General features: G+C 45.4%; 7 protein-coding genes and 2 pseudogenes across 11 annotated transcripts; 4 read left to right on the forward strand and 5 right to left on the reverse strand.

The window, feature by feature from the left end:
• Positions 1-1,913: 1,913 nt before the first annotated feature.
• On the reverse strand, positions 1,914-48,683 carry PTPN11 (protein tyrosine phosphatase non-receptor type 11). 2 transcript variants are annotated; one of them, XM_036448778.2, is made up of 16 exons: positions 48,453-48,683; positions 33,520-33,642; positions 31,452-31,646; positions 28,760-28,952; positions 27,923-28,039; positions 27,217-27,330; positions 19,412-19,508; positions 18,321-18,400; positions 18,065-18,223; positions 13,385-13,516; positions 11,784-11,938; positions 10,817-10,884; positions 10,154-10,305; positions 7,772-7,884; positions 3,684-3,785; positions 1,914-2,728 (listed from the first exon to the last, which is right to left on the reverse strand). In XM_036448778.2, exons 1-15 carry the CDS (start codon positions 48,464-48,466, stop codon positions 3,716-3,718), a joined length of 1,782 nt encoding a protein of 593 aa, XP_036304671.1. In that variant the 5' UTR covers positions 48,467-48,683; the 3' UTR covers positions 1,914-2,728; positions 3,684-3,715. The 2 variants fall into 2 exon arrangements, with proteins under 2 accessions (XP_036304671.1, XP_036304670.1); XM_036448777.2 differs by having other exon boundaries at positions 11,784-11,950.
• Positions 16,105-17,626, forward strand: LOC118725432 (annotated as a pseudogene).
• Positions 48,684-55,487: 6,804 nt separating the features above from the next.
• LOC118725235 (60S ribosomal protein L6) lies at positions 55,488-59,548 on the forward strand. The gene is made up of 6 exons (XM_036448779.2): positions 55,488-55,772; positions 55,886-55,984; positions 56,769-56,912; positions 57,423-57,471; positions 58,499-58,683; positions 59,360-59,548. The coding sequence occupies exons 1-6, from the start codon at positions 55,488-55,490 to the stop codon at positions 59,510-59,512; spliced, it is 915 nt and encodes a 304-aa protein (XP_036304672.1). The 3' UTR covers positions 59,513-59,548.
• A 24,100-nt stretch (positions 59,549-83,648) lies between these two features.
• Positions 83,649-85,523, reverse strand: LOC118725330 (olfactory receptor 149). The gene has a single exon (XM_036449005.2). It carries the CDS (start codon positions 85,452-85,454, stop codon positions 84,519-84,521), a length of 936 nt encoding a protein of 311 aa, XP_036304898.2. The 5' UTR covers positions 85,455-85,523; the 3' UTR covers positions 83,649-84,518.
• Positions 85,524-89,350: 3,827 nt separating this feature from the next.
• On the reverse strand, positions 89,351-92,803 carry LOC118725329 (olfactory receptor 149). Its single transcript, XM_036449004.2, has one exon. The coding sequence runs from the start codon at positions 91,684-91,686 to the stop codon at positions 90,751-90,753; it is 936 nt and encodes a 311-aa protein (XP_036304897.1). The 5' UTR covers positions 91,687-92,803; the 3' UTR covers positions 89,351-90,750.
• A 2,870-nt stretch (positions 92,804-95,673) lies between these two features.
• LOC118725331 lies at positions 95,674-96,376 on the forward strand (annotated as a pseudogene).
• A 225-nt stretch (positions 96,377-96,601) lies between these two features.
• On the forward strand, positions 96,602-97,469 carry LOC123651039 (60 kDa heat shock protein, mitochondrial-like). Its single transcript, XM_045585421.1, has one exon. The coding sequence runs from the start codon at positions 96,875-96,877 to the stop codon at positions 97,289-97,291; it is 417 nt and encodes a 138-aa protein (XP_045441377.1). The 5' UTR covers positions 96,602-96,874; the 3' UTR covers positions 97,292-97,469.
• A 3,168-nt stretch (positions 97,470-100,637) lies between these two features.
• Positions 100,638-120,697, reverse strand: VWA5A (von Willebrand factor A domain containing 5A). 4 transcript variants are annotated; one of them, XM_045585424.1, is made up of 19 exons: positions 120,610-120,697; positions 119,059-119,100; positions 115,811-115,873; positions 115,490-115,692; positions 114,706-114,928; positions 114,420-114,592; positions 113,679-113,793; positions 112,180-112,349; positions 111,846-111,934; positions 111,267-111,411; positions 110,716-110,795; positions 110,306-110,420; positions 108,482-108,646; positions 107,974-108,074; positions 107,334-107,617; positions 104,593-104,727; positions 103,593-103,714; positions 101,603-101,729; positions 100,638-101,146 (listed from the first exon to the last, which is right to left on the reverse strand). In XM_045585424.1, exons 1-19 carry the CDS (start codon positions 120,680-120,682, stop codon positions 101,067-101,069), a joined length of 2,505 nt encoding a protein of 834 aa, XP_045441380.1. In that variant the 5' UTR covers positions 120,683-120,697; the 3' UTR covers positions 100,638-101,066. The 4 variants fall into 4 exon arrangements, with proteins under 4 accessions (XP_045441380.1, XP_045441379.1, XP_045441378.1 ...); XM_045585423.1 differs by having other exon boundaries at positions 107,277-107,617; XM_045585422.1 differs by having other exon boundaries at positions 107,274-107,617.
• An 8,043-nt stretch (positions 120,698-128,740) lies between these two features.
• Positions 128,741-132,623, reverse strand: TMEM225 (transmembrane protein 225). Its single transcript, XM_036449006.2, has 4 exons — positions 132,184-132,623; positions 130,934-131,080; positions 130,531-130,665; positions 128,741-129,253 (listed from the first exon to the last, which is right to left on the reverse strand). Exons 1-4 carry the CDS (start codon positions 132,356-132,358, stop codon positions 129,009-129,011), a joined length of 702 nt encoding a protein of 233 aa, XP_036304899.1. The 5' UTR covers positions 132,359-132,623; the 3' UTR covers positions 128,741-129,008.
• Between the last annotated feature and the right edge of the window lie 9,510 nt (positions 132,624-142,133).

Below are 142,133 nucleotides of genomic sequence, written 5' to 3' on the forward strand. Positions count from 1 at the left end.
GGAAACCGCCTAAGTGCCCATCAGCAGATGAGTGGATTAAAAACCTGTGGTACATCTACACGATGGAATATTACACTGCTATAAAATAGAAAGAAGTCTTACCATTTGCTACAGCATGGATGGACTTGAAAAGCATTATGGTTAAGCGAAATAAGCCAGCTGGAAAAAGATAAATATCACATGATCTCACTCATTTGTGGAATATAACGAACAACATAAACTGATGAACAAAAATAGATCCAGAGACACAGAAGCATTGAACAGTAGACAGTCCAACCTAAAAGAGAAAGCAGGGGAGGGTGTGTGTGTATGTGTGTGTGTGTGTGTGTGTGTGTGGTGGGTGTGTATGCATGCGTATAAGCATAATCAATGAACACATACAGTAGGGGGGTGAGGGCATATGCTGGGGAGTGGGAGCAGCCAGGGAGATGTCAATGGGGGGAAAAGGAGACATATGTAATACTTTGAACAATAAAGAATTTAAATTTTAAAAAAACATGACAGTCAAATAAAGAGCTTATTGGACAAAAAAAAGGCTAAAGGAGTACATTACCACCAACCCAGCATTATAGGAAATGCTAAAGGGACTGCTGTAATGAGAAGAAGAAACAGAGAGAGAAACCTAGATGTATAGAATTAAAATGGCAATAAACAGTGTCAAAACATTTCCACAAAATTGAGGCAAAAAAGGAGAACCATTCAATGTGACAATGTGTTTTAAAAAAAAAAAAGAACAGGATTCAGGGTCCTCGTTGCAAATGCTGGACTTGAATCTCTCTATAGGCTTGACAAGGAGACAGTAGTCATGTACATTCCTCAGAAGGTGATCACGTTCAGGCCACACTTGTGTTCCGAAGCAATTCTAGGTTTGATGGATCCGGGAAGGGGGTGACATGGGGGAACGCTACACATTTTGCCTGTGAAAATGGCAGCCATCACTTGGCCCAAATGACTACAACCAGGGTTCGGTCGAGTCCTTCCTCTCAGGAGCAAAAGCTAGGATGATTCCAGAAAGGAGACTGTGCCTAAATGGCAATGCTGCAGTAGCATTTTATTTCCTTCACAGAGTCAACCAGTGAGACTTTCATTGAGACACAGTCACCGAACAATGATTCAACACATGCGACAAAGAGGGATGTTTTTGAGAGAAGGCACTTCAGGTAGCACGTTAGCAAATCCTACTGCTGATTCAATCTGCCGCGCAGCCTCGTTACCACACTCCTGCTCCCAGCAGCCTTACTGCACGCATTCATGGAGACCAGACTGATACCAGTAGCAGGAAGAGAGCCCCCACTCACCTCCCTCTGCGGAGACCACGGTGATGCGGTGGTGCTTCCAAATGCTCTGCCCCCTGGACACATCCGTCCTTATAAGGCCGGAAGTGATGATTCAGAAAAGACGCTCAGGACTCGCAGAACCAGTGCAGAAAGCTTCTGGAAGGCTCTCTCTTTCTGTCTGAAGGCCCTCTCTTCCAACTTACACACGCCACTTCAGCTTCCCAAGGTCACTCACTAGCAGCTTCTACTTCTACTGACAATTGTTTCGTTCCTCGGTCCTGGTTCTGACAGTTACACTGGGGACCCCCAATCAAATGTACTTCCACTTCATGCCCTGGTGGAGTCCCCTCTTCCTGAATCCTGGGCCTGGGACTTGCTCTCATCAACAGAGGGCAGTAGAAGGTGCTGGACAGTTCTGCGGTTAAGTCGTAAGGAGGCCTGGCCACTACTGCCTTACGCTCTTGGGAGCTGCCGAGGCCACACGGAGACACGTAGAGAATGAGACCCAAGGACCGTTGTGTACAGAGAGGGGCCCCGCCACCCAGTGTCTCAGCCAACCTGCCGACCAGCAAGAGAGACATCAGCAAGCGACACCAGCAAGATGCTGAGCCCCATCAGACTGAAGAATAGTCAGGAACATTTTAAGCCACTATGTTTTGGGTGGTTTGTCGGCAACAATTAAAAACCAAAACACTGGTTATCCACAGATGCATCTTTTTCAAAATACAAGACAATATTCAAATGAAAAAAAAAAAATTAACAACAACAAAAATATATATGGCAAACATTTCCCCACCACAGTAGACTGAATGGTCGTTGGTTATCTGCTAAGAAAAAGCACACCTTAATCCTAAATTCCCAGGATTTCCCCCCGATTTTTTAATGGCAATACAAAGGAAGAGAGTCAAGTTCTGAAAGTCTGGGGCACTGGCCTAATTTTCATTTAGCCCCCCCAAAAAAGAGGCCATCAAAATAAATTACCTACTACTGAACAAATGATGATAAATAAAACTGTTCTCATTTCTACAGGATGTTGTCATTTAATTTTCCCCACTTTTTCCTCTAACAAGTGCCCCATCATCCCCCACAAAGAGGGGGGGAAATTAAATTTGTTAGGGTTATAAAAAGAAAGAAAAATGGCAATAACTAGGATTCAAAACACCACCATTGGCAAAGTACAGAGCACAATTTTACTGCTTCCTCAATTTAAAATAAAACTCTATAAAATATAACACTGTCTACACTGTAGAGATGATTGCTTATCTGAGGAAATGAGCCATTGGAAGTCAGGTGGTGTTCAGTTAGAATGGAGTGGTCTTTAAAAGGTTTCAGATTCTGCTCATCAAAAGGGAGTCGACCACAACGCAAGCCTTCGAGGTTCATGTTCCTTCTTCACATAAACTTTCTTGCACCTGTTCTTGATCTTTTCATGGAGAGGGTGAAGCCCACCTCTGAGAAGAAATAAATGAGAATTTTGAAGGAGCCAGCATTAAACCACTTAAAAGAAGATTTAAAGCTTTTAAATATACTGCTCATTGAAATGAGAATTTCAATGTGAAATACTAAAACTATGAGTTTCTAACTTATCATTTAAACATACAGCACACAGCTGAAACCGGTTTGGTTCAGTGGTTAACCAAGGTACATGTCCTTGACCAGAGCATCGGCCTGCGGACTGGAAGGTCCCGGGTTCGATTCCGGTCAAGGGCATGTACCTTGGGTGTGGGCACATCCCCAGGAGAGGGTGTGCAAGAGGCAGCTGATCAATGATTCTCTCTCATCGATGTTTCTAACTCTCCATCCCTCTCTCTTCCTCTCTGTGAAAAATCAATAAAATATATATTTTTAAAAACACCATACAGCACACATGGGTCACTGTCTGAAAAGGTGATTGATGGGGGAGATGGACAAGGGAACTGAAGGGACGTGCAGTGGAGCCAGGAGGCGGCCCTGGGTGTCACACAGCCAGTCAGAGGCCTCCTGGGATGAGACCTGAGACATCTTGACTCCACCCATCCCGTGCTGTGTCTCCACACTTCCTAGATCCTACAGATCATCTCTCTCACAGCTTGGACTAACCAATATCAACCACTGCCCCTCACCAATAGCAACCATTTGTCTACAATAAATGCTAACCTTGCCCTTCTCAGTATTAATTCTGCATTTGCTTTTAATGCTTAATGAACTCTAAAATAAATCCAGCTTGGGAAAAAGAAGTTCAGGGATGCCCAGCCGGGGTGGCTAAATGGTTGAACTAGAAGGTCACAGTTCCAATTCCTGGTCAAAGCACATGCCTGGGTTGCGGACTCAATCCCCCTCTCCCTTCCTCTCCCTTCCTCTCTGAAATTAAAAAAAAAAGGTCTAGAAAGGCAAAAATAATGAACCAACAGCACTGCCGTTTCATACCTATTTCTGTGCTGAAGTTTCGGCAGGTTTTCTCATCTGAAGCTCTTCTGCTGCTGCATCAGACCCACATTCTCATAAACTCTAGCATTATCTTCTCTCATCCTCAAAAGAAAAGAGATGTTAACAGAAATGCAGACCATGTGGCTTAGGCTTACATGACATTGGTAATGCACACAGTTTATTCTTTGGGGACTAGCTACAATGCAGATATAGTTCCTGCCCCTGGAACTGGCATTCTAGAACAGGATAAAAGACATAAACATACAGTAAAGCAACTGTGAAGTTAAAGCCTCTGCTCTCAGGGGCCTGGAGGAAAGTGAACTGTTTCCAGGTGGGCAGAGCAAGGGAGGCCTGTGTAATGAGGACTCTGAGTTAGACCTTGAAGGAGGGCAGGGCATGTACACATTGAAAGGAATGGTTCTCGCCCTAGCCAGTTTGGCTCAGGGGACAGAGCATTGGCCTGTGAACCAAAGGGTCCCGGGTTTGATTCCGGTCAAGGGCACATACCTCAGTTGCAGGCTCCTTCCCAGCCTGGGCCCTGGTCAGGGCTTGTGCAGGAGACAACCAATCGGTGTGTTTCTCTCACATCTATGTTTCTCTTTGTCTTTGCCTCTCTCTCTTCCACTCTCCCTAAAAATCAATGGAAAAATACCCTTGGGTGAGGATTATCAAATATATATATAAAAGGCTAATAAGGTAAGTGTCCGTCCGGGTAATGATGTCACATAGCAACACCCAGCTTCCTCTCCCTAGCAACTAGCCTCCTTGCATTTTCTTCAGCCCAGGAACACAACTTGTTTTATAGGCAGGTGGAAACATTTTATACTTTAACCAAATGTCTGTGAAGCATTTTCCATGCTTCATCTCATTTGATCCTCACAGAAGTCCTGGAGTAGGTAGGTAGGAGACTAGGTGAAATCCTATTTTCTTTTCATTAGCCAGAAAATGAAGATTTAGAAAGCTTAGAACTTGACTCGACTGAAAAGAAGTAAGAAATGGTGGGCCTTGAAAATGACTTCAGATTTTCTCACTGCGCAAAATATAGTCAAACACTGCTGCAGTTAAATATTTTACACTTTGTTCTCCCTGTGTGATCTACAATAATAATCTGCTTTGTGTTGATATTTACTGCTGTGTTGCTGATAATTACCTGAAAGAGAAGCTGGGGAGCTTCACTGGGATGGAAAAAGTTTAGCTACATCAGAAAGCAGGTCTAATTGAGCAAGTTTATTCTATATCTATAAAAGGCTAAGTTGACGTGCACATGCGCAATACATATAAAGCTCTCGCTGGCGCCAATCTCACACATGTGTTTTGATCTGTCATTGTCCATTGTGAAACTGACTGACACTTCTATTATAAGGAAAGGGTAATAGTGATATTAAAATATTTCTTCTAATTAATTTCCTTTCAATGTGCACAAATTCATGCAACCGAGCCACTAGTAAATAAATAAATGAAATGGAAGGAAGGGAGGAAGGGAGAAAGGGAAGAAGGGAAGAAGGGAGGAAGGGAGGAAGGGAGGAAGGGAGGGAGGGAGGGAGGGAGGGAGGGAGGAAGGAAGGAAGGAATCTGATTTCAACCAGAATGATCTGAATGAGCAAGAGTTCCAAGCTGGGAAAGTGTAAGAGCAGTCAGGCCATAATCTGGTTACAGAATCTGGTTGTAGAAAGGGGAACACTGAACGTGAAGCTCAGTGGGAGGTGAGAGGGTAGTTAGGGCCCTGCGACGAAGGCCAATGTATCAGAGCCCTGATTCTGTCTGCTGAGCAGGGAGGGGAGAGCAGAGCAGTCCCAGAGAGCAAGGAACCAAGCAACTATGGGTGCCAGCCAGGGGTGTGGAGACAAAACAAGGAGAGGATCGGGATGTCCTGGATGTGTGCGCAGAGAGCAGAGGAGAGAGAGAGAGAGAGAGAGAGAGAGAGAGAGAGAGAGAGAGAGAGAGAGAGAGAGAGAGAGAGAGAGAGAGAGAGAGAGAGAGAGAGAGAGAGAGAGAGAGGAAAGAGAGAGAGAGAGAGAGTCTGTTTATGTCGCAGCCAGGCACTGGTGACAAGGGAGTCGTTAGAGCTGATTCTGTTGGGCCAACATGAGGGAAAGCTCCCTGGCAAGGACTCAGTCCAGACCTGCTGGTTCCACTGCAAATCATTACAGATGGTGATTTAAAATGCCAACTTTCCCTGTCAGTCTGGAGGAAAGAAAAAAGCAGGTAGAGCGAAGAGGCAGCATGATGGTGAGCATATTTTTTTGCTGTGTAATTTCATTTCAACATTAAATAGAAAGCAAATATAAATAGCCTCTTCTATGCCATTTTAAATGTTTATAGAGAGATTAAAGTCAGCAGGGGTTTAAAAATCCACATCAGAAGTGTATAGAAATAAAACTCTTAAGTGGGAAAAAACAAATGTTATACCAGACAATGACTAGAATATATAGGAAATAATAACTTATACTGCCATTCACATAATCAATTTAACCTGTTTTCCTATCATGTTTTAATTTAAACAAGGAGTTGGCAAAGTTTTTCTATAAAGAACCAGGGTAAATAATGTACCGTTTCCCCGAAAATAAGACAGTGTCTTATATTAATTTTTTTCTCCCGAAGTTGCACTAGGTCTTATTTTCAAGGGATGTCTTATCTTTCCATGCGCTAGGTCTTATTTTCGGGGAAACAAGGTAGTCTCTGCAAGCCATAAACAATCTCTGTCATATATTATTCTTGGTGTATGTGCATGTGCAAGATAATAACCCTTTAAAATCCATTCGAGAACTGTACTCAAATAGGCCAGGATTTGGCCTGGGGGCTGTAGTGTGCTGACCCCTGGTTTAAACACTAAGCAGATTTCTGTTAACTATGGATTGTGTTGATACATTAGTAGTCAATTAACTTACTTTTACTTGGTAAACAGTCTTATACACCAAAGGGGGTGCTGTCTACCTCTGCAACAAATCCCACGCCATCAAAAGAAAAATGAGGTCCCTCCAGAAGATCCACAACTTGATATACTCACAACCCCATGTAATCCTGCGTGTGTGCGATCAGACTTCAGTTCAGGTCAATTCAAATTTAGGCAGCCACTGCTACACTCACAAATCGGTCAGCCAACAATTCAATGAAAGATGTGTGCTACAGCCGAGACCGGTTTGGCTCAATGGATAGAGCGTCGGCTTGGGGACTGAAGGGTCCCAGGTTCGATTCCGGTCAAGGGCATGTACCTTGGTTGCGGGCATATCCCCAGTAGGGGGTGTGCAAGAGGCAGCTGATCGATGACTCTCTCTCATCGATGTTTCTAACTCTCTATCTCTCTCCCTTCCTCTCTGTACAAAATCAATAAAATATATTAAAAAAAAAAAAAAAAAAAGAAAGATGTGTGCTACAAAGACTTGTAGGTGGTTGGTTGTTGTTTTTTTAGTTTTTAGGGTTGTTTTTTTTTTTTTTGCAGAACCTAGCCCCAAAGAGCCTCATCTAGCCCCTAAGCAACACCCACTCCTCCAGCGGCCCGGGGAGCCAGCCTCACCGTGTCCCAGTGACTTCCACAGGCAGCTCCCCCTGGAGAGTCAGCAACCCTTTCCACCTCGGGCTCCCAGGCCGTGTGCTCACTTAGGGTCCTCTCCTCTGAGGCAGTCTGTGGGGACCGGGCTTCCTATGGCCGGGTCCATTGATTTTAATGGACCTAGCCCGGAATGGCTAGCCACGGCTTAAGAGCCCGCCCAATCTAGTCCCAAAGGGCTGACACTGGTTCTGAAGACCCGAACCTGGCCCCTGAGACCCCAACCCACTCACAAATAGCCAAAAACAGTCCCAGAGGGCGGAGCCTCGCTCCAAAGAGCCTTCTCTAGCTTGAAAGGGATAGCCTAGCCCCGAATAGGCCAGCCAAAACTGAGAGGCAAATCTAGCCCCAAAGGGCTGAAGAGCCGAGACTAGCTCCTACAACCCAACCTACACCCCAAAACCAAAGCCAGTCCCCAAGGGCAGAACTGAGCCTCTAAGAGCCCAGCCCGGACCCAAGAGACCCAGTCAAGACTTATAGTTTTTTAAGCTTGTCCATAGAATTATTTCAGGTGAAAAGAGTTTCCCTCATTACTACTTACTCCGCACTGGCTGGTGTTGGAGTGCAAGGCGGGAGGGGGCTCTGGTCTCCACTTGTCTGGTCCGTGAGGGAATACTTAATATTTGTATACTCGTGACCTTTCCTCTTGCTTTTCTGAAAGGTGAAGATTGCATACATGAGGATGTGACTCTTTTAAGGGAATAAAAAAGGCATTTCAGAGAGAGAGAGAGAGAGAGAGAGAGAGAGAGAGAGAGAGAGAGAGAGAGAAACAGAGTGGAGGGAATCATGCCTGCTGTTTAAAAATTTAATACTGTAAATGGAAGTTAACAAAGAACTCTACTTCAAAATGGCAGAATGTGAGGAGAACCACCTATAAAAACTTAAGCCAGGCCAGTGTGGCTCAGTGATTGAGTGTCAACCTATGAACCAGGAGGTCATGGTTCAATTCCTGGTTGTAGGCTTGATCCCCAGTGTGGGGTGTGCAGGAGGCAACAGATCAATGATTCTCTCTCATCAGTGATGTTTCTTTTCTCTCTCTCTTCCTGTCCCTTCCTCTCTGAAATCAATAAAAATATATATTTTTTAAAAAGCTGGGTGGGAAAGTCCCTAAATTCTCCAAAATAGGATAAAAACCAAAGCCTCTTTTCCCAGCTTTTCCCACCAAGAGTACATTACGTGCTTTAACACATTTCTGAAGTTTCCACTTTGTACCCACAGTAAGGCACTTTCTCTGTGTTTACTGGGAATCCTTCACTTTGAGCCACTTTATGCTTTAACCCTTCCTGCCCAAATTAAGTATAACTGGGAGATAAAACATACAATAACCTATAGTAACAGTCTACATAGTTCATAGCACTTACAATAACACAGTCAGGCTGAAAGCACGGAAGTTCAGAACCAGTAGCTCGTTAATTATTTGACCCTAGGCTTCTAGACATACACTGTCTCTGAAGATGTTTTTCACAGTAAAACAATCTAGTGAGTCCTTTGGTGGGAACTGAGAACCGAGCAAACTAATTAGTTATCTCTGGCTGACCATTCTTTGTGCTGCTAGGCTAGAATTGTTCAGTAAGGTGGCAGGTCCCATTTTGAAAAGAGCTTAGTTCCTATTTTGAGCATAGCAACCGGGCTGGGGTTGGGGGAGGAGAGGGAGACAAGCACAGCTCCCCAAAAGAGCAGTCTCCTCATTTCCCTCGTCTCAGCTCATTCCTAATTAACTCAGCTTTGTGTCTGTTATGAATAGCTTCAAATGGAAAGGCTCCAATGCCACATTCTTCTTCATTATGCATGCTTATTAAAACTGAAATTTCACCGATTCCAACTCGACCAAATTGGTGGTTCAAACCACATTATGCTATCAGGGGTGAAGCATTCATTTAAGAGATGGAATCAGGATAAATATGGTCTGAATTACACTGGAACAGGCTGGAAACTTGGAGATTTTGAATTCTAAGCATGCCGTTGAGCTGGGGAAAGCCGTCCCCTTCCTATGTGGCACTTTCCCAAGCTGCCAGGCCAGGAGGGTAGCATGCGGCCCCTCCCCGAGTTCCTCCAGACTGACAAATCAGAGCCATGAAGTAGGGAATAGTTTTCGGAAAGGCCCTTCCTAGTTGGGGGAATCATTTACCATTCCCAAAAATAGTTAGTCTTCTACCCTGGCCGGTGTGGCTCAGTTGGTGGAGCATTGTCCCATGCACCAAAAGGTCACCGGTTCAATTCCTGGTCAGGGTACATGCCCATGTAGGGACTGTACATGAGGCAGCTGATAGATGTTTCTCTCCTCCCTAAAATCAATAAAAACTTAAAAAAAAAAAAAAAAAGTCTCCTGCCCTAACCAGTTTGGCTCAGTGGATAGAGCATTGGCCTGCGGACTGAAAGATCTCAGGTTCGATTCCAGTCACAGGTATGTACCTGGGTTTCGGGCACATCCCCAGTAGGAAGTGTATAGGAGGTAACTGAATGATGTTTCTCTCTCATCGATGTTTCTAACTCTCTATCCCTCTCCTTTCCTCTTCCTCTCTGTAAAAAATCAACAAAATATTTAAAAAAAAAATTAAAAAAAAATGTCTCCTACCAGAGCCTGTCTGATCAAAAGAAGATCATTTGCCCTAGCCAGTTTGGCTCAGTGGATAGAGCATCAGCCTGCAGACTGAAAAGTCCCAGGTTCAAGACCAGCAAGGGCACATGCCTGGGTTGCAGGCGCAATCCCCAGTAGGGAGTGTGCAGGAGGCAGTTGATCAATAATTCTCTCTCATCATTGATGTTTCTCTCTCTCTCTCCCTGTCTCTCCCTTTCTTTCTCTCTCTCTCTCCCCCCCCCTTCCTCTCTGAAATCAGTAAAAAATATATTTTTAAAAAAGGAGAGCATTTGCCAGCTGCCCAGAAAACTAAAGTCCGAATGCCAGCCCGTCCAGGCTCAGTACCTGTTCTTCTTCAATCCTGCGTTGTAGTGTTTCGATATAATGCTGGACGGCCATATAGATGAATCGGTACTGTGCTTCTGTCTGGACCATCCCTGACCTCTGGGATCGCACCATCTGAATTGTTTTGGGAACATCAATGTCACAGTCGACACCTACAAAGTAAACACCACGAAGCATCAGGAGAAAATGCAGAGCCAGAGTCAAGAGGTTAATGCACCACGTTCAGCGGGCTCAGACATGAAGCAAATTTAGTCTTTAACGTTCTGACCAAACACGTTCCAAGGGCTACAGCACTGGCCTCTGATCAATAGCAGTGACCCCCACACAATCGATTACATGATGTGTCTGAGGTAGAGTTCCCCCACTTTCCCACCCCACTCCGTCAGCAAAACATAAGTAGGAGCTGGAGAGAGACCACCACTGCATATTCAACAAAAGATCTCAGCAGTGGGATCCACAGATTCTAGGCTTCATTTTATGCCAAATGCTCAAACAGCATCCCTTCTGTTCTCTGGCAAATATATTGAAGGTTGGAGTTTTCAGCCCAGGTTTCTGTGAAAATTTTTAACATTCACATTTCCTCCCCCGGGCTATTTTCACTAGCACTTTCTGTCCATAAACTGAAAACAGGAACTGTGGCCTGGTGCCCTCCGGACAACCTACCTTTCTCTCTGATGATGTCAATAAGGATATCAATCACGATGAACGTCCCTGTCCGGCCGATTCCAGCACTGTGGGCAGAGGACAAGAAGCAATGAGAATGAAGTCATTCACGGAAGTCTTAATACTCAAAACCAAGCTATTAATATGAACAGAACCGATATCTGCTCTTGGGAGTATTTGCAAGATTGTCTATTTATATTGGGAAATATATTTGCTAAGAGCATGGGGCTTTGGAGTGAATCCAACCTGCACTCAGAGCCCGGCTTCTCCAGCTCAGTGTGCCTGGGGCAAAGTCTTTTAACGTCTCTGATCCTCAGTTTCCTCACCTGGGAAGTGGGGATAACAAACAGTACATACTTTATAGGGTTGTTGTGAGGATCAAATCTGTGTTGTGTATGAAAAACACTGGCCCCAGAGCTTTTAAAAAATTGAGTCAAGTTTCACGCACATCTACTTGCCCAACACAGGAGTGAGATTTAGGAAACCAAGCTTTCCCCAGAGTAACCGTGAGGCCCGAACTCAGGCACCAGCAGCCTGCAAACTCTGGGGCGAAGGCCACAGAACTGGCTTCCAGAAGCCTGGGTGAGCAGCAGTCCTAACCTTTTGAAGCAAACAAGTATATTGTTGGGGGGGAAATATATGTCATTTCTTGGTAGAATAGAATCACAATCAAAGAAATGAACCCTAAGTTATCCTATTAAAAAAACAAACATCAGCAGACTAGGGGCTCCTTGAGAATAAAGACTGTGTTCCCTACCTCAGTCCTACCACCCACCAGTACCCGGCAATCTTGTAGGATCTACAAAAAATATATTTTGGGGTCAAAGTGTCCCTTAATGCAGTTTATCTATGCCTCAAAAAGAGATTGAATTTTTCCCACGGTTAGACAGTTGGGGGTGGGCAGGTAAAAAAGCCCTGGGCATTAGGAGCTGGGACAGGCTGGGGACTGGGGGGGAGGGCTGGTCACCTGCAGTGCACCACCACGGGCCCCGCATCCATGATGCTCTCCTGCTTGTGGTGCACCTCCTCCAGGAAGTCCAGCACACCCCCAGGGTCACTGGGCACGCCGTGGTCAGGCCAGGTCCGAAAGTGGTATTGCCAGACCGTTCTCTCCGTATTCCCCTGGAGTAGAGCCAAGAAAAACCAGAAAAGAATTAAATAAATCAAGGGATTGCGGCACTGCCCGGTTTTGATCTCTCTCAGATCCCATGTGAGCCAGCTGCGCTGGTCAGCACGAAGCCCCTCCCACCCCATTTGAAGGCCCGCCTCAGTTTTCCAGATTGCTCCTCCTTTTGGATCGGGCTGAGCAATCCAGGGTCAACTCTTGGCCTCAGTCACAGAACCCAGATGTCTAGTGCGGCAATCTGTCCTTGAGGAAACGCCAACCTAAATCAACAGCAGCGGGCATCCTCTCTGATCAGCCTCGTCCACGCACAGCTCAACGCAGGAGGCCACTGAGATCGCGGGGCCCCGGGTCTCCTCCCTCAAGTCACTCGTTCCTCTTTGTCCTTTTGTACCCAACCCTTCTCTCCCCACCCCCTGCAGCCACATGTTTATTATAATAATATTTTAATTTCTTCTGTCAAGTACAGAATAGACAAGAAGTCAGGCTTTGCAATCAGATGGCTGGATTTAGGCCAAAATCCCAGCATGCACACTCACTGCAGCAAATGGCCATCTCTAAGCCTCCATTCCTCCCTTTGCAAATAGGAATAATAATCCCTCTCACCACACCACTGTGAGGATTAAGCAGGAGCAATGAAACACAGCCACTGCTCTGCAGATGGGAGGAGGCTCAGCATGTGGGCTCCTCTGAGGACAGTGATCACTAACAAAGGTCAACCATGGACCCAAGACTGCGAAACACCCAAAAGCATCACGTGCGGTCCCCCCGGGTGAAGTCACTGAGCAGCACTATTCATCCTTACAGCTTCTTCTGGATCTGCAGACAATCCAAGCTAAGTGACATTTTAAAAGGGGGTTTATAAACAAGGACAGAGTAACTAGACCAGTGTCCACGACCAGAATCTGAACCACAATTAGGGTCTTTTCTTGAATTATGTGCATTTAATTTGCAGACATCACGAAAAATACTTTTGGATGCTAATGGTTAGCAAAAAATCAAGGGGCGACACAGTTGCAGGAAGGACATTTGAGGAATGGGAGAGACCGGCTCCCTATTCATCCGTGCCCCTTCTCCTTGATAAAGGTCCCTCAGGTCCCTGCCTCCACCTTCGGGCCTCAGCTGCAGTGACACTACCGCAGGGAAGCCCTCCCTGTGTACTTCATCTCACTCTCTAGCATGCCATCCTGTGCCTTCGCAGTCGGCACCATCAGAAAGCTTTGTTGCTCATTTAAATTTTAAACTTCTGCCTCTAGGCTCTGGGGGAGCAAAGGCTGTGTCTTGTCTGCAATGTGCCAGCAGTGCCTCGAGAGTACCTGGCACACAGAAGGCATCCAATTAATGGCTGCTGAACCAGTAAGTGAATGAATGATTGTAACGGCATGACCCTGGGTTGCACACCATAAACGGTTCCCAAAGCCTCTAAAATACGACAATATACTTACTTGTCCAACCTTTGACAGTTTAAGTTCTCTTAACGTATAGTCATGAGCGGCACTTTCTTTGACGTTCCTAACACGCATGACCCCATATTCTTTCAGAGCAAACTCATCAGGCCAGTATTTGACACATTTACTCTGGAAGGGATCAGGAAAAAAAAAAAAAGACAGTTAATATCTGTGAACCAGCAGAAAGCAAATGTCTAAGTTTTGCTTAACGACCACTAATCTGGAGAATGGCCTTTCCATCCTGGAACTGACGGCTTTCCAAAGGACCGGAAAGAGTTCAAATTAGGAAGCAGGGGCTTGGAGAACCGGGGAGGAGGGGGAAGAAAAGGCTGTGTGTGCAGAATTGTCCCATCCAACACTCAGGTCAAAGGAGAGTCTATGCTTATTTAATTCTAAAGAATCAAAGATGTGCCCAGCTGGGGGTTGAATATCAACCTATGAACCAGGAGATCATGGTTCCATTCCCAGTCAGGTCATATGTCTGGGCTCAATCCCCAATGGGAGGCATGCAGGAGGCAGCCGATCAATGATTCTCTCGCTTCATTGATGTTTCTCTCTCTCTCCCTCTCCCTTCCTCTCTGAAACCAATAAAAAAATATATATTTTTAAAAAAAGAATCAAAGATGCAAAGAGAGGAAATGGCCAGGTTGAGGTGTTGTCTAGCAACCACTGAGATGTGGATTCTAGAGATCTGCCAGCCGCTCTACAGGGAAGGCAAGCAAGATCTCTGGAGGTGGATGGGCTGCCCAACAAGCCAGCCCGTCTGGTTCATTTCCACCCCGGTGTAGGAGTGCCCTGCGCCTTATCTAACCCAAGTGTGAATGCCGCCAGCACAGCAAGGCAGCCTTTGAACCAGCTGCTTTCTCTATATCCAGACCCATTTGCTCCCTACTGCACACGTCGCCTTCGCTTAACTGGGTGCCTGGGACCGCCAAGCGTGCAAGCTGCTGGCTTCGGGGCAGGCAGATGGGAAAATATAGCACCGAGAAAGCCATTCTTGCTGCCAAAGAGGAAGACACTCTGCTTCATGAGCCCATGAGCGATGAGTCTATATATATATGTGGTGACGTGCCCTGAGTAAAGAATGATGTTGTGTTTTGGGTTTTTTTCCTGGGCGGCGTCACCGATGCCACGTGACAGAGCAGCTGTAGACTAGCCTCCGCAGTCAATGGTCAATTAAAGAAAAGAAAAACAACGTAGGAGGAACATTCAACAGAATTTAATGGATGGTGCCACTTTTTTGCTTGGCACGGCTTGGGGTCATTGATTTATTATTGTTTTGAATTCGGCTTTCCCTCCAGTGTTTTATAGATCCAAATACCCTGTGACAGATTTAATACAATTTTCCCCAAATGAACACCTTTAACATTAATTGTACTCAAGGCTGTTACTGGCTAATCAATTTGAGAACTGTTGCCCTCAAGAGAACACAAAATTAAATGGTCACTCCAAAAGCATTTTGGCTGACTTTAAACAGCGGTGAAGTACTACAGCCCACTTCCCACTTTTCTAAACTCTGATGTAAACCTGACACAAACACTCTAAACTGCGAGGGCTAATACTTGAGTTTTTAAATTCAGGCCCCGGGATCTGAAGGAAGGGTGATGATGCTGAGAGAGCAGGGTGTCCAGAGGCCCGTGGAGAGAATAAAAGCTCTCCTGTCACCCTCTCCACCCACCAAGTGAAGGGGAAGAATGGGAAGGCAGGCGCAGGCTGGGAAGAGGAAGTGAGGAGGAGGCAGTATCGGGCCCAGTGTCTGTTGTAGGAGCCTCTGGGAGCTCATCTGAAAGAGACAGTACTGATCCCTCTGAAGGGACATGAGCATCCTGTCTTTACACCCCACGTCTCTGAGAAACAGGTGGTCTCCTGTAACTCCCATCGGGCAACACATAGGACAAGGGGTTCAACGGGGTTCAGCTTCCCCTTCCATACCGAGGGCAGGTGACCCTCACCTGAAGCGGAAACTATGAAGACACCTTAACTCATCCATTAATTCAAGAACAGCTAAGGTTACTGAGGAGACCTTTGTTTCACAGAGACCAGATCAGGCCTCAGAGGTCTTCAACCACTAGTCAACAATGAAAACCTTATCCCATCACACTGCCCTTCACAACGACAAGAAAATTACAGGAAGAGGGCTAAAATCCAAAATCGCCATTTGTCTTACATTTAACTTGCAGGTATGACTGCTACATTCCATGCAGCTGTTATAGAAACCAAATCAAGTATGTCTAAAAAAACACTTTGCCTAGAGCACAAACACAAACACAGAACTTTTCCAAAGCTATGTGGACAGACTGGCTTTGGATAACACACAGCTGTCCCTCAATGAGATCTGTCTGCTTCTCGGCAAGGGCGGAAGTTACAATTTCTAAACACCTGGAGTGTCGTGAAGATGTGGGGAGATGGCTACTAGGCATGCGTAGCTGGGGGGAGTGTGCACTGGGAAACCTCTCTGGAAGGTGGTTTGGCAGAACCTACGTAAGTTTCAACATGCACACCCTCTGACCTAGCAATCCCTGACATCTATCCTAGAGAAACATTGCCACATAGACACAGAAGCAAGAATGAGACTGTTCACTTCCCTACTTAGAAAATTGAATATTTACATGCCCAGCACACGATGATTAAATAAATTATGATAAATATATACCATGAAATATCATGTAATTACTATGAGACAGAAAGAACGTGTATTTAGTGGAGGAAATACCAAGATGCACAATAAAGTTACAGTATGAAAGCACTTTTTCATATAGTATTTTTCAGAAAATAGTACTATATACTTCTATAGGTACACGCACGTATGTAAAGGCATATATATGCAAATGTAGGTATATAATGCCGATAGCAATGCCTTTAATACATACATATATGTAAACGCCAAGAAGAGTGTAGAATAATACACATCACACAAGGTTTATGCTGGAGGAGGGGACTAAAGTGGATGGATGAGGGATGGTGATAAAGGCAACTTTATCAATAACTGTGCTTGAACATTTATTTGAATGTATTGTTCAGATAATTCAAATTACTTTCTAAATGTTTAAAAGTCATGAACAGCAAGTTTGCGTGACCAGGGAAATCACGGTTGGTTTACTAGTTCTCTAATCACCTGAAGGCACTAGGCAGCCCTCCTTACACTCCCTTTAGGACCACTGTCTCTGGATACGCTGGAGTGACGGATGGGTTTACCCTCCCACCTTAAATAACTGAAAAGCGCTTTTTCCCCCACCGGAGTTAGGCTCGGCCTGCAGGTCTGTGGCAAGCCGCGGCCGTGGGTCTCTCCTCTGCAGGACAGGGTTTGTGAAAGTTTTATCAAGAACAAGGCCTACTTCAAGCGATACCAAGTGAAATTCAGAAGACGGCGAGAGGGTGAAACTGATTACTATGCCCTGAAACACTTGGTAATCCAGGATAAAAATAAGTACAACACACCTAAATACAGGATGATAGTTCGTGTAACCAACAGAGATATCATCTGTCAGATCACTTACGCCTGTATAGAAGGAGATATGATAGTTTGTGCAGCTTATGCACATGAACTCCCAAAGTATGGTGTGAAGGTTGGACTGACAAATTATGCTGCAGCATATTGTACTGGCCTGCTACTGGCCCGCAGACTTCTCAGTAGGTTTGGCATGGACAAGATCTATGAAGGCCAGGTGGAGGTGATTGGAGATGAATACAACGTGGAAAGCATTGATGGTCGACCTGGTGCCTTCACCTGATATTTGGATGCAGGGCTTGCCAGAACTACTACTGGAAATAAAGTTTTTGGAGCCCTGAAGGGAGCTGTGTATGGAGGCCTATCTATTCCTCACAGTACCAAACGATTCCCTAGTTACGATTCAGAAAGCAAAAAATTCAATGCCAAAGTACATCGGAAGCACATCATGGATCAGAACGTTGCAGATTATATGCGTTATCTAATGGAAGAAGATGAAGATGCTTACAAGAAACAGTTCTCTCAATATATAAAGAACAACGTAACTCCAGACATCATGGAGTATAAGAAAGCTCATACTGCTATACGGGAGAATCCAGTCTATGAAAAGAAGCCTAAGAAAGAAGTTAAAAAGAGGTGGTACCGTCCCAAAATGTCTCTTGCCCAGAAGAAAGATCGGGTAGCTCAGAAGAAAGCAAGCTTCCTCAGAGCTCAGGAACGAGCTGCTGAGAGCTAATAACCAAATCACAATTTTCTATGATTTTTCAGAGACAAAAAACATATTAAGCAAAAACAAAAAACAAAAAAACTGAAAAGCCAGAAAAATGAAATAACGTGTAACAGGATTAGTAATAAGAACATTAAAAGTTATTATCAATGCATTCTATGTGTTCAAAGGTATAGGGGATGATGCACATTGAAAAACACAGAAGATGTTAAAAAGACTCTAATAAAACTTCTAGGGGTGAAACGGACAATCTCTGAATGAAAAATACACACCGAATAGTGCTAACACCACACGTGTGAATCCACAGCTCCAAGAAGCTCAATGAGCCCCAAGCAAAAGAACCTAAAGAACACTACACCAAGTACGTCATCATCAAATGTCCTCATCATCCTTTTTTCCCCCGAGGGTCAGTTAGCTTAACTTGTTTATTCAATTCTTAACATGGTCAACCTGAAGTGAGCAACCATTTTAAAATGTTTTATCAGAAAAGTATTTCATATACCTTTCCTCTCTCCACTTCTTTCGTAGTCATGACGATCACTCGGGAGTTCTCTTGAAACACCATGCGCCAAAAGTCATTCACCGTGTTCTGCAGACAGCCCTGTGTGGCGATGTAACTCTTTTTGGGCTTTGAGTTGTTGCACTTGGTTTCAAATTCAGGCTAGAAATGTAAGAAGAAAATCCGTCCAACATTTGAAAGTTGCTTTCAGGACAGAAGAAAGGATGTAAAATAAAAGACACTGTGAAGAGCTGTTTACCATGATAATGTTTGCATTGATGTAATCGGACACAGGTTCGTTGGGGTCACCGTCATTTAGAACAACCCTGGTATGATCAACTGGAAGAAAAAGACCACAGTCACAGAAGTGCTCAGACCTCTTTAGGACAAACCTGTTCAAATCTGTTCATCCTCAAAATAGTCCAAGCTGTGATAAACCCACATTAAAAAAATTAAATCCTGCCCTGGCTGGTTTGGCTCAGTGGATAGAGTGTTAGCCTGTGGACTGAAGAGTCCCGGGTTCGGTTCCAGTCAAGGGCACATGCCTGGTTGCAGGCTCATTCCCTAGTGGGGGCATGCAACAGGCAGCCGCTCAATGATTCTCATCATTGATGTTCCTCTCTCTCTCTCCCTCTCCCTTCCTCCCTGAAATCAATAAAAATATATTTTTTTAAATTAAATCCTAAATTAGCAATAGCAATAATCTGAGCACCACACTTTGCCTTTCTTTAAGAAGAACAAAGTCACAATGCCATTTTCCTGGTTTTGATAACGTCCTATGGACTTACAGGATTTATCACTGCAAGTGCCATTACTCGTCCAAGGCCTCCATCCTTCTGGGCCTCTTTTTCCCATGGTTCCCCAGGGCTCCATCTGGCAGCATCTGGGTGCTGATGGAGCTGCGCCTTCTGAGGCAGGTGTAGGTGTGCACCCAAATCTCCAGTCACACGAGCTAGTGGCATCGGAGGGGCAGAGCGAAGAGCCCTCGAAGGAGCTTATCTGTCCCCGGTGAAGGAGCAGAGCCTCAGAAAGGAGGTGTGGCTCCCAAGACCCAGGAGGCAGATACCACAGAGCAAGGACACAAGTCCAGGACCCCGGAGTGCTTCTGGCCTAACACTGGGAGATCATCGCTCTTAGGCAAACAGAATTCATCAACAGAAGAAAACAACCTCCTCAAAGCAATTTCGCTCAGTAATCAGCATGCAGGCTCTCTGTGAATGAGGCCAGCAGCCCCTGTCGCAGTGGGTTATTTTGGAAACGGCTCACAATTAAAAGAGGCGAAGGCCTTGGATCTGCCGCAAATCAAAATCTGCGAGAGTGACGGTGCCTGAGCAGAATACTGATACTTACAGGGCAGGATGTTTTTATATCTGTTTTTGTTCTTATTTTCTTGCCTCTGACCCTCTTTTCGGCTATAGAGAAGTTTGCACTCCTGTTGTTGTAGTGTCTAGAGAGAAGCAAAAGTAAATATTATTATGTATCAAAAGCTTAAAAAAAAAAAAAAAAAGTGGCATCATTTCTGCTTTAAGGAATTTATCTCAGGAAATGGTCAGTCCTGAGCAATAACTCTAAGAATGCTCATGTTAACATTGTACCAACCATGGCAAAAACACCAGAAACAACATAAATGGCCAATGGAAACAGCTGCCTAAATAACACTATTGTTCCTTCATACAAAATAATCTTCTGCAGCCATTTAAAAGATGTTCTTAGCCGAAACCGGTTTGGCTCAGTGGATAGAGCATCAGCCTGCGGACTGAAAGGTCCCAGGTTCGATTCCGGTCAGAGGCATGTACCTTGGTTATGGGCACATCCCATGTTTCTCTCTCATCGATGTTTCTAACTCTCTATCCCTCTCTCTTCCTCTCTGTGAAAAAATCAATAAAATATATTTTTTTAAAAAGATGTTCTTGGAGACTATTTCATGCCTTGGAGAAAGAATCAGAATAAATGTTAAGTGAAAAGAAGCTCCACCTTGCTAAGCAGTGTATGACGGAAGCCATGTGTTTCGCACTCACATGTAAGATATGGCAGAAGGCTTACATCAAACAGTAATGGGGTTCTGGGTCAGATTAGTGGGATTATGAAGGCCCTTTCTCCTACTCCTCCTTCTCCTTCTCTATTTTCTCACCTTTCTTTTCTTAAATTTTCTACAACGAATAAGTATTTATAAAAGAGAAGCCTTTTAAAATAGAGGGTAAAGTGACGAATATATGCTGACAGAAGATTAGACTTGGGTGGTGAGCACACAGCAGAACATACAGATGCCATGTTATAAAGTTGTAGGTCTGAAATTCATGTTAGTAGCCAGTGCTACCCCAATGAATTTAATTTTTTTTAAAGAATGAAAGCCAGTGGGTATTGGTGTACAGGATACAATAACAGAAGTGACTCATGTTTTCGAGGAGTTGATGGCCCATCTCTTTTTACCATTGTTTAATTGAAAGCAACCCTTACAGATGTCAGTTGTCAAATGTAAATACCAGAGAACAGAAGTGGTTTGGGGACTGGGCCACAGGCATGTGAGCTTTGTGAGCAAGGCTTTGAAGACCTCCTTTGTCAGAGCCACAGGCAGCCAGCCTGTGACATCCCCCGTGGCCTTCTGAGCCGGAGAGTGAAGACGAGAACTCGGGGTCCTGAGCCAGCGGTCAGGAAGGGCACCTGTGCAGGGGAGGGAGGGGGAGACTGCCATGGGAAAGCAAGGGACTAACACAGCCAGCCACAGTGGGACTGGGATGGCCCCATCTGAAGAGGGAATGAGCCCTAGCTGGTTTGGCTCAGTGGATAGAGTGTCGGTCTGAGGACTGAAGGGTGCTGGTTTCAATTCTGCTCAAGGGCACATGCCTAGGTTCAGGCCCAATCCCAGGTAGAGAGTGTGCAGGAAGCAGCCAATCAATGATTCTTTTTCATCACTGATGTTTCTATCTCTCTCCCTCTCACTTCCTCTCTGAAATCAATAAAAATATTTTTAAAAGAAGAAGAAGAGGGGATGTGGGGAAGTGGGAAGGAGGAGCAGCTGCAGGACAGAAAGGAGGGTGGATAAGCCAGGCTGAAGCATTTTCAAGGGGTAGGTTTCATTCTCAAAATGACAGAAAGTGCCTCTTTAGACGACCGTTAGTTTCAAACAAACCTCATTTGTAACAGAAAATCATGAAAGTGAAAGGGCAAATCAAGAACGTGAAAGGCAGACTAAAAAGAGGAAAAATATATGTAATTTATATATATTGTGTCTATACATACTTTATATATGTTATGTATATATAGTTTTATACATATTATAAATATATATATACTTTATATATACTAGCATAAATAAATGCCAAAATGATTACCTCTTAAAGATTTCTACAAAAGTGCCAGGACCGGTTTGGCTCAGTGGATAGAGCGTCAGCCTTGCGGACTGAAAGGTCCCGGGTTCGATTCTGGGCAAGGGCATGTACCTTGGTTGCGGGCACATCTCCAGTGGGGGGTGTGCAGGAGGCAGCTGATTGATGATTCTCTCTCATCGATGTTTCTGACTCTCTATCCCTCTCTCTTCCTCTCTGTGAAAAATCAATAAAATATATTAAAACAAAACAAAACAAAACAAAAGATTTCTACAAAAGTGCCAGAGTCAACATTTCATAACACAGCGGCCCTGTTATTTCCATCTCATTTGTCAGAATTTCACAGACAGGTATGAAAGTCAGGAGTTTAAATTGCTATTTAACTCCCACTTTCAAAATGCAATATTCAGCCATGACACAGGGCAAATAACAAAAGCGTTTAGCTAGCTGGAACCTGGGCAGAAGTAAAATACAATATGTGCAGAACTGTGACAACGAAAAGGCTATTCAAAAATGTTAAATGAGTGCAGATTAATTAAAGCCATCTGCCGTCTTCAAGCCAGCATTTCCTCTGAACAGTGAGCCGGTCTTACTAAGCAGTATTCGCTGTATTAGGAAGAAGGTTCAACCTTGATTTTTGAACATTAAGGTAAAGTTAAAAAAATCCAACTATGAACTGACTCAATCGCTTAAAAATCAACAAAGAGAAACATCTCCAACAAAAGCTAAAAGAATTTGACAGTAAAGCAAAGACTATTCTCTTAGGAAACAAACCACGTGACATGTCACTGGCGGAGGGCACGTGGCCAGAGCAATCTCTACAAAAGGTGTGTTTCATCCAGGCCCTCCCTGTTTAATCACCTTCCCTCTCTCCCTCAGCCCTCAAGGTCAAGTCCAAGCTTTTCAGAACTCATGAGGCCTTCTTTTCTAAGCCCCCGGAGGCCTGCCTCTAACCTGGGCTTTTACACTTCACCAAGTTACTAGGCCATCTGTATCTCAGTTTCCTCAAGTGTAAAGTGAGGATAATCCTAATTCCCTACCCTAGACAGCTGGTGTAAGAGTTACATAAGATTACTTTGTGAAGTACAAAATGAGCCTGGCATACAACGAAGCACATAAGCCTGGTCAGTGTGGCTCAGTGGTTGAGCATCAACCCATGAAGCAAGAAGTCAAGGTTCAATTCCCCGTCTGGGCACATGTCCGGGTTGCAGGCTCAATCTCCAGTAGGGGGGCATGCAGGAGGCAGCCAATGGGTGATGTTTCTATCTCTGTCTGAGGACCCAAAGGGTCCAGGATTTGATTCTAGTCGAGGGCACATACCTCAGTTGCAGGCTCCTCCCCAGCCCAGGGCCCTGGTCAGGGCTCATGCAGAAGGCTACCAATCGATGTGTTTCTCTCACATTCAATATCTCAGTCTTTCCCTCTCTCTTCCACTCTCTCTAAAAATCAATGGAGCCCTGGCCAGTTTGACTCTCATAGAGCATCAGCCTGCGGAATGAAGAGTCCTGGGTTCGATTCCAGTCAGGGGCACATGCCCGGGTTGCGAGCTTGATCCCCAGTGGTGGTGTGTGGAAGGCAGCCAGTCAATGATTCTTTCTCATCATTGATGTTTCGCTCTCTCTCTACCTCTCCCTTCCTCTCTGAGATCAATAAAAATACTTTTAAATAAAATAAATCAATGGGTGAGCACTGAAGAAGAAGAAGAAGAAGAAGAAGAAGAAGAAGAGGAGGAGGAAGAGGGAGGGCTGGAAGAGGCAGAAGAGGGTCAGCAAGCCCTGTCCCAGGGGGTTACATTCCTTTCCTGGTTTATCTTCCACAACCTGCTTCCCACCAGCAGCCCCTGGGGCACCAAAAGCTGAGAAGGACCCATCAAGCTAAATGTCACTGTGTCTCCATCAAAGATAAGGCTGGGATGGGAGCAAAAAAAGGCCTGTGGAAAACTGAGACACAAGCTCCAGACACCTTGTTTTCCCCAGCAATACAGCTCGGTTCGCACCAAAGATGAGCCCTCAAAAGGGCCCAAGGCTAGTACCAGTCACCTGATTGCATGAGTCAAAGCAGATCTGGAGAGAATGGATTGCATCAAAGTATTACACCTTAAAAGGCATCAAGAGAACGTCAAGACCCTAATCCGGTTGTACATGTGGGAGATCCCAGCAGCACGACTGCCTGTGGATGGGAAAAGTACTCACTGTGTAGAACCACCCCCTACCTTTAGGGCCAGTGAACAGCCCTGCTCCCCACATGTCAGTAGCGGCTCCCCCAGTCACTGCAATGACCAGAAAGAGACCCCTACAGTCCTGGCCGGTTTGGCTCAGTGGATAGAGCGATGGCCCGCAGAATGAAGGGGCCCAGGTTTGATTCATGTCAAGGGCACATGCCTTGGTTGCAAATTCAATCCTCAGCCCTGGTTGGGGCTTCTGTGGGAGGCAACTAGTCAATGTATTTCTCTCAGATCGATGTTATCTCTCTCTCTCTCTCTCTCTCTCTCTCTCTCTCTCTCTCTCTCTCTCCCTCCCTCCCTCCCTCCCTCCCTCCCTCCCCCCCCCCACCATCACCACCCTTCCACTCTCTCTAAAAGTCAATGGGAAATATCCTTGGATGAGGATTAACAAAAATAAAATAAAAATACGTAAGTAAAGAAGGAAAGCGGAAAGAAGAGATGGAGGGCACAGCACAAGCACACTCGATGAGGAAGACAGGACAATGGCAGGGCACAAAGTAGGAGGTCCTTTAAAGGCCAAGGAAGAAAGCGGAGATGTGAAAGCACCTTTGCTCTTAAATTCTCTGCAAAGAAGCCAAGGACAGCCAGCAAATAAAAACAACTCTAAAGAGAAAAACATGACCCTGGAGGGGCTGAGAGCAGAGAGAGAGAGCACAGGAAATACAGGCGTTTCTGTAGAATGAAGCTTTTGGAATAAGCCCTCTAACCACTGCATCATTCTCCCGCAGGAAGGCAGCAGCCCTCCTCTCAGCTAGGGGAGCTGGTCTAGATGGAAAATCCGGGCACAGCTCACGCCCGCCTCCTGGAGGCTGCGGCCTGGCTGGGACTGCTGTTTACTGGGGCACGGATTAGTCACAAGGGGAAGATTTTCCACTAGGAATCACCAGAAAGAATGATTATTCTAGACACAGCTTTGGAGTGCACGTAAAGTCTTGTTTCCATAAAACCTAACCATCTCGAAGGAGAAATTACAACTCCCCTGAGCAGGACGCGACCACTTTTAAAGATATCAAACTGGACTGTGGGCTCGGAGACAGGCGCGAGCTCCTCCTGGAGATGCACGGGCCGGCTGCGCTGCTGGTGGAATGAGGACATCGGTGTGGCTGTCAGTGAAATGACTGTAATGCCTGTGCAGACTGAAAACAGCTTCGGACCATGACAGAGGAGGCGGGCTTGCATAACCCAGAGAAGGCTGGGCTTTAAAGACAAATCAAATTGCTAACGAAACAAGCTTTAAAGTGGGGGGGAGAAGGGGGAGGAACTCCACTTAAAAAGTGTTGTGTGGAGTTTGTATGTGTGATGTGTGTTTATTGTGTTTGCATGTTATTTTTTTAGATTTTTTTTTTAAATATTTTTATTGATTTCAGAGAAAGAAACAAACATCAATAATGAGAGAGAATCATTGATCAGCTACCTCCTACATGCCCCATCCTGGGGACCGAGCCCACAACCAGGTATGTGCCCTGACCAGGACTTGAACCGTGACCTCTTGGTTCACAGGTTGATGCTCAACCACTGAGCCATATTGACTGTCCTAAATATGTTTTTATTGATTTGAGAGAGAGGGGGAGAAAGAGAGAAACATTAATGTAGAGAGGAACATCTATCAGCTGCCTCCCGCACACACGCACCCCAACCAGGGACCAAGCCCAAAACCCAGGTTTGTGTCCCAAACAGAAATTGAACTGGTAACCTTTCAGAGTATGGAGCAATGCTCAACCAACTAAGCACTCCAGCTGAGGCTAAACAAATCTATTTCATATACATTCAAAAATGTTTCATAATCAAGGGGGAGAAAAAGCACTTCCCAATTCAAACAAACTACGTCTGTGTGTGTAGCAAGAAAATGTAAATAATAGCCGATAGGTATTAATATTAAGGAATTACTATTAATAGTTTTGGATGTGATGATATTCTGGTTATAATTTTTTTTAATTAAAGTTAAAGATAAAATGATATCAGGGATTTGCAATAACCAGGGGTGTGGGAGTGAACGGTGTTATTAAAAAAGATTAGCAATTGCCCTGGCTGGTGTTGCTCAGTTGGGTAGACAGCCAAAGATTGCTGGCTCCATTCCCCATCAGCGCACACACTCAAACCCCGGTAGGGGGCGTGGAGGAGGCAGCCAATAGATGCTTGCTTCTCTCTCACATTCATGTTTCTCTCTCACATAGATGTTTCTCTCTTTCTCTCTCCCTCTCTCTCTCTCTCTCTGTCTCTTCTTCTTCTCTCTCTAAAAACCAATGTTTAAAAATCTTTAAGAAAAAAAAGATTGGCAATTGCTAATGCTAGGCGATTAGTATACTGCTGTTACACTATTCCTCTGCTTTTGTATATATTTGAAATTTACATAATAAAGGCTTTTGAAAAGTTGTTCATTCAAATTCTGATGTAAGGTTTCTAAAATTTTTGTAGTTATCCATCTTATTTCATGAGGCTTTAGAGACACTAAATGAAATGAAGTAAATGTAATTAGATGAATATTGAAATGCTGTCTTTTATTATGGAGGTTGGCAGGGCAGAATAATGAAAAAAGCGAGCTCGATATTCTACAATTCTGACTTATTAAGTTTATTATCACTTCTCAGTGACGCTTTTCATCACTGTCTTCCTCTCTCAGCTCCTTAAAGACAGCGGTCCTGACAATCTTGCCTGCCATGGTCTCCTCAGTGACTAAGCCAATGTCTGGTGGAAAAGAAGAGTCTTGAGTTCAAGTCTCTGTTCACAATGTTGAACAAGAACTTGAGTGTTTTATTCTGTACCCACCCTCCGGGCCTCCATTCCATCAATATCCGTGGGAAGACTATTTACTTAACCTCCCTGAGCCTCAGGCTCCTCGTCTGTAAAACAAAAATATCTCAACAAGTTGATCTTTATTTGGCCATTCATTCATCCATTCATTCATTCCACAAATATTTGTAAGGTCTAAAAGTCCTACAAAAGTATGGAACAATGGACTATATGGAATGTCTGCTGTGTGCCAGGCAGTGTAACACGCACTAAGGATAACTATGAAGGTGAATATGGCACAATCCTTGACTTTGAGGAAGTATTCTGTCAAGTGGATGAGGAGAGGTTGAGATGACAACGGGAACGGGTAAGTGACATAGCAGAGTACAACAGGAACACTGCGCAATCCCACTGGGGAACATTCTCCTTCCCGAGTTGGTTTAAGGAAAGAAATCAGCTCACTTCACTTCCTAGCCTTATAAATGTCACACCCAAATGAAAGCCAACATGAGGCATTTATTTCTCTTACTCGGTCACTGCACTGAGGCTACAGAATCTTTCTGAAGACCCCAGCCAATGCTGGAAACCTTCCAAAGGAGTCAGATCCCTTTGTTTGTCTGGATTTCTGCCAGCAAACCAAAGGAGCCAAATAGAGCTACTGGCCCGTCCATTTCATATTAACTGCCCCTCTCCAGAACACAATACCCTTCTGTTTCAAAGAAGCCCCCAGCAGCTCGATCCATGTCAACCAATGGCCGAACGAGGACATGGATTCATGTCTTTTAGATCCAACTGCAAACACAAGACCAACTTCTTGTCTACTAAAAATAGGACTCATTCACTCACGCTAAAAATCTATTTTCTTAATAACTTACCTCAAATTCTTCCCAGAAGCCTTGTTTGACTTTATCTGTGGTCTCTGCTAATTTGCTTAGTTCTCGAACCCGGCTCTCTATTTCAGCAGCATTGATACGAGTTGTGTTGAGGGGCTAATCAAATTCAGCCGTTGGTGTAAAATGAAGAAAGTATTACAGAAAAAAAGTGTTAATGCAAAAAGAAACAAAACATAACAGAGAGGTCTGTTTTGGTATTCATGAAGGCAAGGACAGGAAGTTCACAGGACATTGTAATTCTCAAGCATTTTCAAATACAGTTTCACTTTCTTTTCGGTTCTGTCAGGAAATAACTGTTTCCCTAATCTCCATACGCACTTTACTCTGCTGGTATAAATTCAATCTGCTTTGACCAAAATATTAGAGAGGTAAAATAATTTGCCATTACATGATAAGACTGAACTCTGAAATAGCAATAACTTCAAAATGACTATGCACCTAGAGTGAAAGGCCTTTTAGGGGTACATATGGAGATAGTCATGAAAGTGACGTATTTGGAATTTCTTCCCAAATCCCATGAGTGGAGTAAAAAATGAAGTGGGATTTGATGCGATGATCATAACCGCAGCTGGGTGATGGGCACATAGAGGTTCGGGATAACATTCTACTTCTGCATATTTGGAACATCCTACATTAGGACTTTTCAGCTCGGTAAGGAGATGGCACTTTATCTTTCTAACACGCTCACCTGCTTGAGTTGTAGAACTGTGCCCAGTGTTTCCACCATAGGATTCTTCTTATAATGCTCCACGAGATCGGTCAAAGAGTCAAACCGCTCTCCGCCACCAACATCATATTTTAGTTCCTTGCAACACACACACAAAAAATGATGTTTATTACCTCTACGTTAAATTACTGTTTTCCCAACTGAAGGCCAAAGAGGAACTCCCCACGACCCCCAGTAATGGAAAGATCAGACAACTGGGTAACAGCAAGGATAGGACGCAACAAGAAGGATGAAAATGGAATGACTGACCAAGAGTCTACTGCGAGGTGTGAGAAGCAATAAGTATCCAACATCAAGTAGGCCACAAGAAAGTTCCTCCTTCGTAAGTGAACTAAATAGTGGCTTTTTTATGTTTTCATTGATTTCAGAGAGAGAGGAAAAGAGAGATAGAAACATTAATGATGAGAGAGAATCATTGATCAGCTGCCCAGGGGACCAGTGCTCAACCACTGAGCCACACCGGCTGGGCTAACTAGTGTTAAAAGGTGAAAAACAGTATTCTTTACTCTCTACTTATACACTAGCCTGCTGAATAGAAAGTAAATAACTATTTCTCTCTGAAACACAACAAACTCCAAGGCTGGTGGAGACATGACTTAAATTGCCAGGGAGAGACTGGAAATAAATGATTTAGTAAAGTTTGAAATAAAAAAATTATAATTACTAAAAGTGTAGAAGCCCTTGATTAAATGAGCAAGAAAATTTGGCTTTGGGAGTAATGGTATCTGTTTTCTCCAAGTAGAACAATCACGGAAGAAGAGAGTTGGCAAACAGACCCAAGTTCAACTGAGGCTTTACCTGACAGCGGATCATGACGTGGGTCACTTTGGACTTGCCGTCATTGCTCTCCCCCTTGTCATCACCAGTTCGGACCGAGAGAACAAAATCTCCAGGGTGGCTCTGGCTCTCTCGTACCAGAAAGCTACCGTGTTTTCCTTTCTCAGTTAACAACTTCTCTGCTTCTTTCCCGGAGAGGTGTCCATGAAACCACCTAAATATTTTACAATTAAAACAAATTGAGTTCTGCCATGAAATCACAATACTCTTTCACAAAACTACCATATATAGTCAGCTCTCCTAAACACAATTTAAAAACAAACACATTTTTTCCAAGAGATGGAGCGATACTATGTTAAGACAGAATTTGCAACCCAACAGACAGGAAGAATGACAAAGCTGTCAAGAATGACCATTAGCCTGGCCAGCATGGCTCAGCGGTTGAGCATCCACCTATGAACCAGGAGGTAAAGGTTTGATTCCCAGTCAGGGCACATGCCTGGGTTGTGAGCTCCATCCCTGGTGGGAAGTGTGTGGGACGCAGCTAATCAATGGTTCTCTTTCATCATTCATGTTTCTCTTTTTTTCTCTCTCTCTTCCTCTCTCTCTCTTTCTCTCCTACCTCTCTGAAATCCATAAAAATATATTTTTTAAAAAAGGAATGACCACTAAACTTCTTCAATGAGCCCTCAGCCATTTGACGATAAATGTCCTCAACCTTTCCCTTCTCTTTTACATCTCCCACCTTGTAGAAATATATTTTGTCAGTTCTCCATTCCCAGCATTAAAAGGACCAACTAGTTAATCACAGCCTTATAGAGAAATTATAATAGAAAGTTATAGTAGAGACAGAGAATGATATGTTTGCCCACAGAAAAAGAATTGTATAAAAAATAACGAAAAATAAATTTTTAAATAAAAAATAAATGTTTGCCCTTGCTCTGGTATATGAACAGTATGCAAGAAAAATCTTCATTTTAAGTTAATTCAAGCATTTCAAAATTTTCCATATTTACAACCTATACTTGCACAGCCTCCTAGTTTGCTAGCAACATCTTTGGCTTGTATGCTGGGTTATCATTTCAAACTGTAATGCATATAAGACCTAAAGTGGTAAGGGATCTTGTTTAAAAATGTGAATTACCATTGCTACAACTGGAGATACCAGTGCACTGGTACCTGCCTTTGCAGCCAGCACACCAGAGTCCTGACAGGCCATTCGAGGACAGATGCTGAGCGTATAGAAAACCTGAACATGGTCATGTTTACAAGGTGGCTTTTCCCCTCAGGATCTTGGGAAGAAAAAAGTACTACTCTGGCAGATGATATACTTTGAGCTATTTTTTCATCCATACTCCACTGAACAGAGTAAAATTTAGAGGTATACTGCACAGGGTTGGCGGGCAGCCTTTTGCTGAAAGCTACAGTCACAGCTGGAGAAACAAATTCTCAGCACATAATAGCATTGACATGGAGGTACGGGTCGAAGATACAAAATACACAAACCTAATTAAGAGACCCTGAATTTGTACTGAGTCAGAAGAGAGGGGAATGTGGAAAACCAATAAAATCAATACAAATTAAGTCAAGCGCCAGTTTACATCAGCCTAGTTCCAACACAGCGATGAGGGGGAGGAAGGGGAAGAGCTCTGAAATAATACATTCCCGCTAAGCAAGGTCATTCTCACACATCTGTGGTGCAACAGGAAGGAACTGCTGAGAAATCGGACCCTCGGAGTTCTCAGCTTTCCCACTTCTGAGATTAAACTGACATCTGTTGGTGGCAATGCTGCATGACCGGTCAGCAGCTACTACCGAGAACTGCTATGACTTTGGTGTCACCATTATTGTTTGTTTTCCTCTCATAACTCTCAAAGATGATCAGTTCCATAATCTTAAAATTACTGCACGTACTAAGAATACACAGGAATAGCCCGAGCCCTTGGAATGAGTGTAAGTCACAGTGACTGAAGCTTTGGCAAGAAAAGGGTACTCCGAAAATAATGTGATCCTATTATTCTTTCTTTAATAAAATTAAAAGATTGCAGCTTGGGCTAAAAAAAGGCAAAGGGATTAATTAAGATGTACAAATTCACCCTAGCCAGTCTGGCTCAGTAAATAGAGCATCTGCCCACACAATGAAGGGTCTCAGGTTCGGTTCCAGTCAAGGGCACGTATCTTGGTTGCAGGCTTGATCCCCGGTCCTGATCAGGTGGCAGGGTGTGGGCGTGCAGGAGGCAACTAATCAATCTGTCTCTCTCACATCGATGTTTCCCTTCTCTCTGTCTCTCCCACTCCTTTCCATTTTCCCCCAAAAAAATCAATGGAAAAATCCTCAGGTAAGGATTAACAAACAAACAAACAAACAAACAAAAAGATATACAAATTGGCAGGTGCAAAACAGTCACAGGATGTCAAGTACGACTTAGGGAATATAGTCAATAATATTGTAATAATTATATATGGTGTCAGGTGGATGCAAGACTTAATAGGGGATCATTTCACAAGTTATGTGAATATCTAACCATGACACTGTAAACCTGGAACTAATATAATATTGAATGTCAACTGTTAATTGAAAACTTTTTTTGAAATTTTTAATATCAGATCGCAGCTTGAGAAATAGTTACAAGCCAAACTCCCATAATGTATTCGCATAACACCTCTGGTGCAGAGGAGACGCAGAGACTGCAGTTACTAAAATGTCACTGACCTTTCAGAGGTAGGATCTGCACAGTTCAGAGGATATTTGAGCTCAATAACATCACCATTCTTCTCTTTTAATTGCCCATGATGCTCCATGTAATACTGAACCAACTCAGCCAGAGTGGCGAACTTCTCCCCTCCGTACAGGTCATAGTAGTCACCAGTGTTCTGGATCTTGATGTGGGTGACAGCTCCATTTCTTCTAAAATAGTCCAGCAGAAAGCGGGGGAAAGAATAAAACACTGCACTAGTAACAACAGATCTCATATTCATCACTAGATTTCATCTAAACTTTAAAACAAACCCATGGGCCGAAGCCAGTTTGGCTCCGTGGTAGAGCGTTGGTCTGCGGACTGAAAGGTCCCAGGTTCGATTCCGGTCAAGGGCATGTACCTTGGTTGCCAGTACATACCCGGTAGGGGGTGTGCTAGAGGCAACTGGTCGATGTTTCTCTCTCATCGACGTTTCTAGCTCTCTATCTCTCTCCCTTCCTCTGTAAAAAATCAATAAAATATATTTTAAAACAAACCCATGGAACTATTCCCCATAAGCAATGCCATGACTGAAATAACTACACAGTCCATCACTTCAAAACAAAGGGCTCTGTTTATTGGTTTCTTCCCTTATACAACTCCTACTTTGAAAGTCTGACCTATCCAGTTGTATATTTTTTTTAATATATTTTATTGATTTTTTACAGAGAGGAAGAGAGAGGGATAGAGAGTTAGAAACATCGATGAGAGAGAATCATCCATCAGCTGCCTCTTGCACACCCCCTACTGGGGATGGGCCCACAACCAAGGTATGTGCCCTTGTCCAGAAATGAACCCAGGACCCTTCAGTTCACAGGCTGACGCTCTGTCCACTGAGCCAAACCGGTTTTGGCTCCAGTTGTATATTTTAAATGACTTTCTTTTCATCATTAATCGAGACACAGGATTAAAAGTTAAACAAATATACATATACTGTGCAACTCAGTAAATCCAATCCTAAATATCTTGCCCAAAAGAAATGAAACTGTATGGCTACCAAATGACTTATATAAGAATATTCGGCCGAAACCGGTTTGGCTGTGGATAGAGCGTCGGTCAGCAGATTGAAGGGTCCCAGGTTCGATTCACGTCAAGAGCATGTTCCTTGGTTGCGGGCACATCCCCAGTAGTGGGTGTGTAGGAGGCAGCTGACTGATGTTTCTCATTTATGTTTCTAACTCTCTATCCCTCTCTCTTCCTCTCTGTAAAAAATCAATAAAATATATATATATTTTTAAGTTGCAGAATAATACATGTTATAAAGCCATGGATGTGAATTCTGAACACACACACACACACACACACACACACAAACTTGACCTTGCTCACACACAGTACAAATGCAGTACAAGTATAAAAGCATGACCAGGAAGGATATATGCCAACCTCTCGATGGCGGTTTCCTCTGGGGAGAGAGGAAGGGAAATGGGACTGGGCAGGGGAATGCACAGGACCACAACTTCCTCAGTGATATTTTATTTCTTGAAAAAGACAAATGGCCCTGGCCAGTTTGACTCAACAGATAAACACTGGGCTGAGGACTGAACGATCCCAGGTTCTATTCTGGTCAAGGGCATGTACCTTGCAGGCACATTCCCAGTAGGGAGTGTACAGGAGGCAGCTGATCAATGTTTCTCTCTATCCCTCTCCCTTCCTCTCTGTAAAAAATCAATAAAAAATATATATATATTTAAAATGAAACTCTTTAGAGGTATTTTTCCCACCAAGAGATCAATGGAAGGAAAGGAAAAATGCAGGGATCCAGGTTCAGGATGGGTGGCTTCAAGGGTGGCTTAGGAACTGGCTATACTCTGCTCTAGCTCATCCTCGGTGGTCTCCGAGGATGCCCACCATCACCCACTTCCGCTGAATGCTCAAGCCCCTCACTCTCAGGAGGCAGAGCTTGAGTCAGGTCAGATCGGTGAGCCAGGCCTCACCAAGGGCAGCAGGCAGGCCTTCACACTCTACACAAGGGCAGCAAGTGTCCACCTGGGGTTTCAACATAAACCACTGTCGGGAGTCTCTCCTTTTCCTCCCACTTACCTAACGGAAAGTGTGAAGTCTCCTGGGTTACTTTTGCTGGGCCTTGCCAAAAAACTGCCATCAACTCCTCTTGTCAGCAGTAGGTTTTCGGCCTCCACGCCGGTGATATTCGGGTGAAACCATCTAGAGAGAGAAAGAGAGAGCAATGAACAACAGGATTCTGCCAGCGCTACCCTCCACACCATCACAGCTGAAGTGCCTATGAGTGGCTAATAAAAATACAAATCAAACCTTTCCTGCCCCTTCCCCTCTTCTCCTTGGTCACTGCCTCTCCTCGCTGTCCCCTTGGTAGGGCCTGGGATCCTGCTAGCTCATAGGTGGGGGAGGGGACCTGAGTACTTAAACCAGTCACTTGATAGGTCAAGCTCAAAGTGACAGTCCACCTGGTCAGGAGACTGAACACATGGAGTGGAACTGAACAAGTAAGTACTGAGTCACACCAGCCAGGGCCAACCATCCACGCAAGAATCATCAATGGACATTAACATAAACGGTGTACATGTCAGGAAAGACAGTTTACTGCAATGCCCACAAAATGCTTGCTAATTACATGTTAATTGACAAGAAAAATATACTAAAGAACTTCACAATAGAGAACCTGAAGATACTATCTTAATCAACTGATAAAAGTTAGCATGACCAGTTATGACATCCTGACAACACACACAGAGAAGAGCCGTGTCTTTTCTGTGATATTCCTGCTAAAAACATATTACCTAATCTAATTATGAGGACCATAGACAAACCCTAAGTGAGTGACAGTCCACTAACTGGCATGTACTCTTCAAAAATGTAAAAAATGCATCAAAGAACTATCCAGACTGCAGGCCAATAACAACACACAAGTAAGACACGGTTCTTCTGGACTGTATCATGAACACAGGGAAGGGAGATAAAGGAAAAGGAGTTTCATTGCTGTTTGTTTTATCTTTTGCTATAAAGGATATTACAGAAACAATTTGAAAGGGAGATAGGAATTTGATGATAGTACTGTTTAATGCAAATTTCCCTGATTTTGATGAGTGTGATTATGTGTGCAAGTGTCCTTGTTTTTAGGAAATACTCAGAAGAATTTTGGAGTAATAGGCATCAAGTTTGCAACTTACTCTCAAATAGTTCATATGGTATTTACTTCAAAAGGTTCCTCTTGCCCTAACCAGTTTGGCCCAGGGGATAGAGCGTCGGCCTGGGGACTCAAGGATCCCAGGTTCGATTCCGGTCAAGGGCATGTGCCTTGGTTGCAGGCACATTCCCATTAGGGAGTGTGCAGGAGGCAGCTGATCTCTTTCATCGATGTTTCTCACTCTCTATCCCTCTCCCTCCCTCTCTGTAAAAAAAAAAAAAAAAAAAAATCAATAAAATATATATTTTTTAAAAAGTTCCTCTCTAGTTTCCAGCAAGATTTCCGTCATTGGCTCCAAGAGGGACAAGATTTGTGGTAGGAAGAGTCATTTGTAAAGCTCAATTATCCTGGACCTTTCAGGCTAAATCAATGCTCCCAAGAACATAACTCAATATTAAAGGTAGAGTCCTGATACTGACAGTCAAGTGAACTTTTAAGAGACTGCTCCACAAATATCGGCCCAATCACAGTGTTTTTACAACAGAGGAGGAGACAGCGCAGGGTGAGCACCTGCCATAAGCCATACATTAAGGACATGGCGCGCCCTACAGCCACAGGGCAACGGCAGGTCTCCCAGACTCAGGTGCACATGTTGAGTGCTACCACTTACTAGCTCTGTGACCTCGGCAAGTTCTTTACCTCAGATTCCTCATCTGCAAAATGGAAATGATAGTTCTTGGTCCTTTTTTTAAAAAAAAAAAAAAATGCTTTTATTGATTTGAGAGAGGAAGGGAGAGCGAAAGAGAGTGAAATATCAATGTGAAAGAGAAATGTAGATCGGCTGCCTCCTCCACACCCTTTACCAGGGATCAAGCCTGCAACCCAGGCAGCATGTGCCTTGACTGGGAATCTGACCAGCAAACTTTTTGGTGCACAGAATGATGTGCAACCGACTGAACCACATGGGCCAGAGTGAAAGGAAAATAATCGTTATCTCCCGTCTATGGAAGGTGAAGTGCTGCTCTCTTCCAACAGCTTACTCCATTATTAGTCTTCACTGGATACTGCAGGCTCGGAGGTTGCTTCATGTTTAATCACTGGTCATCCAGCCTGGGCCACAAGATCTATCTGCTGAGCTGGTCCCTTACTGTCACCACTGTCATCTCTTCCTTCTTTTTCAAAACAGGTTCTGCCCTGACCCGGTGCTCAGTGGCTAGAGCATCAGCCTGTGGATGGAGGGGTCTCAGGTTTGACTCCTGGTCAAGGGCACATACCTCAGTTGCAGGTTCCCCAGTGGTCAGTGCACATGCGGAAGGCAACCAATCAATGTGCCTCACATCAATGTTTCTCTCTCTCCCCCACCTTCCTCCCTTCCACTCTCTAGAAATCAATGGGGAAAATATCCTCGGGTGAGGATTTAAAAAAAAAAGGTTTTGAAAGAATTTCTCATGTTTATCCTCTTCCTCACCACTGTGATGCCTCAAATGCAATACTTATGGCCTCCATCAAGATCTTTTTATTTAGTTATCCGTTTCATCTTTCCTTATCTCAGCCAGCTATTTCGGGATTCTCTAATTTTTCATAGAATCTGTGTCCTTTCAGATCTTGTGGAGAATAGGTTGTTAGGTTTTTATTATCCTATATAATAGAGGTAATATACAAATTAACCTTCACAAGATGGCTGCCTACGACCAGGCCGGCAGGGAGGTTAGTGAGGGATGACCAAATGATAGAACAGCAGGCTGCGTGGGGCAACCAGGCCGGGGAAGGCTGTGAGGGATGACCAGGTGAACAGAGGGGGGGCAGTTGGGGGCAACCAGGCCAGCAGGGGGGGGGGGGGGGGCAGTAAGAGGCGATTAGGCTAGTAGGTGAGGGGGTAGTTTGGGGCAACCAAGCAGGCAGGTTGAGTGATTAGGAGCCAGCGGTCCAGGATTGTGAGAGGGACATCAGACTGCCAGTTTAGGCCCAATCCTGATCGGGCCTAAATCAGCAGTTGGACATCGCCAAGGGGACCTGAATTGGAGAGGGTGCAGGTTGGGCTGAGGGGACACCCCCTCCTCCGTGCAAGAATTTCATGCACCAGGCCTCTAGTTACAAATAGCACAGCAGGCCCTACCAGGTTTGGTTCAGTGGATAGAGTCTCACCCTGCAGGGTCCCAGGTTTGATTCCAGTCAAGGGCATGTACCTTGGTTGCAAGCTCAAACCCCGACCTGGCCCTGGTTAGGATATGTGCTGGAGGCAACTAATCAATGTGTCTCTCCCTCTCCCTTCCACTTTCTCTAAAAAGCAATAGAAAAATATCCTCAGGTGAGGATTAACCAAATAACACAGCAGAACCCATCCTTTACAAGCATCAGTATACACTTTTATAAGTATATTTAAAAATTAGATTTTTAGAAATAAAAATTGCTTCGTCAAGCCTTTTTCTTTTTACTTTGACAAATTTGCCAAACTGCACACAAAAGGAGACATCAGTTTCAACTTCCACAAACTGACTATGAAAGTGCCTGTGTTCTCTCGCTTTTACCAATACCGCATACATTATCAAACGTTTTCATCTCTGTCCACTCTGCTTCACGGAAAACTGTGCCATTCTAGTTTGCATTTCTATGTGAGAATAAGCACTTTTTCATGTTTTCTGCCCACTTCACCCCTCCCCCTTTTTTCTGTGAGCTGCCAGTTCTCATTGCTCGTTTTCTATTGGATTTTTTTCTCTCACTGATTTAAAGGAGCGCTTCATATAACAGAAAATGATTCTTTATTACAAGCGTGGCAAACATCTGTCTTAGGGTTATCCCCCGTCACTATCTGTGGTATCTTTCTCCCCACAGAAATCTACCTGGCCATGATTACACTTGTCCGAGGTTTCTTTTACAGTTTCTGGGTTTCTGGCTACACTAAGAAAAAACTTAACTCGTAGCACTGCTGTGAGATGGAAATAAATTATACACGTAAAATGCTTGGCACAGAAGCAGCCAACTAGATTTCACCTTGGGAACTAGAAATGTCGTTTTCAGTCAGAAAAAAAAAATACAATTAAGTCACAGACGTTAGTGGGACCCACCAGGTCTGGCCCCTACTTGACTCTCTGGCTCTGGTGACCATCCTGTTTTCCTTAAATGTGCCACACGGAGCCCCTATACTTCCTTTTCTCCACATTCAGATTCCCGCCCCCTCCCACCTTCTCCACGGGCCACAAGCTCTCCCGCAGAGATACCACCACGGGTCCCGATCACACAGTTCTAGTTTCCAGGTCACAGGCTGGAGGGCAGCTCCTTTGGGCAGAGAAACTGTTTACATCTCACCCACGTGTGGCTGCTGGTAAGGATTCAACACTTTGTTCCTTAATCAATACCCGCGGCTGGAAGGGAAGGAGTGAGTGAGCCCCGTCCGGGCCTCTCCCACATCCACACAGTCCCCCTCTGACCGAGGTCCTGTCACAGGATGACTCCTGCACGGTCAGGAGGAGGCACAGGTGTCAGCACAGGTGTCTTCTCAATTAAAATACCAAAATTTGCTCAGCAGGCGTGGCTCAGTTTCCCGGTCAGGGCACTCACCCAGGTTTCCAGCTTGAACCCTAGTGGATCTTTTAGGAGTCAGCTAAAAGATATTAATGTTTCTCTCTCATTGATGTTTCTACCTCTCTCCCTCTCCCTTCCTCTCTCTAAAATAAATAAAAACTACTTCAAAAGAAAAGCCATTTTTTCTTTATATATATATATATAAATTGGGTGATTCTAAATGCATGGGGAAGCTTTGGGACAAGTTTTTGGCTTTTGCACAAATGCCTTAGGCATTCACTTTGGAAATTATTATTAAAATTACCATAGTTAGAGGGAGGGTATGTATGGGGGGGGAGGCAATGTTAAAATATGTACACAGATAATAATTTAATAAATAAAATAAAATAAAATTACGGTAGTTAGGCCCTAGCCAGTTTTGCTCAGTGGATAGAGCGTTGGCCTGTGGACTGAAGGGTCCCAGGTTCGAGTCTGGCCAAGAACATATGCCTGGGTTGTGGGCTTGATCCCCCCCCCCGAGGGGGCGTACAGAAGGCTGCCAATCAATTTTTTCTCATCATTGATGTTTCTATCTCTCTACGTCTCTCCATCTCTCTTCCTCTCTGAAATAGCAAAAAATAAAAATTTTTAGAAATAAAATTACTGTAGTTAGGCCCTGGCCAGGTAGCTGAGTTGGTCAGAGCATTGTTCTGTTATGCCAAGTTTACAGGTTGATCCCAGGACAGGAACAGAAGAATCAACCAATGAATGTATAAATAAGTGGAACAACAAATCAAAATATCTCTCTCTCTCTCTCTGTCTGTCTCTCTCTCTCTCTCTCTCTCTTCTTTCTCTCGAAAATCAATTAAATTCTTTTTAAATTACTGTGGTTAGGCTCTCAGCAGTTTGGCTCAGATGATAAAGCTTTGGCCTGTGGACTAAAGGGTCCCAGGATCGATTCCGACCAAGGGCATGTACCTGGATTGTAGGCTCAATCCCCCGCCCTGGGTATCTCTCTCTGTCTCTCCCCTTCCCTTCCACTCTCTCTAGAAATCAATGGGAAAATATCCTCAGATGAGGATTAAAAAAAATTACCGTAGTTGGTAGCATACACATAGGAGGAAATATGATCGTCAGCACCACCACTCAGGTAAGAATGAACTGAGTGCGAGAAACAATAACTGCTGAGGGTGAGACTTCCACCACACCCATCAGGCAGACTGGCAGCAGGAGATAAGGCAGGTGGTGGTCTCTTCACTCCTTGATTAAGTAAACTATATTATTTCTTTTACAGCTTATAATTTTACCTAACATGTTATTAGGAGTGAACAGGTGAGTGATGTCTACAGGGGAAACTTAGTAACCAGCACTTAGCACAAAGGATGGACATGGTAAAGGCTTAATAAACATTCGTTATCACCGTTGTTATCACTGTTATTTCTGTGGACGATATAGCAGGACAGGTTCTTCTCCTGCATCATTATGTCAGTTTCACAGAAGCCATTGTGACATAGGTACCACTTACAGTATGCTGCCTTTTCATAAACTTAACTTCCCAGCTTCAGGGGCTGTCCCTGCATTATTTCAAAGGGCACAGAATTATAAACTAAAATTTCTATTCTATAACCCATATACTTGAACTTTGATATATATTGTAAACTCTCCTTCCTTAGGTATTTTTTTCAAAAAGCATTTTTAATGATCAAAAACTCTTTCCCAATTATATGTTTAATACTTGTGTCCAATCACTGACAATTCTGTGATTCACAGTAGGCTTGTCACTTAATAAGGAGCTGTGAGAGTTCATTCAATCTCTGAGACTGAGGATAAAGAACAGTGGGATTAACAGAATTAATATTAGATTATAGGGCTGGCCTCAAGGATTACAATCACTTGTAATACTAGGTATTAAGGCCATACATATCTAAACCCAACCTCATCCCCCCACCCAGTGTGAATGCAAACAATAGAGCTTAGTCTACCAAAAAAAAGTTACATAAATGAACCTGTATTATCTGAAAGGAGAGGAAAAGGCAAATCAGGATGACTCCATTTGAGTTTATCAACAAGGTGATTGATACCGTGTGTCCAGACAGGATGAGGAGAAACATAAATTTCCAGTCCTCCCCGTGTACACAGTAGGCACTAGATGAGTAACTGCTGAATGAATTTATTTGTGGGGCGTGAAGAAAAACCAAGCAAGCTAAAACACTGAAAGGTGGGATGTGGAGAAAAGGCAGATAGAGAAGGGTTGGGAAATGCATCCTCCTCTCCCTGGGTCTTAACATCTATGAACCTGCCCGCCCCGGACAATTCCTTCTAACAGCCATCCTCTGAGCACTGTCTGTTATTAGTAAGGCTCTCCGGTCATAACATGGCCCAAGTGGGTAGCAGCTGGCTCATAGAAAGAGATAAAAACACACACCACCACCACCATTTGTGAAAAAGAGCCTCAAATCAATATCTAAAAGAGATGTCTAAAATGCAACAGACCTGTGCTGAGTGGGCTTGAAGAAACAAGAGATGAATTCCTGCCTGTGCAAATTTAAATTTAAAAAAAAAACAAAAAACTTTTCACTGGGAAATCACACCAGAAATCAAATGCTCTCATTAGCGAATGCAGATCCTGCAAAGGCTTAGCTCTCTGAGGCTGGGAACTTATTTACGTCAAGCATGTCTTTTAAGAAATGCTGATGAACCAAAAAGAAAATACAATGATGCTGAATATTTTATCTACGTACCCCTTCCCCCCAGTGATGTGGGGAAACAGTCAAGCAGGCCAGTAATTTCAGGAACTTATTCTCAAGGCTACTGGGCCTGGATGGGAGTTTAAACTAGAGATCCAAAGTCTAATTTCAGTTTCTTGTCTAAATATAAAATGATAGTGGGTGTATCTTTCTTACGCACAGCTTCGAAAAAAAATCATTATCTTTGTCCTTGGGGAGAAAGTTTAAAGTTCAGCACTTTCTGCAGATTATAAGAATTTTCCTCCTTTATGATTAAGATTTAATATTCTGTAGGAAAAGGATAAGCCATGAAGAAGGGGCAGTCCATAGGGACAAGCATTCAAAGGAACACAGGCTAGGGAAAAAAGTTAAGGCAGCTTTTCATGGGAGCGGACAGCTATGCCTTTAAGAATCATTACCTTCTCGTGGAGTTTCCCTGGGCAGCATCTCTGCCCTCCTGGCAAGGCAATGAAAGGACGCTGCCTCCAAAAGTCTTTCGGCGAATCGCTCCTACCCTACCTAGTTCAAGGTCCCTCTCTGGCTTGTCTGTGCTCCAAGTCCACTCCTTTCACATCAGCCAGAGGGGTATTTCTAATATACATACATATATATATATATATATATATATATATATATATATATATATATCTCCCCCACAGACAGGAAGAGAGGGGTAGAGAGTTAGAAACATCGATGAGAGAGAAACATCAATCAGCTGCCTCTTGCGCACATCCCCAGTACATGCCCTTGACCGGAATCGAACCTGGAACCTTTCAGTCCGCAGGCCGACGCTCTATTTACTGAGCCAAACCGGTTTCGGCCAGAGGGGTGTTTCTAAATAGATCAGTTCATGCTGCTTCCCTGATCATATCCTTCTAGGATTTTGCATTGCTCTTAAAAAAAAATAAAAAAAATAATTAAAAAAAGATGGTTTTTTATTGATTTCTAGAGAATGAGGGAGACGGGGAGAGAGAGAGAAACATCTTTGTGAGAGAGAATTATGGATCAAACGGGCAACCTTCCGGTGCATTGGACAACACTCAACCAACTGAGCCTCACTGGTCAGGGCTGCACTGCTCTTAAAATACAATCCCCACTCCTCTCTGAGGACCTTAAATGCCCTGTGTGCTCCAGCCCCCACCTCTGTCCCCAGTCTCATAGCTCCTGCACGTGCTCCCTCTGTTCTTCAAGCACCCCTCGAACTTCACACCTCAGCACTCTTGCACTTGCCTGTTCCCTAAGACCTGGAACACCCAACGCCTAGCACAGTGCTGGGCACTTAGTAATCCCACAATAAATAGTTCTTGAATGAATGCATCCATGTTTCATTAGAGTGGGTCGGTGGGACGATAAAAGACTTGAATCTAGCCCTAACCAGTTTAGCTCAATGGATAGTGTTGGCCTGCAGACTGAAAGGTCCCAGGTTCGATTCCAGTCAAGGGCATGTACCTTGGTTGCAGGCACATCCCCAGTGGGAGGTGTGCAGGAGGCAGCTGATAGATGTTTCTCTCTCTTAGATGTTTCTAGTTCTCTATCCCTCTCCCTTTCTCTCTATAAAAAATCAATAAAATACATTTTTTAAAAAGACTTGAATCTATAGTCCATTATCTTTCAAATAAATGTGTGTGCATATATGCATGTGTGTATAGACAGATATATACAATGTATATGTCTGTGTGTATCACATACAAGTATATGTGTATTCTAAACAGTATGTTCTATATTGACAAATTTCTATTTCAGTTTGATGCTGCCTTCATCAAACCCATTTGAGGTTGGCGTATGAAGTCTGTCTTGTCTCCCTCTCCATACTCAATGGTCTCTGCAAACATGAATTGTATCTTTCATATCCCATTGCTGCCAGGGCCCACAGTACATATGGGTTTGCTAAATGCACACAACCCTCCAAAACTCAGTAATGAACTGGGCTGCATTTTAGGATGTCTGAATCCATTCAGGAGTCTCAAGTCCTTGTTGCCACCCATAGCTATGACAGAACCTGCCAGATTTCCTTATTCACCTTGGTGTATTCCCTGTCATTCCTGGTCACCTTGTGAGTGAGCGGTGTCCACAAAGTCCTGTCTTCAGCAGCCCTACTCAGCTCCTATAGACTCATGCCTATGGCTTCTTTTCCAGAGTTAATCCATCTTAGATTTGGTCTTCCTCCTTGCCTGCAGTCTTCGGTTTTTCCCAGCATTACTGTCTTTTCCAAAGAACCCTGCTTCTCATTATGTGACCAGAGTAGGGCAGCTTCGGTTTTGTCATTTTTGCCTCCAGCAAGCTTTCAGGCTTAATTTTCTCTAGGACCCACTTGTTCCTCTCCCTGGCTGTCCTGAGTCCTTCGGGCTCTCCTTCAACACCAGCTTTCAAATGAATCAACTTCTTTCCTATCAGCCTTTCCTTTCCTTATGTGTCTTTCCTTTCCTTAAAAAGGTCAGCATTGAATGGCAAGGGCCCTCCGTGTTTCCGAAGGGGACAGGAATCAGCACAGTGTCCTCTATTGTCCCGCAGGGTAACAAACTCCCTACAGGAGTTGGCTCTGCTTTCCCAGGACCTTGTGGGACTCACTAACAGTCTCCACGTGGACCATGTGCAGGAAGGGTAAGTAATCTTTAGCAGCGGGCCCTGCACTTGAGCAGCTCTGGCCAAAAACCTGGGCTTACATCAGGACGTGACATTAATACAGACATCCAGTTTCAACTGGAAAGACACAGAACTGTTATTTTTTCAGCAAGGCACGTTTATTTACTCCCATGGGAGAGAAACAAACATGACCACCAGGGAGAGAGAGCCTGGGACAAAATGTACTTGACCTACAACAGATAAACCAAATGCCAAGTCTCAGTACGAGCTGCTTTCTGCTCCTCTCAGCTGAAGTCAGCAGACGTGAATTTTCAGAGGAACAAAAGCAAATGTAAAGGATGCTGAAGGAAGACGGAAAACGCAGCCAGTTTTGTCAGCTGAACAAGGCAGAGTAGGGCAGTCAGGCAATCTCAAAATCTGAATTCAGTACTACAATCGCTAAATTATTTTGGAAAATGTCATTTGCTTTCTCAGTGCCTTCCTTTCCATGCCTGTGATATTGAGAGTTATCAGCACACTGAATATTCTGACCTTTAATAATGAATGCTACACAAAATCTAAACCCTATACATGAATCAAAAATAATTATTTTAATAATTAAGCAAAACAAATTTCAGAATACTACCTGTCATTCAGGGGTCAGCTCATATGATCATCTCTTCAAAAAGACGTTTCCTAAACCCCTAATCAACATCGTCCCCATTTCTGGATTATTTTCTCCCCTCCCAGCAGTTATTACTACCTGAAATTATCTTATTTATTCATGTGTTTGTCTACTCTCTTTCTCAGCCACAGAAATAGCAATCTTTGCCCATCTTACTGCTTTATCCTGCCTGGTTGAATAACTACTTGTTGAATGAATTAATACTGATGTTAAAAATACTTTGAAAAAGAAGAATGAAGTTGGAAGACTAACACTATCTGATTTCAAGATTTGTAATAAAGCGACCATCAGGCCCAATGGGTGTGAGTGAATGGCTGAGCATCCACTTGTAAACCAGGAGGTCACAGTTCAATTCCAGGGTTGCAGACTCCATCCCCAGTGTGGGGCATGGAGGAGGGAGCCAATCTCTGATTCTCTTTCATCATTGATGGTTTTGTCTCTCTCTCTCCCTTCCTCTCTGAAATCAACAAAAATGTACAATAAATAAATAGACAATAATCAAGACCATGTGGTATTAGCATAAGGAAAGACAAACAGACCAATGTAACAGAATAGTCCAGAAATAGACCCACATATAAATGGACAACTGATTTTCAACAAAGGTGCAAGTTCAATAAAGACAGACAGTCTTTTCAACAAATAGTGCTGGAATAACTATCCATATGCCAAAAAGAGAACATGTATCCACACCTCATACCATATACAAAAATTAACCCAGCCAAAACTGGTTTGGCTCCGTAGATAGAGCGTCGGCCTGCGGACTGGGGGGTCCCGGGTTCGATTCTGGTCAAGGGCATGCACCTTGGTTGTGGGCATATCCCCAGTAGGGGGTGTGCAAGAGGCAGCTAATGGATGTTTCTCTCTCATCGATGTTTCTAGCTTGCTTTTTTTTTTTTTTTTTTTTTTTTTTTTTATGTTTCTAGCTTTCTATCCCTCTCTCTTCCTCTCTGTAAAAAACTCAATAAAAAAAAATTTTTTTTTTAAAGTAATCATACCGCCAAAACCGGTTTAGCTCAGTGGTAGAGCATCGGTCTGCGGACTGAAAGGTCCCGGGTTCGATTCCGGTCAAGGGCATGTACATTGGTTGCGGGCACATCCCCAGTGGGGGGTGTGCAGAGGCAGCTGGTCGATGCTTCTCTCTCATCGACGTTTCTTAGCTCTCTATCCCTCTCTCCTCCTCTCTGTAAAAAATCAATAAAATATATATATATAAATAAATAAATAAATAAAATAAAGTAATCATACCGCCGAAACCAGTTTGGCTCAGTGGATAGAGCGTTGGTCTGTGGACTGAAAGGTCCCAGGTTTAATTCCGGTCATGGGCATGTACATTGGTTGCGGGCACATCTCCAGTGGGGGGGTGTACCATAGGAGGCAGCTGGTCGATGTTTCTCTCTCATCGATGTTTCTAGCTCTCTATAACTCTCCCTTCCTCTCTGTAAAAACTCAATAAAATATTTTTTTAAGTGATCATACCAAGTGCTGATGAGTATGTGGAAGAACTGTAACTCCTGGTGGGGATGTAAATGGTATAACCATTTTGAAAGACAGTTAGGCACTTTCTGGAAAGGTTAAATATACACCTACTTATATGACCTAGCCAAACCCCTGATCGGTGTTTACCAGAGAGAAATGAAAGCATTTGTTCATATAAACTCTTGTACATGAACGATCAAAGCAGCTTTGTTTGTGATAGCCAAACTCAGGGAAATAACCCAAATGTCCATCAACAGGCGGATGCACAAACAATTGGTGGTACATCCATATAATACAATGGAACACTACTGCACAACAAGATTAAGTAATGAACTATTTGACACAAACTACAACACAGATAAATCTCAACCTAATTATGCCAAGCATAAAAAGCCAGATATAAAATTCTATTAATATTAATTTCTAGGAAATGCAAGCTAATGTATAGGGACACAAAGCAGAACCGTGGTCGTCTGATGAGGAAGAGATTATAAAGGACATGAGGAACCATCTCAAACAGCAGTGGATGTGTCCATTATCTTGGTTGTGGTGGTGGTTTCACAAGTATATGCATATGTCAAAACTTATCAAACTACATTTTATTGCATGTCACTTATAACTCGATAAAGCTGGTTAAAAATAATAAAACAGACCTACAATCTGAAAAATAATAATTCCCAATTATGTGTGTTGTTCCGAACCTGCCTTTTTAAGTGGCAGACATATATATAAATTGATTTCAGAGAGGAAAGGAGAGGGAGAGCGAGAGAAACATCAATGATGAGAGAGAAACATCAATGATGAGAGAGAAACATCAATGATGAGAAAGAATCACTGATCAGCAGCCTCTTGGTACCACTTACTGGAGATCGAATCTGCAATCTGGGCATGCACCATTGACCAGAATAGAACCTGGGACCCTTCAGTCCCCAGGCCAACGCTCTATCCACTGAGCAAAACCAGCTAGGGCGACACTTCTTTTTTATAATAGGAAGAGCTGGAAGAGAGGAGGAATTACTCCAAACTGTCATCTTTATCACTTGTTATACCCACACTTCCCAGCTTCTAGACTAACAAACTGGACAATGTAGGATCTATTACTACCCTCCCCTTCCCCACCCCCAGGCCCGTCTTTTGTCTCCTAAAGAAGCAGATCTTTACTTGTCTAGAAGAGCAGACACAAGGAACAAAAGGCTCAATGACTATTTGACAGATTAAAGAATAGACAACTGCTTTATTTAAAAGCTCCCTAAAGGATTACAGCATTTGAGGCTATACGCTGTTCTGTGGAAATGCAGTTATATACCACCCAGATCTGTAAGCACTTGCCAACATGCCTGTCCAAGTCACTTCCTAAGTTTTCATTCCAAATCCACCAGTAAATAAAGTGCAGGTGTATTTTGAGAAGACATTTCTAATATTTTTGAAAAGTCTCTCATTCAAATAACCCCAACAATGCTTGACACAGTTTTTCAAATGTCTATGACGTTGACCATACAGGGACAATTAAGATTAAACAATGAGTCTTATATGAGAAATGTATATAAAGAGGCAATACAAAATAGCAAGATCGCCATCTGAAAACAAGAGGTCACACACTACTGTTTTAACAACAAAATGAAGGCTTAACAATGATTAGCAGCATTATAAAATAGTAAGAGCAACGGTGATTAAACAGTGGGGATTCTGGCTCCACCACTGATAGGCTGTGACCTTAGGCAAGTTGCCTCACACCTGAAACTCAGTTTACTCATCTTTAGAAAGGGGATAATAGCTTGGCTGGCACAGCTCTGTGGTTGAGCTTTGACCGCTGAACCAGGAGGTCACAGGTTCGATTCCAGTCAGGGTACATGCCTGGGTTGCAGGCTCGAATCCCAGTAGGGTGTGTGCAGGAGGCGGCTGATCAATGATTCTCTCTCATCACTGATGTTTCTATCTTTCTCTCCCTCGCCACTGCTCTCTGAAATCAATAAAAATATATTTTTTTAAAAAGGGATAGGGGAGTAATAGGGTTCTAGTGAAGATTAGATGTGTCTGGCTTTACAGTAACAGCTTAACAAATGTTACCTATTAGTATCACCCTGAACTTTCAAAGGATCTCAGTAATTCACAAATCCTCCTTGTGACCCTTAAGGTTCAGAGCCTGTCATTTATTAGCCTCGGTTTCCACATCCGCAAACCGGCGGGTGATGAATGCCACCTGGCTTTTAAGGTTGTGGTGAAGGATTCAACAACTAGAGGTTACAGCTCCCTTCCCTCCCATCTCTCAGAAGCGAAGGTCGCTGAGAAAGGAAATACTTCTAATAGCTGCAGATACAGTCAGTTTTTCCATGTCTGGCACGGGAGGGGAGGGAGGGGTGATGCAAAGACGCCTCTCAAGGGGTCCGAGGTCCCGAGCGAAGCCCCCAAACGCGCGGGGGGGGGGGGGGGGCAGTGACCGCCAGCAGCTCCGCCGTCGGGGGCCGGGCCCCGCGCAGCGCCCGCCGCTCCCCTCTGGCTCCCGGAACCAGGAGCCTCCCGAGAGCGAGCGGGGTTATTTCGGAATCACCATGAGGCAATTCTCATGAGGCAATGGGTCAGGAATGCGGCGCCGGCCCGGGCCGCTGGCGTCCGCGGGTCCCCCGGCGGCTCTACCTGCCCCCGTCCAGACCGGCATCCCCAAGGCTGCGGGAGCCGGAACTCGGGGAGGCAGGAAATGAATGGGGACCGAGAGGTGGGGGCGCGGTGGGGCCGGACCCGGCCCGAGAGGGCGAGGAGGTTGGAAGAAAGCATCTTCCCCGGCCTTTCCCCCAACCCTCCCCGCCCCTGACCCCGGACAAGCGATCGAAACCCAACCGGGGCGCCCCCTCCCGGGAGGGGCTGACGACGGAACGCGGCGGGGGACGGGCCGAGGCCGCGCCGGGCCCGTGGGGCTCCTCACCTCCGCGATGTCATGTTCCTCCCGCCCTCCGGCTCCGCGACCGGCGCGCTCCTGGCTCAGGCGCCGCTGCGCCCGGTCACCATCGGGATGGCCCGAGGGAGGCCCGCTCGGGACCGGACGAGGGGAGGCAGAGCCGGCCGGCCGCACGCAGACCCCCCTCCAGGCCTGGGGATCCCGGAGACTGTCTGTGCAGCCGCCCCCCGGCCCGGCTTGCTCCGCCTCCTCCTCCGCCCTCCGCCGCGGGCGCCCCTCTGACGTCACCGCGCCGCGCCGCGCGCCGCCACTTCCTGCTTCCGGGCGCCCGGGACCCGCGGCCGTCCAGGCAGTGCGGCGGCTCCGGGGAGCCGCTCCTTTCAGTTCCCCAAGCACCCTCGTGTTTTCCTTTATTATTTTTTTCACTTTTTTATTATTATTAAGGTATTATATGTGTACATATCTTTCCATTGCTCCCCACTCCCATACATGCTCTCTCCTCCAGAGTTTTCCTCCATTGGTTTTGCTTATATGCATGCATACAAGTCCTTCGATTGATCTCTTACCTCCCTCACATCTCCCTATCCTCCCCGCTGTAATTTGACAGTCTGCTTGTTGCTTTACTGTCTCTGTATCTATCTTTTTGTTCATCCGTTTATAATGTTCTTTATTATCCATAAATGAGTGGGGTCATGTGGTTTTTCTCTTTTCATTGACTGGCTTATTTCACTCAGCATGATGTTCTCCAATTCCATCTCCTTTATTATTTTTTAAATGTATTTTTGTTTATTTCAGAGAGAGGAAGGGAGAGATAGAAACCCACAAGGAGAGAATCATCCATCGGATGCCTCCTACACGCCCCACACAGGGGATCAAGCCTGCAATCCGGGGCATGGGCCCTGATCCGGAGTCCAACCCGGCCTCCCGGTTCCTGGGTGACGCTCGCTGAGCCGGTCACTGGGCTCACACCTTTGGCTGCGGGGCTGTGCTGGGCGCACAGAGTGGGACGCGCTCCCGCGACCCGACCGCTTCCGGTCCCACCGCCCCCATTCCATCTCTGAGCCTTCTGCCAAGTCGAACATTCATTCATTGCATTCCCCCAGATCGCAGCTCCACTAAAGGAGCTGGGTAACCTTGGGGAAGCTGCTTAAGTGTCTAGGAGCCTCCGTTGTCTTCATGCCTTCACGTCTGTCAAATGAAGCTGGTGATTTGAATTTTCTTCATAGGATTAGGGTGAGGATTGCATATGTAACATGCTTCGAACTAGGCCTGGCCCATTTGGTAAGCGCTTTGTCCTTGTTCGATTTATCAAGATAATTAAACACCTGTTGAGTATTTCCTATCTGCCAGGCGCCCGTTTTAGACTAGGGGGATACAACAGTGAAGTGAAAAGGCAAAAATCCCTGAGTTCTCCTGGGAGGGGCTACAGTCACCAAGAAAAATACTCAAGATAATACTCTCAGCCTCCTTTCTGGCCTTTCCCTGAAAACAGCTTTCGAGTAAAGCTCAGGTGCAGAAACCATGAGAGGGAATAAGTCAGGGGACTAGCATTTCAAGCACAGGGGAGAGGCAAGTGCAGAGGCTCTCAGGCCCTGACGGCCTCTTGTATTTTAAGGACAACAAAGAAGTGTCTGGCTTGGGGGAGAAGGGTGGTGATGAAGAATGAGTAGTAGCAGCTGAGGTAAGAAAGATGGAGATGATAGAGGTCCTGTAGGCTATTATCAACAAGACAAGTAATAACAAGTGTTGGGGCCTTAATTAACTTGGCTCAGTGGATAGAATTCGGCCTGTGGAATCAAGGTCCTGAGTTCGATCACCTTCAGGTGCATACCCAGTGGGGGATGTGCGGGAGGTGGCAGATCGAAGTTCCTCTCTCATGGATGTTTCTATTGTAACTCTCTATCCCTCTCTGTAAAAAATCAATAAAACATATATATGTGTATATATATATTTTTTATTTTTTTTAAATAACAAGTGTTGGAGAGGTTGTGGAGAAAAGGTACGGTAATCCTCTTTCACAGCTGGTGGGAATATACACTGAGCCAAACCGGTTAGGGCAACAGCTGGTGGGAATATAAACTGATATAGCCTCTGTGGAAGAGAGTATGGAGTAGGGGTGTCGAACTCAATCAGAGAAGGGGCCAAAATCTAAAATCCAGCCTAAATCGCGGGCCGAATGGTTTACTGAACAGTCATAAACTGTCATTGTGATGGAAACGCAGCAGAGTGCAGTGATGACAGCGCGGTGCGGGCCACATTGCAAGGCCTGGCGGGACGGATTTGGCCCGCGGGCCTTGTGTTTGACACATGTGGTATGGAGGTTCCTCAAAAATGTTTAAATAGAGTTACCACATACCCCGGCAACAACCCCTCTTTCAGGTATCCACCCCCAAAATTTGAAAACATTTATTTGCGAGGATATCTGCACACCTATGTTCCTTGCAGCATTATTCACAGTGGCCAAGATGTGAAAACAACCCAAGTGTCCTTTACCAGAAGAATGGATAAAGAAGATGTGGTACAGCCCGAGCCAGTTTGGCTCAGTAGATCCGCCTTTGGACTGACAGGTCCCATGTTTGAATATGGCCAAGGGCACATGCCTGGGATGCAGGCTCGATCCCCAGCTGGGGGCAGGGGGGCCATGCAAGAGGCAGCTAATCAATGATTCTCATCATTAGTGTTTCTATTTCCCTCTCTCTTCTCTGAAATCAATTAAAAATATATCTTTTTTAAAAATATGTGGTACATATAAACAATGGAATACTACTCAGTCATAGGAAAAGATGAAATACTGCTACTTGCAACAACATAAATATCATGCTAAGCAAAATAAGTCAGACAGAAAAAAGTTAAGAACCATGTGATTTCACTCAAATGTGGGATATAAAACTCAGAGCAACAAACAAACAGAAACTTATAGACACAGATAACACTATGGCGGTGACCAGAGTGAGGGCAGTAACAAAGGATAAAGGGGGTCAAATATATAGTGACAGAAGGTGATTTGACTTTGGGTGGTGGGCACACACTATACAGATCATGTATCATAGAAATGGGCACTTCAAACCTATGTAATCTTATTAGCCAATGTCACCCCAAATAAATTTAGTTTTTAAAAATAAACAGTGAACTGGAGAGCCATTGAAAGATTTCAGCAGAAGAGGAATATAATCTCTATGTTTTTTAAGTATTACTCTTGGTATACTCTAAACTAGGGGTGTCGAACTCAATCAGAGAAGGGGCCAAAATCTAAAATCCAGCCTAAATCGCGGGCCGAATGGTTTACTGAACAGTCATAAACTGTCATTGTGATGGAAACGCAGTGGAGTGCAGTGATGACAGCGCTGTGCGGGCCACATTGCAAGGCCTGGCGGGACGGATTTGGCCCGCGGGCCTTGTGTTTGACACATGTGCTCTAAACAATCAGGTCAGGAGAGCAAGACCAGTAACAGAGAAACCAGTTCAGAATACTAGAATATTCCTGGCTGGAGAGAATGATGGTCAGACTAGAGGAAGAAGGTGGAGCTGTTACCTATGCCTATGATATATTAAAAGCCACAAAAGTAGTCAGTGAATTCAACCCACATTAGGTAGCTCCAAAATCCTTGCTTTTTTCCTCTCAGTGCTCCTCTTCTCACTCCTTTATAAAGAACTGGCACACTGTGCTTTATCGGCATTGATGAAAAAGTGAACTCCTTACAAAAATTGTCTTTCACCCTGGCCAGTGTGGTTGAGTTGGTTGGGCATCATCTTGGGCCCCCAAAGGTTGCCAGTTTGATTCCCAGTCAGGGCATATACCCAGGTTGCAGGCTCGATCCCCAGTAGGGGACATACAGCAGGCAACTGCTCTCACATCTATGTTTCTCTCTCTTCTTCTCCCTTTCTCTTACTCTAAGACAAACAAACAAAACAAGCAAAGAAATCTTTAGAAAAAGTGTCTTTGCCATGGCCGGGTAATTCAGTTGGCTAGAAGATTGTCCCATACACCAAGGTTGTGGTTTCGATCCCTGGTCAGAACACATACAAGAAGATGTGACCAATAAATACGTAAATCAATAGAACAATAAATCCATGTTTCTCCATTTCTTCTTTCCTCTCTCTCTCTCTCTCTCTCTCTCAAATCAAGTAGATACATTTTTAAAAGCTTGTCTTATATATGCAAATATAATCTAGGCTTAATAGGGGTTCAACAAGAAGTTGCCCATCTGTTCCCTTTTCACTCTCCCTAAATCCTGGCCACCTTGATGACTCAAAACATTCTAATTGATCTTAGGCCTGCAGGTTTGCCCTTTCCCATCCATTCTCCACATAATAACCAGAGTACTGTAATCTAAAACACAAATCGAGTCACTCCCTATCTTGAATGGATTGCTTTTAGGATGCAGTAAAGAAAAAAAAATTATCAACCATCTTGTCTGGTTCCTGCTCACTGCACCAGCCATGCCTCTTCCTACCACTCACCTCATTCTCTTTGACCCAGTCATGCTGAATAAGTCTCACTTCCCCTCCCAACTCTGGCCCTTTAAACAATCTGCTCCCACTCCTGAGAGATTTCATTCCTGACCCCTCCTTCCAGTTTATGCCTCAGCTCTCAGACTAGAAGTCAAGCCCCTGGGATAGGAAGCCCTTTTTGATTCTCTCAATCCAGGTTATATGGTCCTCAACACACCTTTCCTAGCTTAGAACCGAACACCCTCCAACACCAACTCTAAGAAATAGTATCATATGGGGGTTCAGTCATTGATCTCCAAACCTCAGCCTGGGAGCCCATAGGTAAGTCACTTGACTCTGTGTGTCAGTTTCCTTCTCTGTAAAATGGACTAATCAAAATACTACCTTCCCCATAGGTTAGGTTGCAAAGAATAAAAAAGTTAATGTTTATGAAGTACGGTAAGTTCTTACTTAATGTCCTAGGTAGGTTCTTGGAAACTGGGACTTTAAGTGAAATGACATAAAGCAAAACCAATCTAACCGTAAGCTAATTGATAGAAAAAAAGAGTTAAGTTCCTACAACACAACTGCCTACTAGTTTTCTGTCTTTCTGTGGCACTAAGAGACATGAGTCAATGTCAGTGTATATGTGACTTTGAATAAGTCATTTATTGTAATTGAGCTTTAGTTCTTTTATCTTCAATTCCTACCTCACAGGGATGTTTCATTAGGACTTAAAATGATTTAATGTCTGCTTTATAATTAATAAAGTACTGAACAAATTTAAGAGAATTTTATATGTGGCACAACCAGGTGCTTAATGTTTACTTTATAATTAACACGGTACATTGATTCTATTTTGCCCAATTTAATGAATGTAAAATTTTGCAATACCACAACATAACACAAGAGGGAGGCCTTTCCGTTTTATTTCAACAAGTAGGTCATTTAACAAATATCTTGGGGCTTTTACTTCGTGAAAGTCTCTGAGGGTGTTAGAATTTTTGAGGGATCAATAAAACAACTCTGCACTTCACTCATTCGTATGCATTTTCTGGAATAGCAGTTTCTCAGAGATGCTTTGCTCAGAATGTTAAAGCTGCTCACCTGCCTCTTGCATTTATTATTGTTCCAAGAGCCACTTTCATCTGCCAAATATGCATTTTTAGAAATTATTTATTATTTTTAACAGAGAGAGAGGATGGGTGGGGAGAGAGAGAGTGAGAGAGACTCCGATTTTTGTTGTTTCGCTTATTTATGCATCCATTGGTTGTCTCTATGTGTCCTGACCAGGGATGTAACGGCAGCATTGGTATATCAGGACAAGGTTCTAACCAACTGATCCACGGCCAAATTTATATTTATTCTTCCAAATCTTAAACAACAGCTACTGCAAAAACATTCCCAAATTTCCCAGAAGAAAGAACTTATATCCATTTTTTTGTTTTTCCATTGAATGTGTGTTCTTTGGAGCAGGAATATATTTTATTCATTTTAAATTCTAGCTTTCCTGAACCTCTGCCATTGCGCATAGTCTGATAAGGGGATATAGGCATAAAGCCAATTGTGGAGAAAATGTCCGCGGAAGGTTCCCAATTAGCCTTTCATAGAAAAGATTTCAATTTACTTGGGGATCACATTCTTCATCCATCTATTCCTTCTAATATTGATAATGCAGTGTTCTCTAATGTCCTCAGTAAGGATAATGTCAGTTCCCAGAAGCACTGTGAGAATTTTATTGCTCTGTAAAAAGAAACAGAGACAAAAGGTACTTCGCTTTCGCCTCTTAGGAAAAAAACAGCTCTCTAGTATGAAGCTTTCAAAAGAAGAAAAACTACATTTCCCATGATGCCTCGGATCCGGAAGGAAGTGATATTCGACCCCACCCGTGATGCTTATAGACCGGAAGCCAGGGCCTTAGTTCTCTTTCCCATCTTGCAAGGTAAGAATGGCGGCACTCCTCCGCAAGATTCGATTTCAGGACCCCAATCCTTCGCCATCCGAACCAGGAGGGTATCAAGTCGACACCTGCAAGGGTCAGACATGTCTGGGGCCAACTGAGACGCCTCCGAGGCGTTTCATTTGTCTCGCTTGGGCTTGCAGTGGGACTCGGAGAGGATGAGGTGGAACGCCGTAGAGGCTCCCGGTCTCCGGCTGCTCGCTACCCTCCCGGGCTGGGGGAATGGGGTCCTCCGGGGACCAGCGGCAGGCTAGTGGGCCCGCAGGGACCCGGGCGATGGGCGCGCGCTATGGAAGGAATCCAGGGCCCGGCTGCCAAAAGACGCCGCCGAGCTTGTCTCAGCCACGTTGAGATTTGGGGATGAGGCCCAGTGCCACTTTACCGTCTCTGCACGTTCGCGACCGGAAGTACCTTTTCTTTTTTTTTCCAACGTGGCCAAAGTTTGGGCCGATTCTGTAAGATGCCTTCAAATCTTGAAGTGTAAAGTAGTTTGGCAGAAAACCCAAATTAACCACGATGAGGTGGCTGCACATGTGTCGGGTTTGGAGATATGCATGTTATCGCTGTTTGGAGAGGGAGGGCTTGTCTGGGAACCCCCTTGTACAGTTAAGATATTGCCTTGTGGGATAATTGGTGAGGACCTTTAAAATATATATATTGCGTATTGGTAGATGGCGGGTGAAAAGAAAACCGAGAAGCCGGATACTAAAGAGAAAAAGCCTGATACTAAGGAGAAGAAGCCAGACACTAAGGAGAAGAAGCCAGACACTAAGGAGAAGAAACCTGAAGCCAAGAAGAAGGCTGATGCCGGCGGCAAGGTTAAGGCCCCTAAGAAGGGGAAGCCGCACTGCAGCCGAAACCCCGTCCTCGTCAGAGGGATCGGCAGATACTCCCGGTCGGCTATGTATTCTCGAAAGGCCATGTACAAGAGGAAGTATTCCGCCCCTAAATCCAGGGTAAGGAAGGGGGTGCGGGAAACCACTGGCCATTCATTGTATACAATACATTGTGTCTAAGCCTTAAATTTTCTGTTTGCCTCTGACGATTTGTTGCGTTTGTGCTCTAATAGATTGAAAAGAAAAAGAAGGAGAAAGTCCTTGCTACTGTCACAAAACCAGTTGGTGGCGACAAGAATGGTGGTACCCGAGTGGTTAAACTCCGAAAAATGGTAAGCTTTTAAGAGGACACTGTAAAGTTGTATGTTCCATTGAGGCTTGAAAACTTGTCTCCGTCTTTCTGTGTACTCAGGTTTTGGGATTTTATGTTTGCCAGAGAGACTTAATTATGGAGGAAGATGGGTTCTGGGTTTGCAATGTGGCTGTTTGATATTAAGTAGAATTACTTTTCTCTGCTTTTGTTTCTTAGCTTCTAATATAAAGGTTTGTGGTTTGTCATACGGGGTGTTTGTGAGAGTTAAATAATGGAGCCGAGGACACTTGCTGCCAAGATTATAGTTCATTGATCCACAAGAAAGTAGTGTTTCTTTTGTTTTTGTTTAATATAGTTTTATTGATTTCAGAGAGGAAGGGGAAGAGAGAGAAACATCAATGATGAGAATCATTGATTGGCTGCCTCTTGCATGTCGAACACGGGATTGAGCATGTGGGCAATGCATGGGGTCTTATTTTTATAATTGAACTGGCATTACTGGTCTGAACTGTCTAGTTTTGTACAGTTTGTTTTCCTTCATGGAAAAAAATGGGAAGAATCATGTTAATGGGACAGATAGAAACACATTTAATTTGGATGGAAAACAAACCGTGCCTCCTTTCTAACATATAACATTCTGGAGAAGTATAATCAGGGATCCGAGAAAAGCTTGAGAAACACTATTACACAGTGTATAATGAGTGATCTCTAAAGGGATGTAGTAGCAAAGGTTTCATTGACTGTCAGCTCTGCTTAAGCTGATTAGCTTATTTAAGTAATTTGGACCTCTGGGTTCTCTCCAGCCTAGATATTATCCTACTGAAGATGTGCCTCGAAAGCTGCTGAGCCATGGCAAGAAGCCCTTCAGCCAACATGTGAGGAGATTGCGGGCCAGCATCACTCCTGGGACCGTTCTGATCATCCTCACTGGGCGCCACAGAGGCAAGGTGAGCCCGAGGTGTTGGTCACAGTGTGTGCATTGTGGGTAGGACTCTTTAGCACCCAGTAACTAGCAGAAGATGGTTAGCCCAACATGTACAATAGTTGATTTTTGTATTTTTTATTTTATTGATTTTTAACAGAGAAAGGGAGAGAGATAGAAACGTCGATGAGAGAGAAACATCAACCAGCTGCCTCTTGCACCCCCCCCACCGGGGATGTGCCCGCAACCAAGGTACATGCCCTTGACTGGAATCGAACCCGGGACCTTTTAGTCCGCAGACCGAAGCTCTACCACTGAGCCAAACCGGCTTTGGCCCAACATGTACAATAGTTTATTACTACTTCCTGCTGTTGGTAATGTAACTTGTTATAGTTGAATCAGATACCCCTATACCCAAAATGTTTATGTATTTGGGTAGACATTTCCTTTACCAAATTTAGAAACCTGTGGTTTGGTTAATTCAGAACTCAGTTTCTAATGGCAGAAATGTCTACCGTTTCTGTTTAATTTACAGAGGGTGGTTTTCCTGAAGCAGCTGAGCAGTGGCTTGCTACTGGTGACTGGTAAGGAAGCCCTTGGGTTTTATATTCTCTGAAACATATTTTTATTATTATTATTATTATCATTATTGATTTCAGAGAGGAATGGAGAGAGAAACATCAATGATTAGAGTGAATCATTAATCGAATGCTTCCTGCATGCCCCCCTACTGGTATCAAGCTGCAACCCAGGCACATGCCCTGACAGGGAATCGAACCATGACCTCCTGGTTTATATAGGTCAATACTCAATCACTGAGCCACACCAACGGGGCTGAAACTTCTCTTTTCAAATGCTTGCAGTATACACTTTGCTTCCACCTTTGTGGAAGTTTTAATGCCATGAGATGCTGAGCCCCATTTCATTGCCTTATACACATGAGTTCTCAGGAAGCAGATAGTCAATGTTACATAACAACGTTATCAAGTAACTGTCACCTAAAATGCAGAATGGTTGGCTACCAGTCCCAAGGAATGCATCCTACCTACCCAAGATTCGAATAGATCTGCCATTTGGCAATAGAATGGAGTTTCTGAATGGGCAAGGGGAAAATGGAGGCTGCAGGGTTCAGGCTGAATCCGTAGGCCAAGGAGATGGTGGAGAGACCTTATTTAACCTTGGGGCACAGGTGTGGCCTTGCAGCAGTTGACAGTGCAGAGGTGCAGGCGAACATGTGGGGAGAGGGCTCAGTGCTGTCCTGCACCAAATACAGGGTGGACTCTGAATGTAGCCTGAGAGAGCCCAGCCATCCTCCACTTGTTTATCTTTAAGAATCAGGCCCTGCTGGTCAGGGGCATTGCTCTCTGTTTTGAATTTTAGTTTTGACCTTCTCAGTGTTGGCACTGGGCTCAACCTTGAGGGTCTTCACAAAGATCTGCTGCCTGGAAGAGAAAGTGAAAAAAGTATTGATGCTGGCAGCAGAAAGAGCTGGAATTTCTTCAGATCCAGAGAAAATTTAGAATTCAACTCCCCTGATTTCACCTAATTCGAAGTCAGCTCTTAGAGCTTTGCTTCCCTGTTCCCTCATCCTACTGATTTCTCCCCCCTTAGGACCTCTGGCCCTCAATCGAGTTCCTCTTCGTAGAACACACCAGAAATTTGTCATCGCCACCTCCACCAAAGTTGATATCAGTGGTGTGAAAATCCCCAAACATCTCACCGATGCTTACTTCAAGAAGAAGAAGCTGCGCAAGCCCAAACACCAGGAGGGTGAGATCTTCGACACAGAGAAGGAGGTGAGCTGCTGGTTCTGTCTCTGCCTCTCGTAGCCGTGCCTCCCCAGTTCAGGAGTGAAAATTCACAAAAGGAAGAAAAGTCAAGTTGTAATTAATGAGGACTAGCTGGGGAGTAATATTGTTCCAGATTCTGCAAAAAAAAAAACCAAAAAAACAAAACAAAAACCAGTTCTTAATAGCACAATGCACAATCCTGAAGTTTTGGCAGAACTCTTTTTAAAAAAATATATTTTATTGATATTTTACAGAGAGGAAGGGAGAGAGAGATAGAGAGCTAGAAACGTCAATGAGAGAGAAACATCGACCAGCTGCCTCTTGCACACCCCCTACCAGGGATGTGCCCGCAACCAAAGCACATGCCCTTGACCAGAATCGAACCTGGGACCTTTCAGTCCGCAGACCAATGCTCTATCCACTGAGCCAAACCGGTTTCGGCTTTGGCAGAACTCTTGAGTTACTGCTTCTGTTCTGTTGGGAATCCGTCCTAACGTGTCTTTGGTGTTGATTGCAGTGACAAAAGGATAAGAGCTGTTGTTTTTGTTATATTTCCCGCCCTCCAAGGAAAGCATTATCAAAATTGCTTTCTAAATATTCTTGGGATTTGAGTATTTGAAATGATTAATCCAAGAATTGGTACATAGGCCCAACTCTTACATGTTTTTCTCTTTCTTTCTAGAAATATGAAATTACAGAACAGCGCAAGGTTGACCAGAAAGCTGTGGACTCTCAAATTCTGCCAAAAATCAAAGCTGTCCCTCAGCTCCAGGGTTACCTCCGCTCTACGTTCGCTCTCACCAATGGGCTTTATCCTCACAAACTGGTGTTCTGAATTTCTCATAAGAACCTGATTAAATAACTGATACGTTTCCTGTGTCTTTTTTTTTTTTTTTAATTCTCGTATGCCTGGCTATGTGTTTAACTTAACCAAAGAGAATTGGAAGCACTTCCTTAGAATCTAGTTTCTCAGCTTTTTCAGCCAGCACCTACCAATATAAAATAGCATTTTTCCAATCACTAAGCAAGTTAGTGCTAAAATGTCATCCCATTCAATGATTTACCATTCATTTCTCCCCCATCTAATTCTCAGCCTCCTATAATCTAATGATAAAAGCATAAAATGCTAATTACACCAGAGGAAGCTGGGGCTGCGATTGACCCCAGTGCTGGGAGGGGGGGGGGCTTACTCTTATATGATTTTCATGCGTTGGGCCTCTAGTTAATTTATTAACACTGCAAATGAATACTATTTACCCTCTTTAAAACCAATTCTATATTGTATGACTATAGAAATACACATTTTGATAATTCCATAAAAAGTGTCTTTAGTGCTACATAGTATAATAGTCCCCCACTTATGCATGGGGGATGTGGTCCAAGACCTGGTGGATTCCTGAAACATGAATAGTGTTAAATCCTGTGTATACTGTTAATTTCTTACATAAACATACATGTGACAATGTGGTAAATGGGAGATATAAATTATGGGACTACACTAATATGCTGTAATAAAAAATTATGTGAATGTGGTCTTAAACTATATTCACCAGTTCTGAGATGAAGTAGACATTGTGATAAAGTATTAGGCTGTTGACTCAGGAGGATCATCCGCTTCAGTGACTTTGGATCACTAAGCCATGACACTACAGTCGGTCTTAGAGTAGCTACAGTAGCCAGCTAGTATATGTAGCATGGATACACTGGACAAAGGGCAACTCATCCTAAGAGGGACTGTTGAGCGATTTAACATGATTCAGGATGGTGTCCAACTTAAATTATTTTTGGATTTTAATGTTTTTGGACTGGTTCATTGCAGGTTAAAACCATGGAAAACAAAACCTTCGGTAAGGACTACTGTCTGGCACTGTTCTATGGGTATTTGGGTTTCCATTTGCAATTATAAACAATGTAAATGGCATTAAGTGTGCATATGGAGAGCCAAGCAGATAAATTATTATTTTTTAAATTTCTATTAAAATGCCAAGGCTCTACCAGTTTATACTCATGTGCAAAAATGCCTCTTGAATAACGGGTCATTAGATAGGTTTTTGGCAATAGAGAAGTAAAAAATGGCTCTGATGGGTTTTGGTTTTAAAGTTGACTTTATTATTTACATTTGGTGAAATTCTTGATTTTTAGTGTGCATCTTTGTGACATCTATAGTTTGTAAGCACCACTACCACTAAAGATCCTGCATGCTCTTTTTTAAATAAAAGTTTTCACCCACTCCTTAGATGCCATCAGCTGGTTTAGTTCAGGTTTGTTTCTTAAATTCCACATATAAGTGAAATCTTACAGTATGTGCATGCTCTTTTAAAGTCAGCTCTCACTATAAAAAGTCAGCCCTTACTAATCCCCCCTCCCACCCTCATGTATGGTAGAATTTCTGTTCCTATAGTTTTGCCTTCTCCAGAGCATCAGCATGCTAAATCAGCATAACATTTTTGAGATTTGTTCATGGTTCAGTAGGTCTTATTCCATTCCATTGTGCCAAAGTATTACTATTCTAAATTTCACCTATCGAAAGGCATTGGGTTTGTCCAAAACCGGTTTGGTTCAGTGGATAAGAGTGTCGGCCTGTGGATTAAAAGGTCCCAGGTTCTATTCCGGTCAAGGGCATGTACCTTGGTTGCGGGCACATCCCCAGTAGGGGATGTGCAAGAGGCAGTTGATCGATGATTCTCTCTTGTCGATGTTTCTAATTCTGTATCCCTCTTTCTTTCTCTCTGTAAAAATCAATAAAATATATTTAAGGAAGAGAAAGAAAGGCATTGGGTTTGTCTACAGTCATTAGAGATTATGAATAAGGCCACTAAACAAGTGCATATAGGTTTTTGTGTGGACATGTTCTCATTTCTCTTGAGTGATAATGACTATCACAACGCTGTACATTACTTCCCCATGTTTGTCTTTAATATTCTAACCAATAGGTATACAGTGATAGTCTCTGCTGTATTTTTAAAAACAAATCCTCACCTGAGGTTTTTTTTTTTAATTATTATTATTGATTTGAAAGGAAGAGAGAAACATCCATTGATTGTCTCCTATATATGCCCCCACTGGGGTTCAAACCCACAACCTAGATATGTGCCCTGACTGAAATCAAACCAGCTATATTTGGAATGACATTCAACGAACTGAACCTCACAGGCCTTAGGTAAATTTCTAAGAAGTTAAATGATGGGTCAGAAGGCATGGTCCTTCTATGACCTTTGCAAATGTGTAGCCAAAGTGATTTACCAAAAGGGCTCATTTGAAGTGCCACCAGAATAGATGCGTTTGTCCCTGGGTTCAGACACAAAGGAACTGAGACCCCAGCCTAGGCAGTCCAGGATTCGAACACCCTGTCCGTAGCATTTCATATAAATGCTTTCCTTTTCTTTACTAAATCCCCCCTCCCACCCTCATGTTTATATAGCTAACTCATACACATCACTTACCAGCATTCAATGTGACATCCTCCCTGAACCTTCCCACTTTTCAGACCAGGTCCCTGGACTTCTCATCCTCTTTGGAATCACTTGCTTCAGTGACTTCCTATCCTAAGCTTCCTGAAGCAGGGTAGCTAAGTGTCAGACCTAACACTTAGCTTGCACAAACTAGGCACAGTAAATGTCGAATGAATGAAAACAGTGTTTGCTTTTCCTCGGGCCCAAACTCGATGACCCTCTCTTTTGCCCACTCTTCTTTTGTGCGGCTTCTGACTCTTAATCTGCTTTGCAGCAGGAAAGTGGGGAAGTGTTTTCAAATTAGCCAATTCCCATCTGAAATCCTGGTGCACTAAGAAGGCCCTTTATGCTCACCAGGGGGCGCCAGAGAACAGGCGTCTTTCTGAGCTCCGTGGTGCTGATCTCAGAGAGAAAGGGAGAAGGAAAAGAGATCAGCTCCTCCTGCAGACCCAGCACTGGGGTCGAGCCCGAAACCTGGGTATGTGCCCAGACTGGGTATCACCCTGGGAGCCACGCCAGCGGAGGGAGAGCTGTTCAAACTGCTTTTCATCAATGTGGATGCTTGTCCCTTAGTTATGATAATTCAAAAGCTCTAAGGAAACATTCTCCCTCTTCATTTTCAATCTTACCTCAGATTTCTTTTCCCTGTTGCCTCAGAGACCTGCCCAAGAGCTGAAAGAATATTCCTTACAAACAAACAAAAAACGACCGACCGGATCGCTTGGAAAAAAGATTTTGAGTAGGGGTGTGTGTGTGTTTCCTTTTTATGACAGTGACTAGTGAGATGGAACTAATCCATCTCCCCCACAGATTCTGTTAGTGTGTGCCTATTTAGCAAAGGTGTGTGTGTGTGTGTGTGTGTGTTCCTTGTGTTTTGAAAGACCTTAAAAATTAACATGCCTGCTTTGTTTAAAGCCATTTCAAGCTCTATTAGGCTTATCAAGGACTACTTATCTATATACCACACTCCCATTTCTGAGCCCAGTAAAGATTACAGACTCGTTTCAGACAGGCAGCTGGTGCAGAAAAGCTAGCAGAAGGGAGAGAGAGAGATTGCAAAATCCCAGGGGGTCCGGCTGGGGTAGCGAGGAGATGGTCTGAATCAATAAGCTTGCTCTCGCCGGGACCGGTTTGGCTCAATGGATAGAGCGTTGGCTTGGGGACTGAAGGGTCCCGGGTTCGATTCCAGTCAAGGGCATGTACCTTGGTTGCGGGCATATCCTTGGTAGGGGGTGTGCAAGAGGCAACTGATCGATGACTCTCTCTCATCGATGTTTCTGGCTCTCTATCTTTCTCCCTTCCTCTCTGTACAAAATCAATAAAATACATTTAAAAAAAAAAAACAAACAAAAAAAAACAAGCTTGCTCTCTGTCGAGGAGGTGCCTCCCAGGGGAAACTGAGTTCCAATTCCTGAGAGCTTTCTCATGCTTCCTCTTTGCTACCAACTTAAGGTGGCTCAGCCAACACCTTCTCTTGCTCTTTTTCCCCCCGCCCACTTCTCAAATGGAAGCATGGAGAGAGCAATACCAAAGAAATCATGAACCTGCCGAAACCGGTTTGGCTCAGTGGTAGAGTGTCGGTCTGTGGACTGAAAGGTGCCAGGTTCGATTCCCGTCAGGGGCATGTACGTTGATTGTGGGCACATCCCCAGTAGGGGGTGTGCAAGAGGCAGCTCGTCGATGTTTCTCTCTCATCGACATTTCTAGCTCTCTCTCTCCCTTCCTCTCTGTACAAAATCAATAAAATAAAAAAAGAAATCATAAACCTTTCCTTTCTATGAATCTGCGAATGGATGTTTTCTGTGGGCACAGTGTGTGATTGTGTGATTGTGTGTGTGTGTGTGTGTGTGTGTCTTGACAAAATTTAGATTCTTTTCTTCCAGGCTCTCCCAGAATCCAGTTCTTTTGACCAGGGACTTTCTTTGTCCTGCTGATCTGGTCTAGAAATTCCTAGTAAATGGCCTTTTTTCCCAGAGGGGGTTCTATAAATATTAATTCATCAGCAGCCTCATCATGTTACAGCCATGTGGCCCTATGACTAATAACTGTTGCTAAAATATTAAATAACCACTCATTATGCAATCTAAAGACTTTGAGTCCTGGATATGTGCTATTTTCACTCATTGTGGTAAAAGACAATATAGTTCCTGGGCACCTTGACTCCTGATCTTGAAATCTAAACAAAAAAAATCACTTATGTTTCCACATCTAGAATTAATAATGTGGGCTCCTTTCATATGTAAGTCCAAAAATATCTCCGTTGGTCTTTTTCTATGCTTTGATAGGTCCATTAAAAAAAGAAAATTATACTATATATATATATATATATCATTTCTTCTTCTTTTACCTAATACAAAGCACTTTACCATCAGGAGAGGTTTCTTTATTTAAAGAATAGTTTGTTGATTTTTAGAGAGAGAACATTCATCAGCTGCCTCCTGCACAGAGCCCACAGCCTGGGCGCGGGCCTGACTTGGAATCAAACCAGCACCCTCCTGTGCACGGGATGATGGTCCACCTGAGCCTCACTGGCCAGGGCAGGAGCGGTCTTTGTGAAAGTCAATGTAATCCTCACTTTCTCACCTTCCTCTGCACTTTGGAGAAAGGTCTGTGGTAATTCGGTCCCCTGCCCGCGGGATAAAAGCAACCATCACAGTTTGCATCATGCCCTCCCTGAGCGAGGCGCGGACACCCCGGTCAGACCCTGCGGAGTTCTCAGGCCCATTTCGTTGCTACTCACACCTTCCTTCTGGCTCCTCCCTCTTCCAGGCAGCAACGAGGTGATGAGGATGCTGATCTCGCGGAGCCTGCTCCAGCAGTAGCCCAGACGTGCTCTGCCCCGATGTGGACTGTGCACTTGAATTAGGGTGGACTGGCCCGCTCTGAACGGTTCTGTTACAAATAAGTCATAATAAGGTCAAAGGACCGAGCCCTCCTAGGAGGACCTCCCTCAGTGTCGGCAGCAGGTACGGCGTCGTCGGAGGCCTGGAGGAGTGGCCTTGGTGGGGTGTCCTGAGGACACTGCTGTGTTTCCTGAAGCTCGAGGTGACTGATGATGGGTCAGCGACCATGGTGCTCTCTGCATCCACATCGTCTGGGTCTGCCTGCGTGTGCTGGTTCACCGGATCCTCCTCCCGGAAGCTGGGTGCTCCGTGCAGCGTATTTCTATTTATTAAGCAAAGGTGTGGGGAAGGGGAAGTGGAGGAAAGCGACCTGTCTTTTTCCGTCCCCTGCACCTCAGCTGGAGATGCAGGTTCCTGTGGGCACACTTCCTCCATAGCACACCTCTGAAGTAAATGGGCCTTCGGGGAACGTGGCCCTGACTATGACTTAAGGTGTCTGGACGTCTGGACCACCTGAATCAAGGCTGAGGTGACCTGGACCTTTGAAGATTTGCTTTCTTCTTAAGAAGCATCTAGGAATAGTGTTCAAAGTTTCTAGAACCCTTTCTAGGAAGTACTTGGGATATATTTTTTCTATCTACATTTTTTTTCGTTTTATGAAGCTATTACTCTTTTTAAAGGTCTTTGATTGATAAATAAAATTTATCCCTTTCTGTACCATCTCAAGCTCCACTGAAGTTGGTTTTTATTCTTTCTCTCAGCCTTTACAACTATTTTTTAAAAATGTATTAAACACAACTAGATTTTGGAATTAAAAAAAACAAAAACAAAAAATAACTCTAGACCTAATTGGTTTTTAAAAAAAAATAGTTCCCTGGACCTGGCCAGTGTGGCTCAGTTGGTTGGAGTGTCGTTTCATACACCAAAGGTTGCAGGTTCAACTCCCGGTCAGGACACATACCCATGTTGTAGGCTCGATCCCTGGTTAGAAGGCAATCAATCGATGTTTCACATTATTGTTTCTCTCTCTCTCCTTGAGTGAGAATTTTTAAGTTTCCTTAAATTACTTAGCTTTACTAACTAAGCATTGTTTATGATTTATGAAAGTAGATTTAAAGTAATATTCAAAGATGGAGACTTTACTGAGAACCTTGTTATAAATGTTGATTCTATTACTCTATCCCCTCATCTCTATAGAAAAAAGACCCAAAATATTTTGTTAATTACAAGTCAGGGTTTAGAGAGACCAAAATATACCTCTTTAGCTATGACAAATACATTCTGTTTTGATTGCATATTCTCTGTAAGGACCTGTGCTGGGCACTGCAGAGGGTATGGTGTGCTGCAAACTTTAAATTCAAAGGCCTCAGTTAGCAGCTGTAGTACCAGGTAATGGTAGGCCTACAGAGGAGTGTGAGCTGCAAAGTGATTACATAGGATGAGATACCTGGAGATGGTAGAAATCCGATGTAAGCTTTCATGAAAAGAGAACCAAGAAAGTTGGTTTCAGACCGGAAAGGAACAGGAAAAGGAAAGGATTTATGTAGGTGCTGTTGACAGTTATGCTTTGGAGTTGACAAAGGAAAGAAAGAAAATGCAAGTATTGTAGATTCTGCAGGGAGAGTCAGCCTGGAGCCCGTGCAAGCTTTCGGGTGCTGCTCGAAGTGGGGCGTCTGCTCCATTCTACGCCATGAAAGAACATTCCATCCGGGTCCATTCTTTCCTTTCCCACCCACAGCTTGTCACATGTCACCGGGCTTCCAGGTGGGCGGCTGCTGGCGGGCTGGGGCCCAGGGTGGTGTCCCCGGTGCGGGCTGGGCTGAAGGAGGCGGCGGGTCGGCGGGTCGGCGGGTCGGCGGCTGGTGGGCTGGGGCCCAGTGTGGTGTCCTGGGTCCTGGCTGGGCCCATGGAGGTGGCGGCGGTGCCCAGGGTGGTGTCCCGGGTCTGGGCTGGGTCGATGAAGGCAGCGGGTCGGCGGTTGGCGGTCTTGGGTCCAGGGTGGTGTCCCAGGTCGAAGCTGGGCCGATCAGGCAGCGGGTCGGCGCTGGTGGGCTGGGGCCCAGTGTGGTATCCCAGGTCCAGGGTGATGTCCTAGGGCTGGGCTGGGCAGATGGAGGCGGAGGTGCCCAGGGTGTTGTCCCAGGTCCCTGCTGGACCGATGGAGGCATTGGGTCGGCGGCTGGTAGGCTGGGACCCAGTGTGGTGTCCCGGGTCCGGGCTGGGCCCATGGAGGCAGCGGGGGGGCCCAGGGTGGTGTCCCGGGTCCGGGCTGGGTCGATGAAGGCGGTGGGTCGGCGGTTGGCGGTCTTGGGTCCAGGGTGGTGTCCCAGGTCGGGGCTGGGCCGATCAGGCGGCGGGTTGCGGCTGGCAGGCTGGGGCCCCGGGTAGTGTCCCAGGTCCTGGCTGTGTCCATGGAGGTGGCGGATCGGTGGCTGGCAGTCTTGGGTCCAGGGTGGTGTCCTAGGGCCGGGCCGGGCAGATGGAGGTGGAGGAGCCCAGGGTGGTGTCCCGGGTCCCTGCCTGACCGATGGAGGCATTGGGTTGGCGGCTGGTGGGCTGGGGTCCAGTGTGGTGTCCCGGGTTCGGCCTGGGCCCATGGAGGCGGCGGGGCCCAGGGTGGTGTCCCGGGTCCGGGCTGGGCCCATGGAGGCGGCAGGTCGGCGGTTGGCGGTCTTGGGTCCAGGGTGGTGTCCCAGGTCGAAGCTGGGCCGATCAGGCGGTGGGTCGGCGGCTGGAGGGCTGGGGCGCTGGGTAGTGTCCCAGGTCCGGGCTGGGCCCGTGGAGGCGGCGGGTCGGCGGCTGGCGTGCTGGGGCCCCGGGTGGTGTCCCCGGTCCCTGCTGGACCGATGGAGGCATTGGGTTGGCGGCTGGTGGGCTGGGGCCCAGTGTAGTGTTTGGGTCCGGGCTGGGCCCATGGAGGCGGCGGGTCAGCGGGTCGGCGGCTGGCAGGCTGGGGCCCAGGGTGGTGTCCCGGGTCCAGGCTGGGCCCATGGAGGTGGTGGGTCGGCGGCTGGTGGGCTGGGGTCCAGGGTGGTGTCCCGGGTCCGGGCTGGGCCCATGGAGGCAGCGGGGGGGCCCAGGGTGGTGTCCCGGGTCCGGGCTGGGTCGATGAAGGCGGCGGGTCTGCGGTTGGCGGTCTTGGATCCAGGGTGGTGTCCCAGGTCGGGGCTGAGCTGATCAGGCCGCGGGTTGGCGGCTGGCGTGCTGGGGCCCCGGGTGGTGTCCCCGGTCCCTGCTGGACCGATGGAGGCAATGGGTTGGCGGCTGGTGGGCTGGGGCCCAGTGTCGTATCCTGGGTCTGGGCTGGGCCCATGGAGGCGGCAGGTCGATGGCTGGTGGGCTGGGGCCCAGTGTGGTGTCCCGAGTCCGGGCTGGGCCCATGTAGGCGGCCGGTTGGCGGCTGGCGGTCTTGGGTCCAGGATGATGTCCTAAGGCCGAGCCAAGCAGATGGAGGCGGCGGGGCCCAGGGTGGTGTCCCGGGTCCGGGCTGGGTTGATGAAGGCGGCGGGTCGGCGGTTGGCATGCTGGGGCCCAGGGTGGTGTCCCGGGTCCCTGCTGGACCGATGGAGGCATTGGGTTGGCGGCTGGTGGGCTGGGGCCCAGTGTAGTGTTTGGGTCCGGGCTGGGCCCATGGAGGCGGCGGGTCAGCGGGTCGGCGGCTGGCAGGCTGGGGCCCAGGGTGGTGTCCCGGGTTCGGGCTGGGCCCATGGAGGTGGCGGGTCGGCGGCTGGTGGGCTAGGGTCCAGGTTGGTGTCCCGGGTCCGGGCTGGGCCCATGGAGGCGGCAGGGGGGCCCAGGGTGGTGTCCCGGGTCCGGGCTGGGTCGATGAAGGCGGCGGGTCTGCGGTTGGCGGTCTTGGATCCAGGGTGGTGTCCCAGGTCGGGGCTGAGCTGATCAGGCGGCGGGTTGGCGGCTGGCGGGCTGGGTCCCCGGGTAGTGTCCCGGGTCCTGGCTGTGTCCATGGAGGTGGCGGGTCGGCGGCTGGTGGGCTGGGGCCCAGTGTGGTGTCCTGACTCTGGGCTGGGCCCATGGAGGCGGCGGATCGGTGGCTGGCTGGCTGGGGCCCAGGGTGGTGTCCCGGGTCCCTGCTGGACTGATGGAGGCATTGGGTTGGTGGCTGGTGGGCTGGGGCCCAGTGTCGTATCCTGGGTCTGGGCTGGGCCCATGGAGGCGGCGGGTCGACGGCTGGTGGGCTGGGGCCCAGTGTGGTGTCCCAGGTCCGGGCTGGGCCCATGAAGGCAGCGGGTCGGCGCTGGCGGGCTGGGGCCCAGTGTGGTGTCCCGAGTCCAGGCTGGGCCCATGGAAGCAGCAGGTCGGCGGTTGGCGGTCTTGGGTCCAGGGTGGTGTCCTAGGGCCGGGCCGGGCAGATGGAGGCGGAGGTGCCCAGGATGGTGTCCCGGGTCCCTGCTGTACCAATGGAGGCATTGGGTTGGCGGCTGGTGGGCTGGGGTCCAGTGTGGTGTCCCATGTCCGGGCTGGGCCTATGGAGGCGGCGGGTCGGCGGCTGGCGGGCTGGGGCCCAGGGTGGTGTCCCGGGTCCAGGCTGGGCAGATGGAGGCGGAGGGGCCAGGGTGGTGTCCCCAGTCGGGCTGGGTCGATGAAGGCGGCGGGGCCCAGATTGGTGTCCCGGGTCTGGGCTGGGTCCATGGAGGCAGCGGGTCGGCAGCTGGCGGGCTGGGGCCTAGGGTGGTGTCCCGGGTTCGGGCTGGGCTGAAGGTGGAGGCAGCGGCCAGTGGCCCAGAGTGTCCCTTGACTAACATTCTCATCTATGTGAGTAGGCATTCATTGATGATAATGGTGAAAAGCGAAGCAATGGTTAAATCATCCTCTAACACAAAGTACCTAATAGATGAATTAAAAACAAAAAACACATTCTTTCTATTAATATGTGATGATTTATATCACAAAACAGATAGCAATGTTTGTGTTTGTTTTTCCATGCATGCAGAAAACTAAGTCAGTTCATGGATATTATAACTATAACAGCCAATTCAATAGTGAATTGGGAAGAAAGGATATTTTGTCCATTTTAATATATATTTTTTAAAACGCCCTTGATCAGGCCCCATCCGGTTTGGCTCAGTTGATAGAGCGTCAGCCTGAGGACTGAAGGGTCCTGGGTTTGATTCTGGTCAAGGGCATGTGCCTTGGTTGCAGGCCCATCCCCAGTGGGGGGCTTGCAGGAGGCAGCTGATGGATGACTCTCTCATTGATGTTTCTAACTATCTCTCTCCCTTCCTCTCTGTAAAAAGTCAATAATATATTTAAAAAACAAAACACTTATTTTATGTAGCTCAACCTTATAATAACCTCATAGAACAGGTGCATAGTTCACCGCCATTTGATAGGCAGTCGAGGAATAAGCTTATGTTCACGATGCGATTAAGCCACAGAGCTAGGATTGGATCCCGGCAGCCTGACCCAAACCCCGTGTTCCTCAGTGTCTTCTCTTGTGTAAACATCACAAATACAGACATCCCACGTGTACCCGCTATGTCTCTGCACACTTCACATGGAACCAGGAACCGAGGCTGATCGAGACTAGAATTGGGATGGACTGTTGGTTCTCTGAGCAAATAAGGATGCAGTGGCTCTCCTAGTAGAATAAGCATTGACAGCGTTCTCAGTCGGGCAGGGAAATGCTTGCTAATTTTCACCTACCTCTTCAATGCCTCCTCACATAAAGGTTGGAGGACGAAAAACAGGAACAATCCGGCCAGAAGAGCTTTTTATCTCTCACTTTTATAGCAATGCAGCCTTCCTCTTTGGGAAGATAGTTCATCGGAAAGTACATTGGCTGCGAGAGAAACATAATCATGTAAATATATAAATACTTTTTATTTTATTTTATTTTATTTTTTTAAAATGTATTTTATTGATATTTCACAGAGAGGAGGAAGGGAGAGAGATAGAGAGCTAGAAATGTCGATGAGAGAAAAACATCAACCAGCTGCCTCTTGCACACCCCCTACCGGGGATGTGCCCACAACCAATGTACATGCCCTTGATCGGAATCAAACCTGGGACCTTTCAGTCCGCAGTCCGCAGACCGACGCTCTACCACTGAGCCAAACCGGCTTCGGCAGTATATATATTTTAAATCAGAATCTCCAAGGTAGTGTAGTTGTTTCATTCATTTCCAGGGTCATTCATTGGTTTCTCCAAACAAAACCCACCTTTTTGGCCTTACCTGTGCCAATGCTTAATGACTTTAAGAACATACCAATAAATCAACTCTTTGTCTGTAATCTACCGGAACATGGTATCTATGTGATCAAATATAACTTTTTAAAGATAATGCCAATGTTAAGTGGTTTAACCGTTACTTAATGAGATATACAATATAACTGACTGCATTCTGCAGGCTATACTTTCCGTCCTGGGTGCTGTCACCATGAGACATCTCCCTCTATCGGTTATGAGCCCGTGGAAGACTTCCCCTCAACCCTCACTCCCAGAACCCAGGGCAGCGTGCACGTCTTGTACACTCACCTTGTCAGCTTCTTACATGTGAAGTGGACTCACCAGGGAGACACTAGGAGAGCAACATTTCAATAGAACAGAACGGAGGGGGCCTTACCGGAAGACGAGGTCTTTTTGTTCCTGGAAAATGTCTCTCGGAGAAGGTCTCGGTTGAACCTAGGGAAACACAGAACAACGGTCAGTGCATGGGTGGCTGCTCACCATGAGTTCCTCAGGGAGCTCTGCTTGCTGTGGACAAGGGGCCATGGTGTAGGGAGGGGGCTGGGTACCACGTACGGATGAGCCAATGCTGGGTGGTCGTACTGGGTGGGAAAGATGCCAAGGAAGAAGAGAAGTAAAGGTATGAGTTGAGAAATCCTTTTTATTAATGTGTTTTTTATTGATTTCAGAGAGAAAGGGAGAGGGAGAGGGAGAGATAGAAACATCAATGATGAGAGAGAATCATTGATTGGCTTCCCCCTGTTCGCCCCCCATTGGGGATGGAGCATGCAACCAGGGCATGTGCCCTGACCGGGAAGGGAGCCCTGACCTCCTGGTTCACAGATGGACGCTCAACCACAGAGCTACACCAGCTGGGCTGAAAAGTCTTGTGATAGGTATTTCCTTACACATGGGAAATGGAACGTGCGGCCGTTATTAAAAGTGCATCAAGTTAATGATGGAATTCCCACAGTACCTGACACACATTGGTCTGTAGGGTGGACCTGGACGGTTCGCCAGTAGAAGTGCCTCCGCACAGACTGGAGCTCCTCATCTGGATCTCTTACTGTAGGAAAACCCACCGGGAGAGATGGTGAGAAAGGCATTCACACCACACAGCGCTATGGACACCTTGCTGGTGAAAGGCCAGAGGAAAAGCACGAATCATTGTCAGTTCAATAGTTAGCACCCGTTGCTTAAGGGGTTCCCAGAAGTGCCATCTGAGTCAGCATTGGACTTGAAAAATATCATGGAGTTTTGTGTGCCATGTGAACACCTATCAGAGTGAGTGAGGGACAAACACTTTATTTAGATGAGACCATCGAGAAGGCAGTGGGGCATAATAACACAGACTCTGGGTACTGGTGTCTCAGGACCTGGATTCCAATCCCACACAGAAGCCATAAGAACCTGGGAACGTCATGATGGCTCATTGTCCTCCGTTTTCTTCACTGTCACGAGGCAAGGTTCCCCATTCCGAGATTTGTCAGCACTCAACTAGCAATGTCTCTGCTAAACACTCAGCACAGAGAGTGGCCATCAGGACCAGCTAGATACCACCCAGGCCCATGTGACAGAGCATCCGGGCCTCCAGTGTGACGTCACAATGCACCTGGGGCACAGCTGCTGCGGCTCAGACCAGACTGTCTCATCCTGAAGGCCAGAGGCACCCAGCGTTCCTCTCTGTCTTTGAGGACAAGATGGACTGAAAAATCCCACAACCCCCAATACAGTCAATTGTGAGAATTTCAAGTTGAGAAAAAATAAAGCAGACCCATTCATTCTCCCACACAGGCGAGTCTCAGACAATTCTTTCCCCCAGATATCTAAAGATTCCACTTCCAGCAGCCCCGGGGGCAAAGGACCCACCACTTCGTCTTCGTCTGATAACAGTAGTTTCACAAAGACGAATGACTTTTATTTTTTAAATCCTCACCTGAGGATATTTTTCCATTTTAGAGAGCATGTGTGAGAGAGGGAAAGACAGAGAAATATCCGTGTGAGAGAAACATATGAATTGTTTGCCTCCTGCAGGAGCCCTGACCAGGCCGGGGAGGAGCCTGCAACCGAAGTCCATGCATGCCCTTGACTGAAATTGAATCTGGGACCCCTTTGGTCCACAGGCTGAGACTCTATCCACTGAGCCAAACCGGCTAGCTCTCAGATAGACCAATAACTTTTAATCTTTTTATCTCAAAGAAAGGCCAGTTCTGTCTCTTCTGTTTCCTCTCAACCAAACCAATTTCCCAGGACTCCAGACCCTTCCCTGAGCATCTCAGCCTGTCAGTCTTCTGTGTAAGAGGGACCCCACTCTCTCCTGCGGTGCCCCAGCCACTTCCGTGGTGAACAGGCCCTTGTTGGGGGCTTGCTGTTTGCCAGGAGGGTTTTCAGGTTCAAGGATCCAATAGTGAACTGGACACTCTGTCCGACAGAGAACAGATTTGTGGGAATTGAGTACTTTTTTTTTTTTTTTTAAAGGAAGAGTGGACAGCATGATTTTATTGAAACGTTTTAGCACAACTAACGTTTTAGTTGGAGGAACTTAAAATCTTATATTCTAAACCAGTGGTTGGCAAACTTATTAGTCAATAGAGCCAAATATCAACAGTACGACGATGGAAATGTCTTTGGAGAGCCACTTTTTGTAAACTTAAACTTCTTCTAACACCACTTTCTTCAAAATAGACTCCCCCAGATCGTAGTATTTTGTGGGGGAGCCACTCTCAAGGGGCCAAAGAGCCGCATGTGGCTCTCGAGCCGCAGTTTGCCGACAACTGCTTTGTGGGGTTAACGAATTAAATGTGCAAAGTCAGAGGAGTTCCTTATTGTGAGACACATACACTTAGATCTCACAGCTTTAGAAGATTCAGCCCTAGCAGGTTTGGCTCAGTGGCTAGGGCGTGGGCCTGCGGACTGAAGGGTCCTGGGTTCTATTCGGGTCAAGGGCACATGCCCGGTTGCTGGCTCGATATCCCCAATATGGGGCGTGCCAGAGGCATCAATAAGATTCTCTCATTATTTATGCTTCTCTCTCAATAAAGTATATTTTGAAAAAAGGTCCAGACACTGGTCAACTTCAGGATTTAAAATTCCTGGGCCATTGTGCTTTTTATAATAACCATTTACCTGAAGCCAAGCCCACTTTTAATGAGTCAGGCAAAGGTGTCAGCAATGCTGTTGGTGAATGCCCCGCTTCAGCCCTAGCAGGTTTGGCTCAGTGGCTAGGGCGTGGGCCTGCGGACTGAAGGGTCCTGGGTTCTATTCGGGTCAAGGGCACATGCCCGGTTGCTGGCTCGATATCCCCAATATGGGGCGTGCCAGAGGCATCAATAAGATTCTCTCATTATTTATGCTTCTCTCTCAATAAAGTATATTTTGAAAAAAGGTCCAGACACTGGTCAACTTCAGGATTTAAAATTCCTGGGCCATTGTGCTTTTTATAATAACCATTTACCTGAAGCCAAGCCCACTTTTAATGAGTCAGGCAAAGGTGTCAGCAATGCTGTTGGTGAATGCCCCGCCGACACTCAGAGGTCACAAACAGGCACAGGGTGGTTCTCTGGTCATAATCAGGTCCTGACACGGTCACGGGCTGTGTGTGCATAGAAGCCGGACCCCAGCTTCCTAGAGGCGGCGGCTTATCTATGAAAAGTCTTGTATTCTCAGACCCGTGAATCAATATCACCACCTGGTGTTTCATCCGCCCAAATAGGAGTTTTTCTATAATGAGACAGGTCACCAGCCATAGAAAAAGCACTTCAAGGGTGAGAATGGAAACAGCCAGGCGTTATTTTAAGACATCTTTAAGGGAGACCCCTTTTTTCTTAAAGCTACAAATGTATATGAAACAGGAGGTAATTTTCTATTTACATAAAGTTTTATTTCTCTCACCTGTGGACACTTTTCTCTGTGCCTAACACTCTATCCTCTTGATTATTTGTCCCCATCATTTCATAAGCCTATTTCTCCACCTGCCATTGCCTGTTTAAAACACTGGCTATTGATGAAACCAGTTTGACTCAGTGGATAGAGCATCGTCCTGTGGACTGAAAGGTCGCAGGTTTGATTCCAGTCAAGGGCATGTACCTTGGTTGCGGGCACATCCCCAGCACGGGGTGTGCAAGAGGCAACTGGTTGATGATTCTCTCTCGTCAATGTTTCTAACTCTCTATCCCTCTCTCTTCCTCTCTGTAAAAAAAAATCAATAAAATATATTTTTAAATAAACCACACTGACTATTGGTTGGTAATTAAATAAAAACACTACCTTCTCACAATCGTTACCTCTGTGGAGGTGAATAAGTTGAACGATAAGATAAAGATATCTCTGTAACAGGAGCATGTCTGACAACATGGAAGGTAGAAAAGGAAATGCGTTCCATGTCACCACTGACACCTAGACACACGTTCTAACGACACGAATGGGAAACTGTCACAGCAATGGAAGCAGCAGGCCCCCATTATCCTGAAAACAATACACATTCCAGGATAAAAGAGAGAGAAGGAGGGCTAACCACAATGCCATTTCCTTTCCTGTGTGAAATGCTTACCAGCCTGCACATCTCTGCAGTTCTGGATCCACTTAGGGCTTCTGTAATTCATGATTTTAATACATTTTTGAAAAAGTAAAAACGTACATTTCATGTTTTCCCCATGAGCATTTTTCTAAGAGCTGAGGGTGCCGACAACCGCAGGGCACTAGATATTTACAACTCTCCAAGACAGCTGTCAAAGGAATGAACATGCCGAGAAGACGCGGAGAGAAGTGTCGCCTTGCCCATTAGAAGGGACAGCTAGCCCTGGGTCCCCACGGACATACCTTTGCAACACGAAATTAAGCTCCCCATCCCGAGGTCTGTCAGTACACGAACAACAATCTCTTCTGCTAAACACGTAGCACAGAGAGTGGCGGTCAGGACCGGGCGCCAGCTATATATCCCCCAGGCCCATTGTGACAGAGCACCCAGGCCTCCAGTGTGACGTCACAATGCACCCAGGCCCATTGTGACGTCACGACGCACCCATGGGCACAGCTGCTGCAGCTCAGAGCCAGAGTCTCACATCCTGAAGGCCAGAGGCACTCCGTCTTTGAGGACAAGATGGATTGAAAAATGACACAACCCCACAACCCCCCAATACAGTCAATTGTGAGAATTTCAAGTTGAGAAAAATAAAGCAGACCCATTCATTCTCCCACACAAGTGATTCTCAGGCAATTCTTTTTCTCCAGATATTCAAAGATACCACTTCCAGCAGCCACGGGCGCAAAGTCTGATAATAGTAGTTTCACAAAGACCAACGACTTTTCATCTTTTCATCTTAAAGAACGGCCAGCTCTGTCTCCTCTGTTTCCTGTAGTCCAAACTGATTTCCCGAGACTCCAGAGGCCTCCCCAACCATGTGCTTCCCATCCCAGCCTGTCTGTCCCTCTTATGTGTAAGGAGGACTCCAACTCTCTCCTGCGGCGGCCCCAACCACTTCCATGGTGAACAGGCCCTTGTGGAGGGCTTGCTATATGCCAGGTGGGTTTTCAGGTGCAAGAATAGCCCTAGCCGGTTTGGCTCAGTGGATAGAGTGTCAACCTGTGGACTGAAGGGTCCCAGGTTTGATTCTGACCAAGGACACATGCCTGAGTTGCAAGTTCGATCCCCAGTAGCTTGTGTGCAGGAGGCAGCTGATCCATGATTCTGTCTCATCATGGATGTTTCTATCTCTCTCCCTCTCCCTTCCTCTCTGAAATCAGTAAAGAAATATATATATATATATAGGTATTTTTGTCATATACATATATATATGTATAATTATATATATAATTATATATATTATATATATACATATTGTGTGTGTATATATACATATACATACACACACACACACACACACACACACACACACATATATATATATATATATATATATATATATATATATATATATATATTTTTTTTTTTTTTTTTATTTTTAAAGAATAATTGCAGGTGGGACATAATAAGCCCAATCATGTTTAATGGACTTTGAAAATTATTTAACCGGTGTGTTACTTGCAACATTTTTGGTGACCTTCAAGCTTGCACCTCATTGCAAAGGGCCCAGTAAGCCAGCCCTGGTCTATTGCTGACTCCCAGGGTCCTCTCTAGGACTCCATGGAATCCAAATGCTCTCCTCTTTCTCTACATTGGGAGTTCTGTTCTCCAACAGAAATCTGAAACCTAAATAGGTTTCTTCCTATTTTAATGTATTTATGTAGCAAACATTTGTTGGTGAGCCAGTGAGTCACTTAGCTAAGGGTTATAGAGAATGAAAAATGAATCAGGTGGAGGTATTTTTGTCATTAACGATGAAACACATATAATATTACCTGTCACAAGAAGATTATAGATAAAATATAAAGTGAGTTCAATGAGAGAGGCTAATTTGACTCGGGAATATCAAGGTGAGCTTGAAGGGGAAGATAACATAGGAAATGAGTTTAATTGACTGACAGAATTTGAAAATTTGGGAAGGAAGGTGGTATTAGAGGGAAAATTGAGGAGAGGTTATGGTATCGGAATAGCAAGAATCTAAGAAATAGCCAGAATCTAAGAAAAATGGCATCCATTTTTTAAAAAAATTAACCAAAGAACTTATATGTACCTAGGCCTTGCCCATGGACACTGGCAATAGGTTGGTGAAGGCTGGGGTGAGGCAGGACCTGGGTGGAGGGGGTCAACGGGGAAAAAGAAGGGGGACAACTGTGATCCTCTCAACAGTAAGGATAAAAATTTAGGCCCCGGTACTGAACCTCTGCAGGGCAAAGGGAGACAGGGTTAGTACTAGAACATATCTGCACACACAGCGCTGGGTCTCAGGGAATTTGCCTTCTGTGCGGTGGATCAGACAAATGCCAAAACAATTCTAGAACCTTATTCTAAAGCAGAAAAGAGCAATAGGACATTTAAGTTCTACATTAGACACCAATCCATTATTGTTTGTTGTTGTTGATCTTTTCTTTTTATTAACTATATGGAGGTTGACCTTGGTTAATGAGGTTATATAGATTTCAAGTGTACATTTCCATGATACATAATCATATATCGCATTGTGCGCCTACCCTTCAAAACCAGATTATCTCCCATTACCATATATTTGGCCCCCTTTATACTTGACTGGTACCTCGTACTCACTTTGACCTTGATTGTTTTATATTATTGTGTGTATGCTGTTTGGCCTCTCTCTGTCTCATTGCTTCATCGAATATAAAAATTTATTTTATACATTATTTAAGGTCTCATTCATCTCTATTTTTGAATAAAACCTGTGTGCAATTTTTAACTCAACATAAAAATTCTAAAACAAAATAAGAATTTATCTCTTTACTCTTATTTTGGTATCCTATCAGTGTGTTGTCAAAATGGTTGCTCTTCCATTGATTAGACGTGTGTGTGTGTGTGTGTGTGTGTGTGTGTGTGTGTGTGTTCTTTTGTGTGCATTTAAGGACTATTTCTTGCTGTCCCCCAAATAACAAAGAATGGACAAGTACTTCTAAATTTTGGATTTAAAAATTGGGTGTGTGTGACATGAGACAGAAATCTCCACAGAGTGCTGGAAAGAACCAGCAAGAATTGGATTCACGGAAGCCCTGAGAACTGTCCATCGTTGGTAAACTGAGCTTCCTGCATTTCCTCTCGAAATAGACTGAATCTCCAATTGCTTACCCTGCCCCTGCTGCTCAATCTGCCTGCCTTATTTTCATTCCGCTGGACAAAGCCAGCTCTGCGCACCGAAGAATGGGAGACAGATTCCACAGATGCTCCTCTGAGAACGAGAAGATCCCACACCCAGAAGATGGAGCCACTGAAGCCCTGACATTCACAACTCCGTGTTTCCACTGCAAGGAGTATTTCATTTCACCGTCACTGACAAGTGGGATTTTTATCACAAGAAAGCTAAGGTCATAGGATCTCTCTGCCGTGATTTAGGAAAAATAAAACTGATGTGAATGCAATTGTTCATAAGTGTGTGTGTGTGTGTGTGTGTGTGTGTGGGTGTGTGTGTGTGTTTGTACAGGAGGCTGAATGTCATCAGTATGTGTTGTTTTTTTCCCTTGGAATAATGATTGCGGAGAGAACCCCAAACCATAAGCACTTTAACAAGCCTCCTTGCACTTCCTAAGCCAATTCCCAGCCTTATTAATCCACTTTGCCCCATTACACAGCTCACAAGTGGCCACCGAGTGTTATGGGGCAACAGAAGCCAGAGTGATAACGAGCATGAGAAGCATCTCTTAGAAGTGAGTGCCTTTGAGATTAATTAACGAAAAAGTTTTCTTCTCAGTGATCTCCTTAGAGAAATCTTCTAGGTTGATGTAAGTGGTAAGAAAAGTTACGCAGCCCTGGTGGGTGTGACTCAGTGAGTTGAAGCATCATCCTATACACATGGTCAGGGCATATACCTGGGTTGTGGGTTTGATCCCCACTGAGGGTGGATGTGTCAGGCAACTAATCGATGTTTCTCTCTCACTCTCTCTCAAAACAATTTTTTAAAGTTATGTAAATTTGTTTCTTATCTGGAGCTTTCCAATGTCTACTTTGAGAAGCAAGGTGTTCATAGGAAAGCACATAGAAAGTGCATGCTGTCCTAACCGGTTTGGCTCACTGGATAGAGCATTAGCCTGAGGACTGAAAGGTCCCAGGTTTGATTCCAGTCAAGGGCATATACCTTGGTTGTGGACACATTCCCAGTAAGAGGTGTGCAGGAGGCAGCTGATCGATGTTTCTCTCTCATCAATGTTTCTAGCTCTCTATCCTTCCTCTCTGTAAAAAATCAATAAAATATATTTAAAAAAAAGTGCATGCTGTTACCAGTAGCACAGACCATGCATTGCATGTGAGAGGAGTCAGAGCAGACCTAGGCGTGGCAGTGTGTTAGCCAGCACACATAGAACAATCAAAACACTACTAACGGGTGTTTTAAACAACAGGCATTTATTTTCTCACAGTTCTGGAGGCTAGAAGGCTGAGATCAAGGTGCCAGAAAAATTGGTTTTCGCTAAAGGGACAAGGGAAGGAACTGTTTCAGCCTCTGGGCTTGTACTCGGCCACCTCTTGCTGCCTCCTCCTAAGGCTGTTCCCCTGCAGGCATATCTTTGGTATCACTTTGTGTGCCCAGATTCCCTCTGCTTAAGGACTCCGATCACATTGGATGAGGGCTCACCCTAAGAGCCTCTGGTAATTTAGTCATCTCCACAAGACCCAATTTCCAAACACAGTCACATTCTGAGGCCTAGGGGGTGAGGGCTACACATATACATTTTGAAGGTGCCGTTGGGCTGATAACAGAGAGGAAGACAATGGGAAAGATTTTAAAGGAAGGAAAATGGGTGCCACATTAACTGAATGAAAGACAAATGGAAAACCAAAAAGTCATCAGTAAAATGTTGGGTTGATCCAGTTCAACCATCAACATCCACTGCAAGGCCAAATCGCTTTGAAAAGAAGACACTGCTCTGTGTTTGGTGGGATCAGGAAGGTGTGGTGTATTATGAGCTTCTAAAACCAGGTGAAACCATTAATATTGATCGCTACCAACAACAAATAATCAATTTGAATCACACTTTGATTGTAAAATGGCCAGAATGGGCCAGAAGACATGGCAAAGTAATTTGCTTCCTGACGCACCATCACACACTTCAAAACCAGTTAAAGACACGTTAAAAGATCTTGCCTGGGAAGTATTTACCTGCCGTATTCACCAGACCTTGTCCCTTCAGATGACCACTTATTCCAATTGATGGCACACGCACTTTCTGAGCAGCACTTCAAAACATATATACGAAGAAGTGGAAAATTGGGTCTCTGAATGGTCTGCCTCAAAACAAGAAAAGTTCTATTGGGACGGTATCCACAAGTTACCTGAAAGATGGGGGAAATGTGTGGCTATTAATGGAAATTACTTTGAATAAAGCACTTTTGACGTTTCTCTTGAAATTATCCTGTTTTCTTTTATTACAAATCGGCATTTCTAACCGGTTAATGGCTACTCCGCTGCAGTGACCATAGGGGTGCATATAACTTTGGGAATAAATGTTCTCACATTTTTTAGATAGATACTCAGAAGAGGGGTTGCTGAGTCATCCTCTTAGCTTTGAATAATTGTTTTTCTTTTGTGGGGGAGAAGGCGAAGTCCATATTCTTGAGCAAAAAAATTGCAAACCAAGCAACTACAAGACATTCATTCTGACCAGTGTGTTCATCCATTTCAATTAATTTGATTTAGAACAAATGAGCAGTGTGCCAGGGAGAACCAGGAATAAACGGAGACGGCGAGCACTCCTTGGAAGACTTCCGTTCACGCTCCCTCAGTGCCGCGTGGGGAGCCTTTATCCCACCTATCCTTTCTGCGCCCAGCCTGCAGGCTTCCCCTGGAGATGGCCCACGCCATAGTCTCTCTCTCTGGGGCTGTAGGTGGGACAAAATGCAGAGGTGAAACTCAGAACAGGCATTGGTTGTGTAACAAATATAGGGAGGAGCAAACACACAGGGAACAGAGAATACAATGGGAGGTTGCAGAATGCGTTGGAGTGCACAGAGAAGCCTTTTTGAGAAAATTTAAAAATATATATTTTATTGCTTTTTTTTTTTTTTTTTTTTTTTTTTACAGAGAGGAAGAGAGAGGGACAGAGAGTTGGAAACATCAATGAGAGAGAATCACCCATCAGTTGCCTCTTGCACACCCCCTACTGGGGATGTGCCCGCAACCAAGGTACATGCCCTAGATTGGAACTGAACCTGGGACCTCTTAGTCTGCAGGCCTATCCACTGAGCCAAACCGGTTTCGGCCAGAGAAGCCTGTTAAGGAAACTAGACTGCACCCGGGGTCAGGTATCCTATGCAGATGCACTCTGAGACCATATTTGAATCCAGTGTCTCCAGTAATGCTGCCGCTCTAGCCCACTCCGCTCTGAACATACTCTGAATCTCGGCTTCAATATGTTTGTACTTCTCTGTCACCTCCCCTCTTCAGCCCCCAGGCTTGGGCCTTAAGCCCCCATCTATGTTCTGGGCCTGAGGATTAAACATGCTGCTAGATGATCGACTCATTGATTTCTCCCCCGTCCCAATGATTATGCCCATTGATTTCTCTCCCCCACCCCCTCAAAAAATATTTTTTAAAATTAAATATTGTCCCTTTATGTCCAGAACACAGAAAAGTTTCATTCCACCATTAGACCCCACTGGGACTTCCAAACCCAAGGTTACCTCTGTCATCCCGGGCCCCTTCATAGGCAAAAGGGAGCACAGACACTCCCTGAAGGCAGCAATGCTCCCCACATCGCTCAGAAACCCCGAAGCGAGCAGAGAAGTCAATTTGTTTAAGGAGACAGAGTCATTTTGTGCAAGGCGAATCTCCAATGAAGGGACAAACTGCCACACGGAAGGAAGAACTCTGAAAACAGGTCACATTAATTAAAAAAATATTTTTATTGATTTCAGAAAGGAAGGAAGAAGGAGAGAGAGATACAAACATCAATGCTGAGATGATTGGTTGCCTCTTATATGCCCCCCACTGGGGTCCAGCCCATAACCCCAGCCATGTGCCCTTGACCAGAATTGAAAACGGGACCCTTCACTCCACAGGCTGACACTCTGTCCACTGAGCCAAACTGGCTAGAGCCAGGTCAAATTAATTTTATTTATTTTTACAAGAATGTTCACTTACAGATGGCACATAGTTGAGATACCCACTCAAGGAATTATGTCTCCTCCCCACCACCCCAAAAAACAAAGTATTGAGAAGCATCTTGCTTCTCCCTATAAAACATTTCTCCCTGCAAAAGCCATTCTTCATGGGGTATGTGTGTGGGCGGAAAACAGAACAAACAAAAGCCTTCAACTCTCAAGGCCTCCACAGTCCCAGAAAAATATACTCCATATTTCCTGCCATAGTTCACATCTTTATCATGGGATGTCAGCTGCCTATTTGGACCATCTGAGCAGCTTCCACCAGGAAATTAAAGAATGAGAAGAGTTCTTTAAGTGGACTTAGGCTCCAGCGGGAATCCACCACATGTGAAATAATTGGAGATGCATTGTCACCTTCTTCTTCAAGTTCTCGTTTTCTGAGGAACAAGGAGAATCAGCGCTGAGAAGGCTTGGAGGCATGTAGGCCAGGTGGCAGGAAAGAGTCCGTCTCCCCTGCAGGAGCATGGCTGGCTCCCCACACTGGCTGGAGGCACAGACACAGCAGTACTGGTAGGCTTGGCAGGTTCCTGGGCTGCTCTCTGATTCTGAGAAGGACAGACAAACTGGTCTCCACCCCGTCCCTTCCTTTCCCATCATTCTCCTCTCGGTTTCCTTCCCTCTCCATTTCATTGTTAGAATAAGTTGCAATAGTGTATTCTACATACTTCAAGTATCCCAGGATTCTCAATGAATTCCAATAAAACACACACACACATACACACACACACACACACACAATAGCGCACTGCATTGAAAAAGCCCATTATTGTTCTTCTTAGTGTATATTAACCAAAAGAGAGAGAGAAGAAAGAGAGAGAGAGAGAGAGAGAGAGAGAGAGGAATGGGAAACAAGGTCACACCTTTTCTATGAAACATAATCCAAAGACATTTTGAACCCAGAAATGGCCCCCTGGTTGTATTGACAAATGCAAAGCCAAGCCCACATTTTCTAATGTGGCATCAGACCACGGTCACTGCTCCACAAATTTCCCCACCTGCCCTTCCCACATGCTCATTGACATGCTGACCTTCTACATGTAAATAAACTTGATACAGCCAGGGCCTGCTTCCAGGTCAAAACCCAACAGATAGAATTTCTAGGTGACAGCAGGTCACCGGTACGTTGGCTTCACTCAGAAGAAACCTGCCTTAGGTCCCTGCAGGAAGTCATTCTCTTTACACAACTCCACTTCTTTCAACAATATCCAGACCGATGAAATGAGGGTTTATTCAGTTCAGGCATTGGAGGAGACAATCAAGGCAGCCAACATAGAGTGTCAGGGTGAGGGGGACAAAGAAGAGGACAAAGGGGTGTAGGTGAATGAAGAAGATAAAAGAGAAGCAGAAGGAGAAGGTTACTCTGGCTACAGTGGCAGGCTCCTTTCTACCTCATCAGCAATATGAGTCTTTGAGAAACACAGGCCCCAGACTCAGAAAACCAGCCCTTAGGACTTCATTCTGCCATCACCCCTTACATATGCTTTGACAACCCACTTGAACTCTTTGAATCCTAGACCCCCACATTGGAAAATGGAGGCAATCATAATAGATGCATTTTCCCATTTAAAAAAATATTGGTGAGAAGCATATAAAAGCAGTTTATAGGTTACAAGGGCACTTCCATTGTTGGCTACTGTCCTTCCACTACAACTGCTCAGGGAGGAAGCCCAGTTGATGGAGGACTTTCTTCAGAGACGATTTTACCTCCTTGTTCCTGAGGCTGTAGATCAAAGGGTTCAGCATGGGGGTTACCAGGTTATTCAGGACCTGAACCATTGCATCCAGCCAGGGGCTTGGCGTGGGCCTTAAGTAGATGAGGACCACCGGCATGTAGAAGAGTAGGATGGCAGTGAGGTGGGCGCTGCAGGTGGAGAAGGCATGGCGTTGGCCCTCGGAGGAGCGGATGTGCAGGATGGAGTAGACGATGCGGCTGTAGGAGGTGAGGATGAGGAGGAAGCAGCTGAGGGGCATGAGGCCCACGCTGACGAAGCCCACCACCTCCAGGGCGGCGGTGTCCGCACAGGCCAGCTTCAGCATCACGGGGATGTCACAGAAGAAGTAGTCCACCTCGTTGGGGCCGCAGTAGGGTAACTGGAAGGTGAGCGTGGTTAGGAAGGTGGCCTGGATGCAGCCAAAAAAGGAGGTCCCCGAGGCCAGGAGGGCACACGCCCTGTGGCTCATGATGACCTGGTAGCGCAGAGGGTGGCAGATGGCCACGAAGCGGTCGTAGGCCATCACCGTGTACAGAAAGCACTCGGTGCAGCCCAGGAAGTGGTAAAAGAAGAGCTGGGACACGCAGCCTGCGTAGGAGATGGCCCGGCTGTGCCCTGAGAGGTAGAAGAGCATCTTGGGGGAGCTCACAGAAGGGAAAAAGATGTCACACACAGACAGCTCGCACAGGAAGAAATACATGGGGGTGTGCAGCCGAGCGGAGGAGGCGATGGCCAGCAGGATGAGCAGGTTTCCCACGAGAGTGAACACATAGAAGGTCAAGAACAGGACAAAGAGCACGGCCTCCAGGTCCTCTGTGTGCGGGATGCCCAGCAGGATGAACTCGGTCACCACGGAGGCATTCCTCATGGCCGGGCTCAGGCCAGGCCCAGGAACGGGACTCGAAACACCAAAGTCTGAACACCAATAGCAAATTATCTAGCTATTTGTTTGTGTTTTTAACAAGCAGAACCCAGCCCCCCTAGGAATGGCAATGTCTGTATAAAACTTGGAGTTGGTGAGAGATGCTTATGTTAGAGCCACAGTCTCTCCAACCCCTGGAAGGAATGTTTATGTGGAGGCAGGTGGTTGTCTGTGATGACAAGGCCAGGGATTTAAAGGTGTATTCAAAACATTGTCCCGTTATGTGGGAAACCGTTTTACAGTTCTTTAATTCATGGATTTACTCTCTTTAGGCGTATTTCTCACAATATTTTAAACAACAAAGTCACACGCTTTAATACCCTCTGGAAAATGTCAGGAAAAGAAATGGCATTAGAAATCAGAACACTTCATTTAAATCCTGGTTTTGTCACCTATTAGCTGTACTCCTTTAAATAATTCACACAACATCTTTACAGACATAGTTCCATTACCTAAGAAATAAAAATCATAATGATCATAAAACAACAAACATACCCTAGTACAATAGCAAAGTTTCTGAGATGTCTGTGAAAGTATTTGGCAAAGAAAAAAATGCAAATGAAAAAAGTTTGTTTCTCTTATGAATCTTAGAAGTTATTTCTTTACGTGCTTTTCTTTAATGCTGGTAGTGTATGATTATTTGCAAATAGATGCCTTATTAAACAACACTATTGAATAGACTTGGACTATATCGTTTCCAGATTATATCCTCCCAAAACTGGGAGTTGTAATATTTCCAAACGTATCAGGAGATGTTGCTCTGATTTTTGTGGTCCTTTTAACATTTTCTAAGAGCATTGGAGGCAAATTTGAATTGATACGTAAAAGAAATATAGGCAGCAAGGAAGGCACCAAATTCATGTTCCATAGGCAGCAGGTCAAAGAGCAGCTCTAATGAGGAAGGTTCAGCAAGTCAAGAGCAGGGCAGAGGGTCTAGCAGCACAGAGATCTCATCCTCTGATAACACATACCAATACCAATACCAATACCAATACCAATGCCAATACCAATACTATTACTAATGCTACATAGGTGCATGCATTAATATGTATGTCTTTCAATGACTGTTTGCTGTATACAAAGGACTAGGCTTAACACTTTAAAAAAGATGACACTTTAAAAATAATCCTGTAAGAAGAAACGATTAGTACTATTGCCATCTACCAATCAGGAAACAACATTTATAAAAAGGAAGCAAATTGCCTGCATTTACAAAGCAAGTCTGAGCCACAGCGAAGACAAATCTTTTTCATGCTATTGTCTATGCTTTTTTCTACCAGGAACACTGCCTTCTGTTTGCCTGTCTTTTTAAGGACAGCCTGTCTTATTGTTAGCCAAGGATACCCTTTTAGACGGGTTTGTATCATCATTTCATACTAAGATAGGAAAAGGATTCTCTTTCGTTTCTTCCCAGTCATTTCCATTCATGAACGTTAGAGCACGTCCAGTTAACATCTAATTTAGTTTTTAAAATCACACAATGAGCTTAGGTCTTACCTTTGACACTATACCTGCATATCAATCCCAACATGGGAACTTGGAAGTTAGAGAGACACATTCTCCGTCGGGATTCCAATCATAGCCTGTGGCAGGTGCCACGTAAACACATATCTAAATAGAATGGCCGCGCCAAAATGAGGAACTCACCTATTGCCCTAGAACTGAGCAAAAGCCAAGATGGCCGAGAGGAGCAGAGGCATTATTGAGGAGTGATGCTGCTGAGCATGACCTTCTTGCTACTAATTCTAGCCACACGTGAGCACTATCTCTGAACTGTGCAAATTTCTCTTCAACCTGGAGCATCTGTCCCAGGTCAGCAAAGGCTGTCAGAGGTCAGAGGTCTTTGGTCCTTGCCTGTAATCAGACATCATGATACTGGATGATTCTATAGGAAGGCCATTTTAGGGAAAAGAAGTCAGCAAGGAAGGATCCTGTGTGTGGAGCTGGAGCTCATAGTGATATAAGAGCAGCAGTGTGGGCACTCTCACAGTCTACCTCCGAGCACAGTCCAGTTTTCCAAAGTGCGGTTATGAGGCCTGACAGTTACTGCTTCTCGGCAGAGCAGAGTGCTCCGGCTAAAGGCGCCTCAGGTCTCCTACTTATAAAGAATCGAGTCTCCTAGGGTTTGCACCATCAAGATCTGCACATACTCTCCTTGGATTGCTTCATTGGAAGTTTTTTCAAACCCCCTTAAGCCTTACTTTCCACTCACCGATGGCTCTGAGGGAGCAATTAGTTTGTGAAACTAATTCATCATCTAGTTATAAGATAATAGTAATGAGATCATCGAAAAGGGTGCAATAAAGTGGGCTATATCTATATCTCTCCAAGATAGTTTGCATGGTTAAAGGTGCTCCAATGTTATTCTTACATCACCTGGAGTGCTTTTTTGTGTGTTTAGGAGGTGATCAGGCTTGCAGGCAGAAGTGGTTAGGGGCAATCAGGCAGGTGAGAGATTGGGAGCCAGCAGTCCTGGATTGTGAGAGGGATGTCTGACTGCCCGTTTAGGCCCAGTCCTGGCCAGTGGGATCAGGCCTAAACAGGCAGTTGGACATCCCTTGAGAGGGTCCCAGATTGGAGAGGGTGCAGGCTGGGCTGAGGGACACCCCTAACCCCTGCACAAATTTCTTGCACTGGGCCTCTAGCTTAAAAATAAATCGTGTATATGACCATAGTGATTACAATGATAATCATTAAAATCCCAATACTGTTATGAACACATTAAAAGCACTTTTTAATTTATTTTTATTGATTTTAGAGGAGAAGGGAAAAAAGAGATATAGAAACATAAATGTTGTGAGAGACTTATTGATTGACTGCCTCCTATGCACCTGCAATTGGAATTGAGCCCATAACCCAGGCATGTGCCCTTGTCCAGAATCAAACCTAGGAACCTTCAGTCCACAGGCTGACAATCTAAACACTGTGCAAAATTTGCCAGGGTTAGGCCAAATTAATTTTCTTTTTCTTTTTTAAATATATTTTTATTGATTTTGTACAGAGAGGAAGGGAGAGAGATAAAAAGTTAGAAACATCGATGAGAGAGAGTCATCGATCAGCTGCCTCTTGCACACACCCTACTGGGGATATGCCCGCAACCAAGGTACATGCCCTTGACCGGAATTGAACCCAGGACCCTTCAGTCCCCAAGCCAACGCTCTATCCATTGAGCCAAACCAGTCTCGGCTAATTTTATTTTTCTTACAAGAATTTTATTTTTTTCACAGATAACACATAGTTGAGATACCCATTCAAGGAATTATGTCTCATCCCCACCACCCCAAAAAACAAAAGATTGAGAAGCATCTTACCTCTCCCTATAAAACATTTCTCCCTGCAAAAGCCATTCTTCATGGGGTATGTGTGTGGGCGGAAAACAGAACAAACAAAAGCTTTCAACCCTCAAAACCCACACAGCCCCAGAAAAATATACTCCATATTTCCTGCTATAGTTCACATCTTTATCATGGGATGTCAGTTGCACATTTGTTTCTTTTCTCCAGCAGACTATGACTCACTCTGGTAGGATCACCTTTTCTTCATCTTTGCATTCCCCATCTATAGCCCAAAGTTATTCACCAAATGACATCTGTCTGAGTGAACATGAAAAGGAATTAGATTGCATCCTTTATTCTTTAAAAAAAATATTTTATTGACTTTTTACAGAGAGGAAGGGAGAGAAATAGAGAGTTAGAAACATCAATCAGCTGCCTTCCGCACACCCCCCACTGGGTATATGCCCGCAACCAAGGTACATGCTCTTGACCAGTACTGAACCCAGGACCCTTGAGTCCGCAGGCCGACACTCTATCCACTGAGCCAAACCGGTTAGGGCAGATTGCATTCTTTATTCTTAAAAACTGTTCTATTTGGATCAACTGAGCAGCTCCCACCAGGAAATTAAGGAATGGAAAGAGTTCTTCAAGCGGATTTAGGCTCCAGCGGGAATCCACCACATGTGAAATAATTGGAGATGCATTGTCACCTTCTTCTTCTTCAAGCTCTTGTTTCCTGAGGAACAAGGAGAATCAGCGCTGAGAAGGCTTGGAGGCATGTAGGCCAGGCGACAGGAAAGAGTCCGTCTCCCCTGCAGGAGCATGGCTGGCTCCCCACACTGGCTCGAGGCACAGACACAGCAATACCGGTAGGCCTGGCAGGTTCCTGGGCTGCTCTCTGATTCTGAGAAGGACAGACAAACTGGTCTCCACCCCGTCCCTTCCTTTCCCATCATTCTCCTCTTGGTTTTCTTCCCTCTCCACTTCACTGTTAGAATAAATTGCAATAGTGTATTCTACATGCCTCAGGTGTACTAGGATTCTCAATGAATTCCAGTCATAAAAACAACAGTGCACTGCATTGAAACAGCCCATTATTGTTCTTCTTAGTGTATTTCAGCCAAAAGAAAGAGAGAAAGAGAAAAAGAGAGAGAGAGACAGATATGAAGGAATGGGGAACAATGTCACGCCTTTTCAATGAAACTAACACCAAAGACACAGAATGGTCCCCTGGGTGTACTGAAAAACACAAAGTCAAATCCAGATTTTCTAATCTGGCATCAGACCACGGTCACTGCTCCACAAATTTCCCCACCTGCCCTTCTCACATGCTCATTGACATGCTGACCTTCTACATGTAAATAAACTTGATACAGCCAGGGCCTGCTTCCAGGTCAAAACCCAACAGATAGAATTTCTAGGTGACAGCAGGTCACTGGTACCTTGGCTTCACTCAGAAGAAACCTGCCTTAGGTCCCTGCAGGAAGTCATTCTCTTTACACAACTCCACTTCTTTCAACAATATCCAGACCGATGAAATGAGGGTTTATTCAGTTCAGGCATTGGAGGAGACAATCAAGGCAGCCAACATAGAGTGTCAGGGTGAGGGGGACAAAGAAGAGGACAAAGGGGTGTAGGTGAATGAAGAAGATAAAAGAGAAGCAGAAGGAGTAGGCTACTCTGCCTACTGTGGTAGGCTCCTTTCTACCTCATCAGCAATATGTTGCCCTCGAGAAAGCACAGCCCCAAGACTCAGAAAACCAGCCCTTAGGGCTTCATTCTGCCATCACTTCTTACATATGCTTCAAATTCTACCCACTTGAACTCTTTAAATCTTAGTCCCAACATTATAAAATGGAGGCAATCAGAATATCTGGACGCTCCCATTAAAAAGATATTATTGAGAAGCATATAAAAGCAGTTTATAGGTTGCAAGGGCACTTCCATTGTTGGCTACTGTCCTTCCACTACAACTGCTCAGGAAGGAAGCCCAGTTGATGGAGGACTTTCTTCAGAGACGATTTTACCTCCTTGTTCCTGAGGCTGTAGATCAAGGGGTTCAGCATGGGGGTGACCAGGTTATTCAGGACCTGAACTGTTGCATCCAGCCAGGGGTCTGACGTTGGCCGAAGGTAGATGAGGGCCACCGGCATGAAGGCAAGCAGGATGGCAGTGAGGTGGGCACTGCAGGTGGAGAAGGCACGCCGCTGGCCCTCAGCGGAGTGGATCTGCAGGATGGAGTAGACGATGCGGCTGTAGGAGGTGAGGATGAGGAGGAAGCAGCTGAGGGGCATGAGGCCCACGCTGACGAAGCCCACCACCTCCAGGGCGGCGGTGTCCGCACAGGCCAGCTTCAGCATCACGGGGATGTCACAGAAGAAGTAGTCCACCTCGTTGGGGCCGCAGTAGGGTAACTGGAAGGTGAGCGTGGTTAGGAAGGTGGCCTGGATGCAGCCAAAAAAGGAGGTCCCCGAGGCCAGGAGGGCACACGCCCTGTGGCTCATGATGACCTGGTAGCGCAGAGGGTGGCAGATGGCCACAAAGCGGTCGTAGGCCATCACCGTGTACAGGAAGCACTCGGTGCAGCCCAGGAAGTGGTAAAAGAAGAGCTGGGACACGCAGCCTGCGTAGGAGATGGCCCGGCTGTGCCCTGAGAGGTAGAAGAGCATCTTGGGGGAACTCACAGAAGGGAAAAAGATGTCACACACAGACAGCTCGCACAGGAAGAAATACATGGGGGTGTGCAGCCGAGCGGAGGAGGCGATGGCCAGCAGGATGAGCAGGTTTCCCACGAGAGTGAACACGTAGAAGGTCAAGAACAGGACAAAGAGCATGGCCTCCAGGTCCTCTGTGTGCGGGATGCCCAGCAGGATGAACTCGGTCACCACGGAGGCATTCCTCATGGCCGGGCTCAGGCCAGGCCCAGGAACGGGACTCGAAACACCAAAGTCTGAACACCAATAGCAAATTATCTAGCTGTTTGCTGACCAGTGCTTTGGCTGTGTTTTAACAAGCAGAACCCAGCCCCCTTAGGAATGGCAATGTCTGTATAAAACTTGGAGTTGGTGAGAGATGCTTATGTTAGAGCCACAGTCTCTCCAACCCCTGGAAGGAATGTTGATGTGGAGGCAGGTGGTTGTCTGTGATGACAATGCCAGGGATTTAAAGGTGTATTCAAAACATTGTCCTGTTATGTGGGAAACCGTTTTACAGTTCTTTAATTCATGGATTTATTCTCTTTAGGCATATTTCTAATCTGAACTCTCACAATATCTCTGAGCAACAAACTGGTACTCTTTCATACCTGCTGAAAAATATCAGGAAAAGAAATGGTATTAGAAATCAGAACACTTCATTTAAAACCTGATTTCACTGTACCGGTTTAAGTAATTTATACAACCATTTTTTGTTGTCATAGTAGCATTACTTAGGAAATAAAAATCATAGTGACCATAACTACAACATGAACAACAAAAATAACCTAGTACAATAGAAAAGTTTCTGAAATGACTGTGAAAGTATTTGGAAAAAAAAAAAATCCAAATGAAAAGACTTCCTATCTTTTATGTATCTTAAAAGTTATCCCTTTACATGTTTTCCTTTAATGCTGGTAGTGTATAATTACTTGCAAATAGATGCCTTATGAAACAACACTATTGAATAGACTTGGACTATATCGTTTCCAGATTATATCCTCCCAGAACTGGGAGGTATAATATTTCCAAACATATCAGGAGATGTTGCTCTGGTTTTTGTGGTCCTTTTAACATTTTCTAAGAGCGTTTGAGGCAAATTTGAAATGCTACGTAAAAGAAATAGAAGCAAGGAAGGAAGGAAGGCACCGAATTCATGTTCTTGTGATGAAGAAAGAAATACAGGACCCATAGGCATAAGGTCAAAAACAGCTCTAATGGGGAAGATTCAGCAAGTCAAGAGCTGGACATAGTGTCTGGCAGCACAGAGATATCCTTCTCTGATAACACATACTAATACTAATACTAATACTAATACTAATACTAATACTACCCTGTTTCCCCATCTTATATTAACTTTTGCTCCCAAAGATGCGCTAAGTCTTATTTTCAGGGGATGTCTTATTTTTCCACAAAGAATACGGTACACATTTATTATTAAATGAAAATAAAGGAAATTTATTACCTGTATACAGTACAGTAGTACGGTAGTTGTCAACACAAACCAGACAAACTGTGAATTCTACAGTATCAAGAATTTACTCATTTGTTCAATGACAATCATGTCATCATCTTCTGGAACATCATCATCACAATCCAATTCCTGAATTTCCTGGTGAATTTCTTGTGACTCCATTTCTTTCAGAATCAGTGGACCAAATCTCTCATGTTTAGCAATAGCACTGTTTTTAAATGACCACTTTTTGTCAAGGTAGCCTGCTTGCAGTGCATTTGCAATGCAACTATCAGTGATTTTCTCCCATGAATTCTTCACCCAAGTCACAAGTTTTTGCAGTTTAGGTTTCACAAAGTTTACGGTAAATTAATTTTCATTCTGAGACAGCGCATAGGAGGGGGCCTTATTTTTGGGGGATGCCTTATATTTCACTCAGAAGGAAATCTGTAAGTAGGTCTTATTTTCGGAGGATGTCTTATTTTTGGGGAAACACAGTAATACTAACACTAATGCTACATAGGGGCATACATTGACTATTTGCTGTGTACCTAGTACTGGGCTTAACACTTTAAAAAATATGACACTTTTTAAAACTCTGTAGGAGGTGACACTATACCTGAATATCAACCCCAATGTGAGGACATTGAAGTTACAGAGAGACATTCACCATGGCATTCCAATTATAACCTGTGGCAGGTGCAACATAAACATGTATCTAATAGAATGGCCACGCCAAAATGAGGAACTCACCTATTGCCCCAGAACTGAGCAAAAGCCAAGATGGCATCTGTCCCAGATCAGCAAAGGCTGTCAGAGGTCTTTGGTCCTTGCCTATGATAAGACTTCTTGATACTGGATGATTCTATAAGAAGGCCTTTTTAGGAAAAAGAAGTTGGCAGGATTAGGAAGGACTTTGTGTGTGGAGCTGGAGCTCACCTATATATATAAAAACCTAAGCAACTATTAGGACCAAACGATCGGAATGATTAGAATGACTGGCCCATCAGCTGTAGCTATGATGTGCACTGATCCAGACCTTACTGCTGGGGCCCTGACATCCCTAAATCTGTTTTATGCACACCCCAGACCCAGATAGGAGGGAGGAGGGAGCCCAATTACTCATGGAATCAGCTGTTGGTTAGCTTGCTGCTGGGGCCAACCTTCCTCCGTCTTTTCCCCCTGCCGGCCCCTCCCCATATGGACTCCAATTGCCAGCCAGGCCAAGGGACCCCACCTTACACAAATTATTGCACCGGGCCTCTAGTAGTCATATAAGAACAGCAGTGTGGACACTCTCACAGTCTACCTGAGAGCACAATTAAGTTTCCAAAGTGCGGTTATAAAGAGCTGGCAGTTACTGCTTCTTGGCAGAGCACAGAGTGCTCCAGCTAAAGGCGTGTCAGGTCTCCTACTTATAAAGAATCGAGTCTCATAGGGTTTGCACCGATCAAGACTTGCCTAGGCTCACTCTCCCTGGATTGCTTCCTTGTTTTTGTGTGTGTGTGTGTGTGTTTTTTCAAACCCCCTTAAGCCCTACTTTGGACCCACCGATGGCTCTGAGGGAGCAATTAGTTTGTGAAACTAATTCATCATCTAGTTATAAGATAATAGTAATGAGATCACCTCAAAGGGTGCCCTCAAGTGGGAAATATCTATATCTCTCCACAGTCAGCTAGCCTGAGGGACAAACCCACCCGTGGATAAGTCAGCAGCCATCAAGACTTACTAACAACAAGAGTACTCAAATAAGCCACACAAGGGACATTTCTGAAGCACCCAGTTCAGATAATAAAAAAGACTGTACCACTGAATTTCATAGAAAATCTACTACACAAGGCCATTCTACCTAGAACAGAAGACATAGAAGATCTATCTAATAAACAGAAACAAATACAGAGGGGCAGCTAAAATGGGGATATATTTAGAGAGCCCCAAATAAAGACTTTCCCAGATTAAAAAAAAAAAAAAAAAAAAAAAAAAGGCTAAAGGAGTTTATTACCACCAAACTAGCTCTGCAAGAAATGCTAAAATGACTGTTGTGAGAAGAATAGAGAGAAAGAGAGGAACACAGGTATAAAGAACAAAAATGACAATAAATGAGTAGCTGTCAGTAATAACCTTAAATGTATAAATGAATGAAATGCTCCAATCAAAATACACAGAGTAGCTGAATGGATAAGAAAATATTATATATATATATATATATATATATATATATATATATATATAGTCTACAAGAGACCCAACTCAGAACAAAAGATACATAGGATGAAAAGGAAGGGATTGAAAAGAAATTTCCATGCAAAAGGAAACCAAAAGACAGCAGAGATAGTTATATATATATATATATATATATATATATATACACACACACACACACACACACACACACACACATATATATATATATATATATATATATATATATATGATAAAATAGGCTTCAAAACAAAAGCCATAAAAGATACAAAGGCCACTACATTATACCAAAGGGTATGATCCAACAAGAGAATATAACCCTGCTAAACATATATGCACCCAATATAGGAGCACATAAATATATAATATATCTCTTGGAGAACTTTGAGAGATCAACAGCAAGATAGTCACAGTAGGGGATGTGAACACTCCACTGACATCACTGTATATAGATTTTCCAGATAAAAAATGAATAAGGAGCCCTCACTCGCCGCTGACGGCCCACCTTGCCGCCTGCATGGCCTGCCGCTGCCCTGCAGAAAATGCTTCGATTACACACAGTTCTTCGCCACATGGAGGCCCGTGTCCAGGGCACTGGCTCCTCACCTCACTCGGGCTTATGCCAAAGATGTAAAATTTCGTGCAGAGGCTCGAGCCTTAATGCTGCAAGGTGTAGACCTTTTAGCCAACGCCTTTTAGCTGTCGCCGTTACTATGGGGCCAAAGGGAAGAACAGTGATTATTGAACAGAGCTGGGGAAGTCCCAAAGTAACAAAAGATGGTGTGACCATGGCAAAATCCATTGACTTAAAAGATGAATATAAAAACATTGGCACCAGACTTGTTCAAGATGTTGCCAATAATACAAACGAAGAGGCTGGGGATGGCACCACTGCTACTGTGCTGGCACGCTCCATCGCCAAGGAAGGCTTTGAGAAGATCAGTAAAGGTGCTAACCCGGTGGAAATCAGGAGAGGTGTGAGTTAGCAGTTGATGCTGTAATTTCTGAACTTAAGAAGCAGTCTAAACCTGTGACAACTCCTGGAGAAATAGCTCAGGTTGCTACAATTTCTTCAAATGGAGACCAAGAAATTGGCAACATAATTTCTGATGCAATGAAAAAGGTTGGAAGGAAAGGAGTCATCACTGTAAACTTTACAGTGTAAAGGATGGAAAAACACTGAATGATGAATTAGAAATTATTGAAGGCATGAAGTTTGATCGAGGTTATATTTCTCCATACTTTTTTAAAAAATATATATTTTATTGATTTTTTACAGAGAGGAAGAGAGAGGGATAGAGAGTTAGAAACATCGATGAGAGAGAATCATCGATCAGTTGCCTCTTGCACACCCCCTACTGGGGATGTGCCCGCGACCAAGGTACATGCCCTTTACCGGAATCGAACCCAGGACCCTTGAGTCCGCAGGCTGACGCTCTATCCACTGAGCCAAACCGGTTTCGGCTCCATATTTTATTAATACAGCAAAAGGTCAGAAATGTGAATTCCAAGATGCATATGTTCTCTTGAGTGAAAAGAAAATTTCTAGTGTTCAGTCCATCGTACCTGCTCTTGAAATTGCCAATGCTCACCGCAAGCCACTGATCATAATTGCTGAAGATGTTGATGAAGAAGCTCTCAGTACACTTGTTTTGAATAGGCTAAAAGTTGGTCTTCAGGTTGTAGCAGTCAAAGCTCCAGGTTTTGGGTAAAACCAGCTTAAAGAAGAACCAGCTTAAAGACATGGCTATTGCTACTGGTGGTGCCGTGTTTGGAGAAGAAGGATTGACTCTCAACCTAGAAGACGTTCAGCCTCATGACCTAGGAAAAGTTGGAGAGGTCATTGTGACCAAAGATGATGCCATGCTCTTGAAAGGAAAAGGTGACAAGGCTCAGATTGAAAAACGTATTCAAGAAATCATCGAGCAGTTAGATAGCACAACTAGTGAATATGAAAAGGAAAAACTGAATGAACGCCTGGCCAAACTCTCAGATGGGGTAGCTGTGTTGAAGGTTGGTGGGACAAGTGATGTTGAAGTGAATGAGAAGAAAGACAGAGTCACAGATGCCCTCAATGCCACCCGCACTGCTGTGGAGGAAGGCATTGTCCTGGGAGGGGGCTGTGCCCTGCTTCGGTGCATCCAGCCTCGGACTCAATAACTCCAACTAATGAAGATAAAAAAATTGGAATAGAAATTATTAAGAAAGCACTAAAAATTCCTGCAATGACCATTGCTAAAAATGCAGGTGTTGAGGGATCACTGATAGTTGAGAAAATTTTGCAAAGTTCCTCAGAACTTGGTTATGATGCCATGCTTGGAGAATTTGTGAATATGGTGGAAAAAGGAATCATTGATCCAACTAAGGTTGTAAGAACTGCTTTACTGGATGCTGCTGGCGTGGCCTCTCTGTTAACAACAGCAGAAGTTGTGGTCACAGAAATTCCCAAAGAGGAGAAGGACCCTGGGATGGGTGGGATGGGTGGAATGGGAGGAGGGATGGGAGGCATGTTCTAGCCCTGGAATAGTGCTTTACCGTCTTACTGAGAACTGAGAGGAATCTCAGGGCATCTCCTCATTTATAACTTCAGATAAGTCAGTTGAAGGAAATGACTGAAGAAAAGGCTGGCTGATGTTCAAGAAAATCACTAACCATCAGTTACTGGTTTCAATTGACAACACACAATGGTTTACTGCTGTCATTGTCCATGCCTACAGATAATTTATCTTGTATTTTTGAATAAAAATACATTTGTACATTCCTGATAAGTGCAAGAGCCATGTACCAATGTACTGCTTTCAACGTAAATCACTGAGGCATGTTTACTACTATTCTGTTACAATCAGGATTTTAGTGCTTGCCATCACCCAATGAGAAGTGAAGAAGCAGCCTTTCTGTGGAGAGTAAGAATAATTGTGTACAAAGTAGGGAAATATCCAATTATGTGACTTTTGTGTAATAAAAATTTGTTTAAAGTTAAAAAAAAAAAATGAATAAGGAAACAGCGACCTCAAATGAGAAACCAGATCAGACAGAGTTAATCAACATTTACAGAACATTTCACCCCAAAGACTGCAGAATATACAGTTTTCTCAAGTGCACATGGGACATTCTTGAGGATAGACCACATGATAGGGCACAAAGTAAGTTTCTACAAATTAAAGAAGATTGAAACAATACCAAGTATCTTCTCAGATCACCATGGCATGAAACTAGAAATACTACAATAAAAACAAAATATTCTGATACACTGAAGCGAAATAGTATGTTATTTATTAATCAATGAGATCAAGGAAAAAAAAGTGAAAACTTCCTGGAAACAACTGAAAATGAACACACAACTCAAACTCTGTGGGACACAGTGAAAGCAGTCCTGAGAGGGAAGTCCATAGCATTACAGGCCTACCTCTAGAAACAAAAACAATCACTAATATACTATCTAACCCTACAACTAAAAGAATTAGAACAAGAACAACAAGAAAATACAAGAATAAGTAGAAGGAAGTAAATAACAAAGATGAGAACGGAAATAAATGATATGGAATATAAAAGAACAATACACAAGATAAATTAAACCAAGAGCTGGTCTTTTAAAGATAAATAAGAGTGATGAACCACTAGCCAGACTCATCAAGAAACGAAGAGGACCTAAATTAATAAAATCAGAAACAAATGAGATGAAGTAACAACAGAAATACAAAGAATTATAAGAAAATGCTATGAACAGCTATGTACCAACAAACTGAACAACCTGCACAATATGGACAAATTCATAGAAACATCCTATATTCCAAAACTCAATAAGAATCAAAAAACCTGAATAGACCAATAAAAACTAATGAATTTGAACCAGTAATAATAATAAAAATTTATAATAAAAATTTATAATAAAAATATAATAATAATAAGCAAAAATCCTGGACCTTATGGCTCCACAGGGGAGTTTTAGCAAACATTCAAAGAAGAACTAACACCAACCAAAATGTCCATAGTACACAAAGCAATCTATAGATTCAATGCAGTCCATATTAAAATACCAATGGCATATTTCACAGAACTAAAACGTACTCCAAAAATTTCAACAGGAAGGAAGATGCCCAAGCTCTTTTTATGTGTCCAGCATTAGCCTAAAAAATCAAATCAAATCATCCAAATTGTAAGGGGTACAGTAAAACCCTCAAGACTCCACAAAAGACCTAGTAGACTTGTGAATTTGGCAAAGTAACAGGATACAAAAATAACATCTAGAAATTGATAGCATTTATATACACTAATAATGAATTCTAAGAAAGATAAACTAAAAAAAAAAAAAAATCCCATTTACCATAGCAACAACAACAAAATAATACCTAGGAATAAACTTAACCAAGGAGATAAAAGACCTGTCCTTAGAAAACTATAGGATATTGGAACAATAAATGGAAGATACAAACAAATGGAAAGACATACTCTGTTCATGGGTTGGGAAAATAAACATGATTAAAATATCCAAAAGTACCCAACACAATCTACAGATTCAATGCAATCCCTATTAAAATACCGATGGCATATTTTACAGATCTAGAACGAATACTCCAAAAAATAGATATAGAACCAAAGAAGAGCCCAAGTAGTTTCAGCCATCATGAAAAAGAAGAACAAAGTTGGAGGGATCATAATATCAGATATCAAACTATACTATCAAGTCATTATAATCAAAACAGCCAGGTACTGGCACAAGAACAGGCATATAGACCAATGGAACAGAACACGGAGTGCCACGCCCTGAAGGTGGGCTTCCATAAACATGTCTGTTGATTACGAAGACTGACACTTGTTTCGATTGGAGACATGTACAGGTTGGTAGGTATTTTTTGTTTTGTTTTGTTTTTTAATATATTTTATTGATTTTGTACAGAGAGGAAGGGAGAGAGATAGAAAGTTAGAAACATCGATGAGAGGGAGTCATCGATCAGCTGCCTCTTGCACACCCCCCACTGGGGATGTGCCCGCAACCAAGGTACATGCCCTTGACCGGAATCGAACCCGGGACCTTTCAGTCCCCAAGCTGACGCTCTATCCATTGAGCCAAACCGGTTTCGGCCAGGTTGGTAGGTTTCAAAGCATGAGAACTCGAATGGAAAAATGAGAGGACTCTGCATTATAAAGAAGACAGATCAAGATTACAATTTTTTTGTTCGTGTTGTGTTTTGCTTTAGAAATCCCCAAATCCCAGCCTGGAAGCTGAAGGGTGAGCAAAGGGGAGGTAAACAATAAACGTAATGAATACACGCTCTGAATAATAAATGCCGAGGGCCATCTTTTGTGTGCAGAGGGTAGTTCTGCACATTTCATGGCCCTTAGGAAACTCTCTTTTGTCATGACATCAATACGGTAGACTTGGATACCAGCCTGCCTCATGCAAAGGCGAACTTCAACTTGAATGGGCAACAATTAAATATAAGTTGGGAGGGAAAACAAGGGATGAGAAAGCCCACGCAGATTCAACAAATAAATCTATACAGTATCAGATACAACAAGGTGTCATTTTAATATTGATACAGCAGTATGTTAGGGAACAACACATCCAATAGGGTCCCTTCCACTAGGATAGCGCTTGGGACTGAAAGGTCCCTGACATCAACCTGGCAACCATTAGCCTGGAGTCCACACCACTTCTTCCTCCTGTTGTTGCTCTGAACAGCCAGGGAGGGACTTGACTGCCTCTGATCTCCTTCCAGAAAAAGAGCAGGTGTGGGACCATGATGCCTGGCTGAGGGCACATGCTGGGGAAAGGATGTCATATCCAGAGGGAACCTGGAACATGGAGGGGAGGTGGGGCGGGAACGTATCACAGGAAACCGACAGGAGAGGTATACAAGACAGATCGCGTTTGGGAAGGCAGAGGGGACAGGAGGGTCCAGGAGCAGGAAGAATGTGCTTCTGGTCGGGATCCTCAGGGGGCGAAGACGGCAGGATCCACCGATGACTTCAGAAAGTCCACGGCAGCTTTCACCAGCCCATCCCTGGCGGAGCCTGTGAGGAGAAAACCAAAGTGAGGGCCGAGGGACAGCAGTGACAGGAAATGCCTTTCTCCCAGTCTCCCCTGAACCTCCCAGATCCTCTCCTCCGAGTCCTGCTTGTATCTGTATTTAAACACCCCTGACTTTTGGTCACATGGCCTAGATCCCCTTTCCTTTCCTCTGGCTCCAGAGGTATTCAGCAGCAGGAGATACTAAACACTCAAACAAGAAAAAACTCATGCTCAGCACGGTATGGACAATAGCGAGAAGAATAAATGCCACTGGATGCCCCTTTTCCTCGTTACACACCCCCCCCTCCCCCCCCCTCCCCCACTTTAAGACTGTGCTCTCCTCCTGCCCCAGGAAGAATCAGCTGGGAGACCCGCCAAGGTCTGGGGGCTCAGTGTCTGGGAAGATGCGGAGCCTCCTAAGAGGGGAAGGAGATGAGGTCCTGGGATTGTGCTCCTACCTGCGTGGCTGTGAATCCAGGCCACAGCTTTCCTTTCCAGAAGTTCCCACTCGCCTTTCTTGTCCTTATGCTTGTCATGCAGCCAGGTCACCGCCAGGACAGTGGCCCAGCCTGAGGAATCCGCGCTCTACAACAGACGGAGAAGTCCCTGAAGCCTGCACTCCCTCCTCCGCTACCTCCTTTAGGGCTTCTAATGCCAGGCCCTAAACCTCAGGGCAACAATCCAGTGAGTCTTTTAAAAAATATATATATTTTATTGATTTTTTTACAGAGAGGAAGGGAGAGGCATAGAGAGCTAGAAACATCGATGAGAGAGAAACATCGACCAGCTGCCTCCTGCACACCCCCTACTGGGGATGTGCCCGCAACCAAGATACATGCCCTTGACCGGAATCAAACCCGGGACCTTTCAGTCTGCAGGCCGACGCTCTACCCACCCAGTGGTTGGCAAACTGTGGCTCGCGAGCCACATGCGGGTCTTTGGCCCCTTGAGTTTTTAGCAAAGGCCAGCTTAAGAGTAGCCTAATTAAGTTAATAACAATGTGCCTACCTGTATAGTTTAAGTTTAAAAAATGTAGCTCTCAAAAGAAATTTCAATCGTTGTACTGTTGCTATTTGGCTCTGTTGACTAATGTGTTTGCCGACCACTGCACTGAGCCAAATGGGTTAGGGCTCCAGTGAGTCTTAAGGTAGAAATGTCTTAAATTTTAAATCCAGTGTAACCACCGGGACATGACTTGAAACTCCTAAGACACCCCCACCAAGGATCAGCCAGCTGTGATAAAACAGCAACAACAACACACACACACACACACACACACACACACACACACACACACACACACACACACACACAGTGGCTTTCTGTATTTCCTTAAGCATCTTCACGTGTGTGTTTTTAGTTGAGCCCCCACCAAAACAAGAACACATGGGGAATGACCAATTGCCACACATTTTTAAGAGAGAAAACAGATTCATATAAAAGTGAAAATGATTTGCCCACAGTGAGTCTTCTAGAAGCACGTGATGGAGCTGGGACTGGAGACCGAACGTTCTGGGTCAAGGTCATCGTACTCATCTAGCTCAACAGAAAGCCATCCATAGACCAGAAAAAAAACGTGAGCTTTCCCCCGCGGCTCCCAGTGCCAGTTTTTAGAGACAACAGATTAAAATACATTCTTTTATCTCATGAGCGTTACCATTTGGAAACAGCTACCCTGTCCTCTGAGTAGTCTTGTTTCAGATATCTGAGGTTTACTGAATCACCTTCCAGATTTTGTAAATTCAAAACGACACTGCCTTTCAGGCTTTTGGCATTTGTCTCATATCTCACCATATCTCGGTTCGCAAGCCACCTTGAAATTCCAGAACAGAATGTGTCCTCATCAGCAGACTTGAACGCATTTGCAATAATTACATCACCCCTGTGTATGCTTCACATCCCTAACTTAGATCTTGCTCATTTCTGGACAACTTCCTCATTAGGAAGAGAAGCAATAAAGTGGATTGGAAAAAACAGTCCTTGAATTGAACCCCACTCTGCCACTAACTAGTTAGGTAAACTTAGACACATTATTATACTTCCCTGGGTTTCAGCTTCTTCATCTATAAACAACAACATAAATAGGACTTACCTTTTTTTCACTGTTGTGAGGAAAAAGTAAGATCATGAAAGTGAAGTGTTTAGCGCAGTTACTGCTCAGTGATCAGCTGTTACCATCACTGAGCTGGGTGGCAGGGAATCAGCCAAAGGAAAAGAGAATGTTCCCTTTGTCATCAATCAACTCCTACTAGCTGGACCAGGAGTTCCTTGTTCCTTCTGTTCTAACCTATCCAGGAAGAACCTTCAACCTCTATTTATTAGAGATTTATTTAGTGTCTGCCCTCCTATACTCTGCTTCCTCGGGCGAGTCATGATTCACCCAATTCTCTTTACTGATCCCAACTTCTCAAAAACAGACAGATTCCTTTTTTCTTCCCCGAGTCTCACCTTGACAGGGAGTGCAGCCTGTATATCTCCCAAGCTCATACCAAGGGCCGTGGCCAGGCCTTCATTCAGATCCCAGGAACCATCTGCCTTCTGGAGGGAAATCAGCTGTACGAGAGGATCATCTTCAAAGATTTTGGAGGAGAGAAAAAAAAAGAAAGAAGATGAGAAATTAGGAAGTGTAATTTGGCCCCTTGGCATACGTCAGGGAGGGAGGTCTGAATCCAGAGAAAGGCTATAGCAAGAGTACAGATCCTGCCAAAATCGGTTTGGCTCAGTGGATAGAGCGTTGGCCTGCGGACTGAAAGGTCCCAGGTTCGATTCTGGTCAAGGGCATGTACCTTGGTTGCACGCATATCCCCAATAGGGGGTGTGCAAGAGGCAGCTGATTGATGTTTCTCTCTCCTTGGTGTTTCTAACTCTCTATCCCTCTCCCTTTCTCTCTGTAAAAAAAAAAAAAATCAATAAAAATATATTAAAAAACAAACAAACAAACAAACAAAAAACGAACAGGAAGAGACTGGACAGAAGTTGCCTTTAAGTCTATTTTAGGTAACATGGATTTTGACTACCCAGCTGTATGGGACACAAAGCAATGAGATGGCTAAGGAACAGCTTTGTAGTGTCAGGAAGTGATCAGACAGCATTAAAAAAGGTCGGTCTTCAACCCCAACCTCTAAGAGAATGATTGATGCAGCTGGGCCCAAACAGGCTGGCAGGTGGGTTCTGCAAGAGGAGGACCCGATTGGTAGGCAAGGTATATGAGCTGAGACGGCAAAGGGGCTTGTCCCGAACTCCACGGGGGCAGGCTTCCGTGTCCTGTGTTGTAGACTATGGAAGCGGGGCTGGCCCTGACCAGGAAACTGGGAAATTTTACCCTCTACCCCCGATGCTTTTCCAGCCCATCACCTTCTAGGTAGAGAAAGCCACAAGACAGCGGGACACTGAAGTTGAGGTCTTTGGTTCCCATAGATTAGAAAAAGAGAACTGAGGGTCATCTCACCTGTATGGTTAGTTTCCAAGTCGGTCACGTCGGTGGAAGAATATGCCATTGACACGCCCCTGTCAACATCAATTTGCTCCCCTAAAACCTGGACTTTCATTGATCCACCACTTCGGCGTTTGGCTAGTTTTAGTCCTATATGTGTGACAGACAAGCCATGGTGAGAAAATATCCCTGGAAAGATGCTCATCTGGAAATTAATACAGGCTCTTATTAATTGTGGACCTATGGGGGTCATAACTGTTCTTCTGCTATGACATACTCCGGTATGAGTTGGGCAGAGATGCCAGAGGATGGTAGGAGAATAGGGCTTTCTATGAGCTGAAAAACAAAAATATAGACATTGACACTGAGGCACCCTATGCTCTCTGCTGTAGGCAAAGGGCCCTGATAATTTCGAGATGTATGCTCCTATTCGGGCCAGCCTCAGTCATCGTCTTCATTGTGCCTTTTCTTCTTCTCCCAGGAGCCCAAATCCTGCACCCTCCGACCCTTCCAACGGTGTCCTCCTGATGCATGACAATGATCTTTCCTGCATCCTTGGTTTCATTATCGGAGGCTTCCTTCCACTACTCATCTTAACTTAAAACTAAATTTTTCCTTCTAGAAATCCTTTCTCCCTTTATCCTTCTCAAATGGTGGTTGCCCCAGATACCAGAGCCCAAGCGTCCAGGTTAGAGAGGTGAGGTAGGTGGGGTGGGCAACCTCTTCAGTCCCAACGGCCACATCCATATCATGACTCTTCACCTTCACCTGGATTACCTTCCTCATACTAGTAGCCTCACTGCTGTCAACCACCAACTTCTTTGTCACTTTTCTACATTCACTGAAGTATCTGAAAACTAGACAGAAGGCTTTCACTTCCTTGCAAAGCCTGCAATCCTCTGTAGAGTTTAAGCACCCATGTATTGTACATAACCTATCCAACATCCTATTTCAAAGCTTCTTGTCTTCCTTCAATCAAATGGCTTCAACCTCCACTCTACTCCGGCCACTCCTTCCCAAGACAAGATATCTGGTTATCAAGCAGAATTGTTCTACCTGTAAAAAACTAGTTGAAAAATAAATATATTTAAAAAAAAACACACAAAGATGGCAATATAAATAAATCCAGTATACTTGCCTCCTCCCAAAACCACATCAAAATTACAACTAAACTACAGAATAACCATCATTCAGAACTGCCTGAAATCAAGCTCAATGGAAGTCCTATAACAATGGAATTAAAGAAGTAGCCACATCAAGACTGGTAGGAGGTATTGGTGCCACACCCATGTAGGGGCAGATAATAACTAGGGGGATATCTCAGCTACAGAGGTACCCTGAAGAGCTAGGGGTCCCAGCCCCACACCAAGTCTCCAGCTCAGGGTTCCAGTGCTGAAAAGAAAAGTCCCCATAACTTCTGGTTACAAAAAACAGTGAGGGATGAGGCTGAGGGAGACAGAGGCTGCAGGAGTCCCAAGCAGTTCCTCCTAAAGAGTCCACATATGGATGAACTTAGACTGACTCCTCAGAGCTCCAGCATGGGGACGGCAACTTGAAAGGCACCTGAGGCATATAGGGAGGAACGGAATGGTCTGGCATCATAGCATGAGCTGGATGGGCAGCTTTCTTCCAGACAGAAGTACTGGTAGAGGCCATTGTTCCTTTGTTGAACCCTCCCCCAAAGGACCATCAGGTGGCCACCATATCTGAGTCTCCATCAACCTGGATTAACATTGTTAGCCCCACCCTGGTGGAGCCCTGTCCACACTGGCTGTTTCTAGTGGCACTATCATCAGAATGGCCTATCTTGGCTCATGCTTCATATTTTCCTAAAATATCTCAAATAAGCAGCATCTGGCCTAGTGCCTGTTGCTAAGTGACCCTGGGCCTGGCACTAGCCACAGCCAGCCTTGGTTTGTAGCTTGGCTTCTCCTAGGCACCTCCAAGCTCAACACAAGTAGCAGCCATCTGCAGATCATTTTGTTGCTCATGCTGGGTGGTCCTGGGGCAGAACAAAGGTAGTAGCTGACCTTGGCCTGAATCTCCCAGGAGTCTCCAGAGCCAGTGCACCCAGTGGACAGCTTCAGACCATGTCAAAGCATCACCACTCCACTACCTCCACAAGCAACATACGCATGGGGTAGACTCAGCAGGTACCAGAGCCCTGCTGAAGCAAATCCTGTGGGGTGGGACGCCACATAGCTTATCCTCCATGGTGATCTCAGTCAATCCTTGCAGCTGATCAGCCCCTCAATATTCCTTGACAAAAAGCTCTACTTCTCCCTGAGCATTTCACTCTCCAGCTTTGGCTCATGTCTGAGACAGCTCAGCTATCAGCACCCATTTCCTAACACTACCAGGTTGTTTGCCAGCCATTTGTGTAATCATTAACCAGGATCGATAGGATACATCAGCTTCAGGTTTAGGCAGTGTAACTATTCAATGTGTATATGCACTTTCAGCTTCATTTCCCTCATCCCCCGCCCCCCCCCCCCACCCTTGGAGTACTTTACATTTTCTTGCTAATGGTGTAATTTCTAGTTTTCTAGGACAGAAAAGTTTTACAGCAGTCAGAGATCCTAGATGCGGAGATGACAAGGGGTGGTGGGAGGGGAAGGACTTTTCATAAACATTTGCTTTAAATGATATATACAGGGCCCCTTGTTTTACGTGAGTTTGATTACAATAAAACCTACCACCTTTAAGTCTGCTCAGTGGGTTTGGAAGAGAAGCACCGAACCTCCGAACAGAATTACCAGGCATCGGAGGAGCAGGTGCACTACACATCATCAATCTAGGAGAACCAAATGCCGCACATTGAGCAAATAGCATTGGACTTGGAACGTCACTGCGAGTCAGGGGTCCCTGGACCGGCTTGTTGAGGTCCTTGTTGATGGCGATGAAAGCCGTGTGGGAGCTTATGACGCCACACTCCAGGCTTATCTTCAAGACGTCTTTCTTATCATTTGCTGGAGTCTCATGGAAGCCCACGTCCTTGGTCTGGATGAAGGACTTGGCAGCAAGGCGATGAATGGTGAGGCTAACCGAAAAAAAAAAAAGGAAAAAAAAAGAAAAAAAAATGAATTCCTGTGACTCGGGGAGAAGCACCCCGTGCCGCTACGCAGAGAAGCTAGGGATGGCGCAGGGGGGAACATAAAGATGGGGGTGAGATGAATTCTGAGTGGCTGGAAAAGGAAATTTGATTTTAGGGAAATCACTTGAGCCCAAAATGAAGGGCAGGAAACTCACCCCCAAGGATGGCAGAGACAAGAAGAAAGGGAAGTGGAGGGAGGGAAGGGAAGGAGAGGAATGAAAGAAGAGGAGAGGGGAGGAGTGGGGAGGAAAAGGAGAGAGAAAAGGAAGGAATTAGGAAAGAAAAAAAAATGGAAATCTTACTTGGCATCCGACTTGGGCTGTAGAGAAAACGCCACCGGGTTCTCAAACTGCTTGCCCTGGAGGGTGTACTTGAGGCAAACTTTTCCTGTTGCCTCTGCTGGCTAAAACGTAGAGAAGAGTAGACACGAGGGAAGTGAGAGATCACCCAGGGAGAGATGTCAGAGTTGGGGCAGCTCTCCAATCCCACCCATTTCAAGTTACTGGCTAGTTCAGAAAACCATAGACTTTGACATGATGGCGAGGTCTGGAGAAGAGCTCGGGGCAGCACCGATAGTGGCTAGAGCAGTGGTCAGCAAACTGCGGCTCGCGAGCCACATGCAGCTCTTTGGCCCCCGGAGGGCGGCTCTTCCACAAAATACCACGTACCCTCATTACGTTAATAACAACGTACCTACCTATCTAGTTTACGTTTAAAAAAAAAAATGTGGCTCTCCAAAAGAAATTTCAATCGTTGGCTCTGTTGACTAATGAGTTTGCCCAGGAGGAACAAGCAAGAATGGAATCTCACCGGCATGGTCCCAGTCAACTGGGCATAGACGATTAGCCTTTGGCCCTGGAAGATGACAGTTGGCTCTGGGGAAAGCAATTTAGCAGACAGACCGGCAGGCAAATCCCAGCTCAGAGAAATATCCTCTACCACAGGCTGCAGAGAGCGCTTCAGGGCCCTGAGAGCCTGGCGGAGGGAAGAGAACAATATAAATACATAAATGAACCACAAATACATAAAGGCGGCCATACCGCCTACTACCTCAGTGCTCATTGTGCCCACGAGCTATGCAGCCCAACGCATGGTAGACCTTCTCCCTAGTACTCTACTAGCGGGTGGGTGTTCTTACTTTTGCTTTACACAAGAGGAGGCTAAGGCAGAGAAATGTAATAAATGTGAATAAAGTAATAGAAAAGTACGCATTCGACAAGAAATGGCAGCAACTGGGAAAGAGGAACTGCCCGAAACAAATCAGTTTCACTAAAAGAGATGTTGCTGAAAATGGTTTGGCTCAGTGGTAGAGCGTCGGTCTACGGAATGAAAGGTCCCAGGTTTGATTCCGGTCAAGGGCATGTACATTAGTTGTGGGCACATCCCCAGTGGGGGTGTGCAAGAGGCAGCTGGTTGATGTTTCTCTCTCATCGATGTCTCTAGCTCTCTCTCTCTCTCTCCTCCTCTCTGTAAAAAATCAATAAAATATATTTAAAGAGAGAGAGAGAGAGAGAGAGAGAGAGAGAGAGAGAGAGAGAGAGAGAGAGAGAGAGAGGTTGACAGGAAGCCAGAAAGGCTGGTCAACCACCTTCATTGCTCTAACCACTCACCCTTTAGCTGAGACATTGTTAGCTGAAGCAGCCTCCACCTTGTTTGTCCCGTGTAAGTTTCTGTTATTTCCTGCCTAAGTGCTACATGTAAATTTCTGTGTATCTTGCCTAAGATGTTTTCCCCAAAGCCTCAAAAAAGGGGATGGCAGGGCCAGAGCAGAAGTAGTTCTCCCACTAGAGTTGGACTACCGCCTGGCCTCCCATATCGCCAAATTGAATTTCTTCAAGTCTTCTTTTCATTTGTGTGCGGCCCTTCTCCAGAACCTGAACCCTGAATTGGAGCCCTTTCCACGTGGGACATGAAAGATTCCTCCAAGGAACGCAGCACTATAACCAGAGGTGGGTGCCTTCCCTGTGCTTACTCGTCAAATGGAGCAGCAGTTTACAGACATATTCCAGGCTGTCCTTGTTTTTGTATATTTTTTTGTTTTGTTTGTGTTTTGTTGTTGTTAATCCTCACCTGAGGATATTTTTTCCATCCATCTTCAGAGAGAGGGAAAGACAGAGAGAAACATGGATGTAAGAGAAACACATCGATGGGTTGCCTCCTGCATGCGTCCTGACCAGGGCCCGGGCTGGGGAGGAGCCTGCAACCAAGGTACATGCCCTTGACCTTGGTTGGAATGGAACCCAGGACTCTTTGGTCCACAGGCCGGTGCTCTATCCACTGAGCCAAACCGGCTAGGGCCATCCTTCTTGTGTTCTTTGTGTCATTTGCACACACCTGGAATGCCAAGCTCAACAGGCAAAATTCTTAAGTTTCTGTTTCTTGTTTGAAACACAAAGCCCTGACCTCTTCCAGCATCTTGTTGCTGGGACTAGATGCCATTTCTCCAGAAACTACAGTGGGCCCCGTTCACATAAAGACAAAAGTAGTCCCATGGAGTCTGTAGCCCAAAGCCTTGGGAATAATATAAAGAAGTGAATCCTAGAGGCAATAGGTTGCCTCTGCTCTTGCAGCAGGGTGCCTCCGGCCCCCCCACTCCCTCTAGATCACCCCCCTGGACACAGGCCTGCCCCTTACCTTCGACTGCATCCTCTCGTTGCCTGTGATAAATTCTGCCGCACCCCCCGATGCCCGGGCAATGCCCTTTATGAGGCTGGTGGAGGCCCCTTCTCCAATACCAAATGAGAAACACCTGCGGTTGTGAAACAGCCTGAAGTTAGAGACGGGGACTAACGGGGGACATGATAAAATCATGATAAAAAAACAAAACAAAACCCACACACATAAAAATACATGAAGAGATCGTGCACTAGTTAGTAAACTTCCAAATATCAACATAGGTTTTATAAAGAAATCATAATTGATAATTAGAAAGTAGAGAATACCAATGGAAAATGACGTACCCAAATTTAGGATTCAGTTACAGATATGTTTATAATTTTAGCTCTAAATACACACATCAGCCAGCAATGACATGGTCTGTATACCTGTGCCTCTGCCCATTTCTTTTCACTTCTCCAACGACACTGAATGTGTCGTTCACTTCTCCATCTGTGAACACAAAAAGCTGAACACAGAAGACATTGGTCAAGTCTCTATGAAGTTCACTTTTTTTTTTTAAGTTCACTTCTAAAAATACCGCAATTCGCCCTTGAAAAACTCGACTACTTCATGCCAGAGACACCGATGCCTCTTCAGACCTGTGTGAGAATCCCTAGTGGGCCACTGTCACTTGTTTTCACATGGTCTGACCCGAACCCTGGGCATTTGCATCACCCTGCCAGTTTCACCTCAAGCTTTTGTGTCATTCTGCAAGACAGCTTCCGCCTCCAAAGCTCAGAGCATGGAGCTAAGGAAGAGGAATTCTATGGAATGTCTCTTGTCTTTTCCCCTTTTCCACAGGAAAGACAGCTCTTTGTTGTCTTTGAAATGCACACCATATTGCGACAACCCTACAATGAAACTCAGGGCTGTTCATTCTGGAACCCAAGTTTCGTTCTCTCTACCCCCTTCCTGGGAGCTCTGTTCCAATTCTTACCTGGAGAGGGTGGCCTGGGATGGGAGCTTTACTGTAAATGGCCTTGAGTGGTGCCAAGATTTCTGTGCCCCCGAGGTTGGCGTCCATGCTCTTAACTCTCTTCAGCGCCTCCTCCATGGTCTCCTGAGTGTACTTCACGCTCTCCCTGAGAAAAGCAAACACCCTCAGGGACACAGCTAGCTGACAGTGCCCAGTATCGCATCCCCGCAGTGAGATTCGCCCCATTGTATACAACCCAATGCCAAAGTCAATGCTACCATAACCCCTTTAACAATATCGTCCTTTCTTTCTTTCTTTTTAAAAAAAATATATTTTATTGATTTTTTACAGAGAGGAAGAGAGAGGGATAGAGAGTTAGAAACATCAATGAGAGAGAATCATCGACCAGCTGCCTCTTGCACATCCCCTTCTGGGGATGTGCCTGCAACCAAGGTACATGCCCTTGACTGGAATTGAACCTGGGACCTTTCAGTCCACAGGCCAACACTCTATCCACTGAGCCAAACTGGTTTCGGCTATAGTCCTTTCTATAGAGGATCTTTTTTTTTCGGACTCTCTGTAGCCTTTCTAGAAACTTACGGAAAGAAGGCCTCAAAGGTAGATCCAAATCCATAGATGTTGAAATAACAGCCCATAGGCAAACTCTTCAGCAGCCAAATCAGTGTTTCCTGAAGGGAGAGTATGAGGAATGAGTGAGAGAGGATCCTTGAAGACACACAGACCCTCCCAATCGAACTCCTGAGGGCGTGGGCCTTCACCAGGAGCATGCCTCCAAGTCTTATAGTCCTTGGAGTGGTCATGTGAGCTGAAGTGCAGCTGGACACAGGGATCCACATGACCCAGATGCACTCTAACTTAACCCCAGAGACTCATCCTTAGTTGAGCACGTGACCAGAACAAGAACTAGTCTTACCTTGGCCGCCCCGATGCGCAGCCGAGACGGATCCTGATGATTCATGGGACAATGCATACTTCCCGAGCGGTCCATGAGGAAGACAAATTCTCCACATGCAGTTGGTGACTGGGCCTCTGGGATGTTTGGGTAGAAACTCACCATCGTGGATGGATCTCCCATCAAAGAATCTACTCAGAAAGAAATAAGGACACTCTGAGATGAAAAGGAACTAAAACACACACAACACATACTCGTCGTGGGAATACTTCATGGGCACACAAGGGGGAGCTCGCCCAAAAGGAAGGACAAAACCAGGCCACGAATGTAAGAAGACAGGGCCAAGGGCTTCATGGAACAGGAGCTGGGGCAAACCTAGCTGAGGCTGGAACCCCCTCTACGAGGTTTAGCGTGGACAGTCTGCCCTGTGGGGGTTAGGGGGTGGTGGGGTGGCGGAATGGTTAAACAAGTGAAGGCAAATTAAGGCGTTCCAATTTGTGAGTTGGAATGTGAAGTTATTGTGGCCAAATGTCAACTGTGAGATAAGAAAATGGCCTACTGAAGATCAACTATAGCCACTTATCTTTAAAGCAGTGGCAGTTATGGAAGTAAGAGCCTAACCCAAGACATTGTGTTTTGACTATGATTGTCCCCAAGGCAGTGGTCGGCAAACTCATGAGTCAACAGAGCCAAATATCAACGGTGCAACGACTGAAATTTCTTTAAAGAGCTACATTTTAAAAACTTAAACTTCTTCTAACGGCACTTTTTCCGTAGGTAAGATTCCTAAAATTGGACACATTCACTAAAATGAACACTTCTTTTGGCACATAGCGCCAAATCTCTCCTCCAAAGTTCGATACCAAATTATTGTTGCTTACAGCCATCTGCAAGGGTGCCATGGTCAGCTCGCTTTTTAAAGCAGGAGGTGTTCCCAGATTTGGAAATCTCTGATCATTTGAAAAGTGAAAAAGTCACATCATTTACTTTTATTTTACTTTTATTTACACTTGTAGAGGCTGATCTGTATAACTTACTTTTCTTTTACTTAATCCTTGTTGGAAGCCTTTTCCCCATATTATTTCAATGTGTCAACATAAATGATTCTATATAGTAGCTGCATAATAACTCATCAAGTAATCCCAGCATAGTGAATTTAGCTACTGTGAGACATTTTGATTATTTACTAATCTTTGATATTAAACTGGCCATTTCAATGTATATTTTTACTTACATTTACATTTATTTCCTTAGGCAATATTGTCCTTGGTCTGATTCTCTACTAATCCACCTAAATGTACATATAGGGCATGGTCACATGATATTCATTGACCTGAACCATTTTTGCATGCCATAGTGTAAACTCCCGTTTTTGTTTTGTTTTGTTTTACCCATTACGAAATAGAATAGAAAAGAAAAGAAAAAAGTGAGGGGAATTTGAGGGTAATTCAACGGCCTTAGAAGAAAAAAGTGAGGGGAATTTGAGGGTAATTCAACGGCCAAAGGGAGAAGGCACGTACCGGCCTTGGCTGCGGGTTCCCCCATCTCCACAGCCACGCTGGGGGTGTGCACCTCACTGTAGTAAACCAGCAGCTCCACATCTCGATCAAACTTGTGTCCATCAGCCAAGGAGATCTGAGTTGGGAGCAAGCCAAGAAGCCCCGTCAGACCCTCCTGCCGCTGCCCGGGGCTGAGGTCAGAGCCGAGGTCTCCCGGCTCCTTCCATGGGTAAGCAGAGCCAGGAGCAAGGGCGAGAACAGGTGGGAGGCTCCGGAGATGGAATAAGGATCAAGAAGGGGCCCAGCCCTAGCCAGTTTGGCTCAGTGGATAGAGCACTGGCCTGTGGACCGAAGGGTCCTGGGTTCAATTCCGGTCAGGGCACAAGCCTGGGTTGTGAACTCGATCCCCAGGAGGGGGCATGCAGGAGGCAGCCGGTGAATAATTCTCTCTTATCATCGATGTTTCTCTCTCTCTCTCCCCCTCACCTTTCCTCTCTGAAATCAATTAAAATATATATATACATATACATATATATATACATATATATATATATATATATATATATATGTGTGTGTGTGTGTGTGTGTGTGTGTGTGTGTGTGTGTGTATGTATATATATATATATATATATAGCTGGGACCCAGTGTGATTCCCCGGGGCTAACAGGGGAAAGTTAGCAATATTTAGGAGATGGAGCGAGGAGGAAGATCAGGACCCAAACAGAGGGGTGCTGGCCACCACAGTGCCCCCTCACTAATTACCTGAGCAGACGTCTTGTCGTCAAGGTACTGGATGGGACCCACGGGGCAGTTGCATTGGACGCTCTTGATGCCATGCTGTGAGCTGACGGTGGCAGCCAGGCTGAGCGTGTAGGGCACGTCCTTCGCGGGGATGGGAGGAGTTTTTACGTGAAGGCCGCCGCCCACACCTTCTCCTGTGGAAAGTTACTTTAGCGGTGTGTCCCCTCCCCACAATGGTTAGCACCCCGACAACCTTGAGGAAGGTCCCCCCCCCCCCTGCTGGTATTTGAAGAAAGAGCCTACTCACCGGAGAGCTTGTACCGAGGGTTCAGGATAGCGGGGAGCACGTAGCGCAGGGCCCCGTCGGCCTCCAGAGGCAGCTCCTGCACGTACTTCAGGGTGAGTGCTGCCTTCGCCCCGGGGGCCAGGTTCCCCACATTGCAAGAGAAGGTGTCGCCAACCTCGTCGTCCTCCTCCAACAAGAAGGCTTGGTGGCCCTGGCTGATGGCATCCTCATAATTGGTGCGGGCCTAAGGGGACAAGGAAGGACAGGTGACATGACATGAAGGGTGACACGTTCGGGGGGGGGGAGAGGGGAGACAAGTGGGGTGAGCCTGTGACCGGTCTTGCCAAGTTCACAGCCAAACTCGAAGTGCCTCCGAGGGGTGTCTCCCTCCAATGGTTTTAGCAAAGTTATCGGCTAGAGGGGAGTAGAGGACAAAGCATTCGACATCAACATTTCGTGGAAGTTGCATTTGAAGGAGACCCTAAAGTACGCATAACTGGTTTGGCTCAGTGGATAGAGTGTTGGCCTGCAGACTGGAAGGTCCCAGGTTCGACTCCGGTTAAGGGCATGTGCCTTGGCTGCGGGCACATCCCCAGGGGGAGGTGTGCAAGGGGCAGCTGATCAATGTTTCTCTCTCATGGATGTTTCTAACTCTCTATCCTCTCTGTAAAAAAAATCAATAAATTATATGTATTATTGATTTTTTAAGTGTATATATATATATATATATATATTTTTTTTTTTTTTTAAAGAGTATGCATTATGGGCATAAGAAGGGAGGAAGTAACGTATTCATCCCTAGTACCTCCGACTTCTCCTTCAATTCTGCCACGATTTTCTTCCCATCCACCAGGGCCTCGAAGCTGTGGACAGCCGAGTCTTCGTCCATGGGGAAAACAAAGAAGACCTCCAACGGGACTGCCTGCTCATTCTCATAGTTCAGGGTAGCGGACACACCGGCCACAAAGTCACGAATGGACAAGGTCACCGAAATGCTCTTCAGGGGCACTAGAGAGAGGCCAGAGGTCAAGAGGTCACCAAGGTTCACAGAATGCCTCCCGCCGCCCGGGCATCGTGCAAGGTGCCATGGGCACAATGGCAAGCCAGAGGCACCAGGCAGGCTTACCTGGCTCCTTCTGGCGGGTTAGCAGGCCACAGGGAGGGGACACCATGGTGACACACAGGGGTACTGCGGAAAAGACACGTCATGAATGGAGCGCCATGTTGGGGTTCACCTACCTAAACACCAACACCACCGATGGGCTTCTCTCTGGCACCAACCTCTACTCAGAGGGTTCGTGATGGACCCAGGAAGGAGGAAAAGGCGGAACAGCAGGGGCTAAAGGTGTCAACAGAAAGGCTCCTTCTACAAAAGGCCAGATCCAGATGTAAAGCTGAACAGGAAACCTCGCCTAAGACCGGTTCCAACACCAGGCCCACTTTTTTTTTCTTCCAGAAGTGTATTTATGATACCCCGTTTTAGGTATAGTCAGTGAATGGAATGAAGGTCTCGGAACCTCAGCATTTCTAACATGAAAATCGTATGTATATTAAGGTGACCAGACATCCCGTTTTTGGCGGGACAGTCCCGATTTTTAACAATTTGTCTCGGGTCCCGCGGCATTTTTAAAAAAAAGTCCAAAAGATTTAAAAGATTCTTTCCAAAAATTGGGACTTTTTAAAAACGCCTCGGGATGCGGGACAAATTGTTAAAAATCGGGACTGTCCCGCCAAAAGCGGGACGTCTGGTCACCTTAATATATACACAGATGAATGAAGATAGATGCAGTCCCTAGAATGGGGCCTGGCCCATGGGAGGCATTGAATCAATGAAGACAGACATGCATGTTGTTCTTGTCCCTGGTGTTAAGTAGACCATGGCTGTTGCCTTTGTAGGCGTGGCCGTTACACAGGCGTGAGCAGAGCAAGGACGATGGGCCAGGTGCAGAAGGTCACCAGGCAGAAGGCCCCAGTCCTAGCAATGGACAAGTGTAGGGTGGGACCTCGTCCCCGCGATGACCTTTAATCCCCTTGCATATCCTGGTCATTCGGGTTTAGACCCCCTGACCTTTCCTCCCTGGAGATAATATCTAGGCTTCGGTTGTACTTCATTCAGCTCCAGGCCCAGAAAAGCAGCAAGACCCGACAAGCAGCACCGTGGCTGACCTCAGCACCATGGCTGCCCTCAGGGCCAGCTGCATTGAATACTAACCTCCCTGCCCTGACACTGACCGATCCATCAGTGGAGACCACAACCCTGAAAGGACACACCTGGAAAGCTGCTGCATCTTCTATTGAGATCTGCCCCTGGAACCACCCCTAAAATCTCCACCTTTAAACCCTTAGGATGGAGGACCCAGCAGGCTGCGCCTTTCCCTTCCAATTCCACTTCCATTCCCATCCCTCCAGATGCATCACCGTGACCTTCCTCCCTTCAAAGCTCCAAGGGCCTTTCCTTTGCCTCCATCCCTTGTTTCCTAAGGCTGTGTCTCCTAGGCCAGTGGTCAGCGAACTCATTAGTCCACAGAGCCACATATCAACAGGACGATTGGAATTTCTTTGGAGAGCCACATTTTTAAACTTCAACTTCTTCTAACTCTGCTTCTTTAAAAGAGACTCGCCCAGGCCATGGTATTTTTGTGGAAGAGCCATACTCAAGGGGCCAAAGAGCCGCATGTGGCTCAAGAGCCGCAGTTTACTGACCATGGTCCTAGGCATTAGGGCTTTCGTAAATAAATGTTACCCTACAGTTTGAGTCTCGGCCCTTCGCAAAAGAAGTTGCCTGATCCAAAACGGCCTTCTGCAACTTAGATCATGAATCTTGTGGCTATTCTTTTGGGGTTCGTTATTAAAACCAGTTTGTTCTCTCTGGCCAAGCTGTTAATTTATCATAAATTCAACATGCCCTTCATTTTAAGTCAAAACATGTCTCACAAATTTCATTATAATCTCAGACAACCATTTCATGTGATATGCCAAAAAATATTATGTCCATGGATTATAATTTATGTCACACTTTTTTTTTTATTTTTATTAAAAGTGTGTTTTTATTGATTTCAGAGAAGCAGGGAGAGGGAGAGAGAAACAGCAATGATGAGAGAGGATCATGGATCGGCTGCCTCCTGCACGCCCCCTACTGGGGATGGAGCCTGCAACCCAGGTATGTGCCCTGACTGGGAATTGAACTGGTGACCTCTTAGCTCCTGGGTTGATGCTCAATCACTGAGCCACACCTGGCCGGGTGGGGCTGTTTTAAAATCCAGAGAATCAACAGGCACGTCTGCTTCTAGTCATTGACCTCAGACTCACTGTGAGCTGCTCCCCAGCCATTCTGAACGGAGTTACCTGTGAGCTCACCTCCCCCTGCTCAGTCGGAGGGTGGTGACCTGAGCTGCAATCTCCGGGACCCGGTAGGGGATTTTTACAGAAAACGAACAGTGAGCTAACACGTCATTGCCTGGTCCACAGAGAATGCTGAAGAGAAATGAAACTGCTGTGTGTATTCCCAGCAGGGGCGGAGGAGTCACTGGGAATCTGGAACCTCTTCCCGGAGCCTGCAGGCCGGGGCGGGCTCTTGAGAAAGTTCATTTTCCTTCCCGGAACCACACCCCATTCCTCAAAGATCCCAAAGCTTTTGGCAGGTCTATTTTAGGCCTGTCTGTGCTCATCACAATCACCATTCAAGCACCACACCTGGCCCTAGCCAGTTTGGCTCTGTGGATAGAGCGTCAGCCTGCAGACTAAAGTGTCCGCCTTCGGTCAAGGCCACAGGCCTGGGTTGCAGGCCCGATCCCCAGTAGCGGGCGTGCAGGAGGCAGCGGATCAATGATTCTCCCCCATCATTGATGTTCCTTATCTCTCTCTCTCCCTCTCCCTTCCTCTCTGAAATCAATAAAAATATATTTAAAAAAACACACACAAACAGATTGAAACAAACACCACACCTTACTCCAAGCCAGGGCAATGGCCATGTTGCTCACCCACCTGATTGCAATGGTTTCTGATACACCATGCCCTCCCCCCCATACCTACAAATCAGCGCCAACAAGGCAGGCTTTTGGGTTTGTGTCTGTTTTTCATTTTGAGGGGCTGGGTAAACACAGATGGTGGCCAAAAGGCTCACACTGGCTGAACCGCAGGTGTGGGGGGAGGGACGCAGGCTCAGAAAAGGATTTCCAAGCACACATCTGATGGGAGAGAGAAACATCAATGCTGAGAATCAATCTCTGTACCACATGCTGGCGCTGGGCTAGGAGAGAGTTTCTAGTAATGCCAGCAGGGACCTTAACGCCCGAGGGGGACCAGGATACGGGGGTCCAGCAGCTGAAGAAATTTTGGAGGGAGACCCAATCTGTAAGGGTGGGTGGTACTCACCGAGTGCGGCGTTCCGTTGAAGAGACAGGAGCTGAGTGTCTCCTGCAAAGACACAGGCTGGTCTGGGCACTGGAACAAATCCCTCCCAGGGGAAGTTCCTTCCCCCACACCCTCTCCCCCACCTCTTCCAGGACAGCCCAGGCTGAGTCAGAATTCCCCCCCCTCCCCTCTGCCTCCCGCCCCAGGGCACTTTCAGAAGTAAGTGCACTCAGCAACCCGGAGGCAGCCAGGCTGCCAGCAGCAGCTGATGGGGTTCAAAGTTGAATGGGAGGCTGGGAGAACGGAGGGAGGGAGGGAGGGATAGGCGTGTCCGTGAGTCAGGTGCGGGGAATCCAGGCGTTGCCCTGGGCGAGGAGGGGGGGTGCTAGTGGCACAAGGGCCACCAAAGGGCCAGTGGAGAACCCTGGGTGGGCCTCCCCCAGGCCATGGGGTGCAGAGGGAGGTGTGGCCCTGGCCACTTTGGCTTAAGTCCAGTGGTCGGCAAACTCATGAGCCCACAGAGCCAGATATGAACAGCACAACGGTTGACATTTCTTTGGAGAGCCACATTTTTTAAATGCAAACTTCTCCTAAAGCCACTTCTTCAACATAGACTCTCCCAGGCCGTTCGTGGCGTTTTGTGGAAGAGCCACATTCAAAGGGCCCAAGAGCTGCAGTGGCTCGCGAGCCGAGGTTTGCCGACCACTGGCTTAGGGGATAGAGCATCAGCCTGCGGACTGAAGGGTGCCGGGTAGGCGCCAGGGGGTGGCAGGCTCCATCCCCAGGAGGGGGCGTGCAGCAAGCAGCCGATCATTGATTCTCAGCATGGATGTTTCTCTTTCTCTTTCCTTTTCCCTTCCTCTCTCAAATCAATAAAAATATTTTTTTTTTTAAAGAAAAAGAAACGGGAGTGATTTAAACTTCAAATTTTCCATCCCAGAGTTTCGGAGTCCAGAAAGTAACAGAAGGCACGTGAGCTGGAGCCTTGAACTTCTATTTAGAAGGGTTTAGGGGCTGCAGTATGATTTGGATGGGGGGCAGGGAGGTTTTGAAGCTCCATTTCCACAGCATAAATTTACAAAACAGAGAGGAAATAGGAATTATCCATACGAAGGGGAGGGTGAGCGGGAGAGGGAGGTAAAGTAAAAGAGAAAGTAGGAACAGGGGGGTCTCGAGATTATCAGAAGACAATTCCCACTTGCAGCCCCACAAGATTCCCCCTGATCTGCCACCTGCTGCACCTGCACTCCCTTTCTCCCCTAATTCACTCCTCCTCCCCCCCCAACCCACCCCAGTACTAACCCCTGCACCCCGCGGGCTTGCAGCTCAGGCAGACCCGAGCAGAGCTGCACGGGGGAGAGGCAGGGAGCGGGCACGGGGCTCAGCCCGGGTTAGCGGGAACTGTAGCGGGCCACCTACCTGGTGGGCACCGGGAACCTCTGCGTCACCCTGAGAGAGAGAAACAGTCGCAATCAAAAGTTCCCGGAAGACCCGCCCATGCCTAGGGACCAGCGACAAAGTGATGGCTCTGAAAGTAAGGGATCGAGGGGAAATTCCTACACACAGTCTGACCTTTGCTGGTCTCTGGCTCCAAAGGAATGTGTGCTCTTGTTCCTTTGCCTGATTCTCTAGGACAAGGGACCATCAGGGGCCAGGCGAAGAGGAGGGCTGTTATTTGTTCCCCCTCCAATAACTGTATGAGCTTGACATTGATTTGTCTCTAATCTGAATCATTGTCCCAAGATAGTATTCTCCCTAGGGCGTGGTGCTGTGTGTGTGTGTGTGTGTGTGTGTGTGTTGGGGGAAGTGGGAGGAACGATGGCAATGCAGATAGGAATCATGGGTTTTTCATCAGGAGCTTAAACCTAGTTTATTTTTTGTGGGGTTGTTTTTTTGAGGTGTGTGTGGGGGGAGGTGGCAGTAACAATGTGAGCAACCTGCTTTGCTCATCCTCTCACTTCCTGCCGTTTCCTCTCCATCAGCATGGAGTTCCACTGAATTTTTCTCTCCTGTTTGTTGCCTCTCCTGTGGTGTGTCCATGCGATTCACTGAAGATTTCCTATTGTTCTTATCATACCTACTTATGTGTATTATTTTATTGATTTTTTACAGAGAGGAAGGGAGAGGGATAGAGAGTTAGAAGCATCGATGAGAGAGAGACATCAACCAGCTGCCTCCTGCACACCCCCTACTAGGGATGTGCCCGCAATCAAGGTACATGCCCCTGACCAGAATCGAACAGGGGATCCTTGAGTCCGCAGGCCGACGCTCTATCCACTGAGCCAAACCAGTTTCGGCTCTTATATGTATTCTTAAGACCTATAAACCTTTTAAGTAAATAAGTGCCCCCATGTATAACATGTTTTGATTCATACATATGTGCATAGAAATATTGAGAGCTGTGTATACTCAGAGGCCTTGTGATTGCTGCTCACTATAGATATTGTAAGACAGATTTCAAAAGGAGCGAATGTTGGAAATGTACACAAGCCTTATGAGCATTTTTTTTTTAATTTTTAATTTTTTTTTTTAGCTGACCTACTGGCAATAGCAATTACGACAGAACGGGCACTATTTTCAGATGATCACGGGTGACTTGCAAATGTTATGTTTGGGCAGATCACATGAAAACTGAGCCCAACTGAAAACTTACCACAGATGGATGGATAATAGATAAGATGGGGCCTTAACTGGTTTGGCTCAGTGGGTAGAACCTCGGCCTGCGGACTGAAAGGTCCAGGCTCGATTCCTTCAGTCAAGGGCATGTACCTTGGTTGCGGGCACATCCCCAGTCGGGGTGTGCAGGAGGCAGCTGATCGATGTTTCTCTCTCATCGATGTTTCTGACTCTCTATTCCTCTCCCTTCCTCTCTGTAAAAAATCAATAAAATATATATATGTTTAAAAATGGGCTGGAAAAAAATCTAGTACTGAGTACTATTAGAAACCAGAGCCAGATAGTTCACATGGTCAGACAAATGGCTTTTCTCTCAGACTGGAATGATGGCTGTCCTCACCGAGGAAAGCGTGAAGACAGGGGACATATACAATGGAGTCATGTAACCCAGCGGCTAAAATGATTAATGTTATGAAGATTGAGGCAGAAGGAAAGACTCCATTCTATATATTATAATTATATATATAATTTCAGAGAGGAAGGGAGAGGGAGAGAGCGAGAAAAATATCGATGATGAGAAAGAATCATAGATTGGCTGCCTCCTTCAAGCCCCACATTGGGGATGGGGCCTGCAACCCGGGTAAGTGCCCTGACTGAGAATCGAACCATGACCTCCTGGTTCACAGCTCCATGGTCAACTGGCCTGGAAATTGAAAACAAAACAAAATAAAACAAAACACACAATTTAAAAAAAACTTTCCAGTCCTGCATCAATGCCTGGATAGACAGCCCTCTGCAGGATTCACCTGTCCTGGCCACCTGTTACCTCCCATCCATTAAGCAAACTACCAGATGGAGCAGAACTCCTGGAGCCACCTTCCTGGTGGTGGCTGTCACCTGATGATACTGCCTGTCATCGTCTGCCTGACGACTGTCCTGCACCAATCTTAGGGCTAAGAATGCAGAACTGCTTACTCAAAAGGAACTCTGCTCTCTGTGCTATGAGACAGGGGTGGGCCTGCAGCAGGTCTGACTCAGACTGGCCTGTGGTATGCGGGTCCGTGACTTCCCTGTAGGAAAGATTTCACAACGTGAGGTTGAGAGCATGTTTATGAAAGCTGAGGAAAAGTGAAACAAAGAAAGAAAATGGGGTAAAAGAAACAACAGGGAGAGCCTAGGCCATGCTCTGCTTTGGCTCCTAGAAACATTCTAGGGAAGAAGTGAACTTGGTTGGGGCTGCTGTTAGCTCCCTGGGGAGTGAGCTGAGGATTAGGAGGGGAGGGGGCTGTTGAGCCCTGGTCCAGATGCCACTGCCCACTGCTCCCCTGGTTGTGGGCGACCCGCGGATGACGACCACCAGTCAGCCAAATTGGAATTTAGGAAGCCTTTTTTACGAACTCGAGTCCCGGCTCACGTCTCAACTGACACAGCAGCAAGCAACGAGAGTCCCGACCCACTCTAAGCATGCTGCTTTTATCCCCGTCTTAGGGATGCCTGGCAGATTATGTTAATCAGCTTAACAATAACCCACAACCTTCGGACCAATTTGCCTGGCAGATTATGATTGGCTAAAGTTTTAACAAAGAAAGGTCGGCTATAAGTTATAGAAAAATTCCACTAGTACAGTAACACTTAAAGTTTATACAACACCTGGGGTGGGGGTTTATTTTCAGCTTAAGCGGTCTCTGTTTGACCTGGTTTGGTCTGTTAGTTCTGCCTTTCGGCTCCTGGAAACAGGGCGTGCCTGCCTGGGGGATGAGCCTTGCAACAGAACTATTTTATGGCCAACAGTTATGCTTAGCTAAAGCGCATCATGCTACATTCTTTGTTGTGGGTCTGGTTGCTCGTTTCTTCCCTGGCCTGGAGCCCTGCCTCGACTGGGTCTCGCCGGCCACAACACCCTGGCTGCCAGTCTCGTGGGGAGCTTAGAATTTAGGAAGAAATAAAAAAGTTCATGCCCAGCCAAAACCGGTTTGGCTCAGTGGATAGAGTGTCGGCCTGCGGACTGAAGGGTCCCACGTTCCATTCCGGTCAAGGGCATGTACCTTGGTTGTGGGCACATCCCCAGTGTGGGGTGTGCAAGAGGCAGCTGATCGATGATGATTCTCTCTCATCGATGTTTCTAACTCTCTATCCCTCTCTCTTCTTCTCTGTAAAAAAAAAAAAAAAAAAAAAAATCAATAAAATATATTTTTTTAAAAGTTCATGCCCAGAAAGGGGCCTGGCCTTGCTCTAGAGTGAGCCCACATCCAGTCATCGTTCTGAGAGCTTTTTATCCTTTCTTCCCCCCCCCCCCCCCATTCTTCCCTCCCTCCCCCCTCCCCCTGCAGGCAAGAATCTTAGTGAAGGGTTTCAGTAGAATATCCATCAGCTTTCCAGGTGCATTCAAAATACGCTGATGCACCAAAATGAGTGTATTGGGGAGTTTGGGATTACTCTTTGGTCTGTTTTACATTTTTCTTAGGTCTATCTGGCCTTGGTTAGGGAAGATGAGGAGTTTATAACAGTGGCTCGGTACCCGAACTTGATTGACACCACATTCGATGCTTCCCACTGCATGATCCCATTGAAACCAGGCCTAGTTTACAGATAAGTCGACAGAAATAGTCACTGGATTAGCAAGCAAGAGTTAAAACTAAATCTGCCTGGCGCAGCAATCCTGTTTTTCTTCATCGGAATCCCCCCAGGGTAGTTCTCCTAACTGAAATGGTCTGAGCCTACACAGATAGACGTCTTTGTAAACAATTGGGCTGCTCCAGAGTTGGGCGCCACCCAGTGGCCACGCACTTTTTCTTCAACAACATCCGCATCAATACAAATGGACTTGAGGTGGAGGGAGGGAGGGAGGGAAGGAGGGAGAGAGGGAGAGAGAGGGAGAGAGGGAGAGAGGGAGAGAGGGGGAGAGAGAGAGAGAGAATGCTGGCTTTCCTTCACAAACAGAATATCTGTGGAGACTTCAGACTGTAAGACAATAATAACCAAGTAAATCAATGACACTGATATATTGGGATGATGCTATTCTGGTTCTAATTATCACCAGCACTAAGATACTTAATCTAAACCCAGAACTTTAGTGGTGTTAATTTTTTTTAGAATAAAATTTAAATTAAAAAAAATTCAGACAACCCCCCCCCCCAAAAAAAAAGTTTCAGAATTGAAATATTTTATTGTATTAGGATACAACATTTCCCAGTTGTTTGCAAAGATGAAATATCCCATATGACATAACGTCACTCACTAAAAGCTATGATCAAGCTCTGACCGCTTTGGACTGCGGACTGAAAGGTCCCAGGTTCCATTCCAGTCAAGGGCGTGTACCTTGGTTGCAAGTACATCTCCATTGGGGGAAGTGCAGGAGCCAGCTGATGGATGTTTCTAGCTATCTATCTCCCTTCCTTTTTGTAAAAAAAAAAAAAAAAAAAAAAAAAAAAAAAAAAAAAAAAGCAATAAAATATATATTTTTAAAAAGCTACAATGGACATAATACAACATAGTTGCTAACTCTAAACAATATGTTTTATTTTTCTAATTTATTTATTTCAGAGAAACAGGGAGAAGTAGAGAATGATAGAAACATCCATGATGAGAGAGAATTCCTCCCCCCCCACCCCCCCGCCCCCCAAAGAATTACCGAGTATGCAAGGCATTTAACCCAGAGTTTTTAACAGATGCCAAGCGGTATTAAGGTAGATACTTCACATGACAGTTTTACATTAGTTTAGGCTTCTCAGCAATAGGCCTTTTTGTCTCTTTCTCCTTGCTCCTGACAATGAGGCCTTTACCCTATCTTTTGGAGAACCGCCCATCTCTGTCCCACTGTATACCCTGTACCTTCATCACAGTGGTTGCTATGTGACTCAGCCAAACACACCAGATATGCATCTGGAGCGGAGGTAGCAGGAGGGAAGGCAGCTGAGGCTGAGTCACCGGGAGGCAGTGTCCAGGGGCTGCTCCCTAATCCTAACTACTGAGCCACCCATCCCCCAATCCACCCTAGTGCCCATCCCTGCATAGGCCCAGTTCCCATCAATCTACAACCACATAACTCACCATAGTTCACATGGAGGATGCGAATGCTGCAAAGGCGGTTTTTGCTCACGTGTTCGATGTCTGCTTCAGTTCACAATGTCATCTTGAGTTCTTTTCGTCCTGACAAGAAGAAACATTTGAAGAGGAGACTCAGTCCAAAGCATTTTACTTTTTTTTTTTTTTTTTAAATTCTCTAATAATCAGAATTGCCAGGCCATGCATGCATTTTTGCCAGGACCTGCCCCTCCCTCCAACCCCCCCAATTAGAAAAGGGTCCGAGGTGTAATCTTACCATATTCCCGTGGCAGGAAAATGGAGAAAACGGAGACTAGGAAGTCTGCAGCTCGCTGTCTTAAAGTGTTAACTAAAAGGTTTAGAGCGTGACTCCTTTTTTTCTTAATGTGGGCAAAATTAATATAAAAGCCCATCTCCTTCTCCGTGGAAAAATGGGTGGACATTTTCAAAACCGGTATTATCGTATCTTCCTTCAAAGCCAGCAGCAAGGTATTTTCAAGGTAATTTATTCTCACAATTTGGATACCCATATGATTCAAAATGACCAGGGACATGCAAATTAGATGAAGAGAGACATATAGGAAACCCTAAAGATTCAGTGTCACTCTGTTCATCTAGTGTAGCCATAGACAGCAGGGAAAGCCATACTAAAATTTTGACAATATGCCCTGACCGGTGTGGCTCAGTGGATAGAGCGTTGGCCTGTGGACTGAGGGGTCCCAGGTTCAATTCCGGTCAAGGGCATGTACCTTGGTTGTGGGCACATCCCCAGCGGGGGCCGTGCAGGAGGCAGCTGATCGATGTTTCTCTCATCCATGTTTTTGGCTCGCTCTCCCTCTCCCTTCCTTTCTGTGAAATGTCAATAAAATACATTAAAAAAAATTTTTTTTTGACAATATGATTGAAATGTGTGCAGCGACCATCTGAAGTGGTCAGGTGCCCCACGAATAGCCCTTACGATGATTAGATGTACATAGAAGAAAGGGGCCTTCCAGGGGGAAACATGTGTGAAGAAGACTCATGATACGAAGATGGTATTTGCTCACGTGTTTGATGTCTGCTTCGGACACAGAGGCGCTGTTTTCCAAGCCAAATCACAGTGTCATTTGGTACACACATGGCTGCCCACTGGCTGTTGATTTACATACTTGATGGCATGGTGATAGAGTATTTGAAGTCCTTAATAAAATATGCCAAGTCATTCACAGTGTCGGGCAAAAGCATAAATCAATGTGGAAGAGCAAGGCCATTCTAGGCAGCCTCCTGCCTAATGATGACACATCACGGTCGGAGGCCGTGCTGAGCTGTACCCAGCACTCAGGGCACAGCCCCGGATGACTGATGTTCTTTCTCTCCTGTTCACAGATGCTGGGGGGAGTCTGCAGGAATTGTTTGCCATTACAAGTCCGCATCAACCCATCAGCCATGGCTCTAACTTACCCAAGCCCTAGCTGCTTTGGCTTAGTAGATAGAGCATCCGCCCACAGACTGAAGGGTCCCAGGTTCGGTTCCCGGCCAAGGGCACATGCCTGGGTTGCAGGCTGGATCCCCAGTAGGAGGCAGCTGATCAATAATTCTGTCTCATTATTGCATCATTGATGTTTCTATCTCTCTCTCCCTTTCTCTCTGAAGTTATATATATAATCTTTAAAAAAATAAAATAAATAAAATAAATAAAGTTACTCAAGACTTGTTGACAAGCAGGACTTAAACCTGAGCCCAGGAGGACATTCTTCATGTCCACTATAGCTTTAAAAAAAATTAAAAAAAATTTTCTTCTAGCTGAAACCGGTTTGGCTCAGTAAATGGAGCATTGGTTTGCAGACTGAAGGATCCCAGGTTTGATTCAAGTCAAGGGCATGTACCTTGGTTGCGGTCGATGTTTCTCTCACATCAATGTTTCTAGCTCTCTATCCCTTTCTCTTCCTCTCTGTAAAAATCAATAAAATATATTTTATTTTTAAAATTAAAAAAAATATATTTTATTGATTTTTTACAGAGAGAAAGGGAGAGAGATAGAGAGCCAGAAACATCGATGAGAGAGAATCATCGACCAGCTGCCTCCTGCACACCGCCCACGGGGGATGTGCCCGCAACCAATGTACATGCCCTTGACTGAAATCGAACCCGGGACCTTTCAGTCCGCAGACTGATGCTCTACCACTGAGCCAAACCGGTTTCAGCAATAAAATATATTTAAAAAAATTTTTTTTCCTTCTAACTTTCCATTCTTTCATGTATCTCAAATGTTCCTTACAGGATGCAGTTTGTTATTTTGTAAGCTCTTTGAGAAGGTTCTATTAGCAAATGTTATTTCACATCCTTGGTAATGGCATAGCATACAATTCTTGATTGACAGTCATTTTCTCACATTCTGCACTTTATATAGATCTACCTATCTATCTATAGATCTATATAAAGTGTGTCCATGTTAGGGACCAGTAAACTGTTAGGATACTTTTTTTAAAATTAAGGATGACTTACTAATCGCAATTTTCATACGTCATATAGATTTTGAAGCTATTTTACTAGGCTCACATAGATTTAGCATTTTAATATTTTCCTGTTAAATGGGCCCTATCATCTTTATAAAATGACTTTTGTATCTCCTAATTCCTACTGTTAACATTCACTTAACCTAAATTAACATAGACATACCAGAATTTTTGTGGGCCTTGTTTCTCAGTATTTTTGTGACATACATTTTCCACTCCTTTTGTTTTTCTTTAAAAAACTATTGGATCTGCTGGGGTGACATTAGTTAATACAATTATGTAGACTTATCATGGGGAACAATTCATACATTTTATAAGTGTCTAATCACGGTGCTGTACACATGAAACTAACATAAAATAATATTTACTGAATGCCAACTGTAATTGGAAAAAAAATAAAGCTCATAGGGCAAATTGGTAAAATTTCATAAAGTTGGACGATGTGTGCACAGGTTGTTATATTATTTTGTATTCTTTGTGAATGTTTGAAACATTTCACAAAATAAACAAAACCCAGAGGGTGTTATAGACATTACTCTAAATCCTTGTGATGTACACGATGAACAATACAGCAAATATTCATTCTGCAATATTTATTACCTTCTAACAAATGCTATTCAATGGTGACTTCCAATAGAAAAAAACTAGTTCAGTAGGTAAAGGATTTTTTTTTTAAAGCCATAGTCTGGGTTTTCTGACCGATTTCCAACCAGGTCATGGTCATTTTACAGACAACATGGTTGAACATCCACCCGGAAATGTGCACACGAGACTGTTTTCCTTAAGACGAGCACAGGTGAGTGATGGATGATCCACTCATAGAGCCCAGGTCACCCGGCGTTTTTGGATTTGGGTGGGTTTTGGGATATCACTATTCCTGGATTCCTGAGAGCGGACACGGACAATGCTAGGTGGAGGCGGGGGGGTCTCTGGTAAGGAAATAACTTGGATAGAACTCCCAGACTGCATTCTGAAATCACTCCCTTGGCTGGCGGTTTCGGTTTCGGAGGGGAGACTGCTGTCTGTGGCGCGGCGCTGGTACTCCAGGAGAGAGAAGAATCCTGTGGGAGAGAGGAGCCAGGGGAGGGCGACAGAGGAACGGATGTCTCATGAGATATTTCCCTCTGTGTCGGCAGAGAGACTCAGAGAGATGCCGACCCAAAGCCCAGGGATGCTCTTTTGAACCGCCCCTCGCCCCAAGACATTTGGAGGGGGGAGGTCGGATGCTTCGGTGGGACAGACTAAAACTGGGGGCGGAAGAGTTTCAGTCCTTCTCTACCGACACACAACGGAGGGCTCTTTTTGAAAAGGGACATGGCGTCTGAGCGAGGGATTTCTAAACGAAATGTTAAAACTCTTTCAGAGCCATTCGTCGGTACGGCTCAGTGGATAGAGGTAGGCCTGCAGACCGAAGGGTCCCAGGTACCTTTCCGGTCAAGGGCATGTAGCCTGGTTGCAAGCTCCTGCCCAGCCTGGGCCCTGGTCAGTGGCTGGGCAGGAGGCAACCAGTCGATGTGTTTCTCTCACATCGATGCCTCTCTCTGTCTTTCCCTCTCTCTCCCACTTTCCCTAAAAAATAAAATTAAAAAAAATAAAAAAAATAAAAACTAAATCAACGGAAAAATATTCTCGGTTGAGGATGAACAAAAAAAAACAAAAAGAAAACCACTTTTAGCTGAAACCGGTTTAGGTAGAGCCTCGGCCTGCAGACTGAAAGGTCCCAGGTTCGATTCCGGTCAAGGGCATGTACCTTGGTTGCGGGCACATTTCCAGTAGGGGGAGTGCAAGAGGCAGCTGATCAATGATTCTCTCTCATTGATGTTTCTAGCTCTCTATCCCTCTCTCTTCCTCTCTGTAAAAAAAAAATCAATAAAATATATTAAAAAGAAAGAAAGAAAAAAAGAAAGAAAGAAAACCACTTTTAGAAAGAAGGGTGTCCAATGTTGGAGGCTGAACATTTAGTATTAGAGATTGCTTTTGTCTGATCTAAAACTGCCTTGGGGTGACACTGTCCCGCCCCCCCGCCCCAACACCTACATGAACGTTCCATGCTATGCATGCTCTTTAGTCTACCCTGAGATGGGGAGGGTGTGAAAGACGGTAGCAAAGGTGGAGATAAGGAGCTGCCCTCTTAGGCCGGCACGTTGGCTGCGTCACCCGCTCCTGCTCTCCAGCTCTGTCTCTAGAGGAATTGTCGTCAGAGCGTGAGGCCACTTGGATGTTAGCCCCTTACAATGCAAGGATCGGGACTTTTTCCTCATTCCCTTTTCCCATCCTTTCACTCTATCCGGGAGAGGTTGGTTCTTGTTGACTCATCAAAGGCCCTCAAAACACTCACCGGAGGCAAAATGGAAGAAAATACTTATGTAGGCCGTGGAAATGTTCCAGGTTAAATGGTAGTTCAAGTAGTACACGGATTTGCCTTGCCTGAGCCTTATGTGATACAGGATGAGGGCAGAGATCAGAAGGATCCCTATTGGCCAAACAAAAGGAGGGGGAAGACCCTTGTGAGGACCCGTGATGCTTCTACTCATCTTAACTCCCCCACAGGCCTAATTTCGAAGCCTCCACCCTTGTCTAGAGGCACCTCATCCAAGAACCTATCCCATGTCCATGGATGGTTCCATTCAGGAGCTGCATTATTGGAGCCAAAAATCTGGGAAGGCCATAAGAGTCGGAAACTACGGGTGGGGCTCCGAGTCCACCTCCTCGCCCGTGTGAGGGGAGCCAGGGAGTTTTACCTGTGAAGCAAGTGAGGAAGGCAGCCGTGAAGATGACGCACGCCGTCTGAGGGAACATGTAGGTGTATTCCATTCCCAGGTAGCAGTTGTAGAAGTAGGACAAGCTGAGGACCACAAGCAGCAGGATTCTGACCACTTCCATGTCACCTGTTGGAAAGCAGGCGCTATCTTGAGAGAGAGACAGATGTTTCTTCTGGGCTCATTCCCCACCTAGGGCCTCACTTCCCTAAGTCAAAAAAGGAAATGGGACTGAAGCCGGTTTGGCTCAGTGGTAGAGCGTCGGTCTGCAGACTGAAAGGTCCCAGGTTCGATTCCGGTCAAGGGCATGTACATTGGTTGCGGGCACATCCCTGGTAGGGGGTGTGCAAGAGGCAGCTGGTCGATGTTTCTCTCTCATCGACGTTTCTAGCTCTCTCTCTCCCTCCCTTTCTCTCTGTAAAAAAAAAATAAATAAAAATATATTAAAAAAAAAAGGAAATGGGGGAGGGGATTTGATAATGTAATCCAGACAGAAGCAGTGTGTGTGTGTGTGTGTGTGTGTGTGTGTGTGTGTGATGAAGAAGCAGGAAACCATGAGCCGAATGGGAGGGAGAACCCAAAGAAACCGTTTCTATTTTGGTATCTCTGTAAGCTCCTTTCCTCCTCCTTCCCTTTCTCAGAACTCGTTTCTTAGGAAACGCTCGAATTTCTCCTGTTCGCCTCTGCTGTCAGTCTAACCAACTTCCCTTGTTGCCCGTTGCCTTTCTTTTATACCCTTCTGTTCTTGCTGTGCTGGGTCACCCTGCTGCTACTGCCAAAACTTCTCAACTGTCCAGCCAGGAAATCTGTGAATGTTCAATACGTCTCCAAAACATCAGAAATGGCAAGATTTTTGGACTCTGCCGTGGCTGCATTGATTATGAAAGGGGGCTCACTGCAGCCCGAGGAAATGGCACCAACAAATAACGAGTAAGCTGGTATGGTAAATGGAAGTCAAGGAAAGGTGAACCTTCCCTCTCCACCCCTCTTCCAAGGGCGGTGGTTGGCAAACTCATTAGTCAACAGAGCCCAATACCAATAGTACAATGATTGGAATTTCTTCGGAGAGCCCACATTTTTAAACTTCAACTTCTTCTAACGCTACTTCTTCAACATAGACTCGCCCAGGCTGTGGTATTTTGTGGAAGAGCCACACTCAAGGGGGGCCCAAGAGCCACGTGTGGCTCGAGAGCCTCAGTTTGCCAACCACGGGCCTAGGGCATCGTTCTTACCTTTTGGCCAAATAGTACTATATTTCCATGGGCTGTGGATTTTTACGTTTTTTCCGGTTTCAATATTTAGTCTAACCCAGTCATCGACCAATATTCCTAATGCCAAGAAGACTAAGGAGCAAGAAGAGATGAACAAGTTGATCGCCTGGAGGTTTCTAGATGTTAGGTGCATCATGGCAAGCAAAGAGTTCAAGCGGAGACCACCACCTGAATCTCACATGCCTCTCTTCGGATTTGATTAGTCATCGGAAGAAGGGAAAAATCTAGACGTTTAGTGATCCCTGAAGGCATTGGCTGGGGCGGAAGCTGAGATAGCCTATGGGACCACTCCTATATTGGGGCCAGACTGCTGTCAGGGATGCTAACTGTCATGGAATCATCTGTTGGTTTGACCCTAGACCCTGGGGCCTGCTTCAGTGGAAGGAACAAAGAGGCCCAGGAGTTCTGAGGAAGCTATCAGCTATACAGGGAGATATGCTATCACACGCAGAGATGATTATCAGATACACGGGTAACTAAGACTTGGAAATAAGTTAAACATGCATGACTAAGGAGGTCTTATTTTATTTTATATGTATTTTATTTTATTGATTTCAGAGAGGAAGGGAGAGTGGGAGAGAGAGATAGAAACATCAATGATGAGATAGAATCATTGATCGGCTGCCTCCTGCTCGCCCCCTACTAGGTACTGAGCCCGAAACCCTGGATTGTGCCCTCTAGTTTATTTATAAAGTGCAGCCAATTATTTGTTAGAATTGCCTTTGTATCTAGGCAGAGTAAACATGTTTGATTCCTTGAAGAGGCAACCATGGTATACCCTAAGTTCAGAGTCAGAGCACTTGTACTTAAATAAAATTAAAAAAATTAATTAAAGCTTTTTCCTGAACTAAGATGAAAGTCACCTCCAAAACCTCTGTCTGCCTATTTCTTCAACCTCATGGCAGGGATTGGAATTGCTGGATTTCTTTCATTGTCTCAAACACACTATGTTGTTTTTCAGACCTCTGTACACATGTTATTACATTTTATGTATCTTTTTAAAAATATATTTATTAATTTAAGAGAAGAAGGGAGAGAGAGAGAGAGAGAGAGGGAGAGAAACATCATTGATGGGAGAGAAACATTGATCAGCTGCCTCCTGCATGCCCCTTACCAGGGATCAAGCCACACCTGGGCATGTGCCCTGACCTGGATTTGACTGTGACCTTCTGGTTCACAGATTGATGCTCAACCACTGAGCCAAGCCAGCTAGGGCAGGCGTATATCTTTTTAATTTTTTGAAACAATGCTTAATATCTTTAATCTTACAAAGAGAGACAGTTTTCAGCTCTCCAAAGAAATTTCAATCCTTGTACTGTTGATATTTGGTTCTGTTGACTAAGGAGTTTGCTGACCACTGCCCTAAACATACTGCCCAGCTCAGCCTGGCCTTCCCGAGAAAGAACACACAGGAGGCCACTCTGGCTCATGTATTTTACCACGTTAGCTTTAAGACTTGTTCCCTGAATGTAGGCCACTGGTAGGGTTTAGAGAAGGTCATATCCAAACCAATTACTGCCTTTAATTGTATTGGGAATTAAGAGCATGTGCTCCTTGAATGGTTCATGTGTGATGGAGAATCACAGAAAGGAAGAGGCTTCAGATAGACTTGGAAAAGCTGCAGGAGTGGAATGCTTCACATATGGGCTGCTATAACAAAGGATGTGGGCCTAACTGGTTTGGCTCAGTCTGCAGGCTAACGCTCTATCCACTGAGCCAAACCAGCTAGGGCTCCACCACTGCCCCTTGTTTCACCTCAGTTCCCACCACCTCCGCTATTCCTTCCTCCTCCCTGCTCTTCCTCCTTTCCCTTCTCTCATGAGACCTTTCCAGCATCCTTCACACAACATTCAGAGCCATTTTCATTTCTGTACAGACCTCAACACAAGGTTTGTACTAGAGCCTAAGCTGAATGGGGAAAACAACTGACACAAAAGATTCCCTAAATCTAGAAGCAAAACAATAATGCCTTTTGAACATAGTACATACCCACAGGAGTTTCTAAAACCTACTGTGTTCGTTTTCTAGAGCTGCTGGAACCAAGGACCACAAATGGTTTGCTTCAGACAACAAAAGATTATTGTCTCACGGTCTGATTTCATCTGGATTTGCTGAAGTTTGAAAAGACTCTATTTCCAAATAAGGTCATATTACGTGTCGTTGGGATTTAGGACGTACTCATATCTTGCTTTGGAGGGCACGGTTACACCCATAATTCACCTCTCATAAATTACTCTATAGCCCTGGCTTAGTTACACTTTGTATCTCAATTGAGAATAAACGTGCTGTCAGCTAGATGGTAATGTTTTGTCTTATTCCCTGTAATTCTTGTGGGTTCATTTTAGGTTTAAGATAAATATTATTATAATTTTACTAGAGGGCTGGTGCACAAAATTTTGTGCACTGGGGGTGGCAAAAAGCAGGGACACGTGGACACTAATAAACAGTAAAAATAAATGATATTGGCAAGGTGGGGGCCCTCAGCCTAGCCTGTGCCCTCTCACAGTCTGGGACCCCTTGCTCATTACCACCCGCCTACAGCAGAGGCGGGAGAGGCTCCTACCACCACCACTGTGCTCACTAGCCATGAACTTGGCCTCTGGCTGAGGGGTGCTCCCCCTGTGGGAGCGCACTGACCACCAGGGGGCAGCTCCTGTGTTTAGTGTCTTCCCCCTGGTGGCCAGTGCATGTCATAGCAACCAGTCAATTTGCATATTAGGGTTTTATTATACAGGATTTCCCCCAAGAGTATTTACCTGTAAATGGGAGATTATCTCATCCATAAAGCTCCCCGTACTCTGGCAGATGGTAAATAAAATATGAGCCCTACAGGGAGCATGTGCTCTGTAATTCCCAGGGGCTTGACCTGATTGAAAGAATCATCACTCAAGCAAAGGTCAGGGCATCTGTCTGATGCTCATGCTGATGAATTCCTCACCAATCCACCCTTTGGTCTCTTTTTCAAGCGTTTCCCTCTCTAGTGCAAGTTGAGTGATCCCTTGTCAACCTGTTAAATGATGTTGATGGCTTCACCTCTTGCCAATATCATTTATTTTTATTGTTTATTAGTGCCCACATGTCCCTGCTTTTCGCCACAAAGAAAATCAAGTGTGAAGTTAAGAGCAAGATTCATCGACTGAGATTTCCCCAAGCAACGCACAGAAAAATGACCTTCATAATCAGTACAGGTAATGCTGTTGTACCTGCCGAATAATGTGTATTTATTTCATTGCTTTGGAAATAGCCTTGATAGTCCCTATGTAAATTTTAGTGCCTAGTCTCATGTTATTATGCATGGTTCCTAGAAAGGCAACAACTAGAATTATGAATGAACTTGGGGAGTGGGGGGAGGGGGAGGTGGTTGTGAGAAAATGTTGAGTTACAAAGCAGGAACTCTATCAATGAATAGGCATTTCCTGGAGACACATGACCTTCCTTTCAACCTGAAGTATAGTATTTGGGGGAGGAATTAAACTGATAATATTAAACCAGCTGGACCCAACTCCCTCTTGTCACCTGGGGCTAACTGTCAAACTCTACCCTGAACGAAAACAACAATGACTTTAGGTTGGCCAGATAAATAATTTTTTTATTTGAGTTGGTCATAGGTGCCATCTTTCAGGTAGAAGGCATAGAGTACAATGGAGAGAATAGCCCTCCCAAAAGATTTCATTTGTGGTGTTGTAAGTGGGGGTATTGTCCAGCCATAATGTTGCATACTGTATTTGTTTTGTTTCTTAATCTTGGCAATAATTCTGTGGAGCTGGGTGTCTCAGGTTGGGCTCCTAAGACAGTTGGCTATGAGATAAAATTTGGAAAGTAAAATGCTTTTAAGAAGTGTCTTTGGGATCGAGACCTGTGGGAAAAAAGGAAATGAAGAAAGAATGGACAGAGAGAGGATTTGAACGGTGACAGAGGCCTCTAAAATTAGTCTTTCAGAGTTATCCCAAGTTGGGCCAGATGAAAAGGTCACACAGGCCCATACTCATCAGTCATGAATGTGGACTGAGACAAGACATGACTCTGATAGGACCACTCCTCTGCAGTGCAGCGGACAAGATCCCTGAAGGGACTAACTTCTAAAAGCTGTTGCTAAAATAGTTGGAAGGACGACTGGGTGGTGTGTCACAGTGTCCACCATGGAAGGTAAGCTTATCATTACTTTAGAGTCACAGAAAGAGAGGTTAAGAGAAGGTCATTGTCCAGGATTGTCCTGATATCATCGTCATCATCATCCATCATCATCACAATGATAATAATAATAATAATAATAATGACAGATACTATCATTCAGGACCTTCTCTAAGCCTTTCACATATGTCCTTCAAAAGCACAACAACCCTGTGGGATAAGTAGTATTATTACACACCCCCCTCTTCACAGAAAAGAAACGGAGGCACAGACAACACAAATAACTTTCCACAAGTAACACAGGTAGACCCAGGCATTAAGCCCAGTGTGGGGTCACGCTCTACACAGTCATGCAGCTCTCAGAATGTGAACCCAGAATGTTCTGATCATCAAGCCCATGATATTCCTTTTAAAATAAGCTGGTTTGGCTCAGTGGATAGAGCATCGGCCTGCGGACTGAAAGGTCCCAGGTTCGATTCCGGTCAAGGGCACATCTCCAGTAGGGGGTGTGCAGGAGGCAGCTGGTCGATGTTTCTCTCTCATCGATGTTTCTGACTCTCTATCCCTCTCTCTTTCTCTCTGTAAAAAAATCAATAAAATATATTTAAAATAAATAAAAAATAAATAAAATAAAATAAGCTGGTTTGTTTCTCTCTCCCTCTCCCTTTCTCTCTGTGGGGTGGAGGGAAGAGAGAAAGAAAAAATATATATACACATATATTTGACAGAGAAAGAAAAAAAAAATTAGTCTTAACCACACAACAAAGTTAAATTGACGATTCCGTGATGGCTAATCATTTGTAAGAAACAACAGATGCCCTTGCAATGAAGATGTATCCCATGGTGGGATTTTTAAAGCACACTTAACAAACTGAGTAATGCACTGTAATGATCGTGCTGATCTTTCAGACGTGTGTGCAGAGCTTGTAATCACTTTCCCTCTGAGGACGACAGAGATTCCCTTAATTGGTTGATGAAGTTACTACAGCAGGAGGCGCTCCTTCCCCACCCACCGCCAGTGGCTCTGGATGGTTCAGAGCAAAAGCCTCTGGGTGTGGAGGGCTGGAGGGGCCCCTCCGGCTCTCCCTGATCCAGAGGGACACAGCAAGAGGCTGAGGGCACAGACTGCAGAGGAGACTTGTCTGAGATCCCAAGGACCAGGTCCGTGGCCGCCTGGAGATGAGGGCCAGTCCTTCCAGGCTGAGGCCCCGCTGCCCAGGCGGGTCTGGAACCAGGGTCTGTCTGGGAAAGGGGAGGGGAGTGGCGGGCAGGAGAGGGCTTCCCAGCAGCCCTGTTTCAGATGCTGGTGGAGGAACTGGGCCTGCCCACTGGGCGACATGAGCCAAAGGACCCCGCAGACGCTGGAGTAGAGGAGAAGGAGGTCCCTGAGCCGCGTCCTGACCCGCTGAGCCATCCTGTGCTGCAGGGACCCCCGGGAAGCCTGCCTGTCCAGGCCACAGGTCCGGTGGGCGCTCCTCCCGCCAGGGCGTGGCTGGAGAACAGCTGGTCCCACTGCTCCCTGCTGGGCTTGGGGGTTTAAGAGTCTCCCAGGCCCAAGCTCATGACCAAAGTCACTTGATCCTAAAGCGTTGCTATTTCTGTTAATGCGGTGATGACCTCAGTGTCGCTAAGAAAAGACAGGAGGTTAGCCCTGGCTGTTTTATAGATGAAAGATAGGTTCCATCACTCTCCAGAGTATCTCTAGTCCTTTAAATACAAATCAAAATACTCACTGTTGCCTGTAAAGTCCAGGGCTGTGGGGCCCAGCCCTCTGCTGGTTGGTCCTTCCTCGGAGGCCCTTCTGCTGAGATGGGAGCTGAACGTGGCCCAGCACCTTGCCTGGGGCCTGTCTTTGGGCCACACGCCAGTGAGTAGCGGAAGCTGAACTCACACCGGTCAAATGTGGCTCCTCTGGACTCCTCCGGTTCCTCACTCACCGGAGCCGGAGACAGCTGGTGAACATTCTTGGCGTCCGCGCTGCCGGCAGATTCTTGAAGGAAGATATTAAGTTGGCTCAGCTGTGCCATTTCTAGGCCAAGATAGCAAACTTGCATAGCTAAGGACTCTTGGCTGTCTGTGGCACTGCTTCTTGACAGTGAAAGATGCATTTTTAGTTTAATAGCTGGAAGCTATGATTTGCAGAGATGCATGGGGAGGGGGAGGAGGAGGAGGAAGAGAAGGAGGAAGAGGAGGAGGAACAAAAGGAGGAGGAGAAGAAGGAGGAGGAGAAGGAGGGGGAGGAGAAGAAGGAGGGGGGTATGGGGAGGGAAAGAAGGAGGGAGGGGAGGAGGGGGGAGGAGGAGGAGGAGGAGGAGGAGGAGGAGGAGGAGGAGGAAAAGAAGGAGGAAGAAAAAGAGGAGGAGGAGAAGGAGAAGGAGGAGAAGAAGGCGGGGGAGGAGAAGAAGAAGGAGGGGGAGGAGGAGGAGGGCGGAAAGCAGGACGATTAGAGCTCGCTGGATAGTCGTGAGGAGTTCTAAGCTTTCGCCGCTTTTGTTACTTCGCGAGGCCTTCTTGTCTGTCTTCTTGCCCCGACCTCTCCCTTCTTTCTTTCCCTCCCCCAACGCCTGCCAGCCGGCCTCATTTGTATCATCGCAGCCTCGATACAGGCTCACGAAGCTTGGCTCCCCAGCCTGCGAAGTTCAGCTAAAGCAAGAGGAACCAAAGACAGGAAGAGAAGGAAAGAGTCACGTGTTTTGAGGGCTTCAGGCTGGGAGGTTGCTATCACCATTCCCAGTTTTGAGACGAGACTCTGAGGCTCAGAGAAGCGAGGTCACTGGTCAGAGAGCAAGCGGGTCTAGCAGGTGCTGAGACCAGTAGTCAGCAAACTCATTAGTCGACAGAGCCAAATACCAACAGTACAACGATTGAAATTTCTTTGGAGAGCCACATTTTTTGAACTTCAACTTCTTCTAACGCCACTTCTTCAAAATAGACTCGCCCAGGCTGTGGTATTTCGTGGAAGAGCCACACTCAAGGGGCCCAAGGGCTGCGTGTGGCTCGTGAGCTGCAGTTTGCCGGCCACGGGCTTAGACAGTCCAGGACTGGGAAAGAGGGCAGAGGCCCAAAGGGCAGGTGGCAGATATTGTGGGCTTGAGGGGTGTGTGTGTGTGTGTGTGTGTGTGTGTGTGTGTGTGTGTGAAGGCGCAGGAGCCAGTTCCCTCTGATTCCTGGGTTGCACCAGGGTCCCTCCCTAGAGGGTGTGCCCTGGGCTACCACCAGGGGGCGCTGGTAAAACCAAGCCAGCAGGAGTTTGTGTGAATTTTTAGCCTTCTTTCATTATAGAAATGTTCAAACATGCATGCAAGTAGAAAGAGCAGTCACAGCAGTCCATTTAACCCTTATGTGCGCCTCTCCCGTGCCTGCCTCACTTCCTCCAGGAGATAGTAAACCAAACCCCAGCATTGCAGTCATTGTACCTGAACGGACTTCAGCAATTCATGTAGAACAACTAGACATGTTGAGGCCATAACTGCAATTCTACAATTATACCTGGCAACATTTCCAACACAACTGTAATGTCAGCGAATACTTGCTCATGGTCAAACCCCTTGGTTTCCTCTAACAAACAAAGCTTCACTCAGGCTGCACACAGGGTTTCCGCTCGGCGGGGTTCCCTTGAAACCTGTCCCCTTTCCCCGCATCCCCTCTCCCCGGCCGGTTATCTGGCGGAGGAATCTGGGTCACCTGTTCCTGTAGAAATTTCCCGCGTCCTATATTTAGCTCAGGGCGACGGTTAACTTAAATGTAATCTGGGTGCTTCACTAAAGAGCCTGTTAGATTCTGGTTTGCTGTTTTGCAGAGTCATAGATGGCACTGTGTTCTTATTACATGTGTCTGGAGTTTTTTGTGTTTTTTTTTTTTCAGTGTTGCATCTAAATGGGGGCTTTTAGATAGAAAATCTGGGTAAGTAAAATAAATAATGACGATGATAACAGTACAATAATAATAGTAGTGATTATGTACTAGGTGTACCGGTTAATAATGCGGATTTTTTTTCATTAGATGGGGTCACACATACACTGAATGACCAGATTATTATGATCTTTAAACACAGAATAATCTGGCCACTCAGTGTGTGTGTATATATATATAGGCCTGGTGCATGAGTTTGTGCATGGGTGGGGTCCGGCCAGCCTGGCCAGAGGGAGGGGACATGGGCGGTTGACCGGCCTGCCTGATGTTCGAACTCCTGGTGGAAGGGACAATTTGCATATTAGCCTTTTATTATATAGGATATACACTGAGTGGCCAGATTATTATGCATTCAGAGATCATAATAACCTGGCCATTCAGTATATGTTGATATATATGCGATTTGATGTGTATACTATGTTGTTGTATTGACAACAAGCTTCAAAACTTCGTCTGTCAAATTTTCTGAAGGTGTTAGCATCATAGATATTTTTACGCTTAGAAATGTCCAATTTCGTGCCAAAAAAAAGGGCATTTGCGGGAAGTTTTAATTCATTATTTTGAAGAAAAGTGCTAGCAATGGACATTACTTTGGATGAAGCACTTTTGATGTTTCTCTTGGAAATGACTGTGTTTTCTTTGATTACAAAATCCGCATTTTTAACCGGTTAATGGCTAATGCGAATTTTTAACTGGCACACCTAGCATTGAAGGTTCCTTGTGCTAGGCACTTTGCCAAAGGCTGCACAGAGCTGTTTTTCTTCCAGTGCATCCTTGTGTTATTGGGGGAACAAGTGGATGAGCAGAGGGACTGACTTCACGGCTTGCCCAGGGCACACAGCTGGTAGGTGATGAAGCGAGGATTGAGCCCCCGTCGGTCTCATCCCAGGTTCTCCAATCTGCTGTGGGGTTTGGGGACTCCAGTCCAAGAAGGCAGCTCAACTAGAGAAGCCAGGGAACAGAAAGGACAGAGGAAGAGAGGGTACCCCACAGCCTGAGCTCCTGAAGGACACCAACGATGGCCTCTTTAGGGAAGACTGCAGGCGAGCAGGTGTGTGTGGTGAGCGGTATGCTGGGTAGGAGGGATGGTGCCCCTGTCCTCTTCGGAGTAGACATACCTGGAGCCTGGCAGGGCTGCTAAGGCACAATAGGACCAGTTGATGGGGTGGCTCCTGGCTGCTTGGGGCTCCTGGCAGTCCTAGGACCCCCCCCCCCCCCCCCCAGGAAGGAGAAAACTACATCTCAGACCATATGTGAACCAATTCTCAGAATAAGATGCCAGGGTCGGCAAACTCATTAGTCCACAGAGCCAAATATATCAACAGCACAATGGTTGGAATTTCTTTGGAGAGCCACATCTTTCAAACTTCAACTTCTTCTGGCACCACTTCTTCAAAATAGACTCTCTCAGGCCGTGTGTTTTGTGGAAGAGCCACACTCCAGGGGCCAAAGAGCCGCATGTGCCTTGCGAGCCAGGGTTTGGGGACCCTAGTGCTCATTGTTGGGACCCTCTGGCAGGGTTAATCTGCCCCAAGACCAAAGGTGCCTGTTAGCCCTTGTAAATGTATGCAAATATACCTCTTACATTCAGGGTTCAGACTCCAAGACGTGTGTAAACAATTTTTGCATCTGAAGCTTCCTGTAAAAGCCCGAGCGTGAAGATTCAATTTAAGCAATCAGCCCATTTGTAGAGAGAAATCACGAATCAGTTACACTAAATGGAGCTGTGAATAGGGACTCAGCCCTGCCACTCAGCTCAATCAGAGGATTCGGTTCTGAGGGAAGCAGGAGAAAAGGGGGAGCGATGCCTCCGGAGTTCCAGCGCAGGTACAACCCGCCCCGCTCTCTGTCCCTCTTCCCCAGGGAGG

The sequence above is a fragment of the Pipistrellus kuhlii genome, unplaced genomic scaffold, assembly GCF_014108245.1.
Source record: "Pipistrellus kuhlii isolate mPipKuh1 unplaced genomic scaffold, mPipKuh1.p scaffold_m20_p_20, whole genome shotgun sequence".
Lineage (NCBI taxonomy): Eukaryota > Metazoa > Chordata > Mammalia > Chiroptera > Vespertilionidae > Pipistrellus > Pipistrellus kuhlii.

Coding starts and splice junctions, on each gene's coding strand:
- LOC118725330 (XM_036449005.2), bottom strand. CDS start 85,454: ATGAGGAATGCCTCCGTGGTGACCGAGTTCATCCTGCTGGGCATCCCG.
- LOC118725235 (XM_036448779.2), top strand. CDS start 55,488: ATGGCGGGTGAAAAGAAAACCGAGAAGCCGGATACTAAAGAGAAAAAG. Junction 56,913..57,422: donor CTGGGCGCCACAGAGGCAAG/GTGAGCCCGAGG, acceptor TTTAATTTACAG/AGGGTGGTTTTCCTGAAGCA. Junction 58,684..59,359: donor TCTTCGACACAGAGAAGGAG/GTGAGCTGCTGG, acceptor CTTTCTTTCTAG/AAATATGAAATTACAGAACA.
- LOC118725329 (XM_036449004.2), bottom strand. CDS start 91,686: ATGAGGAATGCCTCCGTGGTGACCGAGTTCATCCTGCTGGGCATCCCG.
- TMEM225 (XM_036449006.2), bottom strand. CDS start 132,358: ATGATGCACCTAACATCTAGAAACCTCCAGGCGATCAACTTGTTCATC. Junction 131,081..132,183: donor TAGTACTATTTGGCCAAAAG/GTAAGAACGATG, acceptor GCTTTCCAACAG/GTGACATGGAAGTGGTCAGA. Junction 130,666..130,933: donor CTTCCTCACTTGCTTCACAG/GTAAAACTCCCT, acceptor TTTGGCCAATAG/GGATCCTTCTGATCTCTGCC.
- VWA5A (XM_045585422.1), bottom strand. CDS start 120,682: ATGGTCCCTTGTCCTAGAGAATCAGGCAAAGGAACAAGAGCACACATT. Junction 114,593..114,705: donor CCCTCGGTACAAGCTCTCCG/GTGAGTAGGCTC, acceptor AACTTTCCACAG/GAGAAGGTGTGGGCGGCGGC. Junction 103,715..104,592: donor CTTGGAAACTAACCATACAG/GTGAGATGACCC, acceptor AAATCTTTGAAG/ATGATCCTCTCGTACAGCTG.
- PTPN11 (XM_036448777.2), bottom strand. Junction 28,953..31,451: donor GCAGATCCTACCTCTGAAAG/GTCAGTGACATT, acceptor TAAAATATTTAG/GTGGTTTCATGGACACCTCT. Junction 3,786..7,771: donor CCAACACCAGCCAGTGCGGA/GTAAGTAGTAAT, acceptor TTTTCTTTTGAG/GATGAGAGAAGATAATGCTA.
- LOC123651039 (XM_045585421.1), top strand. CDS start 96,875: ATGGCTATTGCTACTGGTGGTGCCGTGTTTGGAGAAGAAGGATTGACT.